Raw genomic sequence first — 144,179 nt, 5'->3', positions numbered from 1 at the left:
ATTAAGTAATCTATTAACTCTGTATATTGTATCTAGACTACTTTGATTGGTTCTTGGATCTACTATTATGGATCCAATACAATTTATTTCCATAGTACTACCTGTGCTGACACCCATGTCATAGTTTCTGTGGGCTTTATTATGAATCAAAATACACATGCATGCACATACATATGCACGAAGGTAAATATTGTGAGGAAAATGAAAGGGAAGTGCTGTGTATTTAAAGGAATACCAAAAGAAGAGTCGCGGTGGTTAGTACTTCACCATCACAGCATGAAGGACGTGTGGGTTTCCTCCTCTGGTTTCCTCCCACAGTCCAAAAACATGCAGCAGGTTAAATGGAAGAAAATTGGGAAAAATTGCCTCAAAGGAGCTAGTGAATGATTGTTTGTCTGTATGTGTGACTCTGCAATTGACTGGCGACCAGTCCAGGGTGTATCCCGCCCCCTCGCCCGATGACAATTATATGTGACATCTCTGACAATTATCTCTGGGATAGGTTCCAGCATCCACCGCAACCCCGATGATGGATGAATGGATGGATGAGTCTTGTCTTTGAAAAAAATTTAGACACAACCGAGCAGGTTATAATGACTGAATATCTAGCGGGCGGGGAGAGAGGATGGATAGTCTTGGCCTTGGAAAGACTAACTTCTTGAGGTGATGTGTTCTGCAAAATCCAGGATGGAGTTCCCTAGAACCAAACTTCCCTTCACAATACAGCTGTAAGTCTGGTTCCACTTCACTTTTGAAGGTATCCAAATATAATTCATGACTGAAATATGAGCAATCCATTACTGAAATCTAAACCTTCAATTCTTCAGTTACACCATTGCTTTTGCTTCTGAAAGGGCAACGGAGTGACCTGGAGGAATGGTGGACAGCAACTAACATACATAGAAGCCAGGACCTTTGGTGGCATGTCACTGGTAAAGGGTTTAATCACCAGGATACTGCTGGTTCATGGCAACGAAAAATAGCTAACAAAGCTTAAAAGGCGGTGGAGAAGGCCTCCAGAGGGTTGTGGATCAGAAAGGAAAAGCTGTGGTTTGATGCTGTCTGGGCACTGACTGGGAGCTGATCAAACCTGGTCTAAGGCGTCATGGTGATTGAAGACCTGAAACACTCCATGACTTCAGGAACTCTTACAGATAAGCAATTTCCCCCTGGGGAGTCAATAAAGTATTCTGATGAGGTTTCAAAGTGCATCATCAGATGTATAAAAAAAGGATTGTATCATAAATCAACATTCTAAAAGAATCTATATAATAATGATAATAATCAAAATCATTATCGAGTTCCATTTGACTACAGATATAAAAGCAAAACCAAAAGATCTTCCTTAGAATTTTACAGCCTCACACACGCTGTGCAGTCAAACCAATCAGGAAATAGCTTAATGCTAATTTAATGCAAAAAAAAAAAGTTTCAAAGACCATTAATCTGCAGCTTAATGATTAGCCTACACTCTAGTGCAAAGTCTGCTGGCTCCTCAAAACCTCCTTAATATTGATCAATGCACTTGTTTCAATACCTATAATTTTTGGATAAGTCCAGAAATAAGAGTAGTGAAGGGCTGTAAACCTGGCATCCCGCTGTCGACGTGCACAAACTGGCAAATGCAGACAGTAACACTGACACTCAACAGCTGTTTCTGGGTGCTCCTGTATCCATTTTTGGTTCTAGGGAACTTCATCCTGGCCACTGTAAGAATGAGTTCATTCCTTTCAAAGAGGTCAATATGAAAACAGTTTTAGCTGATGATATATCCTCTCTGGTGTGGCCCAACATTTCTCAACTGTCATCATCATCCCGCCTCAATTACTTTGAGAGATTGTTCTGGACAAGGTCAATCCTCAGTCACTATGTCCCAGTAGTTTTCCATGTCATCTACCTGAATCACTGGGAGGCAGACGGGAGTGTGAGGGGCTAAAATGATCTCAAGTTTACTGTATAAAAAGGCTTTGGATTGTTTTTCCTCTTTCTGTCTACAGCATTTTTTGCTTAAGATTAATCAAGGGGAGTAGAAAAGCAAAAAGAATAAACAAAGCAAAAGTTAATGAAAACAAACCAAATTGCAATATAAATATAGATGTCAGGTCCCCTGTCTGCAGTGGAAACACTCACACTCACACGCACACAAACACACACACACACACACACACACACACACGTATGGATACACATACACATACACACATCTATACATAGGTCTGTATTCAGACATATACATGAACATGTCTGTATGTATCTTTATTCAGTATGTACAAATGTATGTACACACATTTATATGTATATACTGTATGTATGTATGTATGTATGTATGTATGTACTGTATGTATGTATGTATCTATCTATCTATCTGCTACAACAGGTTAAACTTTTCTATCCATCCATCCATTGTCTACAGCTTATCCTACTCAGGGATGTGGGAGATGCGGAGGCCTATCCCAGCTGCCATTGGGCAAGATGCAGGGTACATCCTGGACTGGTTGCCAGTTAATCGCCACATATTCAGTCAGACAAGCATTCACTCTCCCATTTGCACATCGGGGTAATTTTCCCATTTTTTCCAATTATCTTGCGGCATGTCTTTGGAAACCGGAGAGCCCGGAGGAAACACACACAGATGTGGGGAGAATATCCATACTCAGAACACAGAAAGTTCCCCTGTGGGAAACAAACCAGGGTCCTGAAGGCTGAAGTGTTAACCACTGAGCACTGTGCTGCCGCTTTTATAATGATATTAAAAGCAAACAAACAAAAAAAACATTTGGGAAAACATTTTGCTTTTGTTTCTATTTGAATTTCTATAAGTCAGTTTATAAAGCTCCCGATGTGAGAATCAGCCTTAAATAAATGTCCTCGTGAATTCAAAAGATCGATTCTTTCTGATTTTACATTCAGGAAGCACTGCACTGTTTCTGCCTAGGCAGGCAGTATTTCTTTAATTTGCTCCACATACTGATCTCTGTAACTCTCATCGCATGCTTGTGCAGAGAATAACGAAAGAGGGTGGCGATTGTAAAATGCTTTAAAACAGACAAAATCCAAGTGATTCCAAACTATTAGCAAACATCAGCAATCAGCGCTGTCTTTAACTGAGTTTTGTTGCGGGGTTCACTGAAGTGCTACCATGTTTTCCCAAAGTTCAGGAAAGCTCAAGACACATTATGGATCTTGAAAAAATTAAGAACTTTGGTTAAACCATTTCGGCGAAAATCTGATCTGTTCATTAAATACACATTTACTGTTATTAACATATTCTTCTTGTTCTGTAATGTTTTAAAAGAGCAGCTGCTACACTTACTGTGTTATCAAAAGGGCTAATAAACAAACCAATATGGAGCAGACACCCTCCAAGGAGATTCACACAAGAGGATGTAGGCCTTTAAAACAACATCAGACAGCACATTATCTAAAAAGTGGAATTCAGTGTTCAGTAGTCAGTAAAAGTGGCTGTGCGTGTTAGAATGAAAATATTCAAGATTTATCTACTTACAGTAGTGTTGTCAGTTAATGCTTTAGTTCAAAAACCACGATAGAGAACGGTGCTTGATGCTTAGTAAGTTCAAGCACTGGTGATTAAAAGCGCTATGATGAGGAGGCAACTTGTGATGTTGTTGCTGGTGAAATATTTCAGAATTTCCACTTTAAATGCAATAACCAGAACACGGGAAATAGCTGCAGCTCTGTTGCTTAGTGATTCTAATTTCATTTTTTGCTCAACTTTGTGGCAAAGAGACCAAAATACAGATCTGTGTAAGTGAACTATGAAGAAATCTGGGGTGATGTTTCACTTTCTCTAAATGTAGGTCGCTTGCTGTGAGTGCATCGCTATTTAAATGACACACTACATAATCAACTCAAAGGCTCCAGTAGTTATTTTATGTCAGTTTTGAAATCTCTTGATACGTCAAACTTTTCTGGGTCACAACTGGTGGTCACAAGAACCACTGGGACACTGTGGACATGCAACCATTGTCTCATTTCCCTTGTTACCAAAATCAAAAAACTCACCTAAAGCTATGGAAAAATGTTGAAATTCTCTCTGAATCCCTCTTTCTGTCTTTCTCTCGCTCTCTTTCTCTTTCTCTCCCTTGTCATTAAGGTGCTCCAGTTATACTCTTAAAACCTTTATGAATGGTTTAATATGCAGCCTTGAAATCAAGGAGCATAAATGAGATGTGCTTATGAATTGACGGTGTAGCGTGTCCAATCTCTTATTCAACCTCACCCATCAGACAGTGGCTTTCATTGAACTTAATCAAAATATCAGTAAACCATCTCAGGAAATATTCAGGTAGTGTAGTCTAGTCGCCTTCCAATGCCAGATATAAAACACACCTTTTAAGCCTACCTATCTGGTAGCCTCAGCCGAAAACAAAAAAACTTTATATAAACTTCCAGGATTAAATGGCCCCTGCCAAAATGTTTTCACTCATTTGTAAACTTCCTACCTGCAAAAATGACATCCCACAGAGATTTGCTGACTAAGACATCCTTGGGGCCATTCTACCATCATCAGTGCTGCCAGGGCTGATAAAGCTAGACTACTATGGACACTCGCAGCCCTTTACTAATGTGGCCTTTGAAATTCAACAACAGACGTTGAAGTCAGGGTGGCACAGAGGTGAAAACTTCCGCATAGCAAGAAGTTACTTATTTCCATTCTTACTGGGGTCCTTTCAGTGTGGGCTTATTTGTTCTCCCTGTGTCTGTGAGGGTTTCTTTCATTAATCCAAGAACATACAGTAGGTGAGACCCTGAATTGCCCAAATGTGTGAAATGAATGGTTGTTTGTCTGTATATGTGGCCCGGGATTGACTTGCACCTGGTCCCGGGTGAACCCCAGCTTGTCCAATGACAGCTGGGTCAGGGCTCCTGGTATCCCGGCAACCCTGAGTGCAGGGTAAGTGGTATTTTATGATGGTTACTAAAGATGTGCAATTGAGCTAATAGGTTAAGTTGTTTTTGCTTAATAATTATTTCGCCAAATGACTCACTAGGCTCTGTAAATGAATACGAAGTATAATATTATGGTTGAAATAAATTCTGCAATTCTATAAACTAATTCAGAATTGCACAGGTGCGCCTGTTGCCTTGTCCTTTACCTTTCCCTCCTTTTATTTGTTCCCTCTATGCCTAAAGTGGAAGTGCTACTTTTTATTTCATATTCAAGGAAATAAAGAATGCCCTCGCTTTCTCATTTGCTTCTCGTATTTTCACGAATTGTGTTATAAAAAATATACCTTAATAAGTTTTAAATTTGCTTCCCTAGAAAAACAGCTCAGGAAAAATGTCCCTCACACATCCGCCAAACAATTTCCAATGCTAAACTTACAAAAATAACAAACATTGTCAAAGAAGGAGAGAAAGATAGAAAAAATTGACATATGCAAAATAAAAAAAAACAAACCATAATGTAAATAACGTTGGTGATGCATTCTTTGTTAAGTTTGCCGGCTTTTTCTCAGAGATGTCACATATAATTGATTTGTTGTTAAAAGCTATCGTACATAATAAAAATCAGGTTGCCGCTGCAAAGAACCAGAAGAATATGAGCAATTATGAATCCATTATCAAGGATTTCTGTTTCCTATTGTGAAACTGTAAACAAGCCTCTTAGTCCACTCTGATCTTAATAAATACAGATCGAATGTTTTATATCAGGACGCAAAAAAGGCAAAAGCAGGAACTGATTATGATCTGAAACACTTTTCATTTCCTTCTCTAATTCATACAGCTTTTCATGAATAAAATCTTCCCTGCGCAGCAAAGACCAAAATGGCTTGCGTGATTGGTTGATTTCTTGTTTCTGCTTGAAACCTGCAGAAAACTGCACAGTTACAAAAAAAAAGAACTAGTCTTCTTTTGGCATTAAGTAGATGAATATTCAAACTAACTGTTCAGTTTTACTTGAAGCACAATTTAGGCACATTTTGTGCAGTCTCATAGTACAATATTGCTTACAATATGTATTCCACCATTCAGGATAAGTAGACAAAAGATAATCATTAGTTCAATAAAGACTTATTTAATCAATTTATTGTCAATGGGCCCAACTGGAGGGCAAAATAATCTAATTATTTGAATTTCATTTATGGTTTATCTCTCAGCCCAATTTTCAGAGCAGTTGTAAACGTGAATAGCTCAAATATTTTCAGCAGAAAGCCACTGCAAGACAACACTTTTCGAGATTATACAATAGTTTAATGTGCTGTTTGTTTGTGAACAAGGTAGAGCAGTTGCCTTCGATTGTGAAGAGAATAATAATAACATATTGCTAGTTACATGTAGTCATTTTATACATGTTGGCTCCATATTCAATTCGAAGATGTGCAGAGCATGGAAGAGACACACAGGGTAGGCTTCCTACCACTGAGCTAATATACTGTTAATGAAAACCAGAAGAAAAACAGGGGGATTGTCCATAACAAACACCATGTTCAGGCATACAGGTGTCCATATGTACACTTCCACCAATGGACCTAAGGCACGTAAGTGTCCTAGACACCCAGGTGAAGCTAGGGGTGGAGCTGTCAACTGATCACCTCCTGGTGGTGAGCGGGCTCTGATGGAAGGGGAGGATGCTGGTCAGACTTGGCAGACCCAAATGCAATGTGAGGGTCTGGCGAAGTCCCCTGTCAGAAGATGTTTCAACTCCCGCCTCCAGCAGAACTACAACCACATCCAGGTTGTATGTACCTAGGTTGGCTCTGGTTTGTTGGTCACGGGGTCGAGACTCTGCTTTTTGCATATGATGTGATTCGGTTGGCTTCATCAGTCCACGATCTCCAGGTCTCATTGGAGCGGTTCATAGCTGAATGTGAAGTGGCCGGATAGAGGATCAGTACCTTAAATCCAAGACCATTGTGCTCAACTCGAAGCATGTGGAGTGCCCATTCTGGGTCGGGGAAGAGGTCCTGCCCCAAGTAGATGAGTCCAGGTATCTTGGGGTCTTGTTCATGAGACAGGGAAGGATCGGGCGATTGACAGGCTGATCGGTGCCACGTCTGCAGTGATGCGGACTCTGTACCAGTCTGTCGTGGTGAAGAGGGAGCTGAGTGAGAAGGCAAAGCTCTGAATTTACCAATTTCGATCTATGTTCATAACCTCACATATGGTGATGAGCTGTGGGTAAAGACCGAAAGATCGAGATTGCGGATACAAAACTCTGAAATGAGTTTGCACTGCAGGGTGGCCTGTCTCCCCCTTAGAGATGGGGTGAGAAGTTCGGACATCCAGGAGGGGCTCAGAGTACAGTTGCTGCTCCTCTCCATAGAGAGGAGTCAGGTGAGGTGGCTCAAGCATCTGGTCAGGATGCCTCCTGGACGCCTCCTGGGAGAGGTATTCCTGGTATGTCCCATCGGGGAGGAGGCCACAGGGAAGATCCAGGACACACTGGAGAGACTTCGTCTCTGGGATGGCCTGGGAACGCCCTGGGATCCCACCAGAAGAGCTGGACCATGTGGTTGGGGGGAGGAAAGTCTGGGCCTCTCTGCTCCGGCTGCTGCCCTTGCAACCTGACTTAGGATAAGCAGCGGAAGATGGATGGATGGAGCTCTAGAGATTCCCTCCCCAAATTAATCTGTTTAACTCTTTTAAATTGTGAATGTAGAAAGATCATTTATTATTATTTGCCATTGCCATGCCTTTGTGGAGAGGACCAGAGAAAGAAAGGCCAATAATTACGGTGTGATTTAAACCTGGATTCAATCATGTTCCCTTTTCTTTTAGGGAAAACAAAAACGTATATATCTTTTTTTTCCTTTTTTTTTGTTATTTTCATATATTTCTTAATAGGTGTCATCAGAAAGAGTTTAAATTAGATTCTTTTCATCATGATCAGTTTTTGGTCACTGTATTTTTTGAACAGTTTAAAACCTTCTCAATATGAAACATATATGCTCAAATCAAATCCCCAACCAAAACACCTTGACTGCCTCTGTGGGCCCAAGACTTACGATCACTATTAGTTATTAAATATGTGAAGTGCATGCAGAGCATAAATTTCTCATGTGATACAGGGGAATTGTCTTCTTTGAATATTTTATGATGAATCAAACTGAAGAATGAACCTGTTCACTGTATTTTCACCTCAGTGGGTGGATGTTTTTTTTTCCGCTTATATCTGTTGACTTGCCTGTTTGCGTGAAACATTCTCGCTGCAGTCAAATCAAATACAATAGATGGATGTGAAATTATCAGTTTTAGGGCAGGCATGCTGAAAATTGCAGAAAAAATGTTTATAATATTAAAGAATTTATTTTGATAAATCTCTTTATTTATTGATTTGTTATAATACATTTAACCTTTTGTTTGTGTACAATATGATTTATTTGCTTTTTCAGTACACTGTAAAATGTATAAGAGGGGTGATTTCTTTTCATTAGTTCTATCCAGGGGGTTTAGTGGGATATCCAATGCTATTCACTTGATATGTCTAAAGGTTGGCGTTCTTTGTATGTTAGACCATTCATGTATAGATTTAGGACATCTTTTAAGTCCAGTGACCTGGAAACTCAAAGGACACAGTCATAAAATAAAACTAAAGATCTTTGTCAATATAGTTTTAACTGTATTGTTCCTGGTTATATTGCTCTTGGTTTCTCAAGTTCTGGTCACCTTCTAATCAATACTTAAATGCTGCACCACACAAATGCATTTTTTAGGCAGAAAAATGTTCAATACACCACCACATCTTCACAAATAACTGCTCACTGAAATAATATTGTTTTGACAGGTAACTGTTCGGCTGAATCTATTAAAACACAAACTAGTCGCTGCAATATAAAGTGCTGTCTCCTGTTCACCAAAGAGTGAATGAATGCACTCCTGGGATGAGTGGCAGTTATTTACAACATATTGCAAGCCATTTTTTTCCTGACATTGTTAGATAAAATGCAGGTGCATTCATTATTCTGTAATTACTCTGCTGTTAGTCCTCGGGTATATTATTCATTACATGTATTCTTCACAAAGTGCTGTGGCACGAGAGGCACAATGAATGAGCATCATAGATAGGATCAACTGTACCAGCCCACACTAACGTCATTAATATTGGTCTCCCGCCAGGTAGAACTTCCTTTCAAGGCCACTGCTGAAAGACTGCTAAAACATACACCCACGCAAACACACACACACACACACACACACACACAAGCACACAAGCACACATACATACACTTAGGGTCCGTGCAATATTTGTCAGTGATCAGAATAAAAGTCTAACATTGTATACATTTTGCAATAAAAGTACAATTTATTGTACTATTTTTTATTGTACTTTTGTGCCCATATTATTATGGGCACAAGTGGCACTTATATCTTTTCATCTCAGTGCAGGAAAGAGGCAACAGCTGGGAAATGTAATGTTTCTGCAAGCGATGCTCCGCACCTGATACAGAACACGGTGCTGGCTGACTGGTTATGTATGTGGGGGGGTTGGAAGCAGGCCGACGCTGTAGAAATTTTGGAAGCTGAGTAAGAGATGGTTGGGGGGTGTATGACTCTCAAGGGATCACAGCACAAGAGGAGCGGGTCACTTAAAGTCAGGGGGCTACGTTATACATGACATTGAATGAGAATGAGAGTACACCACACATAAGCAAGTGCCATGGAGATGTGTGGCATATCCTTTTTGTGTTTATCATTTATACAATGTATTCACTGATGTGGCTCGCTGGAATGTACGGTACTCTTTACAGACTTTAGCAGATCAGCCGTGAGCTGACTGATCCCCATGAGATAGAATTCTACTCCCTGTGGCATCGTATGTATGCACTTTTAAGGTGTGCATGACATCCCAATCCATACTAAAGTGATTTGGGGACTGAAAGAATGCGTCTGTGGCTCATAGTGACTGAAAGAAAAAACAGTTGTCTAAAAGGTGAGGAAAGGTTGTGTCAGTGCCAAGAGGCTATGTCCTGACTTTGCAACTGCATCCGCTATTGTACACTGTAATGAATACTTGTGTTTAATCCAGGCAGGGACTTTATTTCTAAATCATGCATTAAAGAAATCCAAGTGCAGGTCTACTCTCACCAAAGCTATTTAAAAAAATATAACTGTGTCTAACTTTCCATTGAATAAAACCAATTATAGACAGACCTTCAAAATTTGCGGTAACAGACCGCAGAAAACAGACACTCTTCCAGATACTAAGATTTGCTGTCTACTTATCATCTCACATTTATTATTTTGATGTATATTTATGAAGTGGATGCTGTAAATTTGATATGTTCAAGGTGCAATCACTTTTAATGATGAACAAAATAAAGTCATAAAGTGACCAAAATCAATGGGTGTCTTTGTAAAGCAAGCTTGTCTGTGTTTAAGGATATTTTATAATGATTTTTGACCAGGTGATCCCAAGGTGCCTGAAGACATTGTCACCCCTGCTTTTTTCCAATGAACTTGAAGTCCCAGAAGGACTACGATTCCGGCCCTCATCATGTGCCAAGCAGAGTTTCTGCAACACAGCAACATTTATATTTCAACGGCTGAATATGAATTATGCACAATAAGCAGTGAGAAGGAATTTAATGATGCCTCGCTGGTATGGTCTCAAACGAAGAGTGATTCCCCTGTCTTAGCTTGCAGGGATGGAGGCGCTGATTTGAACAAATCTTTGACCCCATCCTTCTTGTTGCTTGGGGTTTGCAGTCAATGCACAGGTTTGGTGAACGAGATGGGAATGAGGGTACCTCACCGTGTCAGAATATTGATCCACTCTGACACCTAATGTAATGATTCTTTGTCAGCGAAGAAATTAGCGGACAGACTGAATTTGGTTCGTATCACCAGTGACTTTTAATTAAGAATCCTCTGCCATCTTCGTTGACCTCATCATCTATAGTGCTCTACAGCTAGCAAACGTTGATTATGTGTCATCCAAAAACTGAGGACTTCCTCGAAAGATATTGCTTTGGTTTTTCTCCAGTGCATAATATAACCTTGATTTCTTGGGCAGATAAATCGTCTGCCATGAAATCAATAATATTATAACAATGACAGTATAAACAATTTCTTGTGTGCAGACTATAGTCTATGCTGTGTGTTTTGAAAAGCTCCTCATTTGCATTTCTAAGTCTCATAAACAACAGAAGGACTGTTTGGGCATTCCTTCACAAAGATTTGATTTAAGCTCTAGGACAAAATTAAACATTCAAACATCCATGAACGGTGATTTATGCTTCAACTGGAGGCACTTTCGAATGGGTAGAGAAAACTTTACAAAAACATATGCGACTTACCTCTTGAAATAAACAAAAAAAGAAAAATAATATCAACAATAATAATGACCAAATAAATAAACAAGCAAAAATAAAAAAAAATAAATAAAAAGAAAATACAATTACCATTCAGAGAGAATGTCCATCCGCCTTCTGTCGCTTATCCTGTACTCAGAGTTGTGGGGGATGCTGGAGCCTATCCCAGCGAGAGGCGGGGTAAACCCTGGACTGGTCACCAGTCATCGCAGGGCCACATATACAGACAGATAACATTTACTCATGCACTGATTCAGGGCAATTTTCCCATTTTTTTCCAATTAACCTGCTCCATGGTCTTGCAATGTAGGAAGACACTGGAGGAAACCCACACGTGCAAACTCCACATAGAAAGGTCCCCTTGTTGGAATAGAACCAGGTGTTCTCTGTGTTGTGAAACTGTGAATAAATAAATATATGAATAGATAAATAAGCCTTGCATCAAGTGAATACAGTTTTGAAACAAATTTCATAATTATGATCAAATGTGATGCTTGATTTGTGCAGAAGTCTGACCAGAGCGTTGTATAAGATCCATGCCTTCACGCTGCATGAAAGGTTAACCAGAGATCTGCTTTTTAGAATAAATGGCGCCTTGCAAATCATTAGTCTTAGCTGGGATGTGCTGAACAATAGTTACCTTTCAAATGAAGTGGGAGATTGGTACTAAAATAGCGACATAACTGAGTAAATATGGCTATTTGTGCACCAAATACTTATTACTTCCCACTGCAATTATGACAACTGCAGAGTGGGAAGAGGACTAATAAAATATGCACTTTTAATGGACAGTGGATTAACTAGATGAGTAGGTAAATCATTGGAGGTTTTTTTATTCCTTTTTCTTTCACTGAATATCTTGAGCTTGGTAAGCTTAGTTACAATTAACTGTGTTTACATGTTGTCAGTTTGACAAATGTAAAAACAACAGAGAACAATACTGAGGAAAATTATTCAGCTGATTCAATCAACTCATATTTGTCCACTGTGTTTGTGTTTGTGTAATGCAGCCTCAGGGCGGCACTGGCCCATGTGTCCCCAAGCCTGCCTTGGGGAGGCAAGGAGCAGTGTCTCCCTGGGCCGGTCCCAAGCCTGGATAAATGCAGAGGGATGTGTCAGGAAGGGCATCCGTTGTAAAACTTTTGCCAAAACCAACATGCGAGTCATCCATAACCATATCATACCGGATCGGTCGAGAACCGGGTAAACAACGACCGCCAATTGGTAGCGATGACCTACAGGGTACCAGTGGAAATTGGGCTACTGTGGGTCGAAAAACAAGAACAAGAAGAAGAGGAGGAGGGCGTGTTCGGAAGCAGAGAGAGAGGAGGAAAGGAAAGAGCCTGGGACTGAGAGTAGGGACTTTGAATATCGGGGCTATGACAGGAAAAGGTTAGAGTTGATCGACATGATGCAGAGAAGGAAGGTGGATAAACTGTGTGTCCAGGAGACCAAGTGGAAAGGTAGTAAGACTAGAAGCTTAGGAGCAGGCTTTAAGTTGTACTATTATGGTACTGACAAGAAGAGAAATGGAGTAGGAGTTATCGTGAAGGAGGAGTTTATTAGGAACGTCCTAGAGGTGAAAAGAATGTCACATAGATTTACGAGTCTGAAACTGGAAGTTGAAGGTGTGATGCTCAGTGTTGTTAGTGGCTATGCCTGGCAGGTGGGATGTGAATTTGAAGAGAAGGAGAAGTTCTTGAATGACTTAGATGAAGTGATGCAGAATAGTCCCAGAGATGAGAGAGTGGTAATTGGAGCAGACTTCAATGGACATGTTGGTGAAGGCAATAGAGGGGAAGAAGTGATGGGCAGATTTGGTATACAGGATAGGAATGCAGAGGGACAGATGTTGGTATGTCTTGCAAAAAGGATGGAAATGGCTGTAGTGAACACCTTTTTCCAGAAAAAACAGGAACATAGGGTAACTAATAAGAGCGGAAGTAGGAGCACGCAGGTAGATTACATCTTGTGTAGACGAGGTAACCTGAAAGAGATCAGTGACTGCAAAGTAGTTGTAGGTGAGAGTGTAGCCAGACAGCATAGGATGGTGGTTTGTAGGATGACTCCGGTTACAATAAAGATGAAAAGGACAAAGGCAGAGCAGAAGACAAAGTGGTGGAAGATGAAAAGGGAGAAGTGTTGTATGGTTTTCAGGGAGGAGTTGAGAAAGGGTCTGGGTGGTCAGGGTGAGCTTTCAGACGATTGGACAACAACAGCTAATGTTATCAGGGAGACAGGTAGAAGAGTACTTGGTGTGTCATCTGGAAGGAAGTAGATAAGGAGAGTTGGTGGTGGAATGAGGAAGTGCAAGAGTATATACAGAGAAAGCGGTTAGCAAAGAAGAAGTGGGATACTGAGAGGACTGAAGAGAACAGACAGGAGTAGAGGGAGATACAACGTAAGGTAAAGATAGAGGTAGCAAAGGCAGAACAAAGGGCGTACAATGACTTGTATGCTCGGTTGGATAGTGAAGAGGGTGAGAATGGTCTATACAGGTTGGCGAAACAGAGAGATAATGATGGAAAGGACGTACAACAGAGGATATGAAGGTAGTTGGTGTGAGAGATGACGATACAGAGAATAGGGTCAGATGGAGAAACTTGATTTGCTGTGGTGACCCCTGAAGGGAAAAGCCGAAAGAAGAAGAAGTTTTTGTTTGTGTGCATAAATTATATGTATAGCATGTTACATACCATGTACCATAGTATAGTATATGCTACACATATTTTATAGCACTTTTGTAACCTTGTGGTTACAAAGCACATACACTCACATAGCAATGGTGGCAGAGCTACCTTTCAAGGAGCTTACCATCTTGCTCTAGGAGAGTTTGGCATGTATACAGGAGGAGCTGGGGAGCAAGCAACCAAGCTCCTGATTGGATGGGTGCCTGCTCTATCAACTGCCAACTGCCAACATCAAAATACATCATGGCACTTGTGGCCTGTTTGATAAGCCTCTAAAGCACATCTAACACTGTCTTGTGTTAAATTGGTTCATTTATTGGAACCTCAGCGGTGGATCAATAACAAACGAATTAGGGTTGATGAAACATTAGGAACATCAGTCGGTAGGGGTAATACAATACACCTCAACTACAACACCAATTACACTCACTTATTTTGACCTTTTGCTTGACTGGATGAACACATTTTGGCAGTAGTTGACAAAGTAAATAACTGGACACTATTTAACCGTCTTAAAATATACTTTTCTCCTCTTAATCCTAGTAAGAAATGAAATGCTTCCAGTGGTGTAAGAGTCCCATAATGATAAAACCCTGCAACACTTGGATACCGCTTCTGTTTCATCTAAGCTTCCCTGCCAACACTGATCGACGTAAAATCCCGCCCTGTCAAAATGAGTTATTTCACTCTTATGACACATCACTTTTACCTGTCATGAAGTTAATAATATGATTAATTCTCTCAATCCGGATCATGACTAAGACATTTTGATGAGATGCAACACCTCTTGCACCATGAGCAGTTGTTGACACATAATATTAGATATGACATGGATATAAAATATGTAACACTAAACTCTGAGGTGGAAATGGGAATTTGTTTGAGTCTATGGACGAAAAAAAAACAAGCCAAATTTTCTTTTTTAAAAGCAGAGGCTTCTACTTGGGTCTCACTATAAAAATAAAAATAGAAAGGTGAAAGGCTGCATGCTGCTAGTGTTCAGGGAGGTAAGGCGGTCTACCTGTGGTGCTTGCTAATTATAACACCACAGCGAAGAGCTATTATTATAATTAGTGAATCATGCCCTACAACGTGCGCACTCAGTTGTTTACCCATGCAAATATGTGACAAACATAATACCCTTGCAAGTACTCATGGGTAGACGCAAGCATCAGATAGTTTTTAATTCCAAAAAAAGATCATGAGGACAAGGAACACTTTGTGTTTTTGCATGGCCTCAGTCATTCATATTCCATGAAGTAACTGATAAAATGATGCATTATACATTTGATTTCGAGGTACATTTGAGAATATTCTGGTTAGTTTGGTATTTTTTCATATTAGGACAAGGTGACACATTTTTACACATAGAAAAGCACCACAGAAATAATAATTTCTGTGATTTTTTTTCTGTTTGTTTCCAAGGGACATTTATATATTACAATTGCCTATGATATACATTTTGAACTGCAATTAAAATGTCCCGATGGAGTTATATCTCCCCATGTGGCTCTGTCCTTCAACATTTATTATAGGAATGAGGAAGTCCTTTTTTGCATAAATCAGCTTACATACAAAATACCCTGCACTGGAAACAAAGCTTCTTTGACAGGTTTACTGTCTTAGTGTAAGTCCCGACAATGTGACTTCCACACTAATCCTGCTCTTTTTTTATTAGACGATCACTGTTTCCAGCTATTTTGCGTCTTTGTCACCATACGCCTCATCACGCGATCTGCTCTGATCTCATATGGTGACAGTTTCCTGTGCAATTAAATGATAAGCATTTTTTCCCTCCACAATTCAACTGAAGGTGGACTGCCCAAAACAATTTTCATTCTTGAATAAGTTCCTTTATCAATCCCTAAAGTAGTCCTATTTTTTTTCTTCCCCTTTTTTCTTTTAGTTTTAGTTTTTAATTGAACAAGGTTTTACTCCATATCTTAAGAAAGGGCTCTAATTTGAAAAGAAAGCACATGAAAAACAAAAAAGCTCCAAAAACGAGATCGATGGTCTAATTTGATAAAATTAATAATATTTTTTGGTCTGGACAGTTGTCTGTGAATATCTGCATACTACCCTGAAATCCCACAAAGGTTCATTACACTGGCTCTGCTCTGGTCATTTTACTGCTGGAAAAATAAAAATAATACAATTACCCATTGTGTTTGAAGAAATGTGGAGAGTTTAGTTATTTAAGTAGGAGGCAATATTTTTTTGCAGCAACCATGTTTTTCTACTTTTTTTCGGAGAAGCTGAGTTGCTTTGGGCAAAAACCTGACATGGATTTCACTCCTGCATCATTTATGCATTGTCAGCATGAGGAAGCAATAGTCGACTGATTCAGTCCAGTAAGCAAACGTTTCGAAATTTTTCCACCATCTGAAAGATTAGATCAGAACCCTATTTTGCTTAGTAATTCTGCAATGATACAGGAAACGTGTGTTGTACAGACCAAAGCAATTTAGACAAAGCAAAATAACATTGCCGCAAAGAACAATAAATGTTCAAATGCTAAATCCATTGATATCCATCACAAACAAACAAAAAAACAATATCCCAGTGTCTACTAATATGTTTGGATTGTGCTTGTATCTGAGAAAAACACACCTCTGGGTGCAACTGGCAAAACCCACAACAAACTGGAGACAGAAAATATGACTGACAAACAAACCCAAGCAACTTGGTGAGTAGTGTTAACTGGAAATTGGCATTAATGGAATAAACTACACGCTGATCACTAAATCCAAAGAGAAATGCAGTAGTATTTTGATTTTCAAAAAATCCCCCAACGAGAATGAATGGAATTGGCTGGTTGAGGGGCTAGCAGGCTGCTATGCGTGACACTAAAAGCTCAGAGCCAGGAGCAGAACTTACAGCCCTCTGGTTAATAGCCTGCGCCTCTGCATCCCAAATGCTGTGATGTCATGACTGATAGGTGTGACTGATTCTGGAGGAACCGCATTAACGCACTTGCTTGATCTGTAGAAGATTGTTATATTTTGTCCAGGAAGATGACAGCACCCATGTCTCACATGTAGACTTCTATTTTCTGTAAAAGTGAAGGTTCATTACTTGTGGTTTAAACAAATATATCGCCATTTACATGTTGGATGCCCCACACTGCAGAGGGCGTCAAACTCAAGGCCCGTGGGCCAGATCAAGCCTATGAACATTTTAATTTGTTTTGCAAAGGTAAAAGATGCCAGGTTTTGGGAGTGAATTGAACAACTAGTACATTAACAGTAGTAAGTATACCATGATTTTACCTGTTCACTTGAGAATAGATTGCCCTTCATTTGGCCCCTGAGCTTAAATGAGTGCTTCCTCAACTACACCGATCCTGTAGGCAGTAGAGTGGTAGATTCTGCATTGCAAGTATTTAGGAGATATGTCTTGTAAAGAAATAACATTATTATTTGTAAAACCTGACTGAAAATGAATAAATAAATAAAAACCTTAGGATTATTGCTGATGCACACAGGTCTTCTGTGGAGGGAAAAATTCATCTGAGGTCCGTGAGGCCTTTTGGCATTAGGAATGCCTCATATCAGATACAAAAGGATCTGCATGCCTCTGGTTCTGGAATAGTGAGTTATCAAATGTGGTGATGGAGATGTAATTCGCAAACATCTTACCTGCCATCTTACCAGCAACAAAAAAAAGGCATATTTACAATCTACAACTAGTCTAAGCTATTAAAAATCTGGATTAGATGTGATTATCTGACCAAAAAATGCATGAGCTATGGGACAAATGTGTCAGGACGATTTACAGAGCTGAATTCAACAGTCCTTCACAATGAATGGATTACAAATATTGCAAAGGGTATTTTCTGTTAAGGGTAGTAGAAAGCACGGAAAATGTATTTGTGCAGTTTGAAGCTCAACAGTGTGATATGGTTGCCCAAGGAGGTGTCAAAGGGGTTGAGTTTCAAAGGTTTTATTTATTTATTTATTGGGGTTTTTTTGGGGTCGTTTTGAATGGCGGCTGCTGAAAAACATCACTCTCCTCAATACAACCAATCTTTCACAAAGTCTTTTCTGTGTTTACTTGTATGAGTATGTTGAAGGACAAGTGGATAAGGTTAGAAAGCCTATTGTAGATGTAAAGAATAGTAGCTACCACTATGTTTTGGTCACAACGTAACCAATAACAATGTTGTCCCTCTGATTGATAACATTGGCACTTGTTGGAATTCAAATCTCTGTTTCAGTTTTGTGAGATTGCGTTCTGAGGAAAGCTTGCCGCTTGCCACTTTATTGAGGAACGCTTTTGAATCCAAATACCTGATTAATTTTTTGTGGACCGTCCTTGTGCTGTCAGAGTTATAATCACAATGTTCAACTTTACCCCTTCACAATTTGTTGCAAGGACGTTACTGAAAGCATTGGAAATGCTACAGACCCTTAAAAACACACTAATTACTAATATGAATCATTCAAGGGGAGAAAACTTGACAGGTTCCTCAATGCTTTTACCCTGGTGTGTGTCATGTGTGTCCTGAGTGCACCAACTGCATTGGAGAAAATGCAGTTATTCCTGCTGTGGGCAGTTATTTTAAATTGTACACAAACCTTAAATGAAACCATGGTACCTGTGGGGAAACTCCCAGAGGTGAAACGAACACACGGAATAATTATCTTTCACACTTGAAAGGTTTATGTGTGATCTTTAGCAGGTTTTTCACTGCTTGGTTGAAAAAAGTGGACATGTTTTTACACTCTCCATGCAGAAAATCATGTTGGTTAACAAATATGGCCTTGAGATGTCAGGATGAAATGCTGTGGTGTTTGATTTTTATTGGCCAGTGGTTAAACTTTTCCATACTGAATCAAGATCATGATGTGTGGGATGCTGAGATTGCACCTGAAAATACCTCATCATTTTTATGGACGGGTGCGAGCACAGTTTTCTAATTAAATAACATGGGCCCTGGGAATCTAACTATAATGAAATGTATCTATATATTACCAGTAATATGAGCCGAATGTACTTTTTTCTTCTTTCAGTTGATTGTGACTTTCCCTCCGGCCATTTAAAGCTCCTGTTGAGTGACTTTACAAATCTGAAATGTAAGGCGTTTCTAAAAGTTTACTAAGAGACCTACGGCAGAGGATCTTGAGCTCAGACAAAAATTCAGGGGTGGCTAAAAAAAGTACATAATAGTTATCATGTGACTTATTTGAAAAAAGGATAATTAACTGCCACTTTTTTCTTAGTGGGACAAAACTGCAACATTTTTTTCTGCCATTTTAATGATTTTTACTAAGTAACTGCAAATGATCAAAAACATAAAGGCATACAGAGATGTAGGCTACGTAAATAATCTAATGTCACATGACTTAATAATACATTCAAGGTTGCCCTATAAGGGTCATAAAGAGTTTTATCCCCGTGAGGGAGGGAAGAGAGGCGATGTTTTGGAGGAGAATTTAAGGGGATTTATTTTAGTGACTCTGGCTCCTGGTATTATTATGGCCTTTAAGTCACTTACAAGCCTTGCAGCGCACTTTTACCGACAACAGCAAATACTGTTCGTTTTTATGCCCAAAGAGGGAGCATTACTGACTTCATACTCCCCCATTTTTCAGGGCAAAGAACGTGTCAAGGTTCTCGTAAAAATTCTTCCGAGTCCGATTTTAAATTTGTATTTCATGCGACAAGCTTGATCTATAAAACTTAGAACACCACATATTGGGGATAGATCATTTTCCAATTATCAAAAAGTAATAATAACAAACTTTTTATTTGTTTGCCTTTTTTTTATTTAATAACCAATAATAATTCCCTTGGTTTTTAGACATTTAGAGACAAAATGGAAAGCAATAACCAGGTGCAGCATGCTAATCCCTGATTGCATTTGTCAGAGTTATGAGTATTCAGAGCATGATAATTGCCCCCAAAATGCATGCATGATTATACTCACACACTCACACCACACACACACACACACATGCACGCAGGCATGCACGCACACACAAACAAACACACAAGATAAAAGAAAAATAAAAAGCATACTCAGTCTTATGTGGGGCAACACATACCCCACACAGGGTGAAGGATGAGCTTAGTTCTGAGGAGGGATCAATACATTGATCATGCGAGTATAAGACATCATCACAAGAGACCTCTAATGTCAGGAGCCTATTAATTGTTGTGTTTATGTAGCTCTCCTCGTCACAACGAACCACACCTCTCCCACAGAAAATTAATGATTACCAGCAAAAGGTTAATATCCACTCAGCTGAAAATGAATCAACGGTGAATTAATGAGATCATTACCTGCATGGATTGATAAGGAAATTAGTCTCCTTTCTGAGAGGTGGGGTGCAGTGGTATTGATTTGAAAAATAATGCATCTGTTAGTAAAGCCCTTGACCAGATGGCCCATGCTGTGAAATCCTGGACTATTGGAGGTTACGGAAACACTCTGCTTTCTATAGAGGTTATATAAATGAGCTCATTTGGTAAACAGACCTATTTGATATAGAATTCACATATTTCCATGTGCATTTCCAAAATGTACAAATCTCCAAGACCTTTACTGAGCCAGAATATTTGGCTTGGGACAGACATTTTTTCTCGTACCAGTTTGTTTTTGCAGTCTTAAAGAACTACCGTAAGCTATCAGCAGGGCCCCTGGTAACTACAGCAGGGATTCATATAACCAAATTATGTCTCTGCAAAAAAAATATTGTTTTATTAATTGATAATTAATTTTTTTAATCGATTCTTGGAAGGCTTGTGAAAAGGTTGATTTCTGCATTAGTTGTTCATTTGAGCAGAACAAGAAAAGTAAAATACAGCAATATCACTGGTCTGTTGCCAGACTTCACTTGAACAGTTTTCAAAATGATACACTGAATACAAATTAGACTGATACTACCTTTTCTCCTGGAAAATTACAAAATAAAATAAAATATGTTTCCTCAGTCTCAAAAAGTTTCCCACTATGTGTTTATACATGAAAGAAAACCACACACATCATTTACCAATAAAACAAGTGCTTGTATTTTAGTAAATGTAATATACCCGTTAACTTTAATTAAAATATTTTTTTTTATGTTGTATGATTGCTATAAAAACCTATTGAGCTGCTCTTCTGGGAAGCTCTGAAACTAAGAACTTGTTAAAAAATGGAAATAAATCTGGTGAGAGTCAGGAAAACCTTACAGGAAACTTCCATTCAATCAGATTTATTTTTGCTTGCAGAAAAGTTTCCCCTGTTGGCCATTAGAAAAATGCTGGTCTAGGGAAAGTCTTCCTGGCTGTCCATTCAATACGCCATTGAAGGTATTTGTTGTGTGATGAAAGCAATGTTTAGCTATCACATCTATTTTATTTAGCTATGTGGAAAAAAAAGCAACATAATGTGCTTTCAGAGGGCTCAACAATCATGTTTGTTTTCGTGGGTTAAAGGACCTCCTTGAAATCAATTTCTACTTCTTGGATTCTTGAGAAGACAGCTGCTGTATATCAGATCCACTCTTAATCTCGTTTTTTACCATGGGAGTGAAATGAAAAAATCATAACAAACATAATGTATATTTCTTGTATCAACTCAAGCACAAGTGGAATGGCCATATGAAATGATCAATACTTCAAAATATCCATCGATATGACAGAAAATGACTTATGAAGTGTGGTTTCCATGTGATTTCACCTTAATTGCATTCACTCGTTCACACAAACATTAGCACTCAGACGGCCCCAAATCTGCCATGTAAAGCAATAACTCGATGCTCACAAGCAGCTTGTGGTTCAGTGTCTTCAGTGCTAAGGACACTTTCACATCTAAGAAGAGCCAGAGTTGAACTGCCAACTGTCCGATTGGAGGGACACCGCAGACCCACAGCCACCCCAATAACCATATTAATTTTATTTCAGGAGAAAATTTGATGCAGATCTAATTATGCCATCAATTAATCCATATTAAAATGTGTTTACTCTGTGCTCTTTGTCTTTATTGGCAATGAATTTCACGCCTAATATGAGTAATGAAGTGAGTAGTCTTTAACCATCATTAGGGACATATGAACCAGGTATATAAAGAGCACGATATTAAACACAGTATTTCTTATCGGCTTCTGAAATGTCCTCGGTGCAGGTATTTCTTTACATCACTGACTTAGATGAAATGTTGGTGTGTTTTCCGCTGCAGCACTGTGATTTCATCACTAGCCTTCAATTTTCTGTGTACAGTGCACCTCCATTTTCGAAAGACCTTGAAAAACTACACACTTCTTTTCTGTCCATTTGCCATATAAAAACCCTCAATGCAAGGTGACAGAGGACCACCTTAGAAGAGCTTTTCTGCCAGTGAAGTGCTGGACTTCATGACAAACCCCGGTTTTGGCCTGCAGCTTAGACACTCAATTCTACTCCTTGACGCCTGATGTCTCCCAGCTTTTTGATCCTCTGTCTGATCTTCCTTGATAGTTAATGCGCGGCACTTGGTGTCAAGTAGATAAAAAGCGGGTGTGGTTTGTTAAGTGTCAGGGAGGATCAAACAACCCCAGGACACAAGCCCCGGAGGAGCAGAATTAAAATACCCAAGGTAAAAGAAAACATTGTTTTTTTTTCCCTTCCAGTGGAATTAGGATTAAAAAGAAGGAGAATGTAAAATAGATTTCATTTTGTGAGTCGAATAGCCTCCTGTTTCCACGTGCAACTCACATACACCTTTGCAGAGGCGCTGGCGCTCGCTAATCTCTGGCTGGAGAACTTTACGGTTGCAGAATACATTTTGCGATGCTTTTCCTCCGAGCAAAATCCATCCCTCTATTTTGAAGACCTTTTTTTCTCCTGAGTGGCGGATAATTCTGTCTATTGGAAAAAAGGGCGGATCCCTAGAGTCACTCTGAATTGTGGTTTTAAATTATAGCAAGCGCTGTTATTAATTTAAGGGCTGCACAATCTAAAATATGCACACGTATTCATGATTTTCTTTTTTTGCCCAGGGAGTGCAATCACAAATAAATGAGACATCTCTTGTTTTAAAAATATCCACATACATACACAAAAAGTATTGTTATAAGGACCAATGTGACTATAAAGAGAAAGCTAAAGTTTGAAAAATTGGCATCATTGCGGGAGAAAGTGTCTTGTAGAAAATAGATACATAAAGATAAAAAAGTGGCACTTAAGAAGTAAGCTTGTAGCAATCAATCTAAAGACACTTCCGCATTCAATTTCTCTAAAATGTTATTACTGGCGGCCATATTCCACCAGCTGGTTAAGTGTTCATCCGCAGCAGTGGTTGATGTTGTTGTTGTTGACAATGTTATGTGTATTAATAAAGATGGAGGAGATTAGTGGGTTAATATAATTCAGAAGCAACTGAATTAATGCGCAACATCATAGCGTGTTGAAGGCAATGGAATTTTCTGCCAGTGATCGTACATTTGAGGATTATGTATGCCTTATTTATCGGGTTACACTTTCCATTGCATTCATCTTCCGGTGATTACTGTTTAATTGGTGATTAGACACATTTGAGCACTGATGTCAAATGTCATTTTTGCTTGTACATTAATCTTTACTCCTGCAGAGCTAACCCTGCAACTCCTATACCTGAGGGAGCCTCAGTTAATTACAAAGAAAGTGGAAACAGAATAATTATAATCAGAGCATGATGACCTAATAATGGGAGTTTGTGATGATGCGTTCCGCTTTCCTATATCCACCGTTCTTAAGAAATACTGGCGTTCACTCAAAACTTGTCTTCCTTTCTAACATAAGTTCTAGATAGGGACTGGAACTATCTTGAGCACTTAAAGAAATATTTGAGAAGAGTAACTCGTGGGATTTAAAGAAAGAAAAAATGACTCAAAGCTTAGTCACTGTAAAAATTTGCATAGTTTGTAAGGCAGGGCAAGACTCAGGGGGAGTGGGAGGAAAGGAGGGAAGGAAAATCACACATAGAAATAATAGGTTTTAAGTAATGAATCATGGCATGATACTTTCTTTTCCTGGGGTGGTTTGCCGGGGAATTCTCCTGTAGCTAAAAGCAGAAAAGCAGTGACAGATATGAAGATATCGCAAGAACTGATTTGACCCCAGTATCTAGAAACCATGCTTTACATCTATAAATGTATATAATTGCCAAGATGTGCAAATGACAGAATAAATGGTTGTAGAAGTATGTCACTATTTGAGGATTTCCCACAACCCTGACAAGTGGTATAAATAATGAACACACACACACACGCACACACACACACACACACACACACACACACACACACACACACACACACACACACACACACATTATACAGTCTATATATACTGTGTATGTATAATTTTCAGATAATTTCTTTCCCGTCGTTAAGGACTTTGTGATGATTATTATAGCATCCTCAGCCCTAGTTTCAGTCTTAGTTTTGTCCCAGAAATAGGTTAGAATATCATTTCAACTCCACGAAGAAGGGCAACACTTGAATAAATTTAAATTTCATATAAGATTGAAAGAATGTATTAATCGGGAATAGCTATAAAGGAAATAGCAGAGGCATCCTTTTATTTGGTTTGTGAAACTTAATACTTTCAATATACATGTTGTCCTTGGTAACTGGCGGAGGCTTTGTCCCCTTCTATTGACCCATCTCACCCTTGTGCAAATAGATAAAAAGAAAAAAGGAAAAACAGACAATGTTGAGAATGAGGAAGGATTGCACTTAATCCTTTATTTGATGATCAATAAGATTCTGCCGCTCGTAGGAGCTAAATTCATGGTGTGACTAAGCCATCTTGGGAACATTCCCATGCAGATACAATTGAAGAGATACAGGACGGATAAATGAATGATTTCCTTACAGATGAAAGGGTGGATAGGGTGAGTGTAGATTTGCATCTCATTTTGAGCTTATTTAATTTAGTGTTTGTTTTGTAATGTTTCACAGCTTCTCACATGCAAATGACAAATAAAAAAAAAACATTGTTTTCACATGTTGATGCTTCATTAAAACAAATAAACCTCTATATGAAACCGCTCCAATTCAGGCATTAGTGGGCACTGAGTGGATACCTTTGAAGTGAAACATAATCCCTCGGTTCGCGGGACAGGGAGGTGCAGAGGGAATGGTGTGTGTGTCTGAGGAGGAAGTTCACCAACATTATCTAACGGGATAAAAAAGGAGAGTAAGACAGAATTGCTGCAGTAGTAGACTCTTCCCTCCAATGTCCTGTTAATCAGTTGTGAATATATCAATATCACTGGCCCCTACTCTGGAAAACATTTGCTGAATGGGCTAAAGAATTCCCTTTTTCATAATACAAAATTGTGAAAAAGGGAGATTCTCAAAAATCATAAAGTTTACAGGACAGTACAAAGGGATAATTGTGCATTAGAATCCATCATAGATCTTTCATTTCACTTAACATTAGTACACAAATGTAATGAACATTACCAAATTATTGACAGCATTTGTGTACATTTCTGCGAATTAATAGCATCGGACAGAGTAGATGAAGCTGATGGAATTTTAAACTGTACAACAATAATAAAATAATACTAATACTGCTACTACATCGACTACTACTAATAATAATAATATCCCACCTGTTTACTTTGGCAGTTTCAGTTCTTTCAACGATGTCTTGGGATACAGGATTGTAGCTCTCCATTGAGGATGTGCCAGAAAGTGAAGGCTGGAACAATTCAGACACTTTCGCCAAAAAATTGCTGATTGTTGGAAATGTACAAGGTCCACGCCCATATCCAAGCAGCAGTAAACAGACAGTGGTCTGTTGTAGAAGTCGGTTACTTCAATGCAAGAATACACGTTGTAGACTTATATAAGTCAACACAATACTACAAAAAACGGATACATTGTTTTCTAGTTGATAAAAGTCGACTTTGGTAAGAGAAATAGGTTTTTAATAAAATAGTATGATATTTCTGTAAGTTACACTGTGTTTGCGTGCTGCCAAACACATACAAGACCTAAATTTTGCTGTGCTTGAACATGTTCTGTTAAGACACTTACAGAGAACTGGAGCCATTTCTTCAATTAAGTCAGGCACAGGTATTAAAACTCCTCCTGACACGATATTAGACATTAATTCAGAGAGGATTAGTGGGAAGTTGGCTGCAGCATGTGACAAAGCTGAGCTGAGACATTAGTTTGTAGTTGCTTCCTTCTGATAATTGGTGACCATATCCCGAGTATTACCTTTGATTAAAACCTTCAGCAGTTATTTCAGGGAGAATTAACTTGATCACGAAGTTTCCTTAGACCAATCCATTGCCTAAAGGGTACCACATGTTTAAATGGAAAACACACTACATTTGGAAAGTTATCATCTAACCTTCTGAACTACAGAATATGCGTTTTATTGCTCGTCTTTAAACTTTAAAAGTATTGTAGTGAGTCATGAATGTTGGCGTTATGTTGATGCTTGTTTCTGTGTGATTTTGGCGTTGCTGGGAATCGTGTGGGTGTGGTTTGGGCTGCAAGGAATTCTGTTTTTTTTTTTTTTACCTGGAATTGAACAGGAACAGTTAGTTGTTTACATTACATCACATAACAGTCATTTGGAAGTACCAGTAGTTGGAAGTCAGAAGTGACCACTCTAACAAATAGCCATCTCAGAACCATATGCATACATACATTCATTTAATCCTTTTTTTGTTTTTTTTTTCCGGGGGGGGGGGGGCTAAGTGCGATCAGTGGGGTAGTGCTTGGTGAAGAGGTATGTTTTCAGCTCACGGCGAAAGATGGGCAGCGACCTTGCTGTTCTGACCTTTTCCGGGAGTTCGTTCCACAACTGAGGAGCCAAGACCAAGAAGAGCCAAGACCAGTTCGATCGGCAGCCGGCAGCTCTGAGTGATGGGATGGACAGTCGGCCAGAGGTGGCAGATCGGAGGGGACGGGTAGGGATGGGTAGGGACATGTGGCTTGACCATATCCTGGAGATAAGACGGGATTTTTACATTCACTGGCCGGTAGGCCACCACTAGGGTCTTGAACTTGATGCGGGCGGCTACCAGGAGCCAGTGCAGGGACATAAGACGGGGAGTTGTGTGGGAGAATTTGGGATGGTTGAACACCAGGCGGGCTGCTGCTTTCTGAATAAGCTCCTGAGGCCTGATAGTCACCGCTAGGGCACCGGCAAGGAGGGAGTAGCAGTAGTCCAAACGAGAGTTTGGTTGTATTTTAGGTCTGTGTGGCGTGGCTGTGGCCAACAACAGCTATTGCTTATTAAACGGATGTTTGATCGTCAACCAGGTGTTTTCCCTGACTAAAACACTACAGTATCGCTAGCTTGCTTATGTTTACAACATGCATACCGTTTGTCTTTGAGTGACTTACTTAGAAGAGAAGCTTTCTCTCAACTGTTATTACATGACAAGGACAGCTGCCCCTTTGCAGGACCTCTTTGCTGCACAGCTGGCTCTTTTTCAGTGAGAAATTAATAATGTGAAAATAAATTTCCGAGACTGGAGTAGTGTCTGGCAGCATGCCAGCTCAGACCTGAACTTGGGCCTCCTGTCCAGCAGAGCCCGGTGGTGGAGCCTCGGGGAAGTGCACGCTGAGCTTCAGGCCCTGTACATTGGCAAATTCCTGCTTTTCTCTCTCCACCAGCATATTCAAAGGAACCTGGCTCCCAAGTAAATGTCACCCTGGAAATAGTCCAGCAAATGTACAAGCAAGACTTACAGAGAGGATCTAACATTATTATTGCAGTGTTTAAGTGGTTACTTTACCTTCTGAATCATACTGAGATATAATAAAGCAATAACAGTCATGGAGTAAAAATTATTAGCCAAGGTTAGCTGAAAATATCTCCCTGATGCCGGCAGGTACTACTGTCATGAGGCTGATGCTCGAAATGGCAGTCTTTCGTTTTGGCTCAGGCTGAGTCAATTTGTACGGTGGATCATGTATTTAATATCATGGTGCAATGCTTTAAAGCACATCTCATGCATAGATTGCAGCTCCTCAACTAAAAATAAACACATAAGGTGTTTTATCAAATGTCTTTATTTGGAACAACCGTAGATTTCCACTTGGGACTTACTGTAAAAGCGTTTTTTTTTTTGCCAAATTCTGAAAGGACTAGAATGAATTAATTTTCTATATCAAAATTGTGGCAGCAAAGCTGTGGTAGTTTAATGGGAGGTGAGCGGCAGTATTTATTTATGTTTTTTTACCTGATGCTGGAAACACCGATGAATCGCATTACAGTACATGATCCCCACAGGGAGGAACACTGGAAGGACAACTTAGCATGCCTTTTATGCAATTTGACGCTCACAGGATCTATCACGGCAATCTGCTTGTGACCATCACCGGCCTAGAACAAAGAAGTGGCACAAAAGGAAAATGTATAAGCATTCGTTGTACTAAGGTTGGATCTAAGTGTTAAAGCAGGAGAGGAATCCCCTGCATTTCTGTAGTCCTGCAAATACGCATGACAGCACAAGCATACATTCATAGACCAAAAAGTCGAGTTCCCACCCGTCCTAATAAGACTGCGCGGTGTCTTTTGGGGATTTTTCTTTGAACATCCCAGTGAGTAGGAGGGACAGTCTGGTTTGGGAGGCAGATTATACACGTCCTTGAGGAAACAAGAAGAAGTATGTTAAGTCGTCACATTTGAGTGTTCTTAAATGTGATTAACATGACTTGACCACAATTCAGTGATCTGTATAAATGCCGTTCACCTTTGTGTAAGAGCTTATTGCCCCATCAATTCAGCTCAAAGGAAAACATGTTTTGGTGAGAGGAAGAGGAGGAGGAGGGGGATTTCAGGGGACTGCGTGTAAAAGTGCGGACAGACAGAGATATTGTCAAGAAAATGCCAAGGGATGGATGCAAAGAAATGCCTCAAAGTGGAAGCTGTGACTCTGGGATGGTAAGACTCAGAGGTAACTGTTCAGGCTTGGCGCTACAAAGGGCAGGATAGTGCTTACTTTGATTGAATCAATTGCTCTGTGTAAGTAGCTGCTGGTGTTTGCTTCCCCAGGGTGACAGAGAGGTCTGCAGAGAGTGAACCAATCTAGTCATCCATACAGGGAGGATTAACAGAGCAATGCATCATAGCTGTAGCAACTGCTGATGTGGATCAGACTGTATTTATTGACTCATTGACTGTGTTGATTGTCTCAATTGATGAAAAGTTCAGAGACAACAGACGGCGAATTATGAAAATAGAATTTAAAAAAAATAATGAAAACAAGGTAGTCCATGTTACTTGTGTTATTTCATTTCACGAGTAAAGGATTCAAGAAAGGAACATTTCAAAGCAAACCCTTTTTTACATAAGCATCAGCCAGGCCAGGGTCTTACAGGTATTTGGTAGTAAACTTCGGATTACAGCACATTCCCCTGGCGAAGAGGAGCTTATTCCGGTCAAACACATACAGTGATGGCTTTGTTATTTACCTGGGAATGTATGAAGCGTTTCCTTGACAGCAAATTCTCTGACATTGACATTGTTCCAGCACCAGCTTTATTTCACAAGCCATTAGTCTATAATGACAGAAGCCTGGGTGGCAGCAGATGTTTGTTAACAAACTTCTGGCCGGTCCTTTGCTGTTGTTCTTTACCCTCACTGACATGTATCACTGTGAAAAAAGATAGGGTCACATGAGAAAAGCTGGACGATCTTAAGAGTTAACGTGTGTTTGGGCAAAAGGAATCGCTCTTGTCAAGAAGCAGTTTGTTTGATGAACAGATAAACCTGGATGTAGTGCAAGGATTTATTTGCCAACTATGCCGGGACCACAGATAACGTACCACGTCTGAGGTGCATAGTCATCATTATGCTAACAACCATTCAGTGAGACAGTCCAATTATTGAATAATGGTCACTGTACATCAGCTATCCTATTGAATATGTGTGCAATTAATGAGTGCAGGGCAATCAGAGTACTGAGAACATTAACACTTTGGTAAACTGACAAAAAAGAAAAAGATTGTCTCCACCCACAATATGGACAACTCAAACGATGAGTACGCTTGAAAGTATTAATATATCATACTTCTATCAATGTTCTCATATCTCTTTCGTAAGAGGCAGAAATTGAATAAATGATACAGAGCATGTTGTGGCCTTGGCCATTGAAATGTAGTATCTTTGTTGTGAACGCTGGTGAGTGGGCGTGAGGGCAACAAACGGCAAGAAACTATAAAGGGAGAAGAAACAGGCAGATTTTACCCTTAGGGCTCATGAGGTAAGGACACTTAACTCATTGCATGCATTGTCATAGTCAACACAATTTTTATATCAGTTCAATGTTTAGAAACAAAACAAAACAAAACAAAAACAATAAATCATCTCATTTTCACAAATATAAATATATTTTTATGTTTAGTATGTACAATAATGATTTGCCATCCTTGACAACATTAGTATTGAAGGGAGAGAAAAAGCATGTCAGTAAACTCCTGCTGATGGATACATACACTGCAAAGACAGCCATGACTGATCGGTGTGCTCAAGCAATCTCTCTGATCACAAAGCAAAGAAACAATAGTAGTTTTATTGAGAAGGCTGGTGGTATGACTGCACTTCGCCCTGCCACAGTCTACTAGTCCTGAGAGCTTCGAGATTCACCGTCCCCCTCCAGCTCCCATTCGAAGTTCTGGCCCGTCATTTGGTAAAACATCATGTTAAAGGGTTTGTAGAACTTGTGCAGCCGCCGAATCACATCCGGGTCAATTTTAGGGTGAGTTCTTCCTTTCGACTTGCCGAGGCACCTGGGAGTGCTGCTGTCCTCTGGCTTTTTCAGACACGGAAATCCTTTTGTTTTATTGAAGTAAAAGTGTTTGTCCGTGACTATCCGTTTGAGTCCTAAGAAGTCCTGTACTTTTGCCATCTCACCTGCAGGATCTACTATGAGTCTCTCCCCGCTGACAAAATGCATTTGAGAGAGGGGGAAGTACTGCATCCAGCTCTCCAAGTGGAGCGCATATATTCCTATACGTAATGCACTCCATGAGGCATCTATCAGACCCAGCGTCCGGTTCTTGAAAGCCAGAACCTCAAAGGTCGGGATCTCAGGTTTTTTGGACAAAGTCTGCGTATAGTCTGAAATGGCTCTTGTGACAGGGTTGCGAACCACAATTATTAGCTTGATGTCTCTGGCCATGGAGTGGATACGCTTAGGGGCATGGTTAGTCACAAAGTAGCTAGGTGTCTTCTCCATGGTGATCTGCCCCTCCAGTGTTGAAGGCATCAGGTCCCTGGGAACACAAATAGCATGAAAAAATGCAAAGTTAGCAAGTATCCTGAATACCTCCTGCCATGCAACCGAAATACCCATGGACACAATGAGAGAGCTAATTTGGTATCTTTATTAAGCAGTACATTATTTAAAATTACAAGTGAAAATAAGAGTTATTATCACTGGACATTATGTTGTCAGGAAAAAACATACAGCTAATTACATCCATGGAGAAATATGCAAGAGATAAAAGAAAGAAGATGAAACAGCAGGCAAGCAAGTATGCTCATTGCTTAATTGACTCCATCTGTGTTACTCCAGGAGCTGTTTTGGAACTTTAATAATGAGTTCGCTGCATATCATTAATACCACGGTGCCTGGGGTATTGTTTTGTCATACATTTATTATGCATGCTAGGCTCATACTCAGCCACTGAGTGTTATTCCTTCAACACGTGCACTTCCCCTGTAATGGGTGCAGGCAGTTTCTTTTCTTCTGATTTCTATAGTATTTGCAAGGACAGCGGTTGCTCACTGAAGGCAGCGGTGATTAATTATATGATTCAAGGTGATCATTTGCAATAAAATAGAAATGCCCCCCACTTGAACAATGTATCTTTGCTGATAACCAAAAGCCGTTGCCAGAAATATGACATTCACCTTAAGTCGAATACAACAGTGCAGGGACAAGTTTATTTCATACGGAGCAGCAAGTCTTATTTCCACAGTTTCTATTTTTGTATCATAATAAAGCATAGAATTGGCCTCAAGCAAATCCTTATCAAATGTTTACACTGATGTTCATTCCAATCTGCGCTGTTTTCTTTGTTTGCAGGCTGTGTGATTCATAGCTAAATTGGTACATTAAATCCTCTCTGATGCGTTGTTTATTGAACTACCTACAAATCAAGCACAAATCAAGCACAAATTCTAAGACAAGAAACGCAGACAGTTTTTCCTCAACCATCTTAGCCTTTTCCCCGAAACATATACTCTTTCTCTCTCTCACACACACAGATATATGTATTTTATTTTATATTTTTTCTCCCCGCAATTAAGCTTTACCACAAACCTACTGCTGTAACCCTATAGTCACATCAATCATTTGCATCTCGGACATACTCTAAATTAACTGTTCAGCAGCAAAGAATCCAATTTGCCCTGTAAAACATAAGAGCTGCTATGCACATATCGACCACCCGGGCACACAGACATGTAGCCAAGGATACAAGACTGAAAATCTCACAAGTGGCCTGGTAATTGCATCTCAGTAACAGAATTGCCTTCCTGATGGGTAATTTCCCTCTGGATTATGTTTGTCTCTTGACAGCATAAAACCGTGGTTACTTCTTGGCTCTGTAATGGGATATTAAACATATCTATGGATAGCAAGGTGTCTAGAAAGAATATTCATTTTCATTACAATCTGTCACTTTCCTCATTTTACCCTTTAGAGTAATGAATATCTAAAGATTTTTGTAACCTTTCAAGGACTCCACTATGTTTTTCCTTTTCAAGTCAACAAAGTGCAATCGGCGGTCTAGAGGAGTAGCATCAACATGTATGGAAATGAAAGGACGCTTCATACACCAGGGGAGGCACCTTGAAAAAATAACAGTTTACTACGGTATGGACAGAAGGGGCAGTTCTCGTTGGTTATGTTCTCTGAATCCATGGAGCATATCCAGTTGTTTCAAGGTTACATATTTGACATCATGCCCATAATAAGCTATTGTCCTCATCTGGCCAAACACTAATCATCAGATATTTAATTATAATACAATGAAAAATGCACACACCAGAACACTGTTATTTTACTGTGGCTCCATTTGGTTACGGAATCATCATCAGTTATGGATCATGTACGTCCAAAATGTCACTTGGACAGTGAGGCGGGACGGAAATCAAAATACTGATAAACAAGCAAATTTCTCCACGCTTGGTAATGACTGCTATGGCCTTGCAATCTAGCGGAACCGAAGTAAACAAGAACAAACAGTTTACACTACTTTTTTTTTTTTCCTCTACCCATCATCTGCTTTGCTCAACATAGGTCATTCAGGTGGGTAGGTAAATACAATCCGTAGCGCTAAAAGACTTTGCTTGCCATCTGCTGTTTCCAGCCTTGGAGTGGAAATCCACCACCAAATACCAACACTCTATTTTCATTGAAAAGGGTGAAGATGGGTTCTTCGGAGAAAAGATTAGCACATTAGCTTGTGCTGTGGTGTGATAGAGAATGGATTTTTTTGAAACATACATACATACATACATGTATATATATAACTGGAACTTGCAAGTATTGTGCCAGTTCTCCCACTTAAGAAGATGATAGAGTCATGTAATTTTCCTCACAGGTACACTTCATCTATGAGGACAGAATGCAGAAAAAAAACAACAGAGAATCACATTACCTGATTTTTAAAGAATTTATTTAAAAATGATGGTGGAAAATAAGTATTTGGTCACCTGCAAACAAGCCAGATTTCTGGCTTTCACCGACCTGTAACTTCTTTTGTAAGAGGCGCCTTAGTCCTCCACATGTTACTTTCATTAATGGCACCTGTTTGAACCTTTTATCAGAATAAAAGACACCTGTCCACAACCTCAAACAGTCACGCTCCAAGCTCCACTATGGCCAAGACCAAAGAGCGGTCAAATGACGCCAGAAATAAAATTGTAGACCTGCACCAGGCTGGGAAGATTGAATCTGCCATAGGTAAGCAGCTTGGTGTGAAGAAATCAACTGTGGGAGCAATTATTAGAAAATGGAAGACATACAAGACCACTGTAAATCTCCCTCGATTTGGGGCTCCATGCAAGATCTCACCCCGTGGGATCAAAATGATCACACAAACTGTGAGAAAAAATCCCAGAACCATGCGGGGGGAACTCATAAATGACCTCGCGAATGACCATACCTACTGTGAAGCATGGGGGTGGAAACATCATGCTTTGGGGCTGATCTGTGTAAAGGAAAGAATAAACAGGGTTATATATCGTGAGGTTTTGAGTGAAAACCTCCATCAATCAGCAAGGGCATTGAAGATGAAACGTGGTTGAGTCTTTCGGCATGACAATGATTGCAAACATACATGCCTGGGCAATGAAGGAGTGGCTTTTTAAGAAGCGTTTCAAGGTCCTGGAGTGGCCTCGCCAGTCTCCAGATCTCAACCCCATAGAAAATCTTTGGAGGGAGTTGAAAATCTGTGTTACCCAGTGACAGCCGCCCCAAAACATCACTGTTCTAGAAGAGATCTGCATGGAGGAATGGGCCAAAATACCAGCACTGGTGTTTGAAAATCTTGTGAAGACATAAAGAAAACATTTGACCTCTGTCATTGCCAACAAAGAGTATATAAAAAAGTATTGAGATGAACTTTTGTTCTTGATCAAATACTTATTTTCCACCATAATTTGCAAATTAATTCTTTAAAAATCACACAATGTGGTTTTCTGGATTTTTTTTCCGCGTTCTGTCTCTAATAGTTGAAGTGTACTTATGACGAAAATGGCAGGCCGCTATCATCTTTTAAAGTGGGAGTACTTGCAAAATTGGTGGCTGACTAAATACTTTTTTACTCCAGTGTGTATATATATACATATGTATATTCTTGATTTTTTCTGTTCTTTTGTGGAAAAAAAAATTGTTTTAAAATATTGAATAAAAAAACCTGGTAAGTCATCTGGATTCATGGACACATATGTCACAACTTCAGTATGTTGAGCTCAAATACAGCCTCAGGGGGACCACGGGCCAGTGTCTCCCTGACCCAGCCTCGAGGGGGCATGGGTCAGTGTCTCTCTGAGCTGGTCCTAAGTCTGGATAAATGCAGAGGGCTGTGTCAGGAAGGGCACTTCGCGTAAAAGATGTGCCAAAACTAAACATGAAAATTACGCCTAAGAATCTCATACCGGATCGGTTAACAACGTCCGCCATTGGCGCCAACAACTTACAGGGTATCAGTGGACATTGGTCTACTGTGGGTCGAAAAAGGAGAGGAGGAAGGCGTGTTTGGATGCAGAGAAAAAGGGGAAAGGCAAGAGTCTGGGACTGAGAGTAGGGACTTTGTTGTGGCCAGGATGCATTGGATGGTGGTTTGTAGGATGATTCTGGTGACAAGGAAACTCAAGAGGACAAAGGCAGCGCAGAGGACAAAGAGGTGGAAGCTGAAAAAAAGAGGAGTGTTGTATGGTTTTCAGGAAGGAGTTGAGAAAGACTCTGGGTGGTCAAGGAGAGCTTCCCGATGACTGGACAACTACAGCTAATGTGATCAGGGAGACAGGTAACTTGGTGTGTCGTCTGGAAGGAAAGTAGACTTGAGTGGTGGAATGAGAAAAGCGCAGGAGTTTATACAGAGAAAGCAGTTAGCACAGAAGAAGTAAGACTGAAGAGAACAGACAGGAGTGCAGGGAGATATGGGGTAAGGTGAAGATAGAGGTAGCAAAGGTAAAACAAAGGGCGTATGATGACTTGTATGCTCGGCAGGACAGTCAGGAGGGAAGGAATTATTTATACAGGTTGGCAAAACAGAGAGATACAGGACTGTCTCAGAAAACTAGAATATTGTGATAAAGTATCTTCTGTAATGCAATTGAAAAAACAAAATTTACTTTTCATGATATTCTAATATTTTGAGACAGGATTTTTGAGTTTTCTTAAGATGTAAGCCGTAATCAGCAATATTAAAATAATAAAAGGCTTGAAATATTTCAGTTGATTTGTAATTTTCTGAGACAGTCCTGTAGAGATGGAAAGGATGTTTGGCATGTCCAGGTTTTAAGTATAAAGAAGGAAATGTACAGATGCTAGAAAAATGATTGGAAGATGGAAAGAGTACTTGGCGAGCTGATGAATGAGGAAAATGAGAGAGAGGCAAGGCTAGAAAAGGTGACTCTTATGGATTACAGAGTGGCAGAGATTAGTAAAAGTGAAGTGAGAGAGGCACTGAAGAGGATGAAGAGCGGAAAAGCAGTTGGTCTTGATGATATACCTGTAGAGGTGTGGAAGTTTCTAGGAGAGGTAGTGGCAGATTTTCTGGGTGGATTATTCAACAGGATCTTAGAGAGTGAGAAGATGCCTGAGCAATGGAGAAGAAGTGTGATGGTGCTTTTTGGCCCACTCCTACATACAGATCGTCTCCGGATCCTTCAGGTGTTGGGGCAGTCGCTGGGCAATATGGACTTTCAGCTCCCTCCAAAGATTTCCTCCAAAGAGTTCAGGTCTGGAGACTGGCCAGTCCACTCCAGGACCTTGAGATGCTTCATATGGAGTCACTCTTTAGCTGCCCTGGCTGTGTGTTTCGGGTCATTGTCATGCTGGAAGTCATGAGCCATCTTCAAGGCTCTTACTGAAGGAAGGAGGTTGTTGGCCAAGATCTTGCGATACATGGCCCCAACCATCCTCCCCTCAATACAGTATAGTCACCCTGTCCCCTTTGCAGAAAAGCATCCCCAAAGAATGATGTTTCCACCTCCATGCTTCACAGTTGGGATGGTGTTCTACTCATCTGTCTTCTTCCTCCAAACACGGCGGGTGGAGTTTTGCCCAAAAAGCTCTATTTTTGTCTCATCAGACCACATCACCTACTTCCATTCCTTCTCTGGATCATCCAGATGGTCACTGGTGAACTTCAAACAAGCCTGGACATGTGCAACATGAGCTTCAATGTGATGCAGGATTTTAATCCATGATTGCATAGTGTGTTACTAAATGTTTTCTTTGAGACTGTGGTCCCAGCTCTCTTCACATCATTGACCAGGACCAGCTGTGTAGTTCTGGGCTGATCCCTCACCTTCCTCAAGATCATTGATGCCCCCCGAGGTGAGATCCTGCATGGAGCCCCAGACTAATGGAGATTGACCGTCATCTTGAACTTCTTCCATTTTTTATAAAAGTGCCAACAGTTATTGCCTTCTCACCAAGCTTCTTGCCTATTGTCCTGTAAACCATCCCAGCCTTGTGCAGGTCTACAGTTTTATCCCTGATGTCCTTACTCAGTTTTCTGGTCTTGGCCATTGTGAAGAGGTTAGAGTTTGTTTGATTGAGTGTGTGGACAGGGGTCTTTTATACAGGTAAGGAGTTCAAACTGGTGCAGTTAATACAGTTACTAAGAAACTGACAGAAGAACTAATAGGTCTGCAAGAGCCACAATTCTTACTGGTCAGTAGGAGATCAAATACTTATGCAATAAAATCCAAATTAATTACTTAAAAATCATACAATGTGTTTTTTCTGGATTTTTTTTCTGGATTTTTTTAAGAGTACCTTTGATGAAAAATGACAGACCTCTACATCCTCTGCAAGTGGGAAAAGCTGAAAAATCAGCAGTGTATCAAATACTTGTTCTCTCCACTCCCCACTGTGTGTGAATGAGAGGTGCCTGGATGGAACGGCAAGGCTACAGGGAGTGGAGATAGAGAAGTTGGAAGATTTCAAGTTCTCAGGGTCAACAGTCGAGAGCAACGGAGAACGCGGAAAAGAGAAAAAGAACCAGGTTCAAGCAGGTTGGAGTGGAGTGGAGAAAAGTGTCCGGGTACTATGCGATAGAAGACAGAATGAAATGAAAGGTGTACAAGACAGTGGTGAGACCAGCGATGCTGTATGGTCTTGAAACAGTGACAATGACAAAAAGACAGGAGGCAGAGCTGGAGGTCAGAAAAATGTAGACGTTGAGGTTCTCTTTGGGAATGACGAGGACGGATAGGATCAAGAATGAGTCCATCAGAAGAACAGCACATGTTCGATGTTTTGGAGAGAGGGTCAGAGAAGCCAGTCTAAGATGGTTGGGTCATGTTAAGAGATGGGATAGTAAATATATTTTTAGACGGATGCTGGAGCTCCCAGGCAGGAGGTCCAGAGGAATACCAATGAGAAGATTTATGGATGTAGCGAGAGAGGATATGAAGTTAGTTGTTGTGAGAGAGGAGGTTACAGAGATACAGAGAATAGGGTTAGATGGAGACGGTTGATTCTCTGTGGTCACCCCTGAAGGGAAAAGCCGAAAGGAGAAGAAGTATGTTGAACTCATCCATAGTTTTCTCCATTTATCAGACGTGAATGAATTATTCAAACAACTTGACTTGCTTAATATTTGTTCATCTTTAAAGATTATGAAATGGCGTATTGATTGGAAGTAAAGTCTTTTTACGAGATATGTATCACAATGGGCAATTGTCATTATTTTCTCTTAGATGGTTTGATGGAAAGTTTTCAGCTATGTCTTGACCCTTGACACTATTTCCTCAGTAATATCCAATCTTAAGTCAAAGCCCAGACTCAAAACAGAAAGGGGAATACATTGAATTTGTGCTGAAGAGTTAATTCAGGGCCTAATTGTAAGAACCAGCCGCAGTGAAATCCGTTGAGATACTGGGGTTGGTTTCATGTAAATGATTCCATAATTACATGCTGAGTGACATGTTTGTGATAACCGCAACACAAAGAAAAAAAGGCATCAGTTTACTGGGGAGCGGTTGGAGAGAGAAAAAAAAAGGAAATTCAAGTGAGTCATTCTTCAACAAGTGGATGCATTCTACTGTGGCACACAGGAACACAAGCCCACAGGCCACAGCAAAGGGTACTGCTGGATCTGAGTGGGAGGCATTGTTTTTCCTCGATTAAGGTGCAGGTTTTGGGTGAAAAAAACAATGCATCCCTTGTCAGTCATCAGCTCCATAATGGTGTGTGGATACCGATTTGTTTGTTTTGGTTTGTTTACAAACCTGAAGGCAACCTCTCACCCGAGTGCATCCGATATATCTAGATCTGGAACTGTTCATCGAATCCACAGTCATGTTTTAAATAGCACTGGTGTGGGTTAAATAGTTATGTAAACCTCTTTGACGACAAGAATGAGAAGGAGAACAGCCATGGGGATAATTTTAGCAGTTTGTCAGTAAAATAGAAATGAAAAGCCAATACTATTGCTTTGAAATAAATGAATGGGACTTTCCAAGGGGAATATGAAATAGGATATGATACAGGACAGTTGAATTTAATTTAATTTCTTTCATTACATTTCAATATAGTATTACTATATTTTTGTGACTGACACATCTCTGTCTTGATACAGGTAATGGATGTCTAATGGAGCACTTTTAGCACTTCGTTTACCAAGGCCAGCTCACACCTACTAACTTGTTCCTCAATTTTTATTTCTCTAAATTGTTCATCAATGTAGTAATTCACCTATTCTTCACACATATATATTCACAAGAATTAATCCATTAATTTACATTTGTAGGTGTTTCGGAATTCATTGTGGGTTTCCACTTTGGACACAATTCAATTGTTTTATTGGATCATGTATATAAACTATTAAGTGCATTAAGTGTATGCTGTAAAATGCATTTAGACACTATCTTTCATACTTGTTTTACCTGATGTGTGAATGTGTGACATTTTTATTGCTGTTTTATTACTATATACATGCCATAGACAAGGAAAACAAAGCAATAAATACATAATAATATTAACAATGCCAGGAAAGCTCAGATACCATATTCAGTCATTCATCATCTGAAGAAAGGCCAAATAACAGAATGGAACAACAAACATAACCGGTGCAACACAGAAGCGCTATACTGTTATTGGGTATTTTCTTCTCTTGTCTAATAGTTTATCCACATCAGTAAAGTATTCTGCTTTAAAGAAAGATAAGGTCTGACTGTAATTACTTAAGCGGCTTAGTGTTTATGTTTGTGCTGCTGGGTGGTACTAAAAAGAATTATTAAATAAATAAATACATAAATAAATAATAACGGATGAAACTAATTAAAACAGAACACAGACCCCCTCTAAATTAGTCCATTATTGCTGCAGGACTTCACACATGTAAGCTTCAAACAAATAGTTGAGGACAAGAGCGACAGCTGGTCCTGATCAAACCCTTATTCTCTGGTCTTCTTCTGAGATGTCCTGAAGTGCACCCAACTCCCAAAAGTGTCAGGCCCACAGAGCCAGGTACTTCTTTCAACACGTCACCACACTGAAGAGATCTGAGGCTGCATTCAGAGGCTCTTTGGCCTTCTGACATCATTAAAATATAGTGAAAGCCGTGTCATCCTGCATCATTAGTAATCAGAAGTGAATACAAGCTCTATTTTTAACTGCATTAAAGTAAATGTTAAAAACATGAACGTGATCTGACCACAAAGGAATAGCTAAATAATTGATTTTCAATGGTGTACAGTATATCTATACTATGAGGTGTTTTACTTATTCAAAAGTTCCCCAGTTGCTTTTTTTTTGCCTTTCATTGAGCTGCTGCTGAGAGTACTTCAAGCTCCACTTAGTCAGTTTGATCTCATTACTTTTCTGTTTAATTTATGCTGACATTAAAAAAAAAGGGAAACTGCAGTGTGTAGGCTGCCGGTGCGCAAAAGTAAAATTGAATAAAACCAATAATATTGTGTCTATTAAAAAAAGAGTATAATCGGCAATGGATGAACGTGTAAAATACTTTGATTTACTTATGAATTTGAAGTTTTATTAACTTGTGTCAAAACACCGTAAAGATGCATATTAATAATGGAGAATGCACATGATACCCAACTGTGATTGTTGGTCACACCTGAATACACCCGAGTCAAAGGCTAAAAATTACAACTTGGAAAATGTTGCAGGTTCAGCTCAGTTAAGCAGAACCAATTAATATGACACTTTAAACATGATAGATTCCTTTGCCTCAGGGAGTAAAGAAAATATCTCACAGGTCAGGTTTTCAGGCTTCAATCATTTTGCACGAGTTAAATGCAGATAAGTTCCTGATGTCTGACTGCGAAGACATTAAGCGACAATTTACCAAAATGTCAATTATTGGAAAATTATGTTCAGTTCTAACCAGATCTATAAAAGAGGGTCTGCATGAATTCCTCTTTTAATAGAATTCATCCAACACTTTCTTGTTGAAATGAAGGAGTTTATTGAAGCATGATGGCATAGGTTTAATAATAATCTCACAGGACTTAAAGAACCGTTATGCTTTCAATCAATTCTCAAAGTAAACCTCCTTCTGTCAATATGAGATATCAAAGTCATCTTCTGACTCCAGTATATTTCCTGAAAGTCTATCTACTATGTGTGTTTATGAGTTCAAGACACACTAGGCTTTGCGATGGTATCATCAGTGCTCGATTCCACATTTGTAAGAACAGCCCGTGACTATAAATAGATGAGAGTGCTAATAATGAAATGTCTATTTATCAATTTATTTAACTTTCTGGTACGTCTTCTGCATAAAATAATAATAATTATTAAATAAACATCATCGATGGGATTTAAAAATGCACTTTTATCAAGGATGCTAATGCACCACTCACGGTGACAGAAACTGCTGCTTTGAGGATTTCATACTGGGACCGATGGCTTTGCGCAGGGGAAAATTGATAGGCTGCAGAATCTCAAACAAACCTGAAAGGGTTTCTCATACATCAAATCAGATGCCAGGGGCCAAGACAAAGCCTCACTTTCTCGAGATGGGAAAAAGGAAAAGGCTCCTGGCTCACATGACGTCAAGCTGGTGTGGCAAAGAGAATGCAGATAAGTAATGTTTGTAAGCAAAGCCGCATCAGCTCCAACAGTGCAAACATAATAGGCATAGAGGCTTTTTTTAGTGAATTGTCTAAATATTTTTGAAGCATTTCGGGTGGTTTGTTTCAGTTACGTTCATTGTGAGAATGCATCGGAAATACATGCAGACCACATCTGACCTAGATATGATCTGTCATATCATAACTTTAAGAAGCCCTTGGAGCTGTAATACTAAAGTAATAAAATTAATGATAGCATTATCTGAATTATTGCTGAATCTTTTTTATGGAGGAATGACGTGGTCATTTTATATCAACAGCCAGTATTATATAGGGAAGCTCTTCCTTTTTCAGCAGGTGCAAATATTTTAGGGAATCAGAAAACAGGAGAAAACAGAGATAGGTCCTCCTGTTCATAGCGCCCCTACACTCAAAATGCAAAAAATGAAATAACTGAGTAATTTATCTTAATTTCATGCATTTTCTGTGAGATTTGTACATTTTAATGGATCTAATAAAGAATTAGCCAGTGTGGATAAGGAGACAATGGTGATCTGAGCGATGATGTGCTTAGTAAGGGGCAGAGACGGTAAAGCTGTGTTAAAGGGAAATGGATAGACTAGCAAATGTTTTTTAAGTGTGACTAAAATTAACTTGATCTGTCTTTCAAACACCTTTTAGCTTTTTTAAAACTGTAGTTCTTAAATCTTGAGCATCAGTGGAATTCTGTCAATCTAGTCTTCTAGCAAACCAAGCCTGAAGTGACATGACAAAATTCAACTTGAACTGCTTCCATTTGTGTTGGAGTTAAACAAATGGCTACAAATGTAACTGCATCATATGGCTGCAACCATCATCAAAAACTGGAAAAAAGGGTAAAACCGGTCATTAAACAATGTCCAGTGCAATTCACCAGATAAAATTAATCAATAACCAAATAGATTAACAAATAACAATAATTGAATAAACTAATTAAAAAAATAGATGAATGAATATATGTGTAAATCAACTTTAGACATTTAGCTGATATATGTATTGCATATCATACATTCCTGAATGCGGGGAAACACACAATGGTTGTCAGTCTTTATGAAAATAGCACCATTTTAGCCAATGTACTGGTTATACTTTGGTTAAAGAAGTGATATTCACAGCAAATGAATAATCATTTAGCCAATGTACTGGTTATACTGTGGTTAAAGAAGTGATATTCACAGCAAATCATCAATCACTCAGACACTTTTCCCCTCATAATCATGGACTTGAAACCATAACAGAGAAGGCTGCACAAACCTCATTTTGTGAGTACAACAGCAGTACATATTGTACATTTAGGGAGTGACCTTGATTTAGTAGTTTTTCTACTTTTCTACAAGATGAATGTAAAATACAAAGAATGTCTGGGAAACTTTTTTTAAATAATTTCTGCAAAACAGTCTGAGTGTGTTTTTTGAACTGTTGGGAAATATCATACGTGTACTAATTTTGCTCATTATGCCCAGTAATGTGAGGTATGAATCATGAGATGGCTCTGAATGGATAGCTTAATTCATGAATCCTTCATTTATCATGTATACTTTTAAATATATTTATCCTCTATATTTTCAAATTGTCATTATATGAATGTACTATATAAAAGGTATTAGTTTCAGGGAGTTTCTTCCCGTGTTGCGTACAAGTGTCAGTTATCATTTTGTTTCCCCGTAATAGCATGACAGTGAAGTTATCATGAGATCAATAGAGCAGGCTGGATTATAACAACAACACAACATATCTGGTAAGTTGCCATAAATGCGAACAGAATAGCCCATGCACACAAAATAAATATTGCAGAGGTGCCTCTAAATAATGCAGGCAGCTCTCAGGTCTTATTTTTAAAAATGGAAGTAATAAGTTACACTCAAAGCACCTCCACCACAGTTCTTTGCTCTCCAGGGGGTATGTCTCAAAGCTGCACTCAAGAACTAAAAAGCGTCATACAGCAACATCCACATCAACTTCTTAGTTGGTACATGAAAAAAGGTAAAAAAAAAATCACAATTTGAAAACGTTTTTTTGAGCAATGTTACATGGAATTGGGAACATCTACGAGCGTCCATCATCTTAAATAACATGATTTCTACCAGCCATGACAGGTGAGTTAAGAAGTAGAATAATCATTGGTTTGACTCTTTCAATGAACATCTACCAGGAAGAGAAACAACTTAAATTGAAGCATAAGGTGTGGAAAATTGTCTATTTTGATGACTTACACACAAGTGTTTATAAACTGTGCAAGACATAACTACAAATAGCTGTGATCAATAGCTGTGGTAGTGATCAATTGCGAAAGGAAACAATGAAAATTATCAGAAAATGTCTGTGGTTTAACGCTTGTCTAATTTTTGGAATTTGTCTTAAATGACAGTGCCTGGTCTTTTTTGTTGTCATATAGAGGTCACAGTGGTCGAGTGCTCATTGGTGAGCAGAGCGGGTACACATTATACTCTGAAGCACAGCATGACATGATCTTGTTATAGAATTCAACACGCACACCTACACACAAAGACGAAAAAAAAATTTCATTTGTTTATTGTTAAATGGATAATTTATTTCTTCTACTTCGCCACACAAATAAGCTCTTACCTGCTTATCTCGCTGCATTGTTCTGTCATTGTCTAATTTGCACGATCTGTTTGTGCCCCTTTGCAGCTGGGCAAGCAGTCATGCCATCTGGAGTTTTTTATAAGTATATTTTTACATACTCTTATTTACAATAGAACTCAACAAAATGACACTCACTGGCATTTACACATCCCAAAAGGAGAAAGATGGGATGTGTCATCATAGTTTCTAAACATCACATTTCCATTGTAATTTCCAAAACATTATTTAACTTTTATGATTTTGATCAGATACAGCTTATTATCGGGTTGTTTCATGAAGCTCCTGTCGGTCTAAAAAAATATAGGAGTTTTATTGCAAGTGTTATTCCCCTGCATATTCGTATTTCCGACAGGGGAAGTTCACGCTTTTGACTCATGTTTGACCTCTCTCTATATATATAATGGCAATCTATGCGGAGGCACAGTGAGAGGAAATGGCAGTAGGATATATAGATCCTATTTGGAGTAACATGGCGGGATTTTAATGAGTTTAAAATAACTAACATATGAATTGCAATTTATTGTGGCAACTGTTCATGAACTTAAATATGGCAACATGGCGGAAAGAAATCATTTTCTCTCTCATGGAGAGATATGAATGCGAATGTGGGAGTGGGGAAACGGCCTTGTGCCCATGGTCTTATTCAGGTTATAGCTACAGTATATAATATATTTATGATAATCTGCGGCAAGCCATGGTAAACAGTGAATATTATTTCTAATAGGTGTGAATTTACATTTACAACCGTGGACCATGTTGACCATGCTGTACCTGCCGCACTGCAGGTATACACTTTTAATGTTATCTTGGCTCCATGTGTTTCCTACCTCTTTACGGATTGATTTTTCTGTCATATCTCAGTTTACATCATCTAAATGAAAGGGAAGGGTAAAGAAAAGCGTGGGCATGAATGAGGTCTATGTCTTTGTATGTGAGAAATGCACATCCCCTACCATTGCCTCTTTCAGCAATTTCTCACATACGTCTAATATACAGAATTCATTGCAATGTCCAGAGAGGTGCAAAGTCACCTTAAATATCAATCACAGGAGTGGCACGAGTTAAATTCCTCTTAACCGCTGTGGCAGATCATCTGGGCAGGTGGGACCTTCCCACTACTCAATGACAAATATGGGTATTGCCTGTAGCAATAGACTCTCAGGAAAGAGATGGGATGACTGTTCAGTTAATACAGCGAAAGGTTAATATTAAAGCTGACATCAGAAAGAAAGTGGTTGTAATTCCAAAATTCTCAGGAGAATCTTGGCTTCAGGACTCATTATTGCTTTTACACTTTAGGTTAGATCAGTATCAACTAATGATTCTTTGAATTCACTTTATCCTTTTTCTGCTTTTGATGTTTTCTATTTATGCCGCTATATGATTTTTGCTCTTGCAAATTATCTTCAAATCAATCAAATATTTAGAAGTTAAAGTAACACCCTTGAAACCTAAAGTCACCAAACTGACCGATAACAATGGTGGATGAACTGAGGAGGGTATTATTAATTAGATTTTGATGTCATTTAGATAGTGAAAATAACAATAAGAAAACAGGAACTATATACAAAAGTCCTAAGCTGACTGATGTTAGATAAAAATGTTACTGCTAATGATTAGTGCAGTGGTATCTGTGGAAATATTAGAATACTGACAAGAAAATTATAATAGCAAACAATTTATATGAATATTTGAAAATGTCAAAATAATAGAAAATATTTTAAAAACATAATGTTTGAGTATATGCTGTAGTCGTTAGTGCTGTGTTCGTGAAGTGCATATTAGAAACACACCTCAGTCTAAGCTTTCACAAATACACAGACACACACACGCACACACACACACACACACACACACACACACACACACACACAAGAGAAACAGAAATCTAATAACAAAATGCATATATCAAACAAGTATCATGTATTTAACATATTTCAGCAATACAGTGTAAGGGGTCATAGATGAAATGTCTCAGATGGGTTTGTGTGGATGTTGATAATTGAAAGATTATCAAGCTTTGACTTAGTGACATATAAACATGACAAGTAAAATACGGGAATCGCCGTCCACCATTTGCAGCCACTAAAACAATTCCGTAACAATATGGTTTACTATCAAAAGCACCATATTTGTAATGATATTTAAAAAAAAAAAGATGCATAATCTTTGTGATCTGAATTAGTAATGGGGGAGGGATGCTTGTGCTGCAACATCTGGATGGAAGGAAGCAGCCTGCTAAGAATGTTATAATCATGCAGACAAGGCCTAAGCTGCTCCATTACGGGCTAAGCTGACCTATCAGTGGGGCTTTTGCTAATCCAAATTGTGCTTTGGCTGGCAGAGATTGCTCAATTCAGGCATTCTGCTCGGGGGAAAGAATGCTAAAATAATTCACCTGCCATGCGAGCTGCTATCATTTATGTGATTATTATCTCTTGGTATCATATGTGCATAAAAGCAAAGCTTTTTTCTTCCTTCAGAAAAGCTGCCATCCATGGTGGATAGACCATTTGCTTACCATATTTATGCAAGATATGTAACCAGTTCAAAGTGCCTTAAGCATGCTATCAAGTGACACGAGTTTAATAATCTCCGCCGTTATAACAAATCAGATGTGCCGAGTGACCGTTGTATTAGCAACTGCAGAGCTCCGCAAGCACAGAAGTTCTTTTATGAGAGAGGCTGACTTGCATTACAAGTAACGGTTTACCGAATATGATTGCAACAATAAATGTTTTGGGGCGAACTTGTTGGTGCGTAAAAATGCCGATCCCTAATTTGTCAAATCCAAAATGTGTCTCAGGTGAATTTCAGTTCGGCTATGACCTTTGCAGGGAGGCCAACTGTTAGTTAGCTGTTTTATTCCAAGACGATAGTGCCGCTGGTATCAGCAGCACACGGTTGGCACCACAGATACACTGTAAGCTGAGCTGACATGGCTCACGGGAAATTAATTTGCTACAGCCATATAATGGTTGGTTATTTAATCACTGTTAGATTTAATCTAACACCTTAATCTCAGTGGCATTTTCCTCCTCCTGGAGTTTCGCACCTGTAAAAATATGAAGGGATTAGCGACAGAGTCAGCTATAAAAACCACTGCGATTTCACAGCATAAATGGGTTCATTCAAAACATCCACTAAATGACTGGCTTTTTACATTTACATTTTAAAATTTTTAGGTTCAAAACTTCTCCACTTTCAGCGAATCAAAGAATACTATCTATGAATATGACACTGGGCAAACACCCACCATAGACTCTGAACAACCTCTAACATTATTATTCTTAATAATAATAATAATAATAATATTAATGCTCACAGTTTCCCTTATTTTTTTATTGTCGTTTTTTTTGCTGCTACTCCTAGATCCAAACCACGAAAAAAAATATTTCAGATGACAGAAAAATATGGTCAGACACTTCAGTTGTGAAACGGCTGATGCAACTCATTGAACATCTCGCTAGTTTTCAGTACTCAAGATGGGAGGAGATATGAGGATGTAATCCTTGAATGGATCATGGTATAGCCCTCAGCCCTTTGAGCAGCTTGTTTGAGCACTTTCGGTAAAACCCCTGTACACACCCTTAATCTTCCCAGCAGAGGTAGTTTGACGCAGCCAGTGAATCTGCCATAAAAAACACATCACAAATGCAGGATAATGTTTTACAGATATACAGATTAACTTGTGTAATCCAGGCAGCCAAAGGGAGAGCTTAAAGAGAAATGTGTCAAATGTTTATAGATAGAATAAAACCAAATATTAAACCTTAATCTCTGAGGACTTATTTCTATTGTCGTCCTCAAATGTTCCACACTATTTTGAATTATAAAAAACTATTTTATTTAAATAGCAGCAACATCATTTACGTACTACAGCATACTGCTGAATTCACCATATTCCACAATCCATTTCTATAATATGTACACTGTTTATAAGTATTTGTTCTATAAGTATTGTCTCTGTTATCATGAAGAAAATGTATGATTTGAGTTACAGATACAAATTAATGAATGCATAAATCGATAAATGTATTAACATAATGAATGAGTGCCTCTCTACCACAAAATTGTTTATAGATTGTGCTTTATAGCAAGTAATTAACACATTAACTGGAGGTCATATTTGGTTGCTCTCAATGACTTTCAATAAGGTCACTCTCATTGAAAACACACCAAATTTTCTCTAATGTTAGTCTCAATGTCAGATTTGAAAGCTGACATCTGGTGGCTCATATTAGACACTCCATGTCACATTCAATAATGCGATTTCATATAATGCAAAGACAAAATTATTTTCCTTACTTTTACAATTATTAGAAATGATAGTCTGATCCTACACTACAGGGTGCATGTATTAGGTAACATATGCTTAATTTTTTCGGGGACTACTGAATCATCACTATTAACCAAGGAGGAGCATAATGTTGGTGGACATTATAGGTGGATATATTACATGTTTGTATATATATACACACATCATATTGCTAGTTACATTTAAAAGGCTTATACATGGGAACAGGTGCAAATGTTATCCTTAACATTTGACATTTGATATACATTATAGTCATCTTTTGGCTACAGATTGGTTAAGAAAATATAAACAGAGAAGAAAAAAAAAAGTCTGGAGGATGCAAACCGACGCAAACACATCACACTATTATTTCCTAATAGACATTTGCATATTTACAAGGCAAATTTTGTATTCGGTCCACCTTTTGAACAACACTTGTTCCCAGGATGCTTTGTGTAGCATTTAGTGTGAATGTAATATCAGGCTTTTATTTCAGTGCCACTGCCAAGAGGTACTTTCATGAGCCTCGGTTTATATCATAGCCAGAGGCTTCTGCTCTGCATTCCATTTCGTGATGTGATGTTTCTCTGAGAAATCTGATTAAAACCTGCTTGATTACAAAAAAAGTATTATCTCAATTGCTACATTCAATACTTTTGTTAAGTGATATTAGTTTTTCCAAAAGCCCAATGCTTCATTAGAGCAAAACTTCCTTATCAATTACCCTAGCAGCAGGTAAATGTCTAGCTCACAGTATAAATGAGTTAAAGCAAATTATCCATACTGGCTGAGTTGCATGTTTTAATTACTTGTGAAACTTACTCAGCTATCTTTAGCTGTCTGCATTTCACATCAGTATTCAATTAAGTACAGTGATCAGATGATTCGGCAGAGCAAACTGCACTGCAGCGTTTAATGCCTTTCTTGATGTAATTCAATTGAAGTTATAGCAAAGGTATAAAAAAGGGCAAGCCTTTTTCCCCCCAAATGCTGTGTGGATATAGTTTTAGTTGTTGCACCAAAATCTAAAGCAAGATATGAAACAAAATAAATACGATTTCTGTAATAATAGAAATGCTGTTGATTTTTAAATATTTTTTTTTTTACTGTTTTTGCAATCATTTTTAATGTTGTAATATCCTTCCCATTTACCGGTGGTGTCGTCCTTAAACTGTTGCAATGTATTCTTCAGACAGCCAATGAGCATCTGCACATATTTATCACCAACAAAATTTCCTTTTAGCTGGCAAATCTTGCACTTGTCTATTTTAACAAATCGGGACCGACCCCCGTTTATAAATGAATCAGAGTTAATTTTCAGACTATCATTTCACTCTCAATTGACTCTCATAAATTGAATGTGATGTCAGGGTGTGAAAATTCATACAGTAAAAAACTTGCCTAATGATTCTTGCCTATATCAGCAGTCAAATATCGGGATAAAATTGAAAATAGAGTCTTCTAAAAGGCATTTGCTTTATTATGCACATTATGCGCAAAGGCGGACAACAAGATTCTTTTGTGGCACCGTGTAATTAGTCACATCGTGTAGTCTTGTAATGACAGTTCAGATATCATTTACAAGAAACTGTGGCTTTACATTGTCGTCAGTGAGAATCTCCTCAGGCGATAAATCTGTGAGGAAATCTTGAAACGCCTTTGCCAAAGGCCTTCTCTGGTGGTATATTTAAGCATCAGCAAAAGAAAAGCTGACTTTTTCTTAGTGATTTTTGTGCATATCCATCAGTAAGAAAATATGAAAACAGTGGTGGGAAAAGCTAAAGTAAGAGAATCCAATGGTCACTTAATCTAGGGATGGAGGAATAATGCACATACTCAGACTCCTGATATTGTGCTGAGAATCGAATGATGAGCCACCAATAATACATCGGAATGTTACCCTTTTGGGACAAAAATCTCTTTTTCTGACAGCTGTAGATAGATGGTAATGAGAAGAGGGAAAAGAGGGGAAAAAAAACTGGAGATCTTCCTTAGATCTAACAGCAAAGTGAATGAAGTGACTGACTTTAGGACAACCCTAACAGTGTGTACAGAAGAGCTGCCAGCAGGAGGTAACACTGCAGGCACAAGACAATATGCATAAAAGGTAGAGGAGAATGGAATATTACAGCACATTAGGGTTCATACTAGCAGTGGCAGCATACACAGTACATATAGCAAAGGTATAACCCATTGGTAGGGATTATGTACTCGAACATCGTTGTATATGGATTAAAGGTCCCTAAATAGAATACAGCTCTACTAACGGTCAAGAACTCCAGAGCTTATGTTGTGATTATTTTCACGGTCCTGACTGGAGAACAGGTGCTTGCTAACTGACCAGACACAATGGTTGACTGGAAGCAGATGTCAGCTGTGGCTTAGCAATTGCATTTAACACTGGGATTGTGAGAGGATGGCCGAGAACCAGCCACTGAAGGAATGACTGAAATAGATGAAGGTTGTCTCTGCACTGTTAAATATGCTGACCTTGTTTGTCTTAATTATAGTTAACATTGATGATAAGATAATATATTAACAGTTTCTTTAATTATCTTCCCTCCAGTCCCTCTTCGGGTTTATCACTAAATGTCTTTCGGGTCCTATCTGTAGCAACTGATGCTATTTGTGACATTTTAACACCTATGTTGTTTCTGTTGTTATCCAGAGGATGATCTGTTTATTGTTCATTTTTCCCCCAAAATCAGTTCATTGGTCCATTTTTACCACCAAACGCTGTTAAACAGATGATGTAATTAATACAGTTGTCCTTGCGACAATATGGACTCATACTTCACTGATCTAATGGAAACTATCTTTGGCACTATCATTATTTGAATCAAGAAGAAACAAAGGCGCAGGATTGGTTTCCAGAAGAATAATCACCAGTGACGTGATAGCAGTCTAGGGTCTAGGCGATTTTAATGGAAAGCTTTTACATATGAGCATTGCAGTTAAAAGCCTATCAGAGCATGTTTTCTCCCCAATTAATCCAGTTCATACGGCTGCTTTTCGAATTTGCAGTTTTAAGTCAACAGGCAGGAACTGGTATTGTTAACAAGCCCAGCTGAGTGTTGTTCAGAAAACTGCAACATTTTGCATGGTGACTTGCTAATATCCACACACTGTTAAACATATAATGTGTTGTTGGGTTTCCAGGTATAACAAGCTTAGAAAACATGATCCTGCTTGTCTGGGGGAAGTTGCATGAGCCAGAAGTGTTTTAGCAAATATGTATGAGGAACCATATTGTCATGAGGTCCACCTGATGATTGCCTCATTAAAAGCAGTTCCCGCATTGACGTTTACTTCAGCAAGACAGAGGGCTATTAAATTATCCTTTCTTCTTCTTCTCCTCATTTCTCACAGCTAAGGATGTTGACATCTCAAACAAAAGCCCTGAAGTGACCACCCTTGGACCTGTCAGCGGGGCTCTGATGAGCTTCATATGCAGGTTTCTGTTTTTTTTTTTCTTCTCTTCACATTACATTGGTAATGTGAAGGTATGATTGGGATATTTTCTCACACAAATACACATTTAATTTGGCTTAAACTAATTGGCAAAGAGGACAAAACACAGAATTCTATCCCATTTGTACACTGATATAAAGGTGCGGTTCCTTTGCAGACAGCTGCTTGGCTGTTCAACAAACCTATTAAGAAGGTTGTGTGTGAATTGATCCTCTTCTGTCAGTGTCTTTTGGTTTGAAGGGAATAACTGACTTTAAATCATGCCTTTGAATATTAGGCTGATACCAGGGTATTCTATCTGGGCTTCTCAGTTTGAGTGCCAAACATCTTTTTGAACACACTGGACACTGTCAGTTTGTAAGGGGCATGTGTACCTGTGCCCTCTTCACACATTTCTACCAATAGACAGATTTCATTACCACCCAAACCCTTGGGTTATATGTATTAAGTAGTGTCTCATGCATGAACCATATTTTAATTACCTGATTGTCATCTTTTGTAGCCATAGCAGTAATAATATTTTTTATAGAGGTTTCTTATCCTGCAAATTTATGTACAGAGACCATGAAAATTACAATAACATTTAATCTATGTTATATGAGCATCTCCGGTGTACAACTGCCTCCCTCAGGACCTGAGAATCATCTTTATTTTATTTATTTTTTCAAACTCCCACACATTTGATCACACTGAAACTTAACAGCTGGAGTTTTAAGCATTTTATGTGTTTTATTATCTCTGCTTCGAGTTTAAACAAAACAACAAAACATTATGGAAGAATAACTGATTACAATGTATCGCCACTGGTGTTTAGATGTAGGCTATGTCCAGCATAAAAGTGCACTACCAACATATAAGTGGTGGCGTGCAAAAAAGAAACGGATTTCAGAATCCCTGACAACTGAGGCTACAGAATGGGTTTCTTTTATTGTAACATGATACATGATAATGATAATGTACATGATAATGATAATGATAATAATAATTTCCAGATCCCGGGACCAATAGAATACATCTTGTCTTGTCATACAATCTAAAAATGAAATCTGACAACTCCATAATTAAAGCAATTTCCAACATAACAAACCCATCACATGTTACCTCATGTATCGCTGGAAATTATATATAGCCTAGGTGAGAAAATCCAATGTAAAAATGGCATTGCAGTGTCAGTGACAAAACTGATTAACACTTGAGCCTGTATGATGCAGAGGAATCATTTGGTTAGCTCAAGATATTCCCATCCAGCGTACCCCTGCTGGAACATTCTGGAGCAAAAAGTCACAATCACATAAACACATGATGCATCATGCTTTCAAAGTGTAGCTGAGTGAATGCAAAATAACAGATCTTTATCAGCTGCAGAGCTGAGATACCAAGCTACTGTGGACCAGCTATCTGTTGTTTATGCCAGCACAAAATTCAAGAAAAATCCACATGGGAAACCTGTGACTGTGGAGAATGGCCAACTCTTGGGCAGTATTATTAAAAAAAAAGGAATGACATAGCTTCTGCCCTGAGCTATGATATGAGCTTGAAATAAACAATACGTGTTGTTGACGGATACTCTATCAAGAGCTCTAAATACACAAGCTTCCAAGAACCCTGCTGAAAGTGTTACTTTTGTGATCGTGTCATTGAGTTACATCTCCACAGACCATCTGGTCGAGCTCAGAGCAAACAGGAGAGATGTAGTGATACAAACCACAAGTGTAATCATCCAGTGAGAATGCCCTGTGAGAGCCAGGCAGCTCAAGCCTGCTATTAGCTGTTCCTTTCCTTACAGAAACAACCCCAAAGTAGAGGAGAGGATCCTCCTGAAAAGACATAAAGCCCTATCTCCCAGCAGACAAATGTAGTTTTTCCACTGAGTACAAAAGTACTTGAGCCATAACTGTAAATGCTCACCAGCACCTCTGCCACTTCCTTGGCAGAGATTCTTTGAAGGACGACAACGGCAAACTGAGGAGTTTGTATTTTTTTCTTGTTTAAGTGATGCAAATATATGTTATGTGAGTAGTATTGCTGCATGTGATTACTTTAGTCATATAAATGCTAAAAAATGTATATGCATATAGGAATGTTGGTCTTACTATACAGAGCTTACTATCCCAATTGGTGATGTTGGATATTCATGATAATTCAATTACAAAACATGGCACCACTTTCCAGACGTTATTTGTAGGCAGTTAAGTAAAAAACTGAAGAAATACTTTTGACCGTGATAAAAAGTAACCAATTAGGTCATACGGTACAAGAAAAATAATCAAAGCCATGGTTGCATTGTCACATATTTTTGAATTCATTTATGAATTTCCACAAGATTTTGAACAAACATTGAAATTCAATCCTTCAAATCAGATTGTAGCGTCCAGTAGGGGCGCTGTAAATACTGCTAGATGGTCAGGGTCAGAAGATATTCTGGTTCAGGGCGATGTGGATATGTCCGTGGCGGTTTAATGTTTAATGTGTTTTGATATTGCCAGTGCTCTTAAAAAAAAAAAAAGGATGAATCAGCATTGTTATTCCGTAGTGTTTATGCTACAAAACTGTGGGGTAGCTCAGGCCACATTCTTTTCGGGGGGCAAATACTAATATGTCATGGCATATAATAACAGGTTGCCTACTCAACAGATTCCTCTGTGCACGTGTCCGATTTTGCCCCGAGGAACAATGTTTTAACATGTTATGGTGAAGAGCTGGATGTATTACGAGTGCATCAAATATCCAAGTTCATTTAGTTTGCCCGGAATCCACTGACTCATTGTCTCAGTGGGTATTATTTTGATTTTTTTTTTTCCTCTTTCTCTTTTAATTGAGCGGACAAGACATGGGAAGTGTATCGCTGCCTCCCGCTGGTTACAAAAGTGGAAATGGTGTTCGATATTTGCATACAGAGTGGGGAATGGAAATCCAATTAGAAGTGGTCACTTGAGACTCATGTGAAGGCGAATTGTAATGCCAGGTACAAACTGAAATGCTCTGGTCGGGCAACTAGTGATCTGATTAACATGATGCATGTTAATGGCATCAGAACAGGACCTGTGACAGTTTAAGACCATTTCTAAGAGGTCCAAGGTAATTAAAGTATCTCACACCTGTGTTTGTTTCCCTTCTGAGGTTAACTATAGTTAACTCTGTTAGCAGAACACGGTTGTCACTGTCCCCGGCATCCCTGTAATCAAATTAGCCACAATTTATGGTGATTTGATGAGTATTTAGAAACGCAACTCCCATGGAATTTCCAATTTATTCTCAGAGAAAATGTCCAATGCAATTTGATGGAGCGTCATCAAACAGATGCCGGAGGACGTCTTTAGATACACTGCATGTTCACATGTCGAATATTGATATACAATGGATGTGATTCAAACTAAAAATTTCCCACCGTCAGCTTGTACTTTAAACCACAAAAAAGCAACACAGTAATTGAAACTCAAATTATTAATATACCAATGTTCCACACTATGGCTTCTCCTCTCAAACTTCACTTCCAACTGGAGCAATTGTTTTGAAATGTTTTGATACTGTAACACCCTTTTCTGAGAGTGTGCGCTTCTTGGCCCCTGACAATCCTCCACCTCCCTTTCAAGCTGAGCGACAGGGAGCCCTTTCTAGCTGTCACTTGGTCCGACCCTGACAGGGGAACTCATGGCTGCAATCTGCGTACACATTTCTTTCACATCAAATCTGCCTATGTTATGGACACTTTATCTTAGCTTGAAGGAGCTGTGTTCAAAAACTGAAAGCCAGTGTGACTTTCTGCAATGGAAGTATTTTGGAGCTGTTGTGAATATCTGTCAACAAACATCAACTCTTTTTTTTTTGACGTTTTCTAACCTGAGCAGAAATCCAACAACACAATGCCAAAAGAGTTCCGTATGTTTTTTTCACAACAGAATTGCCGGCCCACTTCACGGCAATGCATAGTGGAAAAACTAAACAAAATCTCAAAATATTGTCGTACCAAGATCAAGTGATTGGTGTTTTATTTGAGAAGAGGAAAATGTGATTAGCGCAGTAGAAGTGTGTAGAATGGAGGCTCTACTTGGTTCCTTGATGACAACAGATATTTGTGCAATGTTCTTAAAATTGAGGAATGAAACTGGGATAAAAGATGCAAATTAGAATTTCCTTTGCCGATGTCTTGAAAAATCTGTTGGAAATCAAAATATGAATGCAACAAGAAAGAATGGATTCGTAGACGTCTTTCGTAAAGCAATGAGATGTGGATCTTTAACTGACAAACTGGAATAATCTTCAGCCCAATTTAGAAACCCAGGTCGAGGTTATGAAAACTTGAAATTGTACTTTACCGTATTGTTAATGTAGTCAAATAAATAAATAAACAATTAAAAGTTGTTATTTGGGACTGTAAAGTAATTTGGAGTATAATTTCCCAAAATAAGAAAGGAGAGGAGAAGTAGTGGGTTTATCACTATGTCATTTTTTTCTGAAGTTGGAGTTACTTGTAATCCTTACAATTTAAAAATTAAATAAATAATTACATTTGTTCTCAATCATATCCTTTAGAGAGTGGGTTAAAGGGTTGAATACAGGAATCCCAATTATCGTGAATTTGAACCATTTTCATATTATAAGGTGTTCAAGGACTGTCACTTTCTTAGGCACAATAAAGAACTAACCAAGTGCATTTGAGACATTAATGAAGTTGTTCAAGTGACCTCTAAATGTGATAGAAGTCATTTGCCAAGAAAACCGCAGTTGTTGGCAAGCGAATGCTATTGAGCTAGCTGCCTGTTTTGTTCAATTAACATACGCGATTCAAATTTGCTGAGTACAAGGCTTCTTCAATACCACCCCGGGGGCAATGCCGATGTGAACAAAATAATTAACAGCTGTGCTGACACTTAAATCTGTTATGTTTTACTGTTTTCATTAGCGGAGTCAAAATCATTTAGCTGTGTCATTTCCTTTGAGACCAAACAGGGCCATCTTCAATACTTAACAACTACACTTAGATTAGATCAGCATCTGTCACTTAACTAAAGAATGGTTAAGTAAGTGATAGTGTCGATTAAGATTTTAAAGGTCTTAGAAAATAAACTAAAACAAAACAAAGGGTAAGACAACAACGCAAATAGCAACTGGCATGGAACACGTGGACTTAGAAGAATCAAGGTAGGTATCTTGGAGAAAGTAACTTATTTTTAATAACATAACTTCTCACACAACCTCAGTTTTAAGGCCAACCTGCTGGTTCTTGTCAACACACTCCATCCGCTTATTTTATGTACGATAGTAAGAGGGATGGTGCTTGGTACTGTTTGAACTCAGGCTCCTATAATCGTGAACAGTAATAATAAGTAGCTCATTCACTCAAATGCACAGCCACCCATACCGAGATGTTTTGTATTACATGCTCATTTTTTGGTCTTTGTGGTCATAAAAGCATGATTCATGGAAATATTGAGGTCTGAGTCATACTAGAAATCATTGGTTGTAGATGCTACCTAACCCTAACGGAAACAGCAGCAGATGATATACAGACAAAGCTACACTTATGTAAACAAGTGACAAATAGCTATTACGTATATGGAGGATAATTTTAACTCTGGGTTATTTCTCAACAACTGCACCCCCAACTTGTCAATGGGTCATGTTGTATTTAATGCTGTTTTGGACAGGTGTGAAAGTGGGGGCTTCAATCCATTATATTACAATATAACATAATACCTGGTTGTGATTTAGATATAATGTAGTTAATATGACATCGGAGGGACTTGCTGCACTTAATGTTGTGTGGTTGATTTCCTTTCCTGCCGGGGAGCTATGTAAATGGACCCCATGCCGCAGATTTCCCCTGTCATTAGAACAAGAGCTTTGCTCTGACTGATCAACAAACTTTCAATTTCTATAGGGAATTAGACTCAGCCACATAAAGGGACTGTCTGAAATAGCATCATGCTTTGCATAACAATTACAAATCCTGGAGTATTTTTAAATCTGTCAGGGAGTGATTTTTAAGAAAACAGAGACAGATGCAAGATCTGTTTTATAAGAGTTGTTTTTTTCTTTTTTTTTTATAGTGTCATTGTTACAGTCTTTTACATCTGAAGGCCACAAAGGAATTAGTAATTTTCAATCTTTATTTTGTAGAATGTTACCCCTGAAGTCTGTTCTTGCATGCACTTGCATGAACTACTTAATGTACTTTAGCATTAGAACACATTTTGTCTAAATGGTTGTCATTTCCTAAGAGGAGAGCATTTCAAAGGTTGCGAACGGGAGACAGTGAGGCTATTACACTCGAAACCAGAAGTGTTTTGATAGCTGTCTTGATATAGTGGCCTTTTTCAAATCTTCTGAATAGAAATGTGAAGAAAATGCCATTCAGAGTAGTTAAATGTCATCTAAAACACAACAGCGGTCAGGGTCTACAACTTTAAAGCAGCCAATTAAAGATAAATATGTCACATACTGATATGGCAAATGTTAGGTTATCAGGTTGCTTGCATTTCATAGCAATTAGTTTACAGAGGCGAAGTTCTTGAGAGGGATGAGCTACTCATTGCAGTGAGAGGAGACCTGGCACACGACATCAATTCGCTGGAATCAAAGTCTCTGACCTTTTGTGCATGAGAGGCTGTGTGATCTTCGGGAGTTGCTTGCTGAGATTGTCAGGTGGACATGTGATACGACACTCTGATCCTCGGACTTCTTAGTCAATGTGCGGGCCACTTTGCAGCTCGTTGATATCCTCCGTGCACCGAACCTCGTCTTTCGTGACGCGCAGTCGTAGGAATATAATACACGCCCATCTTTCGCAAAGTCTCTGACATCAGGCTTTTGTTCTCCGTGGCAAAAGGGCACAATTGGCATTCATTCCCAGGTCAAACAACTCAGTGGTAGTCATGAATATTTTATCTGCTTCAGGTGCTGTTGTCAGAGACGGGGACATGACAGTTTAAGAACACGCAGTGACACACCAGTGCATTGGATCGATTAGCAATGCTTACATTATGTTTATATTGGCTGTCCAATTTAATGAAATGTTAGAGACCTAAATTTTCTCCCGTCTGGTTCTTCTTTTTAGTTCAATCAATCCTCTATCGCTCTCTCTCATTCCCGCGCCGCCTTTCTCTTCTGTTCCCTCACGGTCCTCACTTTCTCTCTCCCCCCTCCGTTTCCCTATAAAAGCAGAATATTTTGTATTTATCTCCATTCAAAGCATGATGTAATGTCGGCCCTTAAATTTCAAAATCTTTGCAATACTTTGAGAAAAAAATGAAAAAAAGGATTATCAAAGTGTCCAAGTCCTGCTGCTTATTATATGTGGCACTTTTTTTTAAACGATTGGGACCAAAAATGCTACATTAAGCTAGGAAGCAGATGGGAATTTAGAGCTGTACTGGGAATTAACTCATCTCATTTGAGGTAAATTCCAAATCTAACTAATTTTCTGGTTATTTTTTTCCGGTATCCTGTCAAAAAAAAAAAAAAAAACTCTGGCAACATGGCAACATTGTGGGGAACAAGCTGTGAGAATTGATGGCTCACTGGTTTACAGTATAGACAGCCCCCTGCCTCATCCGATCCTTGTGGTTAAATGGAATGCTAATGTTGCAAATTAGAACAGAAGCCCACTGAGTGATAGTGTGGCTCAATGAGACACGCATCTTGTATCTTTGATCAAATAGCAAACACTCGTCTCATGTGAGTCCTGCTGTGACATCACAACGACTGCCGATTCTGCTGCAATGAATATGAAGTGCGTTAATCTGGTAAAAGATGTTTTTCCCCGTTGCCCTGTTTGGAGAAACACATAAAGTGCAGTCAACGATGTGACAGTACGGCTGAAGGAAAATAAAGAGTCTCTGGAATTATTTCCAAGGGGATTTTCAAAGACCCTACTGGCAGATGAGGGTTTATGGCTATTATAAACAATTTATTGAAATGATTAGTTCTTGGTCTCCTGAAACAATATATCCTTTTTTTTTTCTTTTTTTTTTAAGATAAATAAATGAATATTTAATGAATATACGGTGAACTGCTGCCAATTCAGGTAAAAAGAACCCTTAAAAGAACCCATTAATAGACCACAAATGATAAAGCTTGCCTGGTTATTTGGTGTACTGATAAATCTGCATATATAAACTACAAGCTCAAATGTGAGAAATCTCTGAAAAGAGTTGAATCGTCTCTCTCTTTGGCAAGACAACACATCGCTCAATGTGGGACTGGCTTGGCTTCATCAAAATACAGATATGATTAGAATAGCTGCTTTTTGCTGCTGATATCTTACCATAATCTGAGATACGTTTGTTTATTTTCTCATAAATGAATGACATACATGGTGTATAATTGTTTATTCATTTCTATATTCTCACATATCATGGGTTAGAAATGTTTGAATTCTTTCAACCTTTGTGAATTTTAAGATTAGTACACTTGCATTTGTATACTTTATCAAGATATCAATATTTAATGCTGCACTTAGAAATTAATTTTGGAGGTTAAACAAAAAAATTAAAAATTACTAATGGCAATTGTTGTTGCAAACTTTCTGTCAAACAAAGTGAAACTTTAGCATTCTTTTAAAAAACAATACACTTTTTATTGGCTGTATTCTTGTTCAATTTGCTGATTCTATAATATATATATATATATATATATATATATATATATATGTATATATATATATTTGGAAGCTTGTGATATCTAGTGCAGTGTTATGCAGTGGATATAATGTGTCACTGTGTCAACAGACAGGATTATTCCATAATGTTGGCCACTTTGAATTGTAGGTTTTTAATTTTGGTTTACAATTCAAGTATGTATAATGTTATACAGTATATGAATGATACTTTTTCCTGGTTTATGTATTAGAGGACCTGCCTCTCAACTTTCAGTAATCAGGACAGGAATAATAATCCATTTCAACAGTGACACTAATAGATGTAAATATAATTGTTCAAAAAAACTAGGTGACTGTTAATGGTTTTAATGTCTAGGACACACTTGATGAAAGAGCATACAGTGCTAATTCACAAGGTTTAAAAATGCATACAAATTATATGCCTTTTTAAATGATGAGAGAGTGTTTGCAGTGCTTTCACAGAGCTTTTCAATGTTCAGATGCGGTGGCAGGACTGAAGTGGATGAAAGTAAAATATATCACCATTTAATCATCAGGTACAGGGAGTATTGGTCGATTTTGTCAGGTGCGTTATGTGATGTGCAACATCAACACACTTCATGCTATTTTCTTTGAGATGAAATATGCGTATATATGAAATAGAAATATTCTGGCAAACAGTTTCACCTCCTTTTTAAATGACGATTATACATACACACACCCACACACACTCACTATATATATGAGCTTACTTTCTGAATGTCTAGCCCTGTAACTTCACACTGTTTTGATGTAAACTTAATTAAACCAGCAAGCTTTTTAAACAACTGCCAATGGAGCACCCAATTTCAAAGTTATCTTCTTTTTTTATAATATTTTGTTATTATTATTTACACTACAAGTAAAAATGACGACAAGCAGAAAAAAATCTGGCACAACTACAGCCACATATAGAGAAATATTATCATATTAATTTAGAAGTCTCAGATATATGGATATCTGTGTTCTATACCAATACGGATGTAAAAATTCTGAATGAGTTCTCCGCAAATCACAACAATCATATTCAAGCCTCACATCCACCATGAGACCTGGGTGAGCGGCATGCTTCCACCTGCGCTGTATGGTTACCATGGTAACACTAAGAAAGGATACCAGGACCATCTGTTATAAATAAAACAAAGGGACCCATGATGAGGGGAAAACAAGGAGATAACGAAACAACAACATACAAACAAATGTTGCATTATAGCCAAGAAGAATGCTTAGATGTGAAGTTCTAACAGAGGTTAGATTTAGAATCTATAATTCACTAATACCAGTTTTAACTTTTCTGCAACCTTTAAATAGTTGCAGTGACAAAGCTGAAAACCAAATGTTTCATGTTTGTGCAGTCACTTTTGAATGCAAAGATGACAAGTGTCCATCCTGGCCAACACAGAGGTAGCTGAGGGCTAATAATGTACCTGCCAGTGTTAAATATAGGCAAGACCAACGGTTTTGCTCATTCTCTGTATCGTACAGGAATCTACAGCCAGGCCATATTTGCCAGAGGGAGTATCTATGCCAGGGAAATTAGGTTGTGTTTACAGCAATGGTGTCTATTCAGGATGCTAAAGACTGCAAGGGAAAACTGAGTCTGTGGATTTATGTACACTTCCAGGAGGCTAAGATGTATTCTGCTTGAGCTTGAAATTCTGCTTGCAGCTTCCAACCTGCACATTAACCTATTAATTGTGTCAATGCATTCCCTTTACATAATTATAATTATAATTTATACTTTGTTAATCCCTTGGGGGCAAATTCCTTCTCTCCATTTAACCCATCATGGATGAACCATGAACAGTTGGCTGCTGTCCATCAGCTGTCGGGGAGCAGTTAGGGGTTCAATGTCTTGCTCGACAACACTTCGACACACTGGGAGGAGCTGGGAATCGAACGAGGAGTGTTCGGTTCCTCCCCCAAAAAAGGGAACACTTCACAAATTTGCATGTCATCCTTGTGCATGATAATGCCCCTATCTCAGTAGAGGTACAGACAAATTAAAATCTAATACCCCCCGTAAATTCTATCACATTTAGAGGTAATTCAGTAAATTCTCCCATTTTCCTCTCCTCTATTAAAACAAAGACTGCGAATGCTTTGTATTGGCATAATTTGCCGCAAGTTCAAACAGTGGCTGCTCCAGCTTGTTCCGCGTCCCGGTTGCCAGAAGCTCTAGGGTCGCATTTGTGAACATAGCAGTAGCTACCCGCCATGCCACAGCTGCAGTTTCTGAGAAAAAAAAACTGATGCCAGGTTGTGTGGACACTCACCCTGCCATACAAGGAACTGCTATGGAGGCCATCATACAGAGGCTTTGGCACAGAATGTGCCATTGGTCTGATGATGAAGTGTGTGCTTTTGCGCCCAAGGAGCCAAAGGTGGGAAGATTTCCAGCTGCTTCACATCCATCATGGCCATCAGGGTAAGCTGTTCGCCTTCAACACCGCTTCTACTGATCCAGGACACCTGGGTACTAATATATTCCAAGTGTTGAATTCCTGCCAGCAATGAGGTACAGTGTATGACATTGCCCACTGACAACGCCTGACAGAAGTTTCTAATCCAGTAAAAAGCTATTGAGGGCTCGTATGTGGTGGTCAGACTAGTAGCAAGGGCAATGGATCCCATCCGTTCTTCAGCGACAGATCCGGTGCTCCATCGGTCTGGGCCCTCTCCTGGCCCCATTGCCTGCCGTAAGACAGACACTGCAGGACATTGCGACATGAGAGTCCTAGTTAACAGTCAGTAAGTCCTTATTTCTACAAGGAAGGAATTATGGAATTATAATTTCCCACATTAATGGTGGAAGTGATTTACACTGAGCCCCTCAAAAGGAAGAAAAATAAATAAAACTCCTGAAATATTCCTCATGGCCACCACCAAAATAAATGAGATATTCTGCCCTAATTCCACATTTTCAGTTTCAGTAAAATTATTGAAAAAGACTGCCTTGGGACACTTTTTGGTTTCTGTTCAGTTAAGAAAGGAGTCAAGAATATCATTTTATCTGAAATATATTATGTGATTCATTCAAAAAATTGTATTTGTTTACCTTGACTATTTTCTCCTCATTAAAGGTTGACGGCTGGCGCTGGTGAGAGGGTATTCCTCCCACTGGCTGTGATCAGTTCTTTCTCTCGTTGTTTGAAAACAAGCATTTATATTTTATAGTTCTTTTTAATTGGTGTATGTTACTACATTCAAGTTACAATAGAGACAAACAGTAATTAAAAAGAAAAAAAAAACTATTTGTCATCTTGGAGCATCATTGAAATAAATTGCATTATGTGTAAATAAACAAATTAACTTCATGAAGGCTCATGCAGGGAGAGAAAAAAAAAATCACATTATTGTTTCTAATAAGAAGTAATCCACTTAAAGATGGTGAAAAAGTTTAACTCGATTAATTCTAGGTTAAGATCTGCAGAAACAGGCCAGTCCTCAACATTCACTGTCTTGAATGTTGGCATCGATAACACAAAACAGGGCAAACGTGGAAAGCAGTTAACGGCCAACTGATTTCCTGAATTGGCTTACAGTAGTGATGAAACATGTTACAATTACTATGGTGCAAGGATATTAGAACAGTCTTTAGAATTCGATGGTTCGTATATCCATAGAAATTAAGATTGCAGTAAAAAGAGCATAGGCAGACACAAATCATTTATATTTAATAGAAGTGTTAAACAAAAGCTTTCTAATATAAACTGCTGTTTGACACTCATGACTCCTGAAGTATATTACTCTTTGACTGTTCCCAAAGAGATCTGATCAATGTTATTTTATGTGCACCAGACATAAGATATTTATTGATTAGACCAAAGCCACATGCCATTGCACTTACAGCCCCAAGGTAATTTACTGTGCTCTCTACATTACCCTTAATAGGTAACCGCTCCTCAAATGCTACCACTACGCATTTCTCAGCAACCATAATTTAGGAAAAAGCTCATAGAAGGCATTTAAAGGATCGTTGTGGAAATTTTAAACTGCCATGAAATAATTTATGAATATAGTTGTGAAGATGCGAGCACATTGTGCATTATTCATGACATTTATTTACATTTTCCCAAAGAAGAAATCGTATGGCCAAAAGGGAAACAGGGTTGGTTCCTCCAAAGATGAAACGTTATAGAGATAATCATGTCTCACCGCTCAGGATGGGGTGTTATGTGCAGCTGGCTCGAGAGACGATGGCTCACACTTTTTAGCCAAAATCGCCTCCTTAAATCTTAATTTCTTTCCCAATTCACTTATTTACAAGGACACTGCAAGATACCTTTTTGATTTTTGGTTATATTTTTTCTTTTGGGAATTGGGTCTGTCAACCTCAGATGATAGGAATCCTGAATAGATTAACAGCCATTACGCTGAAAGCACCAAAAGATTATGATAATATTGAAATGTATCAATCATTAGAAATGCAAAATCTGGAAATTTTAGTGCACTGCTGAGCTTTATACCCCCAAGTAATCCTTTAAAATCCAACAAATTCATAGAATTGGGTAAACTAATTCCATCCTTGACCGCTCTGTGCTGGTTTAGCGTAGTGTTTGAACAGAGCTGGCTTTTGACATCTAAATCACTCCTTGTCAGAGAAAACTGTGTGGATCTGGTTGTAATGCGCAGTCATCACGGCCTCCTGGATATTGTCCAGTAGATGTGATGAACATGGGTTTGCACAAAGGTCATGCTGTGTAAAATATAATAATATTGAAAATGACAGTTACAATCATCATTGTTGAAATAAATAACAGCAAAAAAAAGTAATTGAGCGTGCCTGTTGCCCTGAATTTAAATGAGGTTTGAGCAAATGCTTTTTTGGAAATACGAAGCTGTTCAAGGGTTACAACTGGTGCCAGGTGGTGTTGAGGTCTTTCCTCTTTAAAAGTAATTCATTAAATAAAGCTAAAGTATTACATACCACCCCTGCCATTATAATATTTACGTGAATTGTCAAATAGCATTTTTGTCCTTCAGTATGTCATTCTGAAAATTTCAGCTTTGCAATGCAGCTCTTTCTGAATAACAGGGTAATGGCTGATAAGTGCAGCTACAGATATAAAATAGCAGTTTGTTTCTGCAGCATACAAAGCCATAAAAGTTACAGGTGAGATGAAAAGGACAACTGGCTCAGCCATCTCATTCGCCCACAGAAGGCTCATCTCTGACGATGTATTTCCATGAGATTTACATTGTTGCACAGCCGTAGGTGTTTTAAGTCGCCCTTTCTATTTTCCACAGAGAAAAAGAAACACTCTTAATACCAGTCTGCAAAAAAAAATAAAATAAAAAAAAGAAACAATTGCATGACATAAAATAACTTGTTGTCTTTGTTCAAGACAAACTGAAGGAATGGCACAATTTCCATGTGTTGAATTTGGCACTAAATTAGGGTTTGCTTAGCCCTGTGCCACGACGGAGAGAATAATAGGGTTTTTCTTTGATTGCTCAAATCGTTTGGGGCTGACCGCTTGTCATCACTTTTCCAGGGCTGGCAACTGAATTAACTGAAATTCAATTAGTTACTTCCGATGTATTGCTTATGCTATTTGTTACACAGGAAAACACTAGTAATATGTCACAACCCGACACAGATGGATAGATTCATTCAGCAATCAGCGACAATAACGAAAAAAAAAAATTAGGCACTGTGACCATGATGGAATTTCTAAACAGGCTTTGCTTTGTGTTTGCCCGTCACATTCTCTACACTGCAATATGCTGTCTGTTAAGCTTCAAAGAAGCACTGAAGGCAGTAAAGAAATTCAGACAAATTCAGCAAAGGCCTGGTGTCAAACAGCTGAGATTGTCTGAGGTACAGTGGGTGAGAAACCGTTTTCCATCACATTACCATACCGCAAAATACTTGTCTCTTTATGTCTGCTATTGGTTTTACTTCTTCGTGACAATGAAAGATTGTAAAAATAGACACGGTGATCAAAGGCACATCTGGGACTGGTGAGAAGAAAAACAATTCATCAGATGTTGGAGAAAGTGGGTCTTCTTCCCATGTCAGTCTGAAAGCGAGAGAAGAAACTTCAGAGCCTCTCCTCACATTTTTCTCCTGAGAGCCAGGTGCTCGAAATCACCTGAGGTCATCAACTCTCCTCCCATATGGTCCTCCATGCCCTCCGCAGGCGCTATCAATGTTTAAAAGCTTTATAAGCAAGAAGAGTCTGTGAGGCAGAGTAGTGGTTTGTCATTTAAACTAAAAGCCAGAGAAAAAAAAAAAAAAAAAAAAAAGCAAGCTATGAGAGACAGGGACTAGACGGAGAACTAACTGTCTTCCGTTGATATTTTTAAAACTTCACATTTCAAAATCTTTAAGTGGGTCACTCATTTTGGACAGTTTGCGTTGGGATGGAACAAACCGTCTAATTCCCCCTTGCTAGTTAAAAACATACTGGGGCATGTGTATTAAAAATGAATGGAACACGAGGACAACACTTAAAAAATCTCAGTGTCTCTATAAAGAGAATATGCACCCAAGAAGCACACAACGTGTGCACTAAATGCTGGGCAAAGGCTAATCAAATCAGCCAGAAGGCAACTGATATTGTTAAATACTCTGTTGCTGCCCATGCAGAATGTTTAATTGCTCCCTGTGGTTGTGGCTCGTATGGATGGCTGGTTTTTGGTCCAGTCAGGATGTAATGCCTGGGAATCTCTTGAGTATACTTCACACTGAGAGTTCCTTTAAGCATTAGAAGGATATAGAAAGCCGAGGTGTAAATTACAACCGCAGCCACCAGCCTGGTCTCGGCCAGATGGGAAATGAATTGCCGTTGCCTTAGTCATTACCAGGTTTAAGGGTATTTTTAGTTATAAGCAGCATGTCTGTGATCCTAATTTGGCAAAGCAAAAAAGAGGCATGGTGAGAGGTGAGTCAAAGTCTGCAATTATTTAGTTGAAAGTAATCTAAATCACACCTTAGGTGTATGCAAAAGTGCTTATATATCGTCAGTATTAACACTGCATATTACAAAGTCGATCTGTGTTGTGTAAAGCTAGTGGGCTTTAAGTAAAAATAATTCATTGCTCACGAAAAGATATATAGTTTCTTCTAAAAATGAGACAATTAGAGACTAAACATTCAACAGGTGAAATGTATAGACTGAATTGTAAAACATCAGATGATACTAAGGGACATCAAAATGTAAAATCACATGAAGGAAAAGGAGATTCAGAGGCAAACAAACCTTCAGCACAAACTCAACGCAGCGGCTGAGCTGACAAAGGTCTAATGAAATAACACAGGCTGGCCTGGAAGGAGGGAATCACACAAGACTGAGCCAAAAAAAAAGATGAAGGAGTAAGACAACAGCTGGAAACAGCAGGAAAAAAAGTCAAAAATCAAAGATAAAAACTCAATCACAGAAATATATATAGTGTGTAGCACAAAGAAAAAACACTGGGAATACTAAAATATATACTAACGTAGACATAATGTATACATTTATATACTGTTAGTGTGTGTGCACTGCATCTGCATGAGCGCGCCACTCGTCAGATCTTCCATACATTAAAATTGCCAGGAAATATTTGTACATGCTGCGCATGAACCTGGCAAATTTGTGTTGTATTGAATAAATCGAATATGAATATCATTTAAGGTAGAACAAATGGTACACTTGTCAGACAATGGATTTTGGAAAACAAAGAAAAGAAACTTCACCACAAATGAGAGTGACAGTCAGATCTCATGATTAGAACCAAGGGGAAACACTATTTAGACTCTAAATGTATGGAGTTTAATTTATCATCTATAGCCATTCAAAGACAGAAGAAAGGTTACCCATGCTATGAAGTGCATACTGTTGTGCACATTACAACTGTGCCACTCTGAGTTAAAATCTATAAATGAATTCATAAATGAAGATGTGACATGAAACAGAATACTAAAAGTCTCAATTGCAGTCTGGAGGTAGGCAAGATAACCGGAGCGACACAAACAAATGCACGGAAATATGGCGGAGCTCAGCTTATGTGCACGTTTCAGAGCTACACTTGAAGAAAGTCACAGATGTGCAGCAGCGCAGCATGTGGTAAATTAATGCATAAAACTAACCATTCATCTTTCAAATCTTTTTTTAGAAGTAGATCAAGCATAAATATTTAGAATGTAAACTGGTGTTTTATCAAAGTGCCTTTGGGCAGTTTAATTAATGATAATAATGACAATGGTAATATTTGTAAATTGATCATCATAATCATAAATTTAAAATTGATTAAGAGGAATAGATTCATATAGTAATAAAAAAATTTACCGCTGTGGAGAAAAGTAGAATTTTTCAGTGACAAAAATATAAAACTAGATTTTTTTTCGCTTCAATTTCCTTTCATATTTTATGAGAGTAAGAGAGAAACAGAGGTGGAACAGTGGCTTTATCTGCAATAGTAAAAGAAATGGGAAAAGATTAAATGTAGATTTTTTTTTTTTTAATTTATGTTGATCTTTACATGTCATATCATTGCTAATTAGTCCCTTAAAGAAACTCTGTGCAGAAAAGGAAGACCAGACAGCCACTGGCCAGATAAGAATGCTTGGATAATTAGGATGAAATGTTCTGAAATATCTGTTGTGAAGTTTGCACTGCTGAATACAGATAAAACATTGCATTTGAATTTTCAATGCCATGTTCCACCTCTGTTACAGCCACTTATCATTCAGCCTGAGAAAGATTTCACACAAAGGTAAGTTATGAATGAACTATAAATGCATATTGGAAACAGGGAGTAAAACATTCATTAACTCTCACAATGGCCGTATTTGAAGATTATTGAATAAAACTGGCTGACTTGGGAAATTAGTGTTTTAAAAATGTAAATGTATTTTTTCCAGCTATGTCGATCCTCCTTTTCTTACACCCTTCATTAATCCAGGTGTTGCATACACATGCGGCGGATGTTAAATTGCACGGTGTCAAGCTTTGCCTCATTAACATCTGCATCGTTAGACTGAAGCCTGAGGAAGCAGTCTTCAGGCATGTGACACCATCGCCAGAAATGCGAGGTGCATTAACACCTGATGAAACATTTGCATCTCAAAACGTCTTTTTTTTCCCCGACTGTGCAAGACGAAGTCTCTTTTTGCATTTTATGTGCACTACAAGTTGTCAGTATTAGCCATGTCACATTCCTGAGCATAGAACTGTGAAGGCGACCCCGCTGTGCTGTAAACGAGATGAGATGAGTCCTGTTGAGAGGTGGCAGCACGTTCTGTCTCTTTGTGCGTCCCTGACCTTCTAATGATCGAGTCACGGACCCAGGATTGCAACCTTGTCTAAAATTGCAACTCAAGCTGAAGTCTGAAGAATGAGATATGTACAGTTAAGACTATGGCGCACAGAGAATTTTTCAGAGTACCGTGCAAAGCTGATAACGAAATCCTTCTGACATTAGGGGAGGGAGCTTGCTTCTCATTTTAATTACCTGAGAAACTGCAACCCAAACAGTATTACAGAAGCTTCTAGTCTCTTTGACGTCAGATGTCACTTTTGAAAGATAGGAAAAACTGTCAAGTAGAACTAACCTCTCTCCGAAATGGCACATAGATACTCGACTAATCCTTTTGGGAGAAAGAGACTAAATGGATAAATATTTGGAAGAACTGAGCAAGCAAACAATCTTAACTCCTGCCCCACCCGTGACTTTAGGTAAACGGACCAGTCAAAGAATGAGAATTGTCCCAAACTTGTCATATGTTGTTTGTGTGTGTCCAAGTATGTTGGGCAGTTGAATCAAACTAGAAATTAGTATGTGATACTCTATTTTATCTATTCTTGTACTTTTTGCTCCGTGTTCGACGTTACAGGATAGGAAACATTTACAGAGGCCTCCTCACAGGATGTCTGAAAATAGCACTTATATAAGACAGGGCCTTTTTGTGAACAACATGCCTGAGGTGAAAAGGCGCTAAAAGCTAAGGCCTGCTCAAAGCTCCTGTCTGATCCACAGAATGCTTAATAGCATGGAAACACTTAAAGTCGGGAATGTTGTGTATTTATGTTTATGCTGATGGAGCCTTGTCTCAGACAGGAGCTGTTTTGTCTGGTGTTTCTTCTTTTTATTTCCTGTTTTTTGACTTGTGACTAGTTAGTGAGATTTGAACATTTAAATGCAGTTGTCGTAAAAAATCAGTTGTATCACTGTATCTCTTTAAATCCAATTAAAAAACAGCAACAACTTCCTTACCTAAGCTTCCATTATTTTTAGTTAAATGTAAAAAATGTCTATTGTACTTTGAAATATTAAAAAGAATAAGACTTTGCAATATCCTATCATGAGCTGTAAAGTTCAAGGGGAAATTCCATTTTAGTCACGCAAATGAGACAGCGTGGGATAAATAACATGCCACGTTCCAAGTCAATCTTGTTTGATATCATGCATTGAATGTCAACGCATAGCGAAGATGATTTCTTTGAGTCTTTAAGATTAAGTTTTAATTTTACCTGGACAACAACTACTGTAATCCTAGCCTTTGTCACATCATCTTCAAACTAAGGCAAGGGCAATGTATTTATTTCTTAAATTTGTAATTTAATAGCACGAATGCCTTCTCATTCTAATGAAATGAAGAGCTGCCTGAATGGTATTTCTGGTGATAACTTTCTATTTTTCAGATTTTTTTTCTTGAATTGTTATTTAAAACAAAGTGACACATTTCAAATGATCAGCATTGAAATTGAGTGTAATTAATGCTGCTCATGTTATATTTATATTATATTTTCTTATATTATATATTTATATTATATTTACATTTATATTACATGAATGCAGAGCAATTTTGCACCGACAATTTGCACAATTCTGTAAAGTAATTTATATATATGTATATATATATATATCTATATAAATAGATATATATAGAGAGGGAAATATATAGAGAGATATAAATGATTCACCTTTTTTCTCTTTTCATTCTTTTAATTTAAGTCTTGATGAATGATTTATTCATTAAAAAATGCATTTACAGGTGTTAAGTAGAGTGGATGGGAAATTTGTTTTTTTTTGTAGCAGATTTGCCATCTGCACGAAATTAAAGAGATTTTATGATAAAAAGATAGGATCATTAAATTATTTTGATTTCATTTAGGCAGACGGTTTCAAACACTGCTGTTTCAAGTACTAACAACTTGCATATCCTTTAGAATTGTTTGGCATTCGAGTCACAAATTAAGGTGATGATAAATCACTCTGGACAAGAATCAGATTTTTGCTTGGATCAATGCTATCTTTGGTTTTAGCACCATATCTTATGCAGTCTGTTCTCGTCCACTTAAAAGTAAGTCTCACTTCTGAATGTCTGACTGCAAGTGCATGTCGAACACTTCAACATCCTGTCTGTTCTTGAGATACTCTTTGACTGTCATTAAGTATCAAACTAGACACTGTCGAACGCTCTCTGAATGCACATGTGGCCATCTAGAACCGCCATGAGCTAGAAATAATGTGTTAAATGCATTGTGCAATTTAAGGCTGTTTAGCGTATGGACATGAGAATGCCGTACAAAATACAAAGGACAAAATGAAATCCATTTCAGTTAAAAACAGTAAACAGCAGCCCGAAACCCAGACTAAACAGTGCAATTTATGGGAAACTGCAACAAAATATGATGAGGAATACAAAGAGAAACAATAGACGGGTGGGCATTTGATTAACTGCAGAGACTGCAAGGAGGGGAACTTGAAAGACACAGGTTTACCAGAGTGAAGCAAAGCCTCCCCTGGCACACTGTAAATTATCTTTCTCTCTTTGAAACTTTAGAAGTAGAACCTAAAGTGGAAAAACAGCCTTTCAGACAAAGCCGGGCAAACGGTATGAAGAGATACATTCCTGAGAGGAAAAAGAGAGCGTGTGTTTTCACATGTGGTCTGCCCAGAAATAAACCGTCTCAATAGACTTACTGTCTGTAAAGACACTCAGTCTTCCAGGTCACGGTTCTCTAAGAGAGGTTGATTCAAGGCTGCTTGGACTCAGTTACTTGAAAAGACCACTTGGTTTAGGTGCATGGATGACATATGAGTCCAATTTAAGACACTAAATACCGACATCTTCAATGCCGACATTACCTCTGCCAACCGGAGCATCCAGTTCGCACCAGGGCGGGTCGAGAACAACCACCTGACTTTTTTCCGATTTAGCACTTGTCACTGAAGAAGTCAGAGGTCTCGTTGAGTTATACCTACATAATACCTACACATGGACCAGAACCACCCACCAGAGGACAAGTTAGGAGGAATCCAAACCCTGTAACACCGAGCTGAGAACATACCAACAACTGCCCAGGGCTTTTGTAACAGCTCTATGATATAACCATTGTTTTGCTGAACAGCAGTGGCCCCTGCTGATTTTAAATTGTAAAATAGAATGGTATCGATACCATAAATAGGATTCAGAAAAATGAGGGGAGTAAAGCAGTGCAATGCTACCATTATGTCACTAATTTGTCATGCTGAACATTGACAAGGACCTACAAAGCAGCAGCTAAGACCAAATATGAACCGATGTGGTCATATTAAATGCAGGTTTTGTGTTTGCCTTTCTCCTATTTTCACCCCCCTGTCCTTCCTTTTTGCTCCTGACATCTGCTTCTGTTTGAGGAATTTCAAATGAAATATTGGAGCCTGTGAGTGGCAGAATAAGATGGCGGCAGCGCTCTGTCCAGTCAACTCAAATGGCCTAGACCAGAGAGAGACATACATTTACTCTTGGCCTCAGGTGACCTCAGTATCTCTAATAACTGTAGTTACGGAAGTCCGGAGCACCAATGATCCAAGTGGTTTCAATGACTTTGGAAAAGACCCTTCAGAGGCTGGAGGGAGGGAACACGTGTCCAGCCAGTGAGCGCTCACAAATCCCTCTGCAATATGGGCACCGTATCTTTAGATATCTAAATTGGAGTCCGGAGAACCTTCAATTGAACCTTCTTTCTGTGAATACCATGTCGATTTCTTTGAATCCGCAGTATTAGACCTAAAGTGTAGTTCAATTTCACAAAATGTCTTCATTCATTTCTACTACATTTGCATTTATTTATTTGTTTATTTTATGAATGGATGTAGTGACTTATACATTTTTGATTGTGCCACCACATTCTGTCTTTCTACCCTACAAACAACATAATTTCAAGTTTAAAAATGTAAAATTGAATGACTGAACACAAACTATTTCTGTTGGTGTTACATGAAATACATCTACAGACTTTAAGGCCCCAGTAATTAATTACGCTCTATATTTACAAATCTTATTAGAGTATTTAAAATGCCTCATCAATTATGTCTGAGAAGACAAATGTCACAGACATTGAGTGATACTAAACAGTTCATCTTGTGCAAGAAAGATTTGACCATAAAAGTAGCATTTACCATGAGTGCAAGGATTTATATTCCACTTACTTTTACTGTTATGAAGCACTAGTACTTTAATATGCCTTCAGAGGCTGATAAAAGGGTGAAAAGGCCTTTCCTGTGATAAATTAAGATTCCTTCCTCTTCTCCTGTCATGTGGTGAAGTAGCGAGTGTTACTTACATTTAACACTTTGCGCAGACGGAGGTTTCAAGAAGGCTTACAAAGAATAAGAAGCATTTTTTAAAAAAGAAAGAAAGAAAAAAACAGCCGAGCATTCAGTAAAATCTCATACCGGTAAAACGAGTGGGAGAATATGGAGATGTGTTTAAAATCCCCCTGTTATATCCAATTCAGCAACTTTAATGCATTTTTACTATTGTGCTTTCAGATATTTATTTAAGTTATTACATTTACCTTTCGTGAGAAAAATTAAACCAAATCAAATTGTGTTTATCGGCCAAAAATGTATTTGCTTTTAACAGCGTGTGCCTATTTTTCCTTAAAGGAGGGAGAATAAATATAATTGTAAGAGTAACATTTCAAAGATGGAAAAAAAATTCAAAAACAAAAAAAAAATATCACAGAGATACAGGTCTAGGACTTGTTTCTTGAGACATTTCTAAACTGTTGGGTGTGGTCATTTCCATTTGTGACAAAAGGACAAAAAAACAATCATAAATACCGGAGATAATGCATCAACAATGGCAAATCACACAGCTCTGAGGGTGTCCTGTGAGGAGGAGGGTGAATGTCAAGGACAATCCTGAAAGAAATACAGCCACTATTAACTGTGGTGTTGAGCCACAACAAGGAGAGGGCAAGATTTGGACCAGCAAAAATAAATATTTGCCCTAAAATAAATAAACTATATCTTTAAAGATTATTCAAAGCAGCAATTACATCTTGAATCTGACTGAGTGCTTTAAGCTACAACATTTTGTATCAGCATGTAACATGTTTCCCTTTTTTTGTTAAATTAAATTCCATTGCTACATCACACCGTCTGTTTCTCTCATAATTATCTCAACACACATTTTCTCTTTAATTGATTGCTTCATCAAACATCGAGTGATGACCATAGAACTGTACGATGTAAGTCCACTGCGTCCACGAGCCTCTGTCTGTCCCGTATAAAAAAACAAAAAACAAAAACATATAATGTCTGACCTGAGCAAACAGCATGTATAAGCTCACGTGAATCAGTCTAATTTCAAGTAACATTAATTCATATCCAAACACCGTTTATGAAAGTGGTGCTTTGACCAAACGAACTTCCACGCATTCAGAGGACCCATTCCAGTACCGGGGAGTCAGCCAAGTCTTGTCTCACACCTTGACTCCCACAACAGCATAATATCCTCTTGTACTCTTGCAGTTAGACTGTTCAACATGCAGCCTGATGTGAGGAGAAACAGGCTCAGAGGAGCAAAAGCAGAGGCCATTCATAGATTTGTCTAGCTTCTATGCTGTTGCTACACTGCTCTATGTGCACATTTCATTTTAGATTGTTGTTGTTCATTAATAGCCTCTGAAAGGACCCTTTATTGTTCGATTTTTTTTTTGCATCGTGATCAGTGCCTTGATCAGTTGTAGTGGACTGACACAAACAACATTCACTCAGTATGTAGTTGTTGATGTTTTAAAAAGAGTTCACAACAAGCTTTAAAAAAGAGTGCTGTAATTTTAGCCAGGAGTAGAGAGAAGGAGAAAATGATATCAAAATCACTACCCGAGTTGGTCTAATGTCTGATAAAAGGCATTATATGGGCAAGTATTTTTAATTGCAAAATAATAACAGGAGGGACTACTGTTTCAGCAGCAAATTACAATTTTAACTTGATAAGCACTTTGATGAAAAGGGTTTGATATACATACAGTACGTATGTGTTTGTGTGATATATAATCAGCGGCACATTGGTGCGGTGGTGAGCATTTCCTGGTTCCTGGCTCAATTCAGACGGGGAACCTTTCTGTGTGTAAGTTACATGTTTTCCCTGTGCCTGTATGATTTACTCCTGTTTTCACCTACACATGCATAGTGTTCATTTAAGACTGAATTTTCTAGACGTGTGAATGGTAGTATCTCCGTAAATGTGCCCTTGTGATTGACTTTCGTCCGGGGTGTGACCAACCTATCGCCAATGACAGGCCTCGCTTGTCCCTGGCTGCAGGATGAGCAGTATTGATAATGAATGGATTAATGTATGTATGCTACATATTGTTTTGGTTGGGTGCATGGACTGCAGCCAGCAGCAATGTTTAAGGACAGAGGAAAAATGAAAGCTTATGACATGCAATCCTTCTCTATTGTTTGTAAGTGTAGGACAAGCCGACAAAATAGGTTATACAGTAGCTCTATGGATAATAGTAGTTTGAAAAGTATAACAAGTTACTGCAATATATAATATTTCTGTCTTTTCCAATTCAGTGCAGTTACTTATTAGAAAAAATAACAAATGCTCTTTGAACCAGGTGACTTGTTTCTGTCATTTAACAGAGGGTAAGAATAGAATGCTGGACACTGGCCTGATGCACCTATTAAAAGCTTTCTCCAGCAGTTAAAAGTAGCCAGCCATTGAGGGGCAGCGCACAAATAGCTCATTTTTAACATGTCTCTTCATTTATTTATTTCCTGTATGCACTGTCCCTTTGTGTCATCCATCACAGCTTGAAAGGAGCTCTCTTGTGCACTGCCATAGGGGGCCAGTCAGGCAGCGTGTTATAGAATGAAACTGACATGAGTAACCTTCTGTGTCATACAATAAAATCTAGAATCTGCTCAGCACACAAGCTGAGCAGGGCTATTAAATTATTAGCTAAATTAAGCTGAAAGCACCTGTTCTTCCACATTGTACACATGGGATGTGCCTGGTTAGTAAATCAGACTCCAATTAACATATGCTTTTGAAGGCCATTCATTTGGAATGCGAAAGATAAGTAATGTGTGATTTTAGTAATGGTAATTAACAGGGTCCACTATTAGGAATACAGAAGTTTGCCTTCATGTTGTTAAAACCTTTAGACAACGTTATACTATATACTACAACTAGCTGTAGTAGTGAAAGTACAACTAGTGCATAATAGCCATACATGTTTATGTTGTTTTGTAATTATTCGACATCTCCATTAGATAGTTTACTAGAGTGTTATGAATTTGGACATCGCTTACTCTTGGTTACAAATGCTAAAAATAGATATATTTAAAAAATGCATTAACTACACCCGAACAACTATGTTGCTGTCATTGGACAAGTTGTTTGTTGGCTTGTTGTTTCAGGTTGTAGACCTGTGCATTGGCACAGAATATTAACATTCTACACAGGATGAGAACAAAAGGCAAAGGAATAACACAGCCAGTTGTCTCCAGTATTGATATTACACTGTATTCCTGCAGAATTGCTAATGAACTTCATCAAGTTTCATGCTAATAGTTATCAGGGTGATTTCAATCCCCTGGCCTTTGTGTGTAATTATTGAAAGGTGGGATGTACAAAGCCCGATAAACAGCAGGTAATTAGTATTTCTGGACCTTTTGCTGAATAATGTCCCGTGTTGCTTTTAATTGTATGCAAGGAAGCGGAGTATACAAGTATTCTTTATCCACATTGAGATAACCGGCATACATAAAGCTTCTACCTCATTTTATTGTCTTTTTTTAGTGTTTTCAATTACACCCAGAAAAATTATTAATCTGCAAAGAATGGTAGTTTTCTGTGATAATGGCTACGATGTGAAAGAAATCCCCCTTTAAGGCTGATTGAGCCTGATTAATATCAGAGAGAAATTTCGTCTCAATGTGGATATTTTTCCTCGTTTTTCAATAGTTATTGCTATTGTTGTCTAAATCATGATATGTCTGACTTGAAAAAAAAAAAAAAAGAAAGAAATGAAGAAATAAGAGAGAATTTTGCCTTGGGATTAAAAACACTCGAGTAAATATGAAGTCATTTCCACCACTTTTTATATCATAATGAACTGTTGAAGGGGTCTGAGGATTAGCACCCTGGGGTGGTCTGCAGCATAAGCACAGACACAATCTGCTTTAGTTAGCACCACGCTTCTGTAGTTAGTGCAAGTTAATTACCTAAACCCAAAAAAGAGGGATGTGCCAAATGATGATCTGAGGAAAAATATCTTACCCTGCTCCATAGGCATCATTTCATCTTGGCTGAAAAAAATTTGTAATAGCACAGCTATTACCCAGTTTCTGCAATGCTGCCTGGTGGTATTTAAGTGAGACTATTTTCTGTAAGTGGTAGGACTTAGTCTCAGTTACCTCTAAAACCAATTCTGGAGGTCGCAGCTCCATTAACAGTCCCTGTCTTGAAGGGCAAAGAGAGCATAATAATGTCTTGTTTCACATCTATTAAACTATTTAATGACTCCCATTCCTCCCGTCCTAAGCACTGACTATCAAACACTCTGCATGTGGAATGCACGACGTAGACCGTGCACCAGCACGGCATAATTCACTATCAGTGTGATGTAAGACTGTGACCGAATATTTGTTGTTCAATGCTCATTTTAGAGGCAGAACATTACTTGTATTTGTATCAGGGGAATAAGCAACTTAACGGGAATCCATTCTGAAACAGCGTCACTCACGCAGAGTGAAATGGAAAGATGATTTGCGCAGCCATGTGAAGCATCACCTTTGTATGGGCGATATGACCTAAGTTGCGTTGGAAAGCAACTAGCATTCATAGTGCATAACACACCATGAATGGACATTTGTTTTGGATCACTCACTTCGAAATGTCACCATGTTTACAGGCTGCTGCCACCATCTCCCTCCACCCTCCAGTCCTGGAAGCATGTCTGTGCAAGAGCACTTTTAGAAAGCGTTACAAACACGTGCACCATTAGTGTGATAACAACAGAAAGTATTACTACAACAAAATATAAACTCTTGCATGTTAATGCCTCTGAGTTTCCCTTCAGGAAAAGTTATATAATCCTTTGAGTGGCAAGAATGAAACAAAAACAACATAATATTGCATAGGAGAATAACTTTGTGTTGCAGTTGGTACACGGTATTGATCGTAGCAATAGTTCCTCAAATAAATTGGACAGTTTAAAAGTAACATAACTGACACTTAACTTCACCAAGAAAAAAGCCAAATTTTCAACATTAATTTGAGCAGTTTGGTTCGTATGTTCTTAGTTTTACCAGATTTGTAAAAATATATGCCATTTATTCAAATAAAATACTAAAATGTCACTCAGAAATGTTAATCCAATTAAAAAAAAAAACAATAACAGAAAAAAAAACAAACAAAAAAAAAAACTACTGACCTGCTGACTATTCATTACTTCAAACTGTTATTGTTTGTTGGCTGTGCAACAGATAGGAAAATTTTGCCATGGGTTACATGGTGTTTTTATTTTCTGAAGCATATGTTGATGATGATTCAGTGTGTTGAGTCTGTTTTGGCTTCTTGGTAAAAAAAAAAAAAAAAAAAAGAATATTCTGATAGATTTAGCCTGTAACAGCATATGTTTTCCCTTGAAAGAACTCAAGAGCTACCTACATACACGAGTGATTTTACTGGATAAAAAATACACAACTGCCATGTCAGAATCCTCTAGATGAACACTGTCCCGCTTCCGATCATAAAAAGCGGGACACAATTTTTGTTAACTTGTCATTTTTTGAGCTCAGTAATATTGCCACATTTCTGCTCTTAAATGCTGCCTGCCAGCAAAAGCACTTAACCTGCTCAAATTCAGTGATGACCTCTCAAATCAAAACTTTCTTCTGAACTGATTTATCTTTGTCTGTAGTCATATAGCCTCCTCAAAGTGAACTCTGAAATCTTTTTCCCCAAATTTTTGGAGCTTTTCTGATTGTGAGCAGACGAAGCGTCTCTGTCTTATGCGCTTGATGCATTATGTTGCCACGTTGAAATGACACTGATCACTTTGAAAACTGAATAAACATCAAGAAGCCACCGGCTAATTAAGGCAACCTTTTCATTTATGCACATGTGGGCTGGTGGCCGAGATGGTAGCCCGGCTTGCTAGCATGTCCCCTGATGGACAGGCAGCCTCTGCTTCAGCTGTCTTCCCCTGACATGGGATGACCTGATCGATTACAGCTGCCTGCTGTCTCCCGGAGCACTGCCAATATCTAATGCCATGCCAGAATAGAGCAATCAAGTAAGTATCCACAAACCCAGCACAATTGCAAGCAACTAGACGCCCATGGCTCCTTGCAAGACTGCCGTAGTTAAGATACCACTCTTATATTTGGATCTCTTGCAGGTACATCACAGTTCTTTAAAGTACATCGCAAGTTTAGATTAAGTTACGAAAGAGTGATATAGAACATGTTGACAAGGAGCTATTAATAGAATGCAATAAACAAAACCTAGAAAAAAAAATCTGTCTCCTAATCTGTGCTGGGTTAGAATGCAGTTCCATCAACATTATGATACAGAAATACTTGTTATCATACACGTGAATATCGTGGCCAGAAGTTCCATTACTGTTATGGCACCTAATTTTGAAGAACATGCTTATCGACACTGGAAAGCCTCCCCCCTGCCTCAGGCACTGTTATAATGAATAGCTTATTTTACAATGTTTTACAGTGTTTATTAATCCAATATATATATATATATATATATATATATGTATACACACACATATCAATTGTACAGACAAGAAAAGAGACTAAAACTTTAACTAAATGCTTCAGTTGATCAGTAAATGAAAATGGCCAAATTAAAGCTTTGTCTGTGCGCCTTAAAATTTTTTTCACTAACAGCCACCTGCGAAGAATGGCTGAACCTAACAATGAATATGGGTTGGATCAAATTTCTTTATTTAAGTAATTCTGCCACATAGCTCGCTTATAGCGCCTCAGATTACAGAAAGCAAATTGCTACATAATTACATGCTAAAAGTTAGACAATTACAGCTATGCTCTCTTTTCTACAGTAACAGCTGCATAATCACATGTAAATTAGTTTGAGGGCTGTTATCACTTACCTTTGTGAATGGCAGACTGAAATCACTGTGGGGCAATTTGACTCTCAAATCACTTATTCAACCATTAGGAATCGGAGAAACTCATGCAAAGGGGGATATGAGTATTTTGGGTCTTATTGCACCTTTTAAGGTTAAACACATCAAGATTGTGGTTACGCATGGCGACATCCTCAGCTCAAAATAATGAAAAAAAAAATCGCATTGTCGCTTGGTTATTTGCTTTAATTTCCCCCCTCAGAATATGTAATTGGGGATGGGGCAAGCATTCATGGCGTTGTTGTGACAGAGGTGGACTGGAAAAATTAAGGATTGCCTCTCAACGTCTTCAGCATTTCCTGGTGATCAGGGATCTCACCATTGACCTTGCACCCCCAGGCTCTCATTAGTGCACTGTGTGACAGGGGTGGAAAGTCCTGCGGTACATTGCTCACACAGGGAATACACAGGTCACAATGAGACAGTGGCAAGATCAGTGTGAGTACCAATAACAGCTTTGCTCTGCCCAGGGCAAGAGTTTGCCTACATCCCATCCCAGCACTACAAAAGCCCTTATCCACCATTTTCTCCCCCAGTTATTCTCTTCTTGTTACTCTGGATATTGAAGGAGAGCCTTGAATCGGTGAGTGACTGCACTGAGTGATGTCATGTAGCTCAGGCAAGAACTCCCGGCATTATGGGCCCAACATGCAGAACGCACTGGAATGAAAAAGGATCAGCTGAGGGTTTTTGTAGTAATTTTTTTTTGCTCTGTCTATTGCATCAGGTGTCGTGGAAAGTGTAGCATCTCTGCAGAACCCTGGGTCAATGTGGCAGTGTATAACGTGCGGCTGGTATTGACTAAGCAATTAGGACAGTGTGCTTTCAAACTATTGGACACAAAACAGCAGTTGGTTTGAATTTATTCAGTCCAATATAGAATGCGAAGCATATAATGTCACATTTATGTGAAGCTGAATAATCTCTGGCATTTTTTTCTTTAAAGCTGAAAAATGTTGCCTTATACGATTTTATTATAGTGCAAGATTTGCACTGAAATGAATATCACAAATTTCACTGCTGAAAAATAGATAGTAAAATAAAAATCGCTAGTCACACTGCAGAAGTCATATTAGTTGAGGGAGCCCTTCACATTTGATCGATCTGTATTTTACCCATCAGGAGATTTATTTTCAGATCTTCACATTCCCTCCCACCTTCCTGCAGTTCTACCTGGGGACTACATAATTCAGTGCTGTTACAAGGTGTAGGCGCTAGCACATACGGAGGACTGTTCTTGTAGCTTTATGTGTTTGTTGGACAATCCCCCGAGCACAAAGTCAACTCATAAGCTCTCAGATATTGATGTAATTATGGCATGTTCTAGAAAGTACATGAGGAAAGTGCAAGAAAGAAAAGGACTTGCATATGTGGGATGTGTGGCTAGTTCCATTCTTTAGAAAGGCATGTGTGAACACTATGGAATAGTGCTCTCCCACATATTGTATTGTCCAGACTAAGCTGGTTGGACAGAAGCTCCCATGGTATTTAATCAGCTTCCCTGGGCCATTACCCCAGTATGGGGGAGTGCAAACACCCAGTATTGTCTTTTCTCTAATTCTGTGCTATCTCTTATTAAACCAGCATGACAAGAGCAGACGTGGGAGAGGCAGTGATGTGCATGTATGTGAGTGTGTGTGTGTGTGTGTGTGTATGTGCGTGTGTGTACAAGGGTCCGTGTGTGTGTGTGTTCCCTGTAAGAAATTGACAAGAGCAAGGAAATCCGCAGAGAGGAGGTAAATAAAAGGAATATCTGAACCCCTATCAAGGATTTTAATTGGTTATTCAACAATATAATTAAATAGACTTTGAACCACAATTGCTGCATATATGATATTCAGCCAGCTTACTGAGAGCGAATTAGTGAATTAATATTGCAACTGTATGGCTCTGGTACCCTAAATAAGAAATATTAATGAAGCTCCCTTTTAAGAATGGACAGATTGTCCGATTCGGTCTTACTTTGAGAGTTAAACAACAATGATCCTTCAACCTTTTCAGATTAAAATTGTGCTGGGCTATAATCGTTTTTTTTTCCCCTAACATTCTACAGAAAGGATACAGTTATAAAGGTACCTCAATACATGCCGAAGCTTTCAATTGAGAAAGTGTTCAACAGACAGACTTTCAAGAACATAGTCTTTATCAAAATAATGTGTTGGGTAAAAATTAATTGTATTGCAGTGGATTTATCAAACGAGTGTAATAACAAAAACACAAGATTATGACGACAAAGTCTACCTGTAAGTCAGTGGTAGTCAAAATCATCTAGATATATCACTTTTGCATTTTATCACGGTTAGATATCTTCTACACTAAATATTTAATTCTGGTTCTTATTTCACCCCTTTTCTAAATCGGGAAAAAAAAGAAAAAGAACATCAGGCAGATAAGACACTCTGGAAGACTCACTCAACACATCAAAGTGTGAGGTTTCTTCCCGTATAAGATCAGCTTGTGAAAATGTGAGAAGAGACTGGCAGACTCTGCTCTTTTCCTCAGTATTGGGTCGATGCAGCTGCGCCATTAATCCTGTCAGAACCTGTAACAGCAGGGCAGGCATACAACTGCCAGCTCTAAACTGGATAGGCAGTTGACGGTAAATGGTTTGCAACGTTCTCATTTCAAATAGCTATATTTTATGAGGGCTGTGTTTGAGATCTGATTAGGTTTTGGCACATGAAATAAATAATAATTAAGTTTATGGACGGGAGGAGTCGGTTTGTTGGTGAATTAACGTTAGACGCAAAGGACGTTGACAGTTATTTGATGATATGGGATGAGACGTGTTCGGGACTACAAACATAAAAAAGTAAAGTCTGTCAACATCAATGCAATCCTCATAGGATGCCATGATTCTAATCCTCGTAGGAAATTAGAAAAGTAATGTTATGTGTAATGGTTGTACAAAACGAGCTGCTTTTATATGCAAACAGATTTATCAGAGAGTGAAGACAGATGATGTGTCTATGCTAAGAATGATATGATTTGAAAGCCATGACACACTTTTATATTTGTCCATCTGACTTCATGGGATGTTGGGATGGTTTTTTGTTTTTTTTTTCGTATAGGAAGCCATTACCATATTCAAACAAGGGTGCCCACAGAAATCATTATAATGCAGACCAAAGCAAAAGCATGGGGAAACCATACCCAAGAGCATTTTTTCCCTCCAATACCATTTCTTTTTTGTGTCCATTATGCTCCTGAATCAGAAGCCCTCTGAGAGGAAGACAAAGAAGATTTACTTTGTTCATGCAATTGTAGGCCATAAGCCTTAGAGCAAGGGTCGAGCTCCACGGAGTATTCCCTGACCAATTCTGGAACGGAATCAGACAACACCACCAACACCAGACTGTTCTGTTGGGCTTTTTAACATACTTCTAGATTTGCACATACATAATCTCAAAAAAAAAAAAAAAAAAGAAACAGGAAGAAAAATGTTATTCGGTCTTTTGCAGCATTGAGCGCACACTGTCACTATGTGGCAAAAGGGATGTAAAGCCCCATGTGGTATTTTGAGTATTACTCGTCACCGTCAATAATCATGATTTCAATTTGTTCCCCCATTCAAAGAAAACAATGACAATGTGTGATTAAAGACTCTTGAATAAATTGGATACAGCTTTTTGTCACCCTTAATTTGGAGCATTATAGCGAGTCACAATAAACACATAAATCAGGACAGAATAACAGATAGTCGTAGGAGCAGTGTTACCTGGCCTCCCAAGGGGAAGCGAGAAACAGAAGATACAGTATATATATGCTCGCTGTACATACTGAGTGGAATTATTTTGGCATTGAGGAAAGCCCAGAGAGAGGGGCTGACCGAGTAACGCGCCCTCACAACTCAGGCTCTGTTCTGCCACAAAAACAACAAAGATAGAGAAATAATAATGAAAAAAAAAAACAGTTTTACATCAGATAGAAATTAGGGAAGGTTTATAGGTCTGATTTATTTATTTATTTATTTATTTATTTTTCTTTTCCAAAGATGTCAAATTACATGTCAGTATGTTTAAATTGATATTCATATTAATTTACATGCCAAAGCCAATTTATAAATGTACAGTTTCCACCACAGATGTCATGTCGATATGAATATATCAGTTCATACTCTACCCTTGCAGTTCCACACACTGTCAGCGTTTTGCCGAAGCTAATAGAAAGGTTTGACAGATGTGGAGGGCTTTACTGCATATAGGCATATAGGTTAACATATGCTGAGGTGATGACCATATCTCTGCAAAATCACCCTGTTTATATAATTTCAAAGGAGACTTGTGAACTGCACACCGTATGTTGTTATTTCATAAAGTCCACAGAATAAATGCTACTTTATTGCATATGCAAACTTCTTGATTTAATCAGTGAGTCATTTGCAATAGAAAATAAAAACAAGTAGAGACATGTAGGAATGGTAGAAAGGCGATGCTGCTTTCGCAAAACCAGATCTGGCAGAACTCATAATTTCACTTTTCGGCAGGTTGTTGAAAGAACTGCTAAATTCCACCAAAAATAACTAACTAACGGCAACCAGACTGACAATATCATGCTCATACTACTGAGGTGTCAGAAAGGTTAATAAAAATGATGGAAGTCACTGCAGCATTAACTACCGTGCAGCTATGAGGACGTACTGGCAAGCATTCAACCCCACCTTCCCAGATGACTGCTCAGATCTGGCAAAGGCTGGATCACTTTCTTGTTCTGTTACAATGGGGAAAGTAAAATAAAGATGAATTAAATTGGGAGGTAAGAACAAAGATAGAATTTTAGTCAGTGCATGATGAGTGCGGTAGATATTGAAAGCATTTGATTATATTCTTAATCCACCTTATTTGACTCAGACAGTAGAATTGCACATTTGTTGACATGTTGCTCTTTGAGACTGTCAGTTTGACGAATGGCTTATCACAGTCATGCCCATGAGCAATGTGAATTGAGTTGCACAGCTGGAAATATGTTAAACGTAAGGCGAAGTGACAGAAATGTTAATCAAGTATCAAAACTGACACTCCAGTCCCTTCAATGATTTATTAGTCAAAGGGAGAGCATGTGTCAACTTTAGAGTGACTCATGGGTGAAGACGGTTCTTGCCAACGTGCAGCCGTTACCGACCACCCCACCAACACCCCCACCACCAACCGTACTTTAACCTGTGCCTGCACAGGATGGAAGAGTAGCTATTAAAAACAGATGGGCTATTTGTAGATCATCTCTGGAAGGCTCAAAAGAGTACAATAAGGGCTATTATTGAGCAAAAGGCAGATGTGTGTAGTAGCCTGTGTGTGTGTGTGTGTGTGGGGGGTACTTTGGATTGGTTCATTGGCCAAGTAGCACCAACACGCCAACACTTACTTCATTCGGGAGAGAGATTGAAGAAAAACATAGATAAGAATTCAGAATCCTTCATTTACAACTCAGTTACCCCGCTGAGGGGTAACTTTCAAACAAGATAAGATATGCAAGTATCCGACAAAGTCACTTGTGTATTTTAAGAGCTTTTATTGGAGCAGGGGGTAGAGGAGTATGTCTCAGTATTTCGAATAGGTGTCTCTGCTGAGTAAGGCCCACGATGAGAGGATGGCAAACTACAGCAGACCCCAATTATTTGACCGTCATGCTGAATCCTTCATTTACCTCTTCAACTGCCAGACAGTACTGCGTACGTTTTTGTCAGTGTATTTGGTGCAGGATCTTTGGGGATCCAGGGTGAAGAGGTTAACACTGCACAGAGCAACTGACACTGGCAAATGAACTGAGATGAACACAGAAGAACAGAAATTTTGCTTTTTCTCATACTGGTTACCTTATGCCTCATGGACCAAGAATGAGAGGGATTTTTACTGTGTTCTATGTCTCCACTTTAGTGTTGCCAATTAATTCTGAATTTCTTTGTGAGTGGTTTGCCAGAACAGGGACAGGCTTGATGGATAAACAACGCTCCAGTGCATAATTTAGTTTAGCGTGGAAGAGAAAACACTGCACCCATTCACTGGAGTCCCCAGTTGCATTCTTTGTCTCCTTATTTTGACTGCAGAGTTGTGATGGAATAATTTACTCTGAACTGATAATTGGACATGATTTCTGTCACAAGAACACTATCATTTTCTAACATTAACATACGGAACATGCGAAATGTGATCCTGTTTCAAATATAAGGATATACAAATATGATGTGATTACAATTGTTTTGATTAATATTACAATAGGCTTTTTCTGCATAATTCATACACATATACATATAAGAGAATGCATAACCTCTCAAGGCAGGTCACATGGTGCCTTGGAAAACAAGAAATACTCACAGCAGCATTTTCCTCTAGTAGCTATACGAGTAATAAAAGAGCCATTAATAATAAAGATCTAAATGGGTCCATCCAAAGAAATATTTTCAGACAAAGAGCATCAATGCTTACATTCATGGCCTTCAATAAACAAATCCAGAAAGAAACAGACTAACAAATAAATGAACAAATAAAAAAAAAACATAATGGAGATACAGTAGCACACATTCACTCCAATATTCCTATTCGCATTAGGTGAACACAATCACTGAGATTATTTTGATCATTTATGAAATTAATCAATACAGAATCTCCAATGACCCCCAGTGCATGTTGTGGAGGAAGTCAAAGACAATATTCCACAACAAAAATGGCATGTAATAAAATCTCTCCCATCATAACTAGTGCGGTACCACAAGTTGTTTTTTTTTTTTTTTCTTTCTAAAATGATATTTTTTCACCTCTCGGGGAGCAGTCACTCTTCTGTGAATACGGAGCCTGCTTCCTTGTGTTTTTTTTGCGGATACTATAGGTGCTGCCGCACGAGAGTCGCCTGGAGCAATTTATGCTTTCATGTGAAAAGGGAAAGGGAGAATACTGGGGGAGATTAATGGTACATAAACAATATAGATGACTATGTAAGCAGAGAGCCAGTGTCCTGGCATGTTTTTTTAATCTAAAGGCATTTATTTAGTCTCGGGCAATTCTGTAAAGCATAAGGCCCAGCAGAAACCTTGCCAAAGGGTTTATGTCCCCAATGTATCTTGAACTGAAATATACATGAAGGAGCAGATACACACCTTAAAGGTACAGTATCTGTCATTTGAAGGGGACTTTAGGCTGGAGTTAGAATGAAAATTCTATTTTCATCACTGTTTATAAAACGTGAGATTTACTGGGAATAAATTATTAGAAGGAGCCCTTTATATAGCCATATGACGAATGGACTCGATTCCGTAAACACAATCATAATGGATCTACAGACTCCTGCGGTAGGCAACCACCTTGCCCATTTTCTTTGCTTCTGCCCCTCTCATGTATTTTTGTCATACTGATGTGTCACATGGTTGGGATTTGTATGTAATATGTATGTATGCGTCATTTGTATGTATTTATCTATTTATTTTTTGGAGGGGACAATGAAGAGGTACGATGAAATGCCTAACTTACCCAACAGATTTCATTTAGCCCCCCAATTCACTAGCCCTTAAACACATTAAATTAACAAACCTTATTGACAATACATCTACAAGCATTGGTCTTCTCTCGTTTACGGCAGTATTCCCTCTTGCTTGGATTTCCAATTAAATAATCAGGTAGCCAATTTATATAGTCATTTCAACAGAGGATGTAGCAGATTACAGTTGTACTACAAACAAACTCATTGAAACAGTCAAGTCAAACATTAAATTATGTTTGGCATGATTCACAGTTCAACCTTAAAAAAACATGGGACTTTTATAGCACGTTTATTGTGGCATAAAATGAAAGTTGCTTGCTGACTAAAGTTGATACGGGGCCAAATCGAGACGAATACATGCTGACAACTAAAATAATTCCTCTGTCTGATCAAATACATTTCAGTGGATGATGAAAATCAAATCTGATGCAAGTGTAGAAATCTGAATGTTAGAAACGGGAAACCTGGCAACGCACTGTTCACAAAAAAAAAAAGAAAAAATCATTGATTTTACCTATTGTTGAGTTCAAAAGGGTTACTCTGAAATGTGACTCTTGCACACAGGCTGCATGTTTAGTGCAGTCTGTAATATCAAAATGCAGCCTGTGTATATGTCAACACTGTGTTAAAGCAGTTAAAAAAGCCCTAAGAAAAACAAGATTATGGTCTAATTAATCTTCAGCAAATCAATTAAAGGACCCAAGAGAATTCCTAATGGAATGCAAATGTAAGTGCTCTTATGGGAATACGTAGTATTGTTAATTATAGGGCGCATGGACCAATCAGTTGTGTCTTCAGATGAGGGTTAAACGGACTATGCGATGGCAACATTCCTCTGCGATGTAATAAAGATGTCCCCATAGCGCTATGAAATAGCTCCAATATGCAAGTGAGGAAATTCACAGCGTGCCCTGATCTATTCTCTGTTATTGATGGGGCAGTGTTGAAGGAAGTGGTCTTTGGCTGCTAGCACAATATCTGACCTCTGAGAGTGCATTAAATCAAGGCATTAGGGGATGCAGTAATAAACAGGTCAGCTAAGGCACTGAACCTGCTCCAAAACAAACAAACACAACACAAGCATAGTGGAGGCTGAAATCACACCCAGAGGCGTCTGTCACAGTGCGAAAGCCAACACTGTAGTCCAGCATTGTGTGTCAGTACAACAGCAGCAGATGTTGCCTGTTCATCCTCCTCTTGGTGAGCAAAAGCATCAGCATCATAGTAAAATTTCATGTGGTTCTTTTGGGCGGATTAAGAATGGAAGAAAAAAAATATGTTTTCATCAAACTCTCGGAGCTCATCTACTCTCTCAGTGAATTTATTCATGAAATAAAAATGAAAAAAAAAAACAACCCTCGGCTTAGTATAGAATGGTCTCAGAATGGCATTGTAAATTTAGTTCTCTAATTTTAGAATCTTTTATTTCCTCATATTTGTGTGTCATCATGCTGAGACAGCAGCCTGAGGCATGCAGAAGCACAGTTGTCTACATAAGTGGGAGAGCTGTTCAATCAAATACAAGTTTTAAGCATAACTCATAACAATTTACCCTGAAAATATTTGAGAGAATGGCAGCATGAGTGGACTGTTAAAACCCTGCTCCCACTGCAGAATCACAAGGTGAGATCGACCAGTACAATGCATATGCAGCTGTGGCAGGAGGTAAGTGTCAAGGTTTTAGCGCAAATAAACGGGAGGGGATGCGCAAGGAGTGTACGATTGTGTTCAGTGACATGTGCCGTGTGAAAACTACGGGGGAAGGCAAACAATTGTTAGCAGTTAAAAATTTTCAACGCCTCCTGAGAATGCGCGCAGATGCCAAGTTTGAAGCAGGGACAGGTCAAACTCTGCAGCCCGACTGAGCTCATTAGCATGATAATAATAATCTTTATTCCCAGAATGTTGCATGCACTTGTCATCTCTTTCAATATTTATTCACAAATAGATGACAATGTGGCCCTAGTTATATTTTTTGCGGGGAGAATTTATCTGATGACAAAGAAACCTTTTGGCACATATATACATCCATCACTGAGCTATCCTTTTCAATATCGGTGAGGTGGCCTTTGCTGTATTCTTCTGTGGATGAGCGATTCTCTTCAGTTATGGACACTAACAACTGTGACATACACTTTGACATGAAATGAAAAACAATGAATGCATGCTCCATGAGACCCACTATTTACTCTGCCCTTCATTCACACATGAGAATATTGAACAGCATAAGCAGAGAGTCTTTTCCCCTTGCCCATGTCTGTTTGTTCACCTCAAAATATATGTTGCTCCGGCAAGGAGGAAGATATTCGTGGCGAAGACTCTGTACTGCTCATAGATGGATCCTTGGCAGGTGCTCCTGAACCAGATCTCACCATGATGAATGAACAGCAACAGCCATTCTTTGAGCTATAATCAGTTACGGTGAACGTGTCATGATTTCACTTGCTCCACTTCCTCTGAGTTGTTTCTGTATGCAAAGGGAAATCAGTAAATGCAGCTTCAGATTACCAACATACCCTTCACGTGCGGCTGCAAAAATGGTTCAAAACAAAATATTAAGAGAACAAAACATAAAATATTGAATTCCCTCCCTGTATCTCTGAGCGTGAAGGCATAGTATCTTCAGGATCTCCATACTCCGGAGTTCGCACATAAGTGTGATTGGTATTATAGATAAAAATGCTTTTCATTCCACTTAAGTCAATCCACATATTTCATCCACGCATTCACTATCTATGCTGCCTTAAGGTCATGAGGGAGGGGGTTGGAGAGTGGGGCCTATCCCAGCTGTCAAGAGTTTGGGGTTCACCCTGGACTGGATGGTCACCAATCGATCACCGCATGTAGACATGTAAAACGATTCGCTGTCTCATTCATGCACCATACAACCATTCACTCTCTCATTCTCCGATGAACCTCCTGTTTATTTTTGGACTTTAGGAGGAAAAAGGAAAACCAGAAGGGAATCCATGCAGAGATGGAAAGAAAATGCAAACTCTGCATAGAAAGGTGCACAGTTGGAATCAAATCTGGGACCTTGTTGCTCTGAGTGGAAGTGGTAACCGCTACATTCAACATATGTTGAATGTGAAAAACAACTTTTTGAATTCTATGTTCATGCATGTTATCAAAATGTTATCAAAATACAATGCACCAAAGCAGTGGGTTGAAAAATATTGTTCATAGAATCTTACTTTCTTTTTGCATTGTTTTTTTTTTTTTTTCCTTTTCATAATTGCCCCAAATCAACGGGAGAGTAGGTGATTATGTGTGTTTTCGCCCCTTGATTTCTAAAGCAGTTTTGAAAAATTGTCGAACACGCAGTGGACACTGTAGTGCTGTTCAGATTCCGAGCCTTCTTTAAATAAAAGCTCACTGTACAAATAGAAATAAAATCATATAAAAGGCCTTTCCTGACTCTACGGGTTAGCACTTATCTTGAGCAGGGGGTGTAACATTTCCAGCGTCAAAGTGTGTACCTAACAGCCTCATTAGAAGTCAGAATAATTTGCCGGTGCACCTTCACAGATTTGACTGAAGGAATTGCAAGTACTGCAGAAGGAAAAATAAATATTTCCTTTTCGCTGACACATATCAGGAAGAGTATCTGACAGATGTATTGAAACTTTTCATTTTCTAAAGAATATAATGGAAAGCAGTTCCAGCATTTGATTTTGGAAATAGATGCATTAGTGGCGCTTCTCAATCCAAACCTCATGGGCCAAACTCCCACAAGCTTTTATTTTGAACAAGTTATCAGGCTCTGATTTACACCTGGGATGTCAGGTGAAGGCAACAGACTACATTCAACAACCTGGCAAATTAGAAGGCAACCAGGCTCATGAATGCAGCTGCACTCCATTCAATTCTGTTCATGATTAAGCTTACATGTTTGTTTTATTTAATTAAGGTTACATCGCTAATATTATTGGGAAGTGATGTGTATTTCTTTCTTTTTCTCAGAAAGCAGTGATATTCTCTGAGTCATACCGAGAGCTAACACAGCTAGTCCGTAAGCGTACCTCTATAAGTAAGTAGAAGTAGTATAAGTAAAGAAAATTGAACGTAAGATTGTGCTTTGTGCTAAATCCTTTGAATTGAGAATTGTGCAACGTGTGACAAATCCAATCATCTTCCAAGCTGACGGGTACTGTGTTATCACAAACGAAACATCGCCCATTTACCTGAAGAATACCAATCTGTTGAACACATGTAACACTGTAATAATGTGCGACCATAACAAAGAAAGATTTCGCACAGTGTGGCCAATGCAAATTACCTATATAATATTAAACTCAAGGTGTGAAATTCCCTGTACTGGCATTGCGCTGTTGCTAAACTAATTATCATGGCACATTAGTTTTTGCAACCCTGAAGCTTTTGCTGAGTTTACCCAATGTGTGCTGCCTACAAGTTTATGCCTCTAAGAGAGAGACGTATTTGAAAATAAATTTAAGTGACAATATTTTTTTGAGGGGAGCAGGAGAGGTTAATTGGAAACAATTTGTTAACAGACTGATATGGTTTGACATGTGGATAAAATAGAAACAAACATAGAAATTAATGATCGATGTAACACATATGTGCTTGAGAAAGTGAATACCTGGAGTTTCTCTATGACTGACACACTGACACATCGCCTTGCAACCAGAAGCAGATATGTTGACAGAGACCTTGTTTAATGAAGATCCCGATTTCATCAAGCATACTCCCGGTGTGTCGCCGATTAGAAGCCGTGTACGCAATAAACCTGGGAGCCCCATTTTGCTACAAACCTATATTCATTTAGTTCTGCAGATTTCTACATCCATCTATCTGGGCACAAAAATCCAGCATGACATGAGGGTGTAGTCTGCCCTTTTGAAAAAGGGGGTTAATCTATCTTTCTTTCATGAAGAAACCTCAATCTTACAATGACCAGCGTGTCTTATACGACGCAGAGGCTGGGGCAATAAATTGAATTAAATAAACCCATTAGTTACAGCTTCTACCTTTTCACCTCGGCCCAGATATTCTTTCATGGTAAGTTGATCCTTTATGAAGACCAGAGAACACGGCTCAGGACTGCCATGTCAGAGTGACCTTGGGTGAAACAGACAAAAGCATCTTCTTGGTCACTTCACAAGTCAATTAAGACAGCTGGTTTGCTGCAAAGTAACAACCCAGTGGACTCCGCGAATATTACTAAGCAAATATGTGGTCATTCATAAAAATTCAATTCTTACTTGGGATTCTGCCTGCTCCGGTCTTGTAGACATGAAACAAAACAGAAGTTGATTAGTGTGGGAAACCTTAGCCGCAGAGAGATTCTGGTAAAACAGGTGGAACGAATAACTAAGCATATTCAAAAATGAAAGAAAGTGAGATGACAAACCAGAGATTTAGGGAGAAAGAAGGAATTCTAAGCCAGTGGTAACCTAAATGTAGTTTGTCCAGAAAAACTAATGCAATACAAAACCCTTTGATTGCGCTCTGTTCTATGTCCAGACTGCAAACTTGAACACACTACCTATAGAAATAATGCATGATAATTTTAATTATTTGGCTGCAGTTTCATTTTATCATTTGTCATCATTTTATTTATTATCTTATAAAATGTCGCACAGATGATCCTTTGAAAGAAAGGAGTCCAGGAGTTCTTTGATTGTTTCATGGATGGGCTTTGGCTGTCACCACAGAATGAGGCTATTTAGAAGTGCAATAAAACCCACTTGGCTCTTGTTGTTCGGCAAGACCTTGAAAAAGGGTTTCAGGATTGGAGGAGAGCTCTCATTTCTGTTTTAGTGGGACACCCACATTCTGCACACTGCTATTACATTTAAAATTGCATACAATGCACCAATTTAACGTTTAGCAGTCAGAGGTGCGTTACTGTGGTAACATGTGGCAACCTCTCATAAGCATTCACACACTTAATTGTGCAACTCGTGGGCAAAAAAAAAGAGGTAAAAAATTAAAACTGTAATAGTTTGAAAGACATACAATATTGGCTTTGCTTGTATGATCTAAATGGCCTGGAAAATAAAGGTCTGGTGACGGCTCTCAATGTTTAAAAGCTTCAAGAAGTAAACAGAGAAATTAAATCCCGAAATCAGACGAATAATTGAAAGCATTGCTGGTTTTGAATTGCGTGGCTGTAAGCACCAAGCAAGATCAGCTTACGGAAATATGAAAAAAAAACACCTTTAAAACTGTATGATGAGATTTAGTTCAAATATTTGTCCAGTAATTTCATTCACTCAAATTGACAAAAAAAATGTCTGTGCACCCTGTAGTCTCTCGGTGAAATAAATGAGTAGATGAATTTAAGAACATTCTGAAGCACAGTTCAAGTTCAATCTATTTGTAAGTGATTGCATTTTGAATTACTGATGTGAGAGATTTACCAAAACCCATAGGAAACAGGGAGCGCATCGACACATATGTCAGTTCTTCGATGCCAATGGTCCACATTATTTAGGAAAAAAACAACCACTCTCAGATGCAGGAATAAGTATAATCCCTTAAAGCCTTTGTATTTCATTTTCTTAAACCAAGTCTCAAAGGAGCAAATTTCTCATTTGTGGGAATAGACTTTAAACACGCAAAACACAAACACGGTCCAACATCTGCAATGATTTCCACCACATATAGTAGATATCAAATCGGGATTTATCTGATGTCTACATCCCAGTCCATACCACTTCTTAGTACAAGAGTATTTGAGTGACGAGTTGTGACCAGTTTACACATCTAACTCACAGCACATGTATTGCTTTACAGGGAGCTAAAATTATTCCAACAGAATACCCTGTGGTGATATGAGGAAAAGAAAGCGCATGAATAAGTAAACAACATAACATGATGAGAAACTTCAAAGGCCATGGGACAATCGCAAGATCCTGGAAGCCAATGAATCTGTTTGTCTTTGTGTGTGACAGTGACTCAGGGGTGTAAACAGTGGAATTAGCGCACAACTCCGGAGTCTCAGCACATCACACACTCACGATTTAATTAAGTCTGTCAGGTTGTTGCCAAACAGTGTTGCGTTATAAAGAGTACACGGTGCGTTTTGTCATGACAACAACCTGTAAACAGTCCTATCTTTCGATGTTTGTAAAATCTTTATGTAAAGTTAACTGGTATCAGGAGAGAAAAGAAAATATTTCTACTCATCCTGCTGTCCCTGAGCAGGGCACACTTCCGAAGTACCAATCACTTCATGGATGTGCATGCGATTCTTTTTTTCTTTCCAACAGTCCCTCGCTCTCTTCGTTTCGTGACCGTTCCTGTCAAGGTTTTCCCTTTGACTGCACATATCCACCGGCTTGCATCATGAGACCATATCCCTCCAAGCCAATAAGGCACACAAGCGGTGCAAGTGCTCGAGGAGGTGTACAGCGAAAATTGGAATCTTGACAAGTATGATTGGCATGCGCATTTGTCCCAAGGTAGTCTTATTTGCACGGATTTAATGACGTCTCCAGCATCCCGCTGAACGGAATTATTGTTCCTCAAGTACAGAAAGACATTATAGCAATTTTGCTGAACACATATAATCTTTTGGGGAGAGAATAAAAACTTGGAGCATGAAATTACATTAGCTTATGCTTTTAGGTCCTGAATAAATTATTTAACAGATTAAGTGATGTCTTTTCATTTGCCCATGTCCTGGAAGAAATACACAAGTCCGTGTCTTGTCCTCTGTCTCTGCGACAACAGAGTCGGAAGGTGCTCTGAATTGTATCCGGCTCTTTTGATTGACACAAAAATAAAGTGGGTATGAGCCTTGATGGTGAAGCCTAACCCAGGGCTACTTCATGCTAATAGGCAGGGGGAAAGATGGTGAATTAAATTCTAACCAGTAAAGTAAGTAAAATAGACTTTCACTTGAATGCATCAGAGCGTAACTACAATGGAAAAAAAGGAGATAAATGTCTGTGAGAGAGAGGATAAATTCACATCCATTCTGACCGGGACCAAAGTCAGAATGAAATTAGCTCTACCCATTAACTGTTCAAGCGATATATACTGATTTTTTTCCATAGGCGAAGGGAAAGGAATAGTACTCCATTTCACTAGAATGAGATCAAACCTATTCGTAATCATATGGAATAAAATAAGGAGGCTTTCATCAGCTGAAACAAAACCTGAGTGAAGGGGAAAACTTCTGGAAGGAGAACTCAGAGCCAGTTTTGAAGAAAATAAGAAATGCCATTATTGTCGCATATAGTTATACATTGAGCACAACATCAGCAAAATTCGACCCATCCATTTAACCCATCATGGATGCACCATGAGCAGAAGGCACCTAAGGAACAGCAGGAACCCCTAGGAGCAGTTAGGGGTTCAGTGTCTTGCTCGACAGCACTTTGGGAGGCTAGGCGGAACTAGGAAGCAAACCAGGAATGTTCGGTTCCATGGACGAGCGCTCTAACCCTGCGACACGCCGCCCCACGTCGTTTGCGTACGATGCGCTCTTCTATGATATCCTTTCAGCACATAACAGGGAAACCGTGGAATGGGATTGCGATGGCTGTTCTAATTAGCCGTGTCGAAAATGTAGCCTCCAATTGTTCTTGTTGAAATTGCAATCTTTCTTACAAAAAGAGTGGTTTGAACAATCTAAAAGTTGTGCAAAATGTTAGAGGTGCCACCAGCAAAACAAAACACAAACAAACCAAAAAAAAAGCATCAGCACAACAGAAGTTGTTCATTCAATAAAAATGTTGATCTTCCTGTGGTACTAAAATGTCAGGACATTAACAAAGTCATTTGCAGGAGTCACATGGGGTCACTGGCTGTTTGGACCAAAATATTATGGCAATTCCTTTTACTGTCGATGTGAGATTTCAGCCTGGATCAAAGTGGACACCCATCTGACCAGCAGAGAGACACAAGAACATGAGCCAGGCAGCAATTACAAGCAGAGCCTGTGCACTGCCAGTATCTGCTTTGGCTGTTAAAATGTAGTGATAAAATAAAATTGATGAAATAAGGGCATACAATTTTGCCTTAATTGCAAAGTGCAGCAAAGGGAAACGACAATCCACATGGATATTATTAACATCCCACTGTTTTTAAAAATTAAAACACGCAGGATGATTTTTGGTCTATGAATGATCACACAGAATGCATAAATAGTATGAATACATACAATCTGGCATGCCGTACAAGAGGAAAAGGCTTGAGAGCCAAGCATTTTCACTGCAGTATATAATAAGCAATTTTCATCTTCTATGGTTGCATCTAAAGAGATACTCAGAGAGGAAATAAACATGCCGTCTCCTCTGATACCAAGAACCTCATGGCTCCGTGACATTTGGGAGTTTAATCATGTGGAAAGAGGGTGGGCCTTAAGAAAGACCTAACTGAAGAATTGCACCCTTGACAGCACGGGGGTACAACGCTAATTAAAAACTTTAATTCCACAACTGCAACGCTGGCATCAGAGCACTCAGAGGTGCGTCCTTGTGAGTCTTGGCGTAGTCTTATCAGGCAGAGGCAGATTCAGAGAGCCACTGCAGCAGCACACAGGCCCAGCTTGAAGGGATGGCATCCTGCCTACTTGGGGAGCTGGCCCACCTTGCCCTCGCCCATCTCCCTGCTGAGTGGAGTCACAGGCTCTCAATCAGGTGGCAGGAGTTTGGGGCTAAGCTGTACCAGGAGCAGCTCAGACAGGAAGAGGAGGGCTAAACAACGGATGAATGCTTGGTATAGAGTTTGTCCTCCTGAGCTAGACGGTGAATCCCTCACTACTTTACACCCTTCTTGTCACCTGGTCTTGTCGAACGGCTGACGATTGCAAGTACACTAAAGCCTGTACTGCAGTACATTCTGTCCCTTCAAAGTTTGACACCAACTCTGTGAAAAGACTCTAATTTTGAAGAAAAAAAGCAGAATTTTCTCAATACAGAACGGAGAAAGGATCCGTTTTCTTTCATGAGGCGAAGAGAAGACTGAATGTGCTCTATTATGTGACCTTGGCCGAGGTAAAATTATAATTTTTACGTGTCACATCTATTGATTGGGAGACTCTACAATACAACACACACAAAGGAAGACCTCCTTGAAAATGGCAAGGCTTACTCTGTGACATTCTTTTTAAAAACCCAATGTCTTGAGAAGCGTCAGGAAAAAATGAAAAAGCAAGAAACAATGGTTAATGCAGGGGTATGCTGGACTGAAAATCTCCTCTGGGACTAATCATCATAGACCTGGTCGCTATCGATGACTCATTTCTCAGCACGAAGCCTAGGAACTCAGTGAGTAGGAACACTGCTCCCAGAGATTTATGGGCACATCCCCAAAGCCTTTATTGCACAGAGGGTTAAAATGTCATTTTAATAACGTGGCAAAATTAGAGCTTGGGAACCTCAGTAAAACTTTTGCTTTGCCTCACCGCTCCTTGATTTATCTGACTTATAAATGGCATAGCAATGAGGCACAAAATACAGGAAGAAATTAATCTCATAGGCATAAGCTCAAAATATTTGATTGTTCGTGATATCAATAGTGTCTATATGTTTTTTGATTTATTGAAAAAAATCAAATAAGAGGATATCTATATAGGCCTTGTGATTGACTAGCAACCAGTCCAGGGTGTACCTCGCCTCTTGCCCAATGGCAGCTAGGAGAGGCTCCAGAATCCCCTGCGACCCTGAGTAGATAAGTAAATATATGTGTGTGTGTGTGTGTGTGTGTGTGTGTGTGTGTGTGTGTGTGTGTATATATATATATATATATATATATATATATATATGTATATATACATACATACATACAGTACATACATAATCCAGTTTAGAAAATAATTAAAATTTAGAGTGTACGTTTATAATAAGAATAGTCTTGTGATTTTACAGATGCATATCATTTTTGTTTACCTGGATTTAAACTTACTCACTGTAAACTGAGAAGTCCAAAATAGGTGATAAGTGATCATATAGTGATGTTAAAGGATGGGCCCCTGGAAGCAGTTATATTAAGTCGTAAGTGAGGAAGTTTGGCTCTAAATATGGCTTTGGGAAACTATGTTTGATGCCAGTTGCACACAGCAAGTCAATATTGTTTCATTGTTGGACTCTGAAAATTCGTTTTTTGCAGCCTTTTTTAGGGCATCCTCTGACCAAAACAAGACTGATTATTTGAAGTGGAGTGGTTTTTCTCTACTACAGTTATTAGTGACAATAAACATGTACATCAGATGTGCAAGAATCATTACGCTGAGTTTGTTGATATTTACCTGAAAATAATATTTTACTGTTGGGTCGATGGCTGCTGGTATACATGTTTGTATATACATATATACCAACATATTTGAATATACCAATATATACATATATATATACACACTTACATAAATCTATATATACAAACATACATATATACACTCACATACTGCATATATGTATTTCTATATATGTGTATACACATCAGTGACGTGCGTTGTGGTTCATGCCTGGTGAGGCACTGACGTCATCAGTCAGATTTACAAACATATGAACCCTACGGAGTAGCTTATTCACCATTTTACTGGCAGCAGTTAATGTGCTTTGTTTTGAATATCATATCAGCATTCTTTACATATACGAACTGTAGCATTGAAAAAGCACATTAAAAAAACCTTTTTATCCCTTACCTTTACTTATAAATGAAGTCCATGCGCCGCTGAGCGGTTTTCCTTTACCTTAGCATTGTGGATGCTGATGTTGAGTCTTTGCTGTTCATTCAAAGACAAATCTATCCTGGACATCCTGAATGTTTTAGCGCGATTTGACTTTGAATGTGAGTGGCCGACCGCTCATGTTTGATTAGACTTCTTTGCAGATTCTTCAGGTCAGAATATCCCATTTGACTCCAGACATTGTCAGAAGTTGAGAAAAGAATGCAGGAAAACCAGAAAAGGCGCTCTCTTCCTGGACATCCACACAGCCAGCCTTTTGGAGTCTACCACTCTGTTTGAAAAGACCGAGTCTTCCGTCTCCTAGTCCGAAGTAAATCCGTTAGCGCCGGCGTCGGTCTTCCCTTAGTTATTATCTCCTGCTTCCACTGAAAGTCCAGTTTAGAAAATTCTTTCAGTTTAGCTATGTAATCCTCCATTTTGAAAATAAAGCCAAGCATGAGGAGAAAATGACTGGATGGCTGCACTTGACTTGCTAACTGTTTACAGTAGCTTGCTATTGCAATTCTATTATTCTTTATCCGAGTAGTAAAAAGGCTCCCTGGGATCAGTGGTGCCCCCTACCGTGAGGCCCCGTCACTGCGTGCCTCACTTAGTGTGTCTTCGCTGACGCTTTACGATCGCTCGGCCCGAGAAACACGTTACAGTTGTTAACGAAAAAATTACACACATCGGCTAAAGTATGGAAATTTAGTTCATATATTAGTGCTTAAAGTGTTTGAAAAATTTAATAGTGACATCCACAGAGACAGCAATACGGTCTCAGACGTATAGCATGGCAGCGCAGTTGTTGTGCAATCCATAGCGGACTCCTCCGCTGGCTGCCGTGTCACCGCACGGCTCTTCTTCATATTTAAACACTTTTTTTTTTCTTCGATTTTGAAAAAAAATGACTAAAAATTGTGAAGTTAGGTGGAAATAACTTTATAGTACAAATCACTGAAGAGATAGAACCGTTCAATTTATATTTTCATTTTACATTTTTTTCTTTCCATGATCCCAGGTGAGGCCCGGCCTCACCTGCCTCTACTGACTGCACGTCACTGATACACATATATATATATATATATATACATACACACACACACACACACAAACACACACACCAGAACATACACACACACACACACACACACTTACACAGACATTTTTTTCGTTTCCTCTTTTTTTTTTTGTGCTTTAAATGAATGCACATGAAACTTATCATGGCTGTATAGAGTGCCACTTCCTCGAATGACAGATGTTCATTCATGTTTCAACATAGGACTTGATCGAATTAAACCTTTACATCTTTACATGACACATTTCTCAACATAATGGCTCAAGAACAGGCACTGTTACTGTTGAGAAAGCCATTCTTACTCACGAAAAGGCAGATATAACTACTCCTGCCTTGCTGACAGCCCACTTCACACATCAATGTAGAGAAGAATTCCATTGATGTCCCGGAGATGAGAAAACTCATACCTGCTGCTGTATTATTTGCCACGGTCACACTTGCTTTTCAACTGGAATTAATATTAGAAGGACAATCTGCTACAAAATTTTGTCTATGTGTGTTTTTGAATTTGTAAAGAGAGACATGTTTTCAACTCCATTTATTGGCTCACTGGGCTGTTATCCAGGTTTACACACAAACTAAAAGGTACATTTTTTAAAATAACCTTGGGGCATAGCCGACACCCACCATAGAGTCAGATCCAGATCATGAGACATAACAAGGACTTTTTTATATATTGTATCACTCTGACATTTGCATCAAGACAAAAGTATCCTAATTACTACATTCAGTAATATATCAAGGTATAGTCTATTAAAGATTATGGGTTATTTGTTTGCCTTATAAGAAATTGTCTGTCAAGTTGAAAGAAGGAGCAGACACCGGGGTTATCAGCTGTCCAATTAAATTTCAAGACACTTTTTAATTGAAATTATTTTTCATTATTTTATTTTTTTTCAACTAATGTTAAATGATTTTCATTTTAACATTTGCTTGAAAGTATTTTTCATTTATTCATTTTATATTCACAGTGCAGTCTAAAATCAAAAGACTCCTCTGCAATTATGATGCCATGCTGTTTTTTTTTTTTTGTCCTATGATTATTTCACTCTGCCTTTTTTTTCACCCACAAATCATTATGTCAAGATCTCCCCCCTAACCCTAAAATGACCACAATTTGTTTGCCATTTAATTCAAACCCTAAAACACACAAACTGTCAGGGACACTAATGAGCTCTCATTAGGACCATTATGTATTTAGTGCAAACACCCACTCAGAGTGCTCACATAGGGCAGGGGAAAATATATCCCGTAGACATTAGAATATAATATATTGTACCTTCTAACAATTTAAAGCATAGTTTATGATACACAGCATGTGTGTATCCAAACTTGCACTGTTAAACTATCAGGTGGATTCAATACCACCTACATGGGATTTTGTCAGTTATGATGCCCGCAATTTAAAAGTGTCAGGTCGTGTTAAGTCATCCGACTACAACCTGAGACAAGGGTACACTTGCGATCGGGTTATGGGATGCTCAGGAGGTCTAAGGCATGAAATTCTTGTGGTGGATGCTCATCGTCTTTACTCAGAAAGAGAGGCAGCATTACAAGTGCCAACTGGCTGATGAAAGTCCTCTGTGTGCAGTAATGATAGCACTGCATTACTAATTGCTTGTTCAAGTGAGCCCAAACACACACTGGTGTACCTGTCTGGGAGAACTGAAAGCATAAAAAGTAGCACCAATCACTAATCTGGGTGAGTAGTGAAGACTCAACTGCCCAAACTAAACTTGGACCCCTCATGTTCACTTTAGTTGTGCTTGGTCATTTTTAAGGGATTTAAATGGATATACTTTTGAATGGGAAATATGTTGGGAATTCCTTATCTGAGCTGTGATCTGTATTCGGACCAGAGGTTATCGAGGTAAGACATGCTGATTTTTAAAACTTCAACAAAAACCACGACGAGCTCTGATCGAAGCGGAAAAATCTATTTCAATCGAAGACCTTGTATATGCTTTTCCAAACTTTCAAAGTATATTCTGCTAAGTATTTCTTCTCCTGCTAGGTGTTTATTCTTAAAAGTTTGACTGACTTTTTGAAGTTCGATAGTGGAATAACAAAGTCTAAAATTCATCCAGCTGCACATCATCTGCCAGAATCAGCTCACGTCAGCAACAATTCTTTGCAGTATATTTCATGTGCATGTTACCTCCAAACTATATCTTAATTAAAATAAATACATACATAACCATTCAAACATCCATTGGGTCCCCAAGCAGTTTTCTAAAGCTTGAAAGAGCCCTGAAATAAAGGTGCCATATTTTGGAGGGAATTTCTTTGAAATACATAATATCTTATTGCATTCATTCAATTTCATTAATCCCATTACGGTGATATTTCTGATTAGTTATTGGACATTAAGAGACAACAATACAAGCTGGAAAACTGGCACTGCTCATTTTGAGATAAAGTTGATTTCCATCTGAATAAATACAATTCTCATTGTACTAACACAGGAATATTAAATTTCCTTGGTTCAATCACCATCTCTAGGAAATGAATAGCTAATTAATAGAAGCATGGATATAGAGGCTTTGCCAGATCAGGTAGTAATCTGCCATGGCCTGGCTCCAGTTCACCTCCCACACAGTGACTACGAAGTCAGGAGTAGCTTGCCGCCCACAGTGTGGACATTAAACATCCAAAAAATACTCTATGCTGCCTTTGACCAGTTAGTAAAATGACGGTATCCATACAGGAGCTCTTTTATGATATTCCTTTAAAAGCTTCAAAGGTGCCAGTAAAAATAATTTACTGCACAACCTTTTTGGTGGTAAGAGGTGAAGTTTTAATAAGTACAAGCTGTAAATATTTAAGAAGGAACTGGATGCACATTTTCTTGCGCTCACACAGTGTTTCACAAAGTTCGCATTATGACAATAAAACCTGTTAAATGTTCCCTATTCAGATGGCATAAAAACTGCCCGGGCTCCAGAAGAACACAAGTACATTCACACTTATTTTCTTTTTCACACTTAAAGACTTTTTAATACACAGTATAAGACTGTTTGAACCCCACCCGCCCACGCCCACAGAAGGACAATATCTTAAAAGCAAAAGCTAACTTTTTACCACTAATAAGAATCTAGTTATATGTTGAGTAATATATCATCACATAGAGCTTTACTGCTTTTATTTTTGACAGTATCTGAGAACATAGATTGTGCCTTTGGATAAGTAAGTGCATCTATCATACCATTCAAAAGGAGCAGGTGTCGATAAAACAGGTCTACATTTATTTTATGAGGTTGCTGGTCTAATTTCTACCACACCAGTGTCAAATGGTTGTAATCATCTGTAACTGATCATAATTACACTTCCATTAAGTACATATGAACCAGAGGATCAGAGACAGAGGGGAATGTACGCAGCCCATTGCATCATTTAAAAAATAATAAATGTGTTTGTTTTTCAGCTCGTACTGGCCATAAAAACAAACCACAAATTTGCCTCTGTGTATCTCCCATTATGGAATAATACCCACATAGCCTTACTTTGTTGCTCTGAACCACCCTGAGGTTAATATCATGCACAGGAAACATGTAAAGCTTTGGCTCCTTCAGAGATTTGTTTACTTCAGGGTTCTCTAAAACAAAAAAACAAGCACACTTATTATGTGCATAAGCATGTCATCTTCCTGTCTAATGAGCCTTTCACAGCACAGCCAAATGAAACATCTTGCATTAACAAAAAAAAACAAAAAAACTAAATGAACACCAAGAGCTCCCATGTCTGTCAGCAAGAAGAAAGCAGATGTTCCACAATCCAAACACCAGTCAAACAGACCTGGTTCAGCGGAGACGCAGAAGGGACTTTGAGTCTGTGTCATTCTCATCAGCTCATTGACTCCATTAGACGATCTTGAATTCCCATGGTTCCAACATCATTATGTTAGAACAACATCTGAGCCACAACCAACTGACCATGAACCCCCAAATTGATTTTCCCCACTTGATGATAAACAGGTTCTTCTCAGCCTAATAAACCTGGACTTGGAGCGAATGTCACCATCACACAGAAGAAAACGGGCGTAAATGATTGAAAGTCATCTAGTGAAAATAAATGATAAAAAGTTACTTCAGGATGTTATCACCGTCAGCATTGCTAATTCTGTTTCTTTATACATGACAAGCTTTCAAACACCTGTGATCAAGATGGAGTACGTGATCTGGAATTAATGAATTGAGTGTCTCCAGTGTCAAGCAAGCATTATATCGAAAACGAACACGCTGAGTGTAATACTTTTAGATGCTTAGAGGATACCTCTGGGCAGTGAAATATGTATCACATACATACGTAAATACACTTCTGAGAAAAAAAATCAATTCAAAGCCTGGGATCGAATGTGTGCATGTGTGTGTGGGGGGGTGTGTGTGTGTGCGAAAAACAGACCTTCAATTCGAAAGAAAACCTTACAGCTGTCATTACCATGTATAAATATCAACTGCTCTGTTACTTAAAAGGTATGCAGTGTGAGTAGATGAACTGTGTATTCAATGTCCATGTGCTATCTTAAAAAAGAAGCGTTTTTGTAAATGCAATGACACTAAAAGGATATTCTATAAAATGTGAATGATTGAACCAAATGCACTAAATAATACAACTTGCAAACATAACTATGATGCAATTATTGATATGGAATCAAGCATTTTATAGCACACGCAGAATCAAAATAACTTGAAAATCTATGTTGTAAAAGATGCAAAAAATACCCTATTTCTTCTTCTCCTGTGTGTATTGACTAAGAGAGATGAACTCAGCTACTGAGTGGATCAATGCATTTCTGTCTGTATGACAGCTGGTGCAGTTTTCATCATCAATGGGAGCTTGAGCTTAAAACCACTGTGAGAGCCAGGTGAATTTTCAAACCCTTAGTGAACACGCGCCTCAGGAAGAAATAAAAAGGAAAAAAAAAGATTAAAACTGTATTGAATAAATAACTGAAATAAATACAAAAAAATAAAAACATTCATCTATGTGGTTATCTTGCTGAATATTTAAATCTATTAATTATCTGCTTAATTATTTCAAAATGGGGGCAATACATGGCAAAGCAGAGTCCTAAATGATTTTTATTGAATATTTTCTTTTGATATGTACCACCTCAGTGCTTGTATCGAAAACAACCCGATTACCAATGGCAATATTAACATAATGATTAATTGTGTTATGAAATTAGTGATGAAGTTTTTTTTGTTTTTTTTTCACTCAACAACCACGCCGTGTGTGAGAGTCACCTCCACCCGATACTGGAGACGACGCGGAGCGCATATGAGCAGAAAAGTTTACATCTCTATGGAAGAGTTTCACACTGACCACGGACTCCTGGAAGCGACTGAAAGGCAAAGCTCTCTCAGACTCCTCCTCCCGAGGAGCGATCTAGCAGACACACCAGAACCGTGGGTTGGCGTGGACTCACCTGTACCACTCCAGCCCCTTCTCGTAGTTCCTGTCAAAGAAATGCGGCTCATTGCCGACCGCCCTGACGTCCGGGTGCACCCTGAGAGCCTCCAGCAGGGCTCTGGTCCCGCCTTTCTTCACCCCGATGATGATGGCTTGCGGAAGTTTCTTCTCTCCGTAATCCGAGGTGCAGTTCACCCGGAGGTCGCTGTCCGTGGTGCTGAAGTCCTGGTGCTCCCGCTCCAGCGCGGTGGTGCGATACGCGGCCGCCGACTTGGTCGGAGCCGCCTGGGTCTTAATCCACTCCACCGTCCTTTGTTCAGCCTCAGCATGATCCTTCACGGTGCTGATCGCGGTGGTCCCTTCGACCTCCGTGTATTCTGTAAAGCCCTGCGGAGACGAGTAAAGTTTCTCCCTCAGTGTCACAAAAGTTGCCTCCTCCGTCGCCAGCCTCCCCTGGTACGCGTAGTTCTCCTGCAGCGGGAACTGCAGCGAGTTGTAGCAGCTCATCAAGCTGTAGAACAAGTAGGTGACAGAGAGGAAGAGGGTGAACATGAATAAGATCTTCCGGGGCACTTTAGAGGTGAAACCCGAAGTGCTGGACCAAAATGCCATCTCTGACAGCAGTGATCCTCTCAAAGAAGTGGCCAGACATGTTTCCGCCCGGAGTCTTGCATGGACAAAATCAACAGCAATGATCAGTCCCTCTAAGCGCCGCTCCAGCTATAAAAGCGTGAAGCAGGACCAAACCAACCCGATCCAAGCGAATCGCATATTTATAAGGATATCAGGGGATACAGATCGTTAAAATTCCGCGTCCCTTTCCTTGAATATCGATTTTTTTATTCCGAGGGCTGACAGACAATGTCACAATTTATTGGACTGAACTTGCAGATTTGAGAAGCCGGAGGTCTGGCGTCCTTCCAAATGAGCAGCCTGGCTTGAACTGGACTGAGTATGACGGACGGAAACCTGACATCTTATAATGAGGAGGGAGAGGAGAAGAGGAGCGGCGCGTTTTAAAGTGGGCTTCTTCTCTTCAGCCCGCTCAGTTCCAAGTGCGATGCAAGAGTCGCATCCGTCCGGGCGAGGGCTGGGAAAAAAAAATACAATCAAAATGAAAAAAAAACCTCCAAAAGGATCAGAGCTTTCAACAAAAAAAATAAAAATAAAAAAATAAATTAAAAAAAATCCTCGTTCTTCCGGTATTTACTCCGGTATATTCACTCCTCCCTTTGAGATCCGGAGCTGTGATCCTTGCGATGTGCGCATAGAAGTAAGCGCGGCACAACTAATGTGTACACCCACTTCCCCCCCTCAATCCGTCCACAAGCAGAGTGATAAAAGCCGGATTTCATATACGGAGAGAAGTTGTGTGGAAACGCCACTTTCCTGTCCACAACAGCTGTGAATAACCGTGCAGGGAAATGTGTCGCCTCTTAACCCCCCCCTCCTCTCCTCCCCATCCACAACGATGCAAAGTTCATAGTAACATCCAAACACAGGAAGATTATTTTGATAAAAGATAATTCCTCACAAAGCTCATGTCTGCACCCTGCTGGATTCCTGCGGAGCATTGCATAAGAACACTTACAAATAATATGAGGGGGAGAAAAAAAAAAAAAAATTAAAAGTTGGTCTTGACAAATACAAGCGGATGCTGTATGAATCAAATAAGAAGATGAAGAGCAGTGTGCGTTTTTAAATTAAAACCATGAGTCATGTGGGTGGCAGCTCACCTCTGCACATTTATAAATGCATGAGTGCGCATGCAGAAGACAATCCTCCACTGTGCATTATGCTGACGGGGATGCTGTTTAGGCGTATTATACACTGAATTTATTACATATGGAGTGTGTACTGTAATTGCTGATGAGAATATGCACCAGACCTTAAAATGTAGTCTCACTTTGTCGCTGCAAAAATGAGGATGTAAAAATTGCATGCAGCTGACATGTCTGCCGGGATTAGAGACTCTCATTCATTACAACACCTCCAATATGCTGCCATCAGCATCACAAATTATGTGCCCGCCACGCTTCACCCAAGAGCCAGTAATTGTTGGTTTGATGTTTATGTGCTTCAACTGTGTAGAATATTCATCATGTATTTTGTGCATCAACATTTGTCTCCATTCACTGTCGTTTTTTTGGTGGGATTGTCATCATGATCAAATAATACTGTTTTTTTTTTTCTTTTTTGTATTTCCCTGATGGTCAATGAAAGTCCTTTTTTTATCTGAGTCAGTAGATCGACAAATGAGCTTTGAAATCGATCGCTATCAGAAGTAATGGTATGTTTCTACATTGATGTCCATTGACAACAAATTCAGTTTGAGTGCTCTTTCTGACAGGTCGTCTCAATCACTGTCAAAAATCAAGTTGTGAGCAAATTACAGGCCCGAATGCAAGTATCGCAGGTGATGGGGTGACTTGGGGGAGAAAAGTGGTGATAAGTATGTGAGGCATGTGATGTCCGCTAGGTGTTTGGCAGTCAAGAGAGCGTAGGAGAGCTCAATAGGTTTGTTGAAACGACTGTATTTGTAAATTGCCACTGGAGAAGCAGAGGGCCCTCCACAACAAACGGCAGGGTTTGTGGATTTCCACTGACTTCTACCTGTCTGAGAGTCCGCCTAATGAAAGTTTTTGGGCATGCTCAGACACGTTTGATGTTTGATGATGTTAAGACGACTGCCGCTACTCAACATCAATGTGAAATTATTATTGGAGCGCCGGAGAAATATATTGACCTATTTTATCTTTCCTTTGTTGTGTCTGTTGTCTAAGCCATTCATAAATCACTCTGACACCGTCTGTCCCTGCAGAAGCTGCTGGTTCAGATTGTGTCCATTTGAATTAACAAATAAGCCGTCACTCTGGCAGAAACAGAATTTACCGAAGTAAAGTTTTAGTCCAGGCTATGCCCACAATTACTTTTACTGGCTCGGTCCAGGGGCCTTTAATACCTTAACATCTATGTACCTGATTAAAATAACTGAATTTTGATGTTCATTTGAAAATAAAAAAATCACCAAAAAGGTATATACCCAAAATGAATTTACCAGCTTACACTCATGGTAGTACTTACCAGGATGTTAATCTGAGGCATACTGGGCAATTTGAGCCTCTTGGCTGCATTCATCGACATTCACCTCATGCCTAGATTGTATTAGGATATGAATTATCCATATCACATTTATACCTTGAATTAAAAATGTGTGCTGGCTATCCAATGTGTCTGCAGCTCCACTTCAATTATGATTTGCAGACCTGAATATCCCTTCACAATTAATGCAAAATTATTCATCTGAATTGTTGGAAATATCATCTCATAGGCTTTAAAGGCGGTGTTAGCAAACAATCTGATTTACTGTAGTTTGAAACATATCGTCTAGACAGACAACATGGGGGATCCTCTGTTTCCATATTGAACTTGGCTATCAGCCTATATTTCCGGCCAGGGCTATTATATGTCAATAAAGGCAGAATGGCAAGTATCCAAACCAACGCATTAATTTTTAAGTCAATTACATATATATATATATATATAGAAGAAATGCAGTGACAGGGTTTACCCTCTGTTTCCACAATACAAGGAGGGAAACACGGTGGTTTAGGGACTCTTTGCTGTTGAAAAAATCTCTAAGAGAGCAAAACAATCATCATCTAAATGTTTCAGACAGAAAGCATATGAATTTATTCAACGGCGTACCCCCCTCCTCCCCCCCAACCCCCCCAGCATGTTTTCCAATAAAAACACTGCCCAGGAGCTTTTGGACCAAGTTCTCTTATATGAAATGACCTGATTTTGAACTCTGCCACAGATCAGGCCTGTGTGCTACCGAAATGAAGAGTTATCGTGGGGAGGTTTGGGTTATGTAGACCCTTCTGGAAAAAAATATTTTGCTTAGTGTAATTTATTTCCAAATGTGCAGCCAGAACCGCAGCGCCCCTTTCTTTCTTTAACCCTCCCAAGGTGTCGGCACATTTACTTTATAAATGTTTATCAATTAATGCACTACAACAGTGACAGAACTGATTTTACATTGAAAAAAAAACTGCTACTTAGGTCAAAAATAAATAAACTGTACAAAACCAAGAAGAGCATTTGTGCAAATTTCAAACAGATACCACTTCAAAAAAATAAGAGATGAGTTTAAATATGCATGACCCTGGGATACTTTTGGCTTGAGGCTGATTGTTTTCTATATATTTTGAAGTAAAATTACAAATAAAAAGCAATGAGGCTTTGAACCTCCATTCACAGTTAAAGGTACTTTCCATCTTAATGGCTTTGAAGAATTTATCTGGCAAAACTAGGAAACAGAAAATTACATGTTTTGTGAGAGAAAGGGTTATATCTAAAGATATAACTAACTGTAAAAAATACATGTAAATTTCAATCAGGAATGCTTAAACCTCTTATTACATCCCCCTTTTCTCATAAGTGATTCTCAGACTCCTGAGCCTCATTTCCAGGCCGACAAATTGCATTTGGATCAGAATCACACAAACCTCTGAGAGGAGAAATTTGGTTTACAGTCCCAGTTAAACATGACTCCTTAATGCAAGTGTGAAGGGATGATGAACAAAATGAGCAAAGCGAAGACAAATTTAATGTACGCCCAAACCAGAGGCTTGCAGCTGTGATTATAAACAAACCTTGAATGTATAAACACAAGCACCAAGGGCAAAGACATGTCCCACTCAGCAGATAAACTCCATGCGCATGTACATTATCACGAGTCACAGTCTAATGGAATACAGATATTAAATATACATCGTTGCTCTACAAGAAACAGTTTGTCTGCTATTGTTATAAATTTACTGTGCTCTCCTTAGAACTATACAATAATTGCATGAGACCATAGCTCCTAAGATATAAGGCATTCAACTTTTTAGAAAAAAAACCCTCTCAATATTAACTGCACAATCATCTCATCTCTTCACATAAATTTATAACAATAAGGTTGGTCATTAGAACATACAGTACCTGTGCGGCACTCTACCACACTTGTCACAATAATGGTGCAATGTGTTCTCTTAGGTCCCAGTCTTAATATCAAAGGATATATGAAGGTCCTTATCCCTGTAGAAGTTAAAATAAAAAAAACAATATGAGCTTTTAAATGCACCACAGAGATATTTCCCATCTTATTTTGTATCAGTTGTCCTTGTCCATGGCCTAGCAGGTTCATGTTGCATCTAAAGGAATAGGGTTGAGGATTCATAGATATAACATGTGTCAAACTCCAGGCCCTCGGGCCAAATGTGGCCCGCCACGTCATTTTATGTGGCCCGCGAGAACATCTTAAAAGGTCTGATTGTCTTAAAACAAATAAGTAAAATACGTTTTCCACATTTTCCACATTTCATGCCGATCATATTATCCGTGAAGTGACGGCATCCCGCCATTAGATTGCAGTGCATCCACATCAATGCGATTTTCAACAAGTGGAATGGAGAAATACAAATGATCCCTAAATGTCCAGAGAGAGAAAAGTTGATGCAGTTGGAAGGCTGTTTAAAGAAAGATGGGAAGGCGACTCGATATTTATGCTTCAAGGAGACAAAAACAGTGTCTATCATTGGATAGCCAGCACACTATCTACTTCGATAGTTTGACACTAAACACGGAACTAAGTATACCAGATACAGCCTTCCAGATAAACAACGATTGTCCAAGAATTAAAAGCCAAACTACGACAGCAGAAGAATGTGTTCCTGAAAGCTGCAACCAAAAAGATTGCGGTGGTGAAAGCCAGCTTTGTAACAGAGCAGCTAGTATATATATATATATATATATATATATATATATATATATATATTTTTTTTTTTTTTTGTTTGTTTTTTTTACATCTAAGCAAATGCAGAGGTAGCATTTTGGATTTGAATGATTAATAAATTCAGAGTTATTTAACATTAAGGAGTAGTTGCAGTTATTGTACGTTACATTTGGTTACATTTAGATCCATTTATACTGTTACTGTGACATGTAGTCCTTTGAGGGCAAGCATTATGCTGATGTTGCCCTCGGTGAAAATGACTTTGGCACCCCTGATATAGGAGGTTCTGCTGCAAAGATTGAAACAAACAGGGAAGACCACTTACCCTTATATTAAGACTATATTAAGTCTTTGATTACAAGTCAGAGCCTTTGTTGACCCTACTGCACGCTTCCACAAGGAGAACATGCAAACTCCACACCATGATTCATACCATGAGCCTTACTTGCTGTGAAGTGAAAGTGAAATTACTGCACCACCAGCTGCTACCCCCAAAGCTGTTATCAAAGCAGAAAAATAATTGAATTATTAAATAATGCTATGCGTCAATGCTATGATTGATGACCTGTTAGGTGCATGCAAACAACCCTCCTGATTCCATTTAGAATCATCCGTTGCATCTCCCAGATAGGTGTGCCGCTCCTGGCAGGTGATCATACCCAATGGACCAAGGCAAGGTTTTAAAGAACAGCCGTTCAAGAGTGTCTGTGCGGCGACATGATTTATGCTGAAAAGACAACGTGTTATTAGAACCTTATTTATTCACAGAGGAAGCCTCTATTTACTTTTTTTTAGGAGAGAAACAGATCATTGTCACGTACGTTCTCACCTGGAAGCCACTCAGTATAACTCCTTTCTGATCTAGTGGCCAATGGACAGCTGGAGACAGGGAGAGACAGGGTCAAGGGTGTGGTTCAAGATGGAAGCATTGAGGGTTTGGCGATAATGTTGGGGGAGGAGGCAAGTCTTCCTTCTCCTGTAATCCAAGCCGTGACTCTAGCCAGAGAAATGAGACAGAAAGCCAAATACCAATATTCTATTATTTACAAAACAAACCACAAAACAGTGATAGTGTTTAAAAGTACTTGTTCTTATGAAAATGAACAGAGTCTCCCGTGCCAGGGTGGATTCCTGGGCCAATTCATTCCCTGATTACATTACATTACAGTCATGTGGCAGACTCTTTTAACCAAAGCGACTTACAAGAATTGCAATTCAGTCACCAAAGATCAGAAGTACCAATAGTCAGTACCAGTAGTCAGAAGTGCCCACTCAACCAAATAGCCATCTCAGAACCATATACATGCATACACTTTTTTTTAGGGGGGGCTAAGTGCGATTAGTAGGGTAGTGCTTGGTGAAGGTATGTTTTCAGCTCACGGCGAAAGATGGGCAGAGACCCCGCTGTTCTGACCTTTTTCGGGAGCTTGTTCCACCACTGAGGACCCAAGACCGAGAAGAGCCGAGACCGGTTCGATCGGCAGCCGGGGGCTCTGAGTGGACAGTCGCCCAGAGGAGGCAGATGGGAGGGGACGGGTAGGGACTTGTGGCTTGACTATAGCCTGGAGATAAGACAGGGCTGTCCCATTCACTGCCCGGTAGCCGAGCACCAGGGACTTGAACTTGATACGGGCGGCTACTGGGAGCCAGTGTAAGGACATAAGAAAGAGAGTTTAGTGGGAGGCTTTGGGACGGTCCAACACCAGGCGGGCTGCCGCTTTCTAAATAAGCTCCAGAGGTCTGATGGTCACAGCTGGGGTACCAGCAAGGAGGGAGTTGCAGTAGTCCAAACAAGAGGGGACTAAAGCCTGGATGAGTATCTGTGCTTTTACATATTAAAAGCCTTATTTTAATGCAGATGAATTTAGCTATTATATTTTGCAATCAAATTTGATTTGTAATGAGAGAATACCAAGAAAATAAGGCTCCTTCCTCTTCTGCAGTAACCATAAACCTCATAGTGTATTGCTGTTAATGTGACGTGTTGAAGCGACAGCCTTGTTATGCCCGAAAAGATAATAACTGGAAAATATAAAACAGAAATATAACATAAGCCTGTCATTTTTTCAGGTACTGACGTGTATTTACTGCAACAGATCGTTTCATTTCCTGTTTTCAACCTGTGTTTGGTGATGGCCAATTATGTTACACAAAAAGCAACAAACAGTACACGTCACATTCAGTGAAAAGAGAAGAAAACCATGCTGGTATTTTGTCTTCAACAAAGATTGACAGCTATTTTTTTTTTCCTGATATGCTGTATATATTTAAAATAAATTTCTGCTCTAAGTTTCAAACAGGTCGATATATAATGCAAATATTTTAACAGACTGCTTCTCAATTTTTTTTTCTAATTAAGTATAATATTACATAGCCTTTTTTTAAAATCATATCATAATAAGATGTGTATTCTTCTCTGTATTTTTCCAGTCAAACATGTCAACCGATTAAATTTCACATCAACTTTTCTAAAGAAAATCCCTCCTTTTAGTTTGTACAATAACTGTAATGATGTTAGAGTGAAAAGTCGGCACAACAGGGTATTTAGTCCAAGGCCCAGCCGACGACGACAAACAAACAGTTGCTTATTTGAATGGCATTGGGGATTTTCATCACATGTTACTCCAACATATCGTCTTTCACGTTTTCAAATGGCTTTCAGTGTCGATGGCGAGCTGAAATGATAGATACCATCCTTCCCTTAATCAATAACCCTTGTTCACTCCGGTGTTGACCAAGCTGCCACGCTGTTGACTAATTAGATGATAAAAGTGATGGATGTGTATTAAATCCAGCTGCCCCTTAAGAGAACTCCTTTGGGCTGTGTCCCATTTTCAGCTGACCTTTTGGGTTTGAACTTCATTGTTTTGGTGTAACATTTCATTTTAACATGTAACGTTTATCTGTTTTTTAGGTAGTTGCAACACAGTAACTAGCAGATTTAATTTATCAACCTACCTACATACCTACCTTTCTCTTCCCCTCGCTGTTTAGAGGCCATTTACTTATTCGAATAAAATGTGTCCATATTGATTCCCATTTCAAAACAGAAGATAATGATGTTTCACAAATTTGCTCAACAATTAACCAACATGTTGTTTGCTGAAAGAGAAAAGATGAATTATCCCTACTGGAATTTGCTGCACCAGAAATCCAATAACCTCTTGGAACCTCTTGGGTCATATGTTCAATATCATAGAAGGAAAGCAAAGGGACCAGTCAAGCGTCGGCGGGGGGAAAATGAAGAAGGTGTATATTAAGGCTGTCTTGAATTTGAATAGTGGATTGTGACTCCCCATAAGCGTCGGTCTGTGGTAGAAATAAAAGTGTAAAAAATGGAGCGGTACTTGGTTCTGGAGCAAAATAACCATGGAAAGACTCCACCCTATTATCTCTCCGCACATTCTGAGCTGCTCACCACAACACTGACATTCTGATCAAAACAAAACTCAAAACTACCACTGGAAGTATTCTGATCGCCACTAATATTTCACAATCTATCAACTTCAGTGCTACAAATGGAGATTTCCATGTCTGCAGATGGGAAGTCACTGTCTTTGTACTTTCTTTTAGAATACCAAAATCAGTGTGCAGTGGATTTACTGTTCTTCGCTGCTTTGCAAATATTTACTCATGCGTTTTGATCAGATTTTCTTTTCAACATATCCTCTCATTGTGTTTTGGCTGTGACTGCCGGACTGGTGCAACATATCAACCGCTGTGCCTTTTCTCTATAAACATGTCAGAGCATGGCCAAATAATGAGCTAAAATTACAGAAGCTGAAAAAAAGTTTCTGCTGGGGACATTATTTTGGAAAAAAAAAAAGAAAAAAGGGGCTTTGTCTTCAATGATTTTTTTTTTCCCCGGCTTTTGCGCTGGTCTTAAATCCCTTTGCTCTAATAACCTCTCTGCAGAAAGTGTCTTGAATTGATGAAATTCATTTGCCCTTTCCACAATTTGAGCCCTGGACATCCATCCCATTTATAATGATCTCCATGGAGTTCCAGTAAAGGCTCACTTTTCCCAAGGCAAAAGCAAGGCGCTTGGGCTTGAACAGCCATGGATGGCAGACCTTCTCTTGAGCCGTTGGTCTTGAGTTAGCAAGATGTCCCCCAGTGGCTTCCAGGTGTGGTTCCTGCCGTATAATTACAGAGGGATCTACCGGGCCTTTGGGCCAGGGTCATTCATCAACTGGATCACCCACAAGATGAATGTGCACTTGATGCAGCCCTGCAATGGATTGCTGCCACTTGCAGAGATCATTAGTGTTAGCCTCCGTATGACTGCAGAGGGCTCCGTTCAGCGGATGGGGAGATTTGCAGCTTTGCATACTAAATGAAGAGTCCATCATTGCCTAATTAAGGGATTATTGGAGACACTTGTGTCCAGTCTCCGGGACAGTAAACCATAACTGAAGGGCAAACTAGATAGATTAGCTCCACCTGCTTAGTAGCGAAGTGCAGAGTAATAAAATTGCTGACAAAAGTATGTTCAAAGGAGAAAAAGGAGAGAATGCATCATTAAATCCCGAGAGAATTCGCAAAGTAATGATTCACAATTTTTACAATTTTTACAGCGGACATAGTCAAGCTCGCCACATATTATCCCTGCAGTTTGCCAACAGTGATCTGACTGATAAAGAATTTGTCATCATCCGGGGAAGACAGTATGAAATGTTACTCGTTATTGCATTCAGAGCAGTCTTTTCATTAAACCAGCTTTTAAAGTAAACTGATAACCAATACTTGATAATAATGTGCACTGAATTATGCTTGAACCATTACCCTCTTCTACACATAAGAAAATTGGTCATCCCCTTCAGTATAGTTTGTTGTATGAAGTTGTTTTCTTGGATATTGCAAGTTCACAATCTCTAATTTAGTCTCTTTTTAACAACTGCAATTAAAAAAATGATAATTTTTAAGCAAAGAAAAAACAAATTTGGAGATCATTTGTTGTTCTTTAATTCATTTTAAATAAAACCGTTCATTTTCTGTGGCTTATTAAAGCCGAGGCAATTTGGAGCAACATCAACATGCTTGTTGAATTGAAAAATGGATAGCTCCAAAGATTTTTGGCATCAGTATTAATAGACAGTCATATACCAGTTTTCGGTGCTTTTGCTTCAATTTCTGATGGTTCAACATGTAGCGGCCTTGAGCTGGAACATTTCATTCAGTCACTTGAATAAAACAATTGTATCTATACCTGTGGTTTGCTAGATGCTTGCACTTCACATCTCAGCATTTCATGTTACACATCGTTTGAAAAATCTGGGGGGTTAATGGTATCAGAGATAATCCAAAATAGGGATTTTGAGTGACATGTTGCACGATTACATAGTCTTATACTAGTCAATAGGAACAAAACCCACACCAGTATATTTAACATTGTCTAATGCATTTGGTCTTTAATACAACACCAATTTGGATATATGGATATGCACAAGAAGAGCATCCATTTGTGTAAATTATTATTTGGTTTCACAGTGAGGGGGGCGGGCACAGCTTTTCTGGCTGTAAGCCTCCCTGTATAGGAGGCTTGTTTTTCATTGACTGTGTCAGGAATCAAGAGGGCTAATCCCTCAGAGACTTCAGATGAAAGTTTCAAAAGAAATAATGAAAGGCATACTTGCCTAGGGGTGCATATCGGGGTGAACATACAGCAAGCTGGAAAGAACAGTAGCGGCGCACGACAAGCAGCAAAGGAGAAACATAACAGCTTCCCTCGCTTCCACCCCCACTAGTCTAACTATAAATCACACATTCTGTCTCCAAGACATAAACAAATACGCAGTAGCGCAGATCAGAAACCTGGCACAGCATGAATACTCATAATATTTTTCCTTTTTTTTCCATATGAAATATCTGAATGATCCATAAAATGGCGAATTTTTTTAAACAGGGAATACACCACCAGTTGCTGCGCTTGGCGTCTCCTCAAAATGTTTCATTCTGGGATGTAACAAAAAAAAAAAGTCATTATGAGGCATTTGTGCTTTTATAGTAAGATGTACATAATTACCAGAATGTTTCATTTTTTCTATGTTCTCTGATTAGAGGAGGAATCAAATTTGGCAGCTCTTTTTAGTAAAAAGTCCTCTGTGCATTTGTGTGCCTGTGCATGTTATCTTATCACTTTATCAGAATACATATGTTTTTGTGTCTTTGTGTATATACATCAGCTTGTGCATCCTGGTGTGCTTTTTTGTCAGAGAATGTGCATTTGCATGTATTCTTCAGGAACTGTGTGGGTGCAGGGGTAAGTGACATGGGAAATCGGTCAAGTAGAGAGTAGAAATGAAATTCCTAAAAAAAAAAAACAAGGTGAAAAACTGAATCCCACAGAGTCAATGTTTTTTTTTTTCTTATTTACCTTTTTTTGGGAATACATAATGGAAAAAAAATTAAATGCGTACAATGTTGTCAAAGTAAATATATCCTTACATCATTCATTTAGGTGGGCCTGATCAGTGTTACCTATTAGACGTGTTATTGCTTCACACGTTATGATATTTGTCATGTTACTCTAAGTCATGTAGATTATAAATCTGAAATTATATATTCATATATTGATCATGTATTATAAATGCACATTTTTTGACTGCAGCCACCGGGGCTTCCTAAATCAACATTTGAGGTAACATGATTCGGTCCATCAGATCTGATTGATTATTGTATTTAAGAATTGGTTTCATTTTTTTAAGAAAGTTTGACATCAGACTGTTTTCAATGGAAACGCTCCATCAGTAGAAAAAAACATTAAGTAGGAATTTGATTTCATCACAGCAATCTTCATCAACATCTTATCCAACAAAGTATGATGCCAAGTCTGCAGGTCTTAGAAAGGCTCAAATATAATTTTAGAAACTTGGGCCCGATACTATATAAAACTGGGTCTGGGTGTTTTGGTTCAGCTGAGGAGGGAGTCCCCGGGTGGGCCTCTTTAGAAACAAAATCATAATTTCTGGCTCAATTTCCACTGCCTGTGTCTCGATTGACAACTACAGCTGTGAAGGTTGCTCGGCGACAGGAGCGACCCTTTATAATGCGAGGGAAAGTGCAGCAACAGCTGGAAATATCTGTTGTCCAGACTTTTGACAGGATTCAGTTCATTATGAATGAATGGCGGTACATTTCAACAATTTTTTTTTAATGTCAATGTCAGTTTATGGAGCCATCCATAGGCAATTCAAGTAAAATAGTATTGTAAACAGTTCTCATAATTTCACATGTATGCTTGCAACAACCCATAATACAACCTCCACTGCTTGCTAAATTACCCCATGTTTTTTTTTAAGGTTGCCATTTCGCCACTGGAAAATCCGCCATGCACTTCTATCATTACTTTAAATTGAGAGATAAAATGACACATCGAGAGATAAGTCTGTGTCAGACGTAACCAATTTCGCAGTGCTATTGCTTCCAGCTGGTTTTATGATGTGTTTCACAAACAAATCACTTCCGTGCCCTCTACTCTTGCAAGAGATGAGACATATAGACTTTGACTTGCAGACTTGAGTTGCATGGAGTGTTCACCGCACACCTCTGAAATGACCAAATTAGAATGCTGTACTGTTCATGAACCATGTGCAGTGAATGGAGAAAACCCTTAATAGAGCTGGCAGGGAAATGCATCTGCATTCTGCTGCTCATGCATATGTAAATCTTTTCCTCCAAACACATAGAAATGATTTGTAGGTAGAGTCAGCCGAGGTATCCGATAAAACCTTACGTGTATTAATGTGCAAAGAAGTTCATTTTTAAAGAAAGTATTAAGTAATTTCTTGTTTAGCAGGGAGATCACTTTGGCACCTCATAATGGCTAGTGTTGCTGCTAAACGCTAAGGGCTGAATAGGCAGGCACTGTTGAAACCTGGTTGTCATGCAAAACCTTTCAGGCTTTCCTGATATAATGATTTACAAATTAATTACAATGAACTCTGTATATACTGATTCATCCATCAGTCCATACTTTTTGGCTGTTGAACCCCAAAAATGTCTCGCAAATGAACCTTTACAAATGACTCATATACAGGGTTCACAAAAATGAAAAAAAAAAACAACAAAAAACAACGAGTTTACCAGATGCACTTGAGGGAGTTCTAGGGATTACACAACAGAATGGCAAGCAGTTCACATAAGGGGCAGTCAGAGAGGGAGCGGTCTAATAACTTACAAATTTCATATGCGATCTGGCAGGGAGTGCAAATGATTCCATCAAGAGAGAATACATTCGCTAGGAAAATCCCACAGGGAATACACTGAAATTGCCAGAATACTATGTACACATGGGGAGCAACAATCTGGGAAATTAAAATGTAAAGACTGGGTCTAGGGTTGTCTTTCAAATACTGCTTTATGCACCACTCATTTTATTTTCCTCAGCAGTAGTACATTACCTAAACATTACCGTCACTATTAAAAATGCATTTGTTACACTATACTCATTTTCTGAGATGTATTGCCATGGAGTTGCTAGTTAATGAGAAAGGGAGACCTTATGTAGTTTAGGTGACTTACTGGAAATGTGGGCACTCTGCTTTCTGTACTTTTCTGTACAATGGCAATCGGATTGTGTTTTGCTATCCAAGTAGAAGCTTTTCTTTTTTTTCCCCCCTTCACACAGTTCATTATGTCTGACTACTTTTTGTTTACTCTTTGAGTTCACGGCTGATGACAGGTTCAGTAAGTTTGATCAGATTGACAATCCTTCATCGGAAACAACCAGTTATGCTATGATCTCGAATAACCGGATTTCTCATGTGGACCAGTGCTTTGACAGCCCCGATGGAGGCACAGCATGACTTTATTGTGGTCAAGAAGGGGCTGAGCTGGAAAGAAAAGCTTTGAATTTACCGGCCAATTTATGTTGAAGCCTTCACCTGGGTGCTCACAGGCTCTGGGTAGCAACCGAGAGAATGTGATTATAAATACAAGAGGCTGAAATGAGTTGGTTGGGCTTAGCAACAGAGATAGAGTGAAGTTCAGGCATCCAGGGGGGAGTGCCTTTGCAGCAAGAAGAGTGGTTCAAGGGGACTGATAAAGTTGCCTCCTGGGCACCTCCCATTAGAGGCAGTCCGACCGAGTTCAATTGACAGGAGACCCCGTGGTAAATCCAGTGCATGTTGGAGGGATTACGTATCTTAACTGGACTGGCTGCATCCTTGGGATTCCGTCGGAAAAGTGCAAGAGTGTCACTCAGGAAGGGCATGTGTTACAATGTTCCTTGGGTCTGCAAAATTGTTACTACAATACAGTAGATATCTTATATAATTTGGGTCTTTGCAATGGACTTGATGCAGTTATTGCATGAAATCAGCTGTTGATGTGAAAGATGATTTAAAGAACAGAATCCCTCAGAGAAGTCGTCTCCATTTAGGAATAAATTTATTTTATATAGTGCTATCCCAATGTTATTTTGATGTGCATATTTTCTGTGAATCTCATTTAATAACCTGAACCCTAGTATGAGTTTGTCCAAATGTGTACATAACGTTTAAAAGTTACTGGACCAAAAGACATGCATCTCCTGCAAAATATGTGTTAATCCTTTAGGAATGGAAGAAAAACATTTCATCACAGAAGGATCTTCTGAGTGATTGTATCCCAGTTCTTCCATGAGCAGTGCTGCACTTTTCCATGCACGGAGAGAACTGTGGAGGCAGCTGTCTCTTATTCTTCACCCGATTTACCAATAACTGACATGTGGAGCAGGTACTGACAATTGTTCTGCTCTGCTGGGCCAGAATTTTGTTTCACACACTTCATCAGCTGTCAGAGATATGAGAGGGGTCAGTGTATGACAGGCATGTAACAAATAAATAAATGTATAATAGATACAAAAATAAGTTTTAAAAAAACTTAGATTGAAGTATGTGGCATCAATTTTTCCAACATTTCAGCTTCCCTCCCTTCCATTGCTGTTGGTGAGCATGAAATTCATAGTCAACCCATGATATGTCACGGGTGCCTCTCCTCAACATTCTCATCAGGTTACTTCCAATTACATCTTAATTAAGGTCGAAAGTGCAAATCAAAGACCTCTGTTTTCGCTCTGCACACAGTTTAAGTCTGATGAAATATCAACCCTGGGACAGTTGGATGGAAAAACCGGCTCTAAATTTACAGCCCAGCTAATACCTAAGCTCTATTGAAATGAATTAGTATTTCACTGCATCTGACATGTTCTTTTTTTCCCCCCCCGTTACGACCATTTCAAGATGTTAAACACCAGAGTTTTTACCCCCACGCATAATTACACTGTTGCCATTTAAAGTGAGCGCCTCCCTCCTATGCGTTTCAACTTAAAAGACATTTGAATGCCTCGCTGCAAGATGAAAATGTGCCATTTTGATCATTGCAAAAGGTTATATTCTTTTGAATTTTGCAAAGTGAAGCATGCTGTTTGATTGTACATATGTTACGTGATTGCATCACAGTTTGCTCAATATAAATTATGTGCCTGTGCCATGTGCTGGGAAGAAAATGGGATGTATCTCTTTGAACAAGCATTGGAGAAATGTGAGGGATTTATCATAGGCAAGACATGCAGAGTGCAAAGGAAAACATTTGTCCAGATGTAAGATTTACCATCCATTTGCAGACAACCAGAGGGTAAATGTTCACATGGACAAGAAAAATATTCTGGCTCAATGGAGTCTGATAACAACCGGACGGAGGTCAAGTTTATCAATTATGTCAAGAGATAACATCCTGCTTTGGTTTTCCATTTCTCCCAGGAAATACCGAACTCTTATCACTAATGTGGGATACACTGGAAAAAGATAAATGCTGAGGCTGATTTAAGAGCGCAATAAATGCAATATAATAGCTATTACAACCACACTGCCTAGTAATCGAGATGTATTGATTACTTCCCATATTTGCAGCTATTATCATACAATGCACAGCTACTTATGCAGAATATTTGATCACGTGTATTCATGCCATTATTTTCATCACAGAGACCCCTTAATCAGTGCAGAGGTAGTTTCTGCAATCCAGAGGAGACCTAATCCAAATGTGAAAAAAGGAACATTTTCATAATATGATGAAGGGGGCTACTGTGAGCAAAATCATTTATTTGCTCTGATCTAGGCGGACCTGATGGCAATGCCAGGAAATGACTGTAAAAATACAACAGAATCGCTGTGTCTTCATACAGGGACCAACATTTGTGGGGCTGCATAATTTTCTTGGTGCACATTATTATCAAAATATCTCCCTCTAGGCCACTGTTGATGGACTGGTTGCTTATCAAGCATTACAAGTGTCCTGTGCACTGTGCCGCAAAAAAAATCCATCCATATTTTCTGATCCCGTCCCAGCTGACCAAAATGTGAACATGACCTAGTCGTTGTTCTATTGAAACATTTGCCAGTTATTCTATCTTTGAGACTGAAGTTCTATCGTTGCTCATACCGTAATCTGTCATTTTAAACGCAGCGTTAGCTCCTTTAAACTTCACATCATTGACATTCCAAATAGTCTGAATGGAAGCCACACAATGTTTATACAATTGTTTCTTTGAATTGATCTCCTGATGGCATGCAGAATTTATTCAGATTACACCATGATTGAAAATAAATAAATTATAAAAAACAGCTCATGTATTTTTTAGCCAACTGTCTGGGCCTCACAGACCTCCTGGTTAGATGCCATCTGTTAACATTGTTTTTATCCTTAATTAGTGATCTGTTAATTTTAATCATCATTGACGGGTTTTACATTTTTTTTTGGAACAACATCACATGTTCAAAAGGACCTGACGAGCATATAAGAAAAATAAAAACAATGAAACAAACTAAAACGTAATCTGTTCCTTTAAGTATTGAAGGAACTTTGTCTTCGTTATGGTGGGGGTTTACTGTTGTACAAACCATAAACCCCTTACGGGGTCCCCAAAGTCCATTCTGAAGGGACCTAGGTGAAATGAGAATGAAAATGAGAATGAGAACAACTTTATCCCGAAGGAAATTGTTGTGCCAGAGTTTCAAGCAAAAACATAACAGTAATAGATAATAGTAGGTAGGAGGAAGAATAAGAAATACAATGAAATATAAATTGTCTTAACTGTTAACTGTTAACTACAAAGAAGGGAGATGCAGGCCCCGTGGGAGGAGAGCGTGGCCCCGAGGGCCAGGCAGCCCAAGTGGCTTTTGCCTGACTTGGTCAGCTTATGTGATCTGCTGGATGGAGCTGCCACCCTGCAGAGTCATCGCCAACAGGGCGAGACATTAGGATCAGTGGGTTTACTGTGGAGTAGTTAGCAGGATCATATGAGTATTTTAGCCTTGCATGGTCACCTCTTTTATGAGAAGGTATGTATTTTCTTTTTTTTTCCACAACCTTCCAGGGTGAATGTTTTCAGCCAAGTGTGGGCAGCTTAACAAGCACCCAGCAGAGAAGTAGTGTGCAGGGCTTTGCACCCTTGCTGAGTGCAGAGTGGAGGACAATTGACTTTTGCTGTGTGTTTGTGCATGTGTGTTTGTGTGTGTGCGCGTGTAACTGTCCTTTAAAAGTATCAAGCCAGATTGGACTCACTGGGCAGTGCCATGGATGGAGCTTTGCTTGAGGACTCCATGGCTGTGCAGGGGGAACCTCCTCGCTGACATGAATTTGCCTTAACAAACATCATGTTGTAGCAGATGGAGTGGGACTTTGGTACTTGTGTTGTGGGAAAAAAAAAAAGTGATGCCAGCTGAGCCATTTATCAGTCAATTATTTCCAGACATCTTCTACAGTCATGAGCTATGCGATGTGACCAAAAGAACAAATGTACATATTTAGGCAGCTGGAATGACTGTGCTCATAAGGATGGATGATTTGAGCTTCTGTTAAAGAGTGAAGAGTTCAGAATCTGCAGCGAGCTTGAAGTAAAGCTGCACCTCTTTCCTGCTGTAATGAAAACTTAGGTGTTCTGGTGCATCCTGCACACCTTCCATTACAGTTTGAGGAGCCAACTGGCCGCAGGTCCTGTACTCACTCCCAAACAAGCTGAGGAATTCATATATTGCTAAACATGAGAATACCTTGGGGTTCCTCGGGAGAAGCCAGGACATCACACTGCAAACAGGAAACTTGACTATTAACCCTGCTGCCAACGCATCCTGTCTTTCGATAAGTAGATAAAAAGTAAATGTCAGAATGAGAAATATACATCCCTTCAGAACTGTAAGTGTTCATGGATAGCTCTACGCATCAAATCAGTTCAATTTTTGCTATTAAAAAAAAAGATGAACAACTCCCTCTGGCTGGAGGTTGTACTGGCTATAATCACTGATATAGTGCCGTCACTGCAATTTCATACTTTTCACTCTGCCTTGGTGAAATGTACCAAGCTGCTTCTTCACAGCTTGGTAAATAAGAGAGAAACAAAAAGATGTGAAAAAAAGAAAATTCTGCAACTGGCTCAAGACAATACACAGGGGGATGTTTATCAATCTAGCCACATTTTGAATAAAAATGCTATTAGGGCCAGGCTGTAAATTCTCAAAATTGCAATTGCGAATATGCGAGAACAATATGTAATTCAGTGGAGAAAATGAGATGGAACTGTATGTATTTGTATGCATCCTAATGCTCAACACAAGAATAAGTTCCAATTACCTACCAATTTTTAGAAAACTCCCAGACTCAGGATGAGTTTTATTTGTGGGTTTACCTAAAATAAAAATAGATTAGACTTGAACACTTTGCAAATTAGAAAACTGTCCCAATTTGTCTTCTAAACATGTTGCAATATTTAGTTTCTATCAATGATGACAGTGTGTGCGAGAAGCTTGAACATTACTCTACGGAAAGAGGATATACATCCTGGGCAAACTGTGCCAATGACATCCTTTCCTGGTCTTGGTGTTGTGCTTTGAGCATTATTATCATGTTGCATGTCAACCTAATATCTATCGATGTTCTCCTGCTCTTCATCACACAATACCTACAATGTGTTTGCAGCTGTAGGCTGATACCACAGCTGTACTGCAGGGGAACAGAAGATCTTTTTTTTTTAATTATTTTGTTCATTCTTTTTTGGAATTTTATCAAATCATCACATTTTATCAAAAGCACCATCTTTAACAAAGTTGAGCCAAATTTATCTAATTTGTTTTTACCAGGATCTTAACAAATGTGATCTCTCATCAAATTCATGGCTTTCATGGAGTAATAAAATCTGACTGTCTCAGTGGAGCCCTTTGAAATTTGAATAAAATATTAACAAAAGTGTAATATCGGTTAATGGAAATGGTTTTACTCCACCACAAAATGTATATTTTATGTATTGTTTTTTTCAATATTAATTGAGTCATATATGCGCAAGTGCTCCAGTTGTTGTACTGCACATATCAAAGGCCATTGCCAAGGACATTCATTTCCAGCCTACAATGCCTTTCATTCCACAGGTGAGTTGTTACTTCCCAGTAGCAGCCTGTTACAGTCTGAAGTGTATAAATCATAGAATAGGATGGCTGTTGGATGTAATGACAATTCTCAAAAAAATTGCTGACCGCTTTCTCATGCAATCCCCGAAATTTTAGTCCTAGGTGTGTTCACAACACAAAAGGACGCTCCAGCTCTGTGCACTCGCAGAAAACACGTGCAGACAGCTTTGCATTATCATGATGGTTCCCTGGTTTATATAAGGCCCAGCTTTCCCTAATGTTTTGTTACAATCAAAATTATTACAGGGAGTTTACATCACACTGTAATTGGACATAGGCTTTATCAACATGAGAAAACAACGCCAGCATAATTGGATTTTCCCCCCAAAAAATAAAAAAAAAACCTTAGACGGTCCTTTATTAATGAATATGACAGAAAAATATAGACTATAAATATTTCATACAGAGATAATGTCGAGTGACGATAATTCAACAAGACAGCATCAATTTTTTTTCATTTTCCATGAAGGTTTGAAAGAATATTCAAATGCTATCAGTAATGACTCAATGGCACTGATACAAGAAAATCTACTAAAAGCTGTGAAGATTGTAGAAAAGTCAACTATTTGGGATATCAATCATGTACAAAATTGTAAATATATTTCATCCATAGTATACACATACACACACACACATATTTATATAATTAAAAAAAAAAAACATTTGAAAACTTGGCAGACCACCAATTGTTTAAAAGGGAATTCCACAAATCCATCCATGACGTTGCATTGGCTCCATCCCCCTCCTTTGCAACTCTGCTTCATTTTTGGTTGTCAGTCAATCCAAACTTGACTTTTGAGCAAGTAAAAACCAGCAATAACAGAAAACCTGGAACTACATCATCTAAATTCAACCTTGGTGTGGCTTTGGATTATTTGTCCTAATTTACGACATTATGAAAATTATTCATTAAGTTGTTGTCTTTGAGTGGTTTTGATGCAGCCGTATTTCAAGTACTATCAGCTAGTCCTTGTGTGTAATCCAGAATCACCATCTTTCTGAAAAAGAATAAAATATCACCTGCTGTTTTCCTTTTTTTTTATGTGGACATAGATTAGCTGTTACAGCTGCTTCCTGAAACCTAGAAAGCAGAAAAGGTTATGACATTTTTTGTTGTGCTGTTTTTCCCCTTGCACCAACAGTGCCATTTCAAATGTATACTTTGATAACTTTCCATAAAATAAACGAGATGCGGATTGTGTTAGCACTAGCAGCTTTGTCCTCGGGGTATCAGGGACAAAATGCTTGTGATTAATAATTCATGTGATCTGTTTGATCCCCATCGCCATAAAAATAGTTTCCTCCAGCTTTTTCTACATCAGTCCTAAAATTGCTGTCTCTGGAGAGTACACCTCTCCTCTTTTCTAATGTCTCTATTACCCTCAATACTTTGATATGTGCTGCATTTCCAAGAACAAGGCGTCGTTGGGTGGAGGAGGTAAAAATCCGTTCAATGCAGACTTCAAGTATCTGGATTAGATTTCAGCTGGCAAGGTTGTTAACATAACTACCCCTTTTTTGCGTTGCATCCAGAAGGGACCCGACTGCAGAACGAACACAAGCCTTACTGGGTTTCTGGATGAGATTTACTCACTCTGGGGGAACATTTCATCAAACACAACCGAGGACCAAAGACGTAGTTGTGGGGTGAAGATGAAATGGACTGTAGAAAGAAAAGCAAAGTTTAATTATGAGGTGTGAGCATCGCATTGCAGCTTTTCTTTTATGTCTTTGTTCCTTTGAAATATAAAATAATCATTTTATTCCTCTCCGTGTTATTGTGAGCAAACCAGTCTCTTCGTTCTTTTTAGAAAGACAGCTTCATTATTTTATGTTAATCACTACAGTGCTTTATTTCTGGCTCTAAGTACTGAAGAGATATCAGAGTGACAGGCACGTGTTATTGAAGTGCAGCAATATTTTTATTTCATTTTTTTTCTTGAGAGGAGGGCATTCCACAAAGGCAGTGACTTAAGATTGAAACTAATAGGTCTGTGTCATGTAGATCTCCGTCAAATGATAATAACCCAAGGTCAGCGCAATAGAAATTAAATAGTTACAGGTTTGATTACTTTCAAAATAAAGCATCTGCTGCAGACATACATATTGTATTTTGTGCATATAAAGCAGAACTTAAATGTGTGAATAGGTAAAAGCTGGAATTGTATTCTTTAGTTTTCCTTCCAGTAAAGAAGCACCATTGTATTTCTGTTTCTTTTATATATTCCAATAAGTCTTCACCTTTTAAAGACCACTGGATTGATATGATAATTCATAGAAGTCTCATGTGCAACTGATGTTTTCCAAAACAACTAAAACGTATACTTATAAACCTAAATATAAAGCCCAGCATCAGATTTTGCAATGAATCCATATATAGTTAAGAAATCCATAGTGAAATTAATTAAATTTGTATGAGCTCTCTTAAGCTGTGGGCTCACCTAAATGAGAATCTTTCCAACTATTTGCGGCGTGGTTCAGATATTAATGTCCAAAACTTGGATGAATGTCATGCTCATTGGCAAAGGTAAGTGCGTGTCCTTGTTGTGAGTGATAACACCAGATGTAACAGTCATATTGCACGTAAATAAACGTAATTTACAGAAAGAGGTATCTTGTATTGAACTTAGCTCCCACAAAAACAGCTGGGTCATATCTACAAGCACATATTAAAATCATTCCTGAAACTTGTGATTCTCTTCTTTTGGAATACATAAACTAAACTGAAGTATTTTCTACAGTGCATATTCAATGCACATTGCATTTTGTTTGAAATGCAACACTTAGGTATTGAATGGCTTATCCTTCATAAAATGACTCAACCATCAGCCACCTACGCATCCAGTCGGAAGCAAATATGAGCCTGTGTCTCTAATGGGGGAAAAATATCCCCTGTTGTTGTAATCTAGGTCAAAGAGAAATTATTTCCAAGTGGCTGTTAGCCTGAATGAAGTTATCTTCCTGATTTAAAAGCCGGAAGAACACTGCAGTGTTGATGCTTTGAGCAGGATTAATGCCCAAGTAGTCAAGTTGATTGGGGATTTGCCATACTTTACACCCAGGCAAACGTAATCTCCTATAGTAAAGGCAAAGATTGAACAGTAGGTACCGTATAAATAAGTGCAAAAACATTTCTAGGAACTTCGAAGTGTTTGAATAAGTACTTCTGAGAGTTAAAATCCTGCATATAGGTGTTCCCATTCTACATATACTGTACATACGCGCAGGTGGGCAATAATTACTATGGCTGCGCTCTCATGCTGTGAAGGCGCCTCATCCTCTGTGTATGGATTCTTCAGAGACTCCACGCTGTTGAGCAGCAGAGAGTAGCTGACATGTACCTTTATCAAATGGCTTAAGGAGACCGAGGCTGAGGAGACGACGGAACTTGTGATGAATGGGCTGCAGGCCTTGCCTCCTGTCTTCCTGTGACAGTGCTGCTGTAATCTGTTACAGAGCCAGCACTGCCTCTATTAACTTGTGACACATGCACACCGGCACGCTCACTACCACTGACCTTCCACTTCTCTGCTTTCAGTCCTTTTCATTCTGACTCCGAAGCAATGGAATGAGACAGAGCAAAACTTAACATTTGAATTTGATTATGGCAGACGGCGCTTTACGGTCTACTTTAGTCAAAGGTGCAGAGCCATTTCTCTCAACAAAATGTATCGTACTCCATTACCCTGGGTAGGATTATTGAAAAATACATTCTAAATTATTTTATACCTTTATTTTTTAGACTTAACTTTAGCCAGCAAATATATCGCACAGACTGTGGGTTTAAGTGATTGATTCCAGCAAGTGTTAAAAAATAAAAATCTTAATCAATATATTAATATCCCCCCATAAAATTAGAAAATCCCTGAAGAACTTACTTTCTCTTTTGACTGTTTCGATATTGTCTTTATCAGTAACCCGATGGCGCAGCTACCATCGGTCAGGTGTGTGATATCTGATAGCGGTCATCTCTGTGGCCTCCGGGTGTCTTATCTGCTGTCTTAATAAAATGGAGAGCATATTCATTACTTTTACAGAAATACGAAAGGGTCAAGCACTGTTCCCTCTAAGCCGCGCGTTTGCGCAATCGAGCACAGCTCCAGTGTTCTCCACGCTCAACAAAGATGAACTGTCAATAAATTAAACACATTTATTTTGTTAACGGTTCAGCTTGGATTTGATTTTGTGCGCAGCATAGATTAGCTGAACGCTGGAGCAGTGCGCAAATGCGCGGCTTAGAGGGAACAATGGAGTGAGGAAAACCCTGCAAGAACTACTTTGCAGAAATCACAAAATTATTCGGTTGAAGAGTGTACTTGTTTTGAAAGCCTCCGTGTTTACTACTGCTAAACTTTAAATAAAAAAAATGAATTAATAGATGAGATTGTATCTGCGAACAATTCTGCCACTCTGGCCTTTATTCCACTCTCTTCTATCAAAGTGTGGCATTTCTCAGCATCATGTGAGCCATTTATTTGCAGCCAGCGGACTGGACATCCTGTTTCAGCACAGGTTGAAAATTCCCTTTCCTCCTGCTGCCACTGAGCAGTTTATCCTTGGGGTTGACTCTCTGATATGCTCATTTATGTATTTGTGATTCATCCCAGTCATGACACTCATTAAACCTTGGCCCTAATCTTTTCCCTGATCACGCGGTCTCAGACTGCAGGACTTTGCTTGCCAGTCTCCTTCCACTGTGTCTCCGTTTCTGTGTCTTACTATCTACAGCCTTTATCTCAGCCTTCGACCGCTTTGTTATTCCAGCTGAGTTTCTGATGGCTGGTGGAGTGATGTGTTATTAGAAGGGCTGCCACTGAGTAGAAGATCATAATCAAGCAAATAGAAATGGTAAAGATAACTTTCTCTCATTAAAAAAAAAAACATCATTAGGCCTCATCAACTGGATTTGTATTTTTTGTTACCCAAAAAAATAGAAATACGGTGACATTTTGTTTCATTTAGGCAAATCTCTAGCTGGCTTCCATGTGTTCAGAGCCATGATATGAAATACAGTGGTCTAGTAGTCGGTTGAATTATAGAAATATGATACATTTCACATCAGTTTCTGTCAAAAGTCAAGCTGGTTTTGAATAGATTTTCAAGTCAAGTAAGCTCCAGAAGTTGAAAATATGATCAAAATTCACATTTGTGATACATATAAAAACATGTAACATGGAGGGAAATATATACTGTTACCGAAAACCAGAACACATAACCATCCTCCTTGCTGCCATGTTTATTCTACACATTCTTGCATTTCCAAATATAGAATGAGGACCAAAGGTTCCATTTACAATCATGAAAAGCAAGCAATGGGATTACACTGAAATGATATATTCGGTCTTTCTCTCCTCCATTCCGAAGAGACCCGGGGACATCCCCTCATCCTGTAAATATCTGTTGCTGTCATCTGGAGAAGCAGCACAATGTTCCATAACGGTGTTTGCGAGGCAGGAAAAGTGACAGGAGCAGATATCAAGGAGGGATTAGGAATGGGTGGAGAGAGGAAGAGAGAGGAAAAGTATCTTTATATGTATTTGGATTTCAATAATACCCTGTGTTCTGTTTAGTCATTCCTTCAACATGCTGCTATTCCTAGAGCAAATCCCTTTTGACAGTGGAAAGGAAGCAGGCACACCTAGAGTCGGATGCAAGTGAGGTTTACCAGTGCGATCCACAAAGGTGGAATGAACCCTCTAAATGAGCATCTTACACACCCAAAAGGAAGCCTATTGCCAAACGGAAAACATACGGATAACCTGATTCTTGCTTTTGATTGTGCACACAGCCTCTGCACTTCCCTCAAAAGGTGCTCAGTTGCAAGTAATTTCTCTTTATAGTGGTAAAATATACCTTAATTTTGTTTGGTGCAAAGCTCAGGACAAGTGATCCATCTGATGTTGTGAAATGTTAAGGCGTACAAGTGGTGTGATTATTTTCTTCTTCTATTAGTGGCGGCACCGTGGAGAGGGATCACCTTAAAGCGGGAACTAGTTAAATTCGGCATCTATTTGTTCTTGCAACCTGCTCCGCACAAATAATTTCAGTGTCTGGTCCACTTGGGCATGGCAACGATGAATATGGCTCTCCCTTACTAGACAAAAAAAAAATAAGTAAATACATTTGAAAAATGTAAAAATAAATAAATAATTCTGAAAAAAAAACCTTCTTGAAGTAATCTACATCAAAAGCAACTAAAAATAAAAGCCAATGATCAATCAAAAGCTTATTTATTGTGTGACTGTTTAACTACTTAAGTATATTGATGTATCAAGCCTTTTTTTTTTAATGTGCGTCTCATATGTGGTAATCATTTTCAACTGGGACTCCAATGATGAAGCAGTTTAATCCTCCATATTTATCATTGCTAAAATATGTGTCCTGTTCTAAATTTCTTGGAAATTGATAATTTTTCTATGATTTTGTTGTCAGCACATACAAGTATTGAATAAAGAACAAAGTGTTTAATAGAAATATTTAATTCATTCAGATTTAGGATGTGTTATTTTAGTGTTCCCTTTATTTTTTTGAGCACATATACACATGCATACACATATATATGTGCACATATATATATATAAGCAAACATACACATATACTTACACATACATACATACATATGCACACTCACATACACTCACACATACACACACATGCTTGACAATTGTCTGTCACTGTCCTATTGTTTGAAGATTTCCCTATGATTTTCCACTTCTCTAAGTCACACTCCCATTGAAGCTCTCACTCCCATTAAATCATCCTGCAACAGACTACCTATCTCAGGGTGGAGATACGTACCCTCCTACACTGCTCTACAAAACACCATTCTACATTTTCCTTATGTGTAACATGCGCAGCTCTGTATTTCTCAATGCATGTATTGTTCACTCTTTGTCTGAAAGGGGTTCACTATAACTGATAAATCAGAGTTCTGCTGGAAAAAAAGCAGACAGTCTGTCTTTGTTTCTCTCCGCTCCCCGTAGCTACAAACTAACCTCTGATACAATAGGCCTCATCCACCATTGGCTAGGAAATCCAGATCCTAGCCTTGGACTGAGAGGGCAAGGGGCCCACAGCAGTACCCGGGAGTTGCTACCACTACCTCGCCTCAAGACCATCCTCAACAATATATATATGTATTTATTATGTGCATGTGTGTAGATTTATATAGGAAGTGACAGAGAGAGAGGGTGATAGATATCGATATTATTATGCACACACAATTGTTCTCATTCTCCCTCCAGGATAGAATCACCAATTAACCTAACCAGCATCTTTTCTTTGTCTTGGGGGAGGTTAAGCCAGCTGGAGGAACAAGCACATTTGGACAAGCACGTTTGGAACGTGCAAATTCCGAGGAGCATGGAGGATTTTCTTCGATTTTAGCTTCCTTCTGCAAATGTCTTTCTAAAAATCGAGCCAGGTGTGTGTCCAGGATTTCCAGTGTTAACCTTTTATCCCAGGGGATATGACTCCGATCATCGCAGTCTCTGATGCATCTACCCAACAAATAATAGCTGGTCGAAACAATTATGCGAACAGTAAGTTGCTGCCTGTGAATATGGTGTCCCAGAAAACGTATCCACCCCACTGAAATTTACCTTAAAGTTCTAGTCTATTTTTTGTGGAATCTGCATCAAGTAGAGCAAAGCAGGTTTGCAACCTTAGTGACCCAGGAGCATTTGTCTCCGAGGAAAAGCCATTTGGCCAAGGCTCTTGTTTATAACGTAGCCTGCTACTGGTGAGACCAACAACAGCACTGCATGTCTAATAGTAGCATTATCTGGACAAGATGACTGCAGTGCATTTCAGTTACATTGCTTGCAGTGGAATCTCATGCCAACAGAAAGATCAATTTCTATTGTTTGTAACACACATTTGTTGCAATGGAAAATTACTGATTTTCTTTTTGCAGGGATATAATATCATTTAGTAATTAAGTTCATTATCAGTTTTCTTTGTATGCCAAATTTGTATGTATTTAGACGGTTTGTTTATCAGCAGCACAAATATTGAAGCTCAGATATTCTGGACGCCTTACTTGTTTGGATAGCACATGATGTCAAGGTCCATTTGCCTGGAAGACTGAATGATTGTAATAATTCCAATGTTTGATGAGTTGAACAACATGACCAAGAGAGAAGGTGAGAAGGTGTCAAGCAACTGAAATAAGAGCTTGGACCCAGGCAGCTTTATTACCTGGGGTCTTTGGGAAGAAACTCTTCACATGAATAGGATGGGCTTTATAACTGCTAAAGAAATGCAAGTAAACAAACTAGTTCTACTTTTTTTTTCTTTTCGAAACACCACGGAAGCGCCACCGGGTCCTTATGAGGAACTTTGGGGAAGCCTACCGGAAGAAACACACAGTGATATGCGGTGAGGTTCATGGCTGGTAAGGCACGCCTACCATGAGGCAGGAGAACTGCGTGCCTCACTTATTGCAAGCGGCGTATCAGGAACCGAAAGATCCTGGTTTGATTCCCGGCTCCTCCTAGTGTGTCAAAGTGTTGTTGAGCAAGACACTGAACCACTAACTGCTCCCCTGGCGCTGGTCGACGGCAGCCAACTGCTCATGGTTCATCCATGATGGGTTAATTGCAGAGAACGAATTTCCCCATGGAGATTAATAAAGGATAAATTATTATTATTATTATTATTGGCTCTTTGCAGCCATTTTATGATCGCTCAGCACAAGAAACTATTACCACGCATGCAGTTGATGACATTGGAAATGTTTTTCATTCACCAAAAGTGTTTAAACATTTTAATAACAGCAATACGGTTGAAGCTCAACAGTCCACGGCCTCACCACGCGCCTCTCCTCAGAATTTGAACAGTATGTGAAAATCCAGCAATTTTGAATCAAAAAATCAAAAACTGGTGAAATTAAATGAAAAATACCTTTATAGTGCAAATCACTGATAAATAAACATTTAATTCTTTTCATTTGACATTATTTTCTCTCCAAGATAGGCAAGTGAGGCACAGCCTCTCCTGCCTCCCCTGAATGCACATCACTGCCAACACACTTGAAGACCTTTACAATGAAAGAAAAGGTGCTAAACCACACATATTCCACAAGGTTCAACATTATCTTTGTGGACTTCCAATGATTTCACATTCAGGGAAGGAGTCACATGTTAAAATTCTTATATGTTTACATATTTTCTTCATCAATGTTTTACTTTAGTATTTCAGAGCAGACTGGCTGTCAAGTACATACTGCCAGTACAGTATACAGTAGTCTTTCATAAATTATCAACTCTGTTTTTCATCTGTCAACAGAGAGCCAAGACACATTGCTCTACACACCTTCTCCTCAGCCCAGACCTTATATTAAGGGCTATAAAGCACTGATACAACATAATCTGGTGGAGTTCAGCCTTTTATGTATGGTTTCCTCCGGATCTTGTTGATTGACTCAGATTTCCATTGCCATTGTGATCAATGCCTTGTTATCAATGTATGTGTATCTGCGAAATATAATCATTCCATACGGCAATTGATGCTGGAGTCTACGATTGGGCTGACACTTCCCATCAAGATGCTGTTTCATCTAGGGCAGCTCACTCACTAAATCCACAGTGGCCTAACCTCAGTCTCTATAATTTAGGAGGGTGACTCTCGATCGGTGCTGTTATTGGCAGTGCGCCAATCCAAAGATCACCTGTCTGAGACCGTAGATTAGAAGGAATCTGACTATTGGCTCAGTTTGTCAGATACAATAAAAAGCCAATGTTAAAAACCCTGGCAGTTGATAATGTCTATGGCAAAAAGCAGGCAAGATAAACATCAGATATATAAAGGCAAGGACCTGGGAAAACACAAAATTACCGGGTGTGGAACAGCACATAAAACACAGAGACCCTAAGCTGTTAAAAACAACTCTTCAAATGTGTTGCTTTCACAATATTTTTCAGAAATGGAAACAATCTATAGTGATGGGCACAATAAGGTCCTGAATACTAACCTAATATTTTTCTTCAAAGGTGATAAATGGTCTTGTAAAATTAAATTCCACGACATCCTCACTCAAATCATAACTGCCGCTTTGTGCAGATAAAAGCTTGATGATCTTCCTATTCCTGTGCCAGCTGTAATAACAGCGTTTGCATGTTGGCCTTCTGTTTCTCTTTGTGAACTCCTCCGATTGCCTGAAAGACAGCTACCCTGGCCCTGCTTGTGCAAATCCCATTGTGTTGCAACAGTAACTCATCAAAACTCTACAGCTCTAGGAATGGCTATCTTAATTTTGTATTTTAACCAAGTTGGTTTGGATAAATCCAACCTTTTACAGAACAATATCAATGCCTGGTTTGTGCAAAACAGAATTTCAATCCATTTTAAATACATTAATATGAGCATATACGCAACAAAGGAACAGACAGCAATCTATTTTTCGGGTTGTCTGACTATGTTGTGTTTAACTGAATTCTCGATTGGTCTCGATCAGAATAACTTATTAATAATAGTTGATAAAGAAACTATCCTCATAATTTACGTACTATTGAGCTCATCTGAATATGAGCTACACGAGCTAAAAATAACCTTACATAAGTAGGCCGCGCTTGTCTGTGAGTCGCAGATGTCCATGTTGTAACGTGAGATATTACACAGAAAGATGTTACACATCTTTACTTTTAATTAAATACATACTGGTACTGGTAATATCCACAAATACATACGGATTTTTTTTTTTTTTCTCCAAACAATGCCTGTGAAACGGCCGATGAAGAAGATTAATAATACAGAACAAGGAAAAGTCCATCCATCCATCCACTTTCTATCCCCGCTTTGTCCTACTCCAGCAGATCTTTGTCTTCCTCCTGTGCACTCAAACCATTAAAGTCATTTTCAGTGTCGGAATTGAACAGCCTCAGAATTTCATTGGTCCGATGAGGCTAAATGTGTTGGTGGCATGAATCCTCGTTTGCCCTAAAAATTCCGAAAATTAGCCGCATCATTGTTTAAGCCTCAGTGTTCAAAGCGTTTGTTAAAAGTAATGGCTTATTGTCTGAAAATTAGGGAAGGTAAAACAGTAATACAACAATGAAATTGAGAAAATTTCCTTTTGTTGTGGCTGCAGTAATGGATTAAGGAATTAATTGCATGAGTGACAAATGTCTGAGAATATCATATATCATAAACTATGCCTTAATGTTTTTGTTTAAGGTTTTGAGTTATCTCCTTTTAATTTAAGGCACTATTATTCGAGACAATGCTTGCAGTTGATGGAAAATGACTTTGACATAGTAAAGCAGAGTGCAAAACAGAATTTGATTATTAGGCTGCTGGAGATTAAATAAACCATGGCACTTAATCACTACAAAAAATTATGATAGCGCAGAGACATTCAATAAATCGAGCTGCGATGTCCCCCCGTAATTACACCCATGAAGTACGTAGAATCGGCTGATCTACTCATCCACCAGGTCAACCTAATCCCCAAAGTCTCCAAAGAGAAAGTCAATCATGGTGAGTAGGTTCAGCAGCTTCAAGTTACAGAGGCTATTACCTGCATTTATTTACAGACACAGATGTAATTAACCTGCATATGCACTGGGGTCACTCAGTTCCAGTCAACACTTGAAAAAGCACGGGGATCTCTGTCGATCGGCACCTTGATACGTTTCCATCCTCTTCCCAGATTCAGTCATTTAACACATCCAGGACGAAAATGAATCAGCCTATTGTCACTCTGTAAACTGATAGAATCATATGCCAAATATATGATGCAATAGGCATTGCTGACAGTACAAGTTAAATGTCTTTATATAGTAGACATTCATGCAATGATAACTCAAAGGGCCTCAGATCCCATAATAAAAAAGTCAAATGATCAAAGCAGAAAAAGAACAGAGGCTTGAGAAACTATGATCACCTTTCAAGCATATCAACAGCTTTGCAGCCTCACATCTGCTGCCTCTGATACACGGTAATGGATTACGCTTTATTGATTCCATGACACTGGGCTCTTGGTGAACTTAGAGACATACTACAAAATTTAAACTAAAATCAAGAAATCTTCCCGTTTGAGAGAAATCACAGGATGGGGCTGAAGGACCTCTAGTTTCTCCAAGAAACCATAAATGTTCACATAAAGATGACGGGCATGTCTATCCAACAGTGTTTTTCAGCCACCGGCCACATGGAAACACTGATAAAGACTTGGAAATCAATAGGCCACCCAGTGTTTTATGATCTCTCTGCAGCAGGAGTGCTTATGCTGCATCTGCCCTCTGATCCCCTAGTGAATTTCCAACACTTGCATTCTGTTACTGTCTTTTATGTAACCCACAAACCCCTTAGGCCTAACATCACTGGGAACCCGAGGTCGCTATATATCATTCACTTTTTATTTTTTCACCATAGCCAATTTTTGCAGACTCCCATCACAATTGTAGAGAGGGTCTGGACCATCCCTGAGGGAGCGGTGCTCAAGAGTCCGTAACAGATCTTGCATCTTACGCTGAATTGTTGTTTCTAACAATGCTGTATATTTCCTGGCTCCAGTAACGAAGGAGAGAGTTCTTTCGTTTTCATGAGGTGTGTTTAGTGTCGGAGGAAATAGGAAAACTGTGTGGCGCTGCAATTTGGCTGAATGCCTCATCCTGCCGAGGTCTCCCCAGAGTGCCCTGCCACTGGTGTCCAGTTCCACGAGTGGTGAGCCGAGGGGGGTATCAACTGCTGCCTCGTGATCAAAATATATCATTCAGCATATCTTTCAGTGGATGCGTCAAGGGACATTGTAATCCAGCACTCAATGTTGCGCAGATCATTAAGGTCACACAATAATCTGCAAGTCAAAAGAAACAATCAATCTTGGCCCCGTGATATGGATACTTTCACATTGTGATGGATCTGGGTATGAAACATGTCAAGGGATGGGCAAACTTTAGAGTCTTGACAGGTCTGCAAATTTTGTGCCAAATAAGTTGTCTATATCTCCTCATTTGTGGTTAGGGTTGGCTCAGCTGATTGGCCCCTCATTTCCTTCTTTCTTGAGGAAGCACACTTAATTGGCCTTTTCTTTCACCGCAGCGGCGCTATGATTTATAGCATGCAGTACGACGTCTCGTGAAATCGTCATTACACAGCACATTAAAGTATGAATGGGTATGTTGTGAGTTACCACAAAGAAACATCAGCAAGATAAGCACATGATGTAATATTGTCCATGCTTTATGCTCTCCTGAAGCGGCTACATTTTTTTATTTTCTCCTGTCAGATGAAGGCTCAGAGTTTTATGGAAATGAGGGAGCTAGCTACGGGGTGTACATGTTGAATGAGGCACGAGATAGAGTCAATCTACACCGGTTGCTCGTCATCTTTTTTTTTTTTTTTCCCCCGGTCTGTTTTAAGTTCCAATTTGAACTTTCTTCAGTTTGGCCTTTCATCTCGTACGGAGTTACTGCAATAGACACTTTGTCTTGCAATTCATTCCTGTCTGATGTAGTGCTTGTTATCAGCTCACCTTATGCCTCCTCTCACTCAGACTTTTAAAAGGTGGAGGGATCAGTTGCACGGGGTGTTTTTTTTTTTTTTTCAGTGAGTAAAAGGAAGCCCCTCTTTTGACTTGACACGTGAAAACAGCCTCCTCTTTATTTAATGCCCACGAGCACGTTCAATTTCATCTCAGACAAGAAGCAGGAGAATTTTCCCTCTGTTGACATCATAAATCTGAACTAGATTAAAACTACAACTACACTGTTGGGGAAGCTCTACGTTCTCATCTGTCACCTGTAGAGGAGCTTAGATTTAAGCCAAGAGCGGAATACATCATGCCACTGTATGCCTGTTCAACTACTGCCATCTGCAGTACACAAGAACACACGGCCAGCTTTCAATTCCTTCATTTCATTAAATTACAGCTCCAGGAAATGTGCAGTGGCTCAGTGATCAGTGTCTATTGCATGCAGAACCAACAAGCATGAAATATAGAACAGAATAATTGCAGCCCAAACTAAGCAGTCCTGAGGCACAGTCTGCTGAGAAACACAGCTACAATAAACACAAGAGGCCGTGACTTTGTCCAGAAGAGGACACTGGAAAGCAAGTAGCCCTGATTATGTCTAGTTACGGAGTCAGGCCAGTGTAATTTGTCAGTGTGAACAGAACAAGAAAAGATGTAAAGTGTGATGTAGAAGGAGGTCAACTTAATGGGCATTTGCTTTGTATCTTCTGCCAATCCTTGAAGGAGCACTAAGTGCGGAGACCCGTAGGCATGTAGTCTGTGGGGGAAATCCAAAATAATGCCATGCTATCCCATCATATTGGGATCATACAGACAACAATATAAACGTTCAATTTATATTCTGTCTATCACAACTGTGCTGTTGATGATACGGACAGGCCACAAGTCATGATATTTGGCAAAACAGCCATTAAGTCATCTGGATGTCTGCGCTTGATTGAGATGTAACTCAACTTTATTGCACTTGAGTACAAAGAAGTCTACAAAACTTAATTCTCCAAAAGGATTCAAAATCAAAAAAGCGTTCAATAATTGCATGCCTCGAAGTATCCCTTAAAATCTGCAGATCCCCGATCCTACTCCATTCCTCCTCTGTATTTGCACAGGTTTAATCTTTGTGTGTGAACACGTATGGGTTCAGAGAGCAGGTCGGCAGAGCCGCAATCCCTTCTAAGTCTAGTAAATCTGCAGAGCACACTCCAGCCCAGATGTACTCCTTATCCCCCAATCCCAGGCAGTGCAGAGAGCTCACTGACCTATAACCCTCCTTCAATACATTCTGTGCATGTGTTTCCTGACATCTTCACATTTTGCACCTGCTTGAATCTGAAAATAAATACGGCACTCGTATCTGCAGAGTGAACTGTCAGATGTGACTGCTGGATTGCAAAGATAAGATCTATGCTATTCATTGACTGGGGAGTCGCGCCAATGAAATAATATTTCTGCCATCCGCACAATTTCATAGGTAGAGCTGCTGCACAGGGAGTAAAGAAAAACACACAAGTAAAATGAATTGAGATTGTATTTCTCTACCTCTCTAGCCTGAAGCAAAGTATCTGTAGGCTAAAATGGGAAGCCTTTTCACCAAAAATGTTTGTACGTACAGTTTGTGATGTATGCAGGACGTCAGAGAACCAGAAGACAGATTGAACAGTGTGTGCGCAGATAGGAAGTTTGAACTTTGCTCCTTGCCAGTAGTTTGGGCCTTCAGATATAATCAAATTCACCATTTCATGCCAGCCCCTGCAGATTGAATGAGCAAACACCTGCTGTGCAACGGTGGAAGGGAACAGAGCTGGCAGCTTGTAGATTAAATAACACTGTCTATTCTATGCCAAGGTAATAGCCTCTCAAACCAGAGTTAAATGCAATACTGAATCCGTGGCGGTGTTTCTTTGTCAGATAATTCTTTCTGGGGTACTGAAGGACATGACCATTGCGCATGGTTAGGGCTCCAGCTGGCCTCAATTCAAGGTCCAGAGGGGAATCCAAAAATGTTCCTTCATGCCTGTTTTATAGCACACCTCCGGAGGAGTTTATAGACCACTACTGGAAGCATCCCGAGATGCAAGGAATATTCATTGTTCTTCCTATTTATCCTTATAGAAAAAAAATTCACCTTGAAACAAGTGTTCTTCATTATTATGATTCAGCACGTATATAGAATTCTTCTGTTTACAGATAAATGGCAATAATGCCAGAAAAGTTCAATTTATTGTGACAGCATTACAAGATTGTGTAATTGGTTGATTTTTTTTTTTTCCTTTTTTGTGTCAACTCTGATAGATAGAACTTGAAAATGTATGCATTTATGAATTTCTAAACTTTTATTTGCAAAATGAATAGAAGAGGACCAAAAAAGATCCCGCCAGGGCAGTTGAGACCTTGGAAATTGACTGAATAATAATGACAACATTTGAATAAAATACAGCCAAAAACCAATCATTCATGTTGAGTCACATCTTGTTGAGCCTATTCCCTCTGTCAAATGCAACCTTTTTTTCCGTTTTTCTTAAAGACATTTCAGTTTGGATGCTACCATTTCTTGTTTCATGCCCAAATACTGGCTGTTGCCATGACAAAGAAGAAATCCTTAGCTGTAGCAAATGGTTTCAATCCATAGGGGAAACGTTCCCATTTGTCCCCATCTGGTCAATAAACATTTGAGGTCTACACAAGAGCTCTCAAATGAATGTGTGCTTGCTGGTCTACCTGAGACAGAGACATGATTTCTTACTGCGTGTCTCTGGCCACATTTTGCCAGAGCTTCGAGCCATAACTGCTGCAAAGCCGGTCTCCCTTTAAATGTTCTCAGGCCATTTTCTTTGGCAATCCATGTCATAATCACTATTGGGTAAAGGATGGGAATAATTATTGCTGCAGCTTTGTAGGCTTTACTCAATTCCCTATTTTAAAGGGCAGAGCATAAGGACACCCCACTGTGAAAGTATGCAGATAGTCTTTAATCCTGAAAATAAATCGCGAGCTGTTGAGCTTGACCTTTACTGTATGTACCTCTTGTTTTGATAAAAGGACCACGCTCTCCCCTTGCACATAAACAAGCTAAGTGCTGTGGGCAAGTTCAAGGGCGGGGGCAAATTCATAATCGATATCTACTAAAGATTCTAATTTGGCACATTATTCATGTTGACTTCTTTGTTCCATGGTTATTGATCGATGGACAATGTCATTGAGATGACAGACAAAGACAAATAGGTGTAATAAGAAGACATATTAAATATGTTGACAACCACGCTACTGGACATTGGAATTATGAAAAAAGATGTGTGTATGAATAATGAAAAATAACATCCCATCTCACTTGTTCTCATTTTTTTTCCAGTTTCCTGAATTTTGCAGTTATGTGACACATTGTAGCTGCATTAACATTATTGTGTTATTATGCTGAAGGTTGGTCACTTTGGCCTCTACAATACGGCTTTCAATAAGCATCCATTTACTGCAGCGTCCAGAAAACAGGAAGGGAATTCAGTTTGCCAGCACTCATTCAAAACTATTTTGTTCTATGGTCTTGCTGACACCTACCATCAAGCAAAACCAATGTGGTGGAACCCACAGGCGGGCTGCAGGCTCTCTGTAAATGCCCCACATTATTGCTGAAAAGATCAATTCATAGCCACAGCATAAGGAATGCTGAATGTATGCAATGTGTATTTGGAGGACATTAATTCCTCTATGACAAATATAATTAACTTCAGGATATGTGGATAAACCCACTTGAGATGGATAGCC

At 38.9% G+C, this 144,179-nt stretch overlaps 1 protein-coding gene across 1 annotated transcript; it reads right to left on the bottom strand.

The window, feature by feature from the left end:
- Positions 1-28,997: 28,997 nt before the first annotated feature.
- On the bottom strand, positions 28,998-108,178 carry hs3st4 (heparan sulfate (glucosamine) 3-O-sulfotransferase 4). The gene is made up of 2 exons (XM_086175750.1): positions 106,740-108,178; positions 28,998-31,164 (listed from the first exon to the last, which is right to left on the bottom strand). The coding sequence occupies exons 1-2, from the start codon at positions 107,333-107,335 to the stop codon at positions 30,510-30,512; spliced, it is 1,251 nt and encodes a 416-aa protein (XP_086031876.1). The 5' UTR covers positions 107,336-108,178; the 3' UTR covers positions 28,998-30,509.
- Positions 108,179-144,179: the final 36,001 nt, after the last annotated feature.

The sequence above is a fragment of the Fistularia commersonii genome, chromosome 28, assembly GCF_037954325.1.
Source record: "Fistularia commersonii isolate RoL2024-O1a breed Wild chromosome 28, RoL_Fcom_v1.0, whole genome shotgun sequence".
NCBI lineage: Eukaryota > Metazoa > Chordata > Actinopteri > Syngnathiformes > Fistulariidae > Fistularia > Fistularia commersonii.
Note: the sequence above shows the minus strand (reverse complement) of the source record. Positions and strands in the feature narration are given on the sequence as shown.

Coding starts and splice junctions, on each gene's coding strand:
- hs3st4 (XM_086175750.1), bottom strand. CDS start 107,335: ATGGCATTTTGGTCCAGCACTTCGGGTTTCACCTCTAAAGTGCCCCGG. Junction 31,165..106,739: donor AAGGGGCTGGAGTGGTACAG/GTGAGTCCACGC, acceptor TTGTGTTCCCAG/GGACCTGATGCCTTCAACAC.